This window comes from Lepidochelys kempii, chromosome 2, assembly GCF_965140285.1.
Source record: "Lepidochelys kempii isolate rLepKem1 chromosome 2, rLepKem1.hap1, whole genome shotgun sequence".
Lineage (NCBI taxonomy): Eukaryota > Metazoa > Chordata > Testudines > Cheloniidae > Lepidochelys > Lepidochelys kempii.
The window spans coordinates 265679442-265801337 of NC_136381.1; the positions used below are offsets into that span (position 1 = coordinate 265679442).

The 121896-nt window shown below is 47.4% G+C and overlaps 1 protein-coding gene across 1 annotated transcript; it reads right to left on the minus strand.

The window, feature by feature from the left end:
• Nucleotides 1–40960: 40960 nt before the first annotated feature.
• CCDC12 (coiled-coil domain containing 12) lies at nt 40961–119341 on the minus strand. The gene is made up of 8 exons (XM_073334852.2): nt 119146–119341; nt 72669–72739; nt 52464–52543; nt 45778–45839; nt 45620–45654; nt 44023–44099; nt 42270–42353; nt 40961–41590 (listed from the first exon to the last, which is right to left on the minus strand). Exons 1-7 carry the CDS (start codon nt 119302–119304, stop codon nt 42274–42276), a joined length of 564 nt encoding a protein of 187 aa, XP_073190953.2. The 5' UTR covers nt 119305–119341; the 3' UTR covers nt 40961–41590; nt 42270–42273.
• Between the last annotated feature and the right edge of the window lie 2555 nt (nt 119342–121896).

Sequence of the window (121896 nt, forward strand, 5' to 3'; positions counted from 1 at the left end):
TTCTCACTTCTTTTCTCTCACACACTCAGTTCAACGATGAATCCTGGAGATTCGGGCTTCCTCCCTCCTCTCCCAGACACAGCAAAGATGAGCCCATAATTGGTTATCGTCGCAATACCAGTTCTTATAGAATTACAGGGCTGGATGGAGATTGTGAAAGTGAGCGGTGTTGTTAGCTGTCATGCAATACTAGCGTGTGCTGAATATCGGGATTTAAACCATATACAAAGGCTTCCTGCTATAAAGAACACATTCTACTGCCTTCGCGTAGAAACGAGCGCCCTCCTTTCACCGCTGGCAAAATCTCAGGACCCATCTCCTGGAGTGAAATAATTTCTGGATCTGTTCCATCAACCTTTACTAGTCAATTTACCCAAACTTCATCCGAATCGGATTTCAGTAGCTCACTAACTGACACTTTGTCAGCACCTGATGTGACACAGACAACTAGGATTTCAGGCACCGGATTTAGATTTGTTTTTATAAAGTGTTTATTCAAATGCTAACACTGCACCCAGCTCCTGTGAAGTGCGGAGCACCCTCAGCTCCTCTTAGCTTCATGGGGGGCACATAGCACCTCCCAAAATATGCACGACCAATTGTAGCAGATACTGGGCCTGATCTGATCTCACTCACACCAGTTGCATGCTGATATAATAAATACCTAGCTCTTCTATAGCATTTTTCATCAATAGATCTGAAAGCACTTTGCAGAGGAGGTCAATATTATTATCCCCACTTTACAGATGGGGAAATTGAGGCACAGTGAGATGAAGAGACTTGCTTAAGGTCACCAAGCAGACCAGTAGCAGAGCTAGGAATAGACCCCATGTTTCCTGAGTATCTGTTCAGGCCGCTATCTGCTAGGCCATGCTACTGACATCAGTTAAGTTGCTCTTCCTGCCTTGTGAGATGAGAATCAGGCCAATTGTCTTGAAGAAGCAGCATTATTCGGTGGTCTGGTGGCTCAGCTGGGACTGGGAGACCTAGGTTCTACTGCAGACTTTGTTACCGGCCTTTCTGTGTGACCTTGGGAAAGCTGCTTTGTTTCTCTGTGCTTCTCTTTTCCCTCCCATTCTTCATCTGGCTGGTCTAGTCAGATTTTGAGCGCTTCATGACAAGGAGTGTCTCACTATATATCTACAGAACTCACAGCTGCGGGATGTTACCAAGGCAAACAACTTACAAGATTCAAAAGATATTAGCCATCTATGAAAGAGGCTAGCTGGCAAAATCGCATGTGTTTACAAGGGCTATCACTCCTCATGCTTCAGGGCATAAAATGACCACCAGACGGGGTTAGCAAGAAATTGTTTCTCTTTATGTTTTAGTAATACAGTGTTAGGAGCATATGATAAGGGGAAGTGCATTATGATTTGCTGCAAAGCATCCACCAGTAACCAACGTCTAAGACAAGATACCTGAACTGATGGAGCCATTGGTCTGTTCTGCTATGAAACTCTTCTGTTCTTAGACTTTATCTTTAAGACTTTATCTTAGACTTCTCTACGGGCCTATATATCTGTGTTACAGATACCATCACATCAGAGGCAGAGTTACAAGAAGATTCCAAGCTGAATTGAAGGAATTATCTTTGCCATATTCTGTAAGAGGCTAAGATGTGTCCAAGGCTTTAGCCTGGTGATGGGACATAGGTAAGGTAACTTATGTATTGTATGTTGTGTGCAGGTCAGGGAACAATTGGGTTGTAATAGGATCCCCTGATACAGTTGTATCTGACAGACCATAAGGCAGAGGTTGTGCTACGAATGACCAAGACATGTCATGACATAAATCAGTGCATCATGATCACACTATGTCACTGCATCCCTTAAGGACAACATTGTGTCAGACCGAAAGATATTTTGGGATTGTTTTAATGCCATTATAAGCCCTACAGACAGAACATGGAGCAACCCTAAAGAATGGTCATTCCCTGTTTACTCTGCCCATCCACTTCTGCCCTGATGCCAGTTTGTTAACCACGCAGCTACGATGAAAGTTGGATCTGCTATGTGATGCCTAAGAAATCCAGCATGACAGAATCAAGTTTAAAAAGTATGTAAAAAGCTCCTGTTATCAGAAATGTATTTCAATGAGTATTTTCTGCTCTAAATGCAAAGGAGAATGGGACAACCATGCCGACTGGATACTTTGAAGCGCTCCGAGAGGTTTCAAAGCAGCCCCGGGTTCATCCAGCATTTGGGATACTTTGCTATAGAACCTGCAACTTAGTTTGCCCCCAGTTCAACTCTTGTGTCATTCATGCAGTTCAGCCCCCAGGCCCTGGCCTCTCTCAGGATCCGACCACATTCGAGCGGGACGTGTTTCTCCAGCTCAGGTAGATATACGCACGCTGGCGTCGAGCAAGCAAGCGCGCTAAAAACAGAAGCGTAGCTGTCGTGTTGTGGGCAGTGGGACAGCCTAGTCTCCCCCAGTACAATCCCGTGCCGGAACCGAGGTACTCGGGCAGCTACCCCATCACACCATCCGCACCGCCATGGCTACACTTCTATCTTTAGCGCGCTAGCTTGGTCAAAGCTACACACCTTCGTCTACCCACGCTGGACATTTCACCCCCAGCTCGAATGTAGATATACCCATAGTAAGAATTTGGACCAGTGTCCATGGGCACTGTCTGAAGCATTTGGCACCGGTCATTGTCAGAAGCCAGCATACTGGGCTAGATGGACCATTGGTCTGACCCAGGATGGCTGATCTTATGCCCCCCCTCCCCACCCCACACACACTGCTGTGCTGTATTCTTTATACCAACTCTCAAACCCAGCTACATTTCACTAGTATTAGACCCAATACTCATGCAGGCCAACTGATTTCCATGGATATCTGATTGTCAGAGGCTGGCTGGCCCTTTAAGAGGAACCGGGCTCAGCCACGCCTGTAACGTAGAAGTTAACTCCCCGAGCTGATCCCAATCTGGATTCAAATACAATTAGTGATCCCCCCCACCCAGGTCCCAGCTGAGATTAAAGACCCCAGACTTAGATGCTGCCACCAGTCGGCACAGCCCATACCTCCAACACACCTGGACAGGTGAGGTCAGACGTTGCCTTCAAAAGTCTTCCCTGCCGCTTGTCTGGAGTCTCTCTCCACCCCCACTCTCCAGGCCAAAGACTGCAGATTGGTGCCCAGGGGGAAACTGAAGCCAAAGAGATGAGCGAGTGGGACTCAGAGTGGAAGAAGGTGCTGGGTCTCTGACACACGTCAGGGCAGGGGAATCTCTGCTCATCGAATGGTCGAACCCCAAAGAGCAGAGCTGGTGACAGACAAGGCATGACCTGTGGAAGGGAGGGGCAGAGCATGAGAAGACAGCAAGGAATGAACGAAAGAGGGAAAGGAAAAGCAGACACCCTACGTGTTTCCCTGTCATTGCAGGGACCTGAGGCACCGGTACACCTCAGTCCCTTTTATCCTCTGCCGGCAGCATGTAATAGTCTAGTCTCCTCCGGGTCTCATTTGGGTCGTTAGGTTTAGCATGCAGGTGCTGGGAGCCCTTCTGCCCTTGAACTCTATGGCTCTGACATGGGTGGGGTAACCGAATGCATCCCTGTGTTTACAAGTGTGTGTATGGTGTGATGATCTTTGTACCAAATATGTTTTGCAAGGTCTCATTTGAAAACTAATACCTCGCAGGTCAATAATATCATGGCAAAATGCATGTCGCAACATTGGGAGTAAAGATATGAAATCTCCTGTGTGTGATGTTAGAGGCAGATGTTCAAACTCGTGTAGCACCAATTAAGGCACAAGCAGGTCTTAAACAAAGGAATGTGTGGTTACCACAGTTTGCATAAGTTGTCAACGGCGTCCTCAGACAGTGAGAGACAAAAGGCAGTTGTTTTAGACACAACAAATCCTGCATCTTGGCAGGGGATGAGACTAGATGACCCTTGTGGTCCCTCCTAACCCTGTGGCTCTAGGGTTCTAGAAAAGGATACCAAAAAATCTGCAGCTCAGCATACACAGGTGAAAGAAAACAGCACAAAGCATCTTTCCCCGCTAGACGAGGTCTCCTTCTGGTCAGCTGGATAGAACTTTATGAGGCGGGCTGAACTAAAAGTGAGGGCAAATACCCCAAGGCTTCTCTCTCCCTGTCCATCTCCCTCTTTGCACCTAAGATGACAAAAAGAAATAGCCGTTGGACTTTGCGGGAGAGGTCCTGACCTGAAGATGTTGGTAAGTAATGCTGTCAGAAGGACATGGTAAGGAATTTACCTTGAATCAAGTATAGTTTGTTAAGTGAGACACTCGCAAGCATTTCATCTTTATTTTTCTTGTAACTATTTCTGACTTTTATGCCTCATTACTTGTACTCACTTAAAATCTCTCTCTTTGTAGTTAAATGAACTTGTTATTCAAACTCATCCAGTGTGTTTAAGTTAAACTGTCTGGGTAACTCTATTTAAAGTGGCAAGTTGTTGTGTATTGTTCCCTCAGAGGGACAACAGACATCGTATTTCTGGACTATCCAAGAGAGGGCTGGACAGTACAGAACCTACATTTGCTGGGAAGGGGGATGGGAAATCTGGTAATGGGAGTGTGCTGGGGTCACTCTGCTGTAGGAACCCAGACTGGTGAGAGACAGAACGCGCCTGGCAAGTGTCAGTTACACACAGACACTCAGGGACACCTGCATGCTGGTGGCTGTTTGTGAGCGATCCAGGTTGGGAGCCACAGCAGCCATTGCAGGGCCCCCTGGGTTACAGGGCAGGTGATGATTCAGCCCCTTACTGATCTGGATAACACCCCGGTATGTTGCAGGGGGGACCCCAATCTCCCCTGCAACATTTTGGGGTGTCTTTTCCAGCCAGGCTCTGCCCGAGGCGGGAAGGGCAAGGGGAGTGCCCTCTCTTGGGGCCAGGGCTGGCAAAGGCAGGCTGAAGAAAACTGCAGAGAGCAGGTTTGGCTTCTGTGAGAAGCCTGCGGATATGGACTATAAGAAGCAGGGAGGTCCCTGGAAGAAGCTGCCAGAGTCCCAGGGGAGGGGAGGCAGTGGGGAAACCTGCTAGGAAGAAGGACCTCCAGGGAGACAGCCCTGGGAAGCCGTGCTCAGCCTACAGAGCAATGAAGGAACTCTACCGGGCCCAGGAGTAGAGCCAAAGAGCCAGGAGCTTCAGCGTAGCTGGAGAAGGACAGAAGCATGGTCAGTTTTGCTGTTTTGGTGGGTTGTTTCATTTTGTTACCCTGGAAGGGGACTGAACTGAAAGGTGAGGTGGCCAGAGGGCTAGGCGACAGAAGAGGGAGATGGGCCATGGCAGAGCCAAAGAGGCGATTAACCAGGGGGACGCTAGAGATGAAGACCCCTCTGACGCCAGCGGGCACCACAGCGGTGAGTGGAACCGCTTACACTGACCAAAGCCACAGACTGGGGAGGCCGAAGCATAAGTATCTGTGGTAATTATATGGCCCCCATCACCGCAGTGCTGGAGAACCTCCCACTCTTCAATACTCATGTCATAAATATAAAGGGAAGGGTAAACCCCTTTGAAATCCCTCCTGGCCAGGGGAAAGCTCCTCTCACCTGTAAAGGGTTAAGAAGCTAAAGGTAACCTCGCTGGCACCTGACCAAAATGACCAATGAGGAGACAAGATACTTTCAAAAGCTGGGAGGAGGGAGAGAAACAAAGGGTCTGTGTCTGTCTGTATGCTGCGCTTGCCAGGGACAGAACAGGAATGGAGTCTTAGAACTTTTAGTAAGTAATCTAGCTAGGTATGTGTTAGATTATGATTTCTTTAAATGGCTGAGAAAAGAATTGTGCTGAATAGAATAACTATTTCTGTCTGTGTATCTTTTTTGTAACTTAAGGTTTTGCCTAGAGGGGTTCTCTATGTTTTTGAATCTAATTACCCTGTAAGATATATACCATCCTGATTTTACAGGGGGGATTTCTTTATTTCTATTTACTTCTATTTTTTATTAAAAGTCTTCTTGTAAAACACTGAATGCTTTTTCATTGTTCTCAGATCCAAGGGTTTGGGTTTGTGGTCACCTATGCAAATTGGTGAGGCTTTTTATCCAACATTTCCCAGGAAAGGGGGGGTGCAAGTGTTGGGAGGATTGTTCATTGTTCTTAAGATCCGAGGGTCTGGGTCTGTAGTCACCTAGGCAAATTGGTGAGGCTTTTTACCAAACCTTGTCCAGGAAGTGGGGTGCAAGGTTTTGGGAAGTATTTTGGGGGGAAGGACGCGTCCAAACAGCTCTTCCCCAGTAACCAGTATTAGTTTGGTGGTGGTAGCGGCCATTCCAAGGATAACGGGGGTAATATTTTGTACCTTGGGGAAGTTTTGACCTAAGCTGGTAAAGATAAGCTTAGGAGGTTTTTCATGCAGGTCCCCACATCTGTACCCTAGAGTTCAGAGTGGGGGAGGAACCTTGACATGATGGCACAGTGGTGGGATTAACCTGAAATCATTTTGAGATCCAGTTGAGATTTTTTGAACTAGAAATACAGATTTTAAAAAGGAATTTTTAGGAAGTCCAGAAGGCAGCTTTGAAACTGAAAGCAGCTTGGTTTCTCTCTGCTTTGTGGCCAAGCAGAGACAAAAGGGGATTATCTTGTGAATTGCAGGTTTTCTTTGCCTGGAGGCAGGGTACTTAACTCCTGCAGGGAAATTCACAGTCTTCCAACCCAGAGGTTTTTTTTTTTTTCTTTTCTTCCTAAAAGTAAATAGGGGGTGTGTGCTCTACCCATTTGCCTGGAGACAAAAGTGGCAGGGTTTTTTTTAGGATTTTGATTTTTTTTTTTTTGTTTTACAAGGAGCACAGGTTTGAAAAGAAATTTTTTTTCTTCTTTGGGCTGGGTAAGCAGGTTTCCAAGTAGTTGGAGGTTTTTTGCTTTAATTTGGGCCCAGAGCAGAGACAAGGGAATTGTCTTTTTCTGTAGGCTGACAATCACTATCAGAGAATAGGTATTCTATTCCAGCACAGCAAAATTTTACAGCCAAGTTTTGTTTGTTTATTTCTAAACCTCGGGTGTAAAGTTAGTTAAAAACAGAGAGGTTAGAATGGCCAAATCCTCAGCTCGACTACAGCTGGAATTAGCCAAATTTCAGGCTGAGGAAAAACAAAGGGAACATGAAAGACAGATAGAACTCATGCGGCTGAAGGAGGAGGAGAAGGAAAAAGAGAGGAAGCATGTGGAGGAGATGGAGAGGATAAAGGCCCAGCAGAATATACCAACAAACCCCAGCAATCCTTCTCCAGGTACCACTTCCCATCCCAGAAAGTTCCCCACCTACAAGGCAGGTGATGATACTGAGGCCTTCTTAGAAAACTTCGAAAGGGCCTGCCTTGGGTACAACATCTCTACTGACCAATACATGGTAGAACTGAGGCCGCAGCTCAGTGGACCCTTAGCTGAGGTGGCAGCTGAAATGCCTAAAGAACACATGAACAAGTATGAACTGTTTAAATCCAAGGCGAGAGTCAGAATGGGGATAACACCCGAGCAGTCTCGTCGGAGGTTCAGAGCCCTAAGGTGGAAACCAGACATGTCATTTACCCGACATGCCTACCACATTGTAAAACATTGGGATGCCTGGATATCAGGAGCAAGTGTTGAATCTCCAGTAAATTTGCCCTTCCTAATGCAAATGGAACAATTCTTAGAGGGTGTTCCTGAGGAAATAGAAAGATACATCCTAGATGGGAAACCCAAAACTGTAATTGAGGCAGGAGAGATTGGAGCCAGATGGGTGGAGGTGGCAGAGAAGAAGAAAACTGGTCGCAGTTGGAGCGGAGACCAGAAGGGACCACCCCAGACCACACCCTATTACCGGGGGCCGCCCAAAGCCCCACCTACCTCCCAAAGAACCCTCCAGACCCCTTATCGTCCCACCACCCCGTTCTCCAGCAACCCTCCTCGCCCCAGTGACCCGTCAGCTGGACGATGTTTTAAGTGTAACGAGCTGGGGCATGTAAAGGCCAACTGCCCCAAGAACCCCAACAGATTACAGTTCATTGCACCGGAATCACACCAGAGGTCCACAGGCCCAGATACCTCCCAGATACCCTTGGAGCGGAGGGAAACTGTGAGTGTGGGTGGGAAGAAGGTCACCGCGTGGAGGGACACCGGAGCACAAATGTCAGCTATCCATGCTTCCTTAGTGGACCCCAATTTAATCAACCCAGAGATCCAAGTGACGATTCAACCCTTCAAGTCCAACTCTTTCAATTTGCCTACAGCCAAGTTGCCTGTCCAGTACAAGGGCTGGTCAGGAATGTGGACTTTTGCAGTCTATGATGATTATCCCATCCCCATGCTGTTGGGGGAAGACTTGGCCAATCATGTGAAGCAGGCCAAGAGGGTGGGAATGGTCACCCGCAACCAGGCTAAACAAGCCGTGAGGCCTAGCTCTGTTCCGGAAACTTCTATCAGGACCCAGTCAGAGGTGATGGACCTGGACCCCAGGCCAATGTCTGCAACAGCAGTAGTGGATCCAGTCCCAGAGACCCAGACGGAACCAGTCCCAGAACCGGAACCAGCCGAACAACCAACACCAGACCCCGTGTCAGCACTGAATCCAGTACTTGCAACCTCAACACCAGAGGGCCCCACCGAACCTGAACTGGCAGCAGCCGATAACCCTACACAAGAGGCTCAGCCGGAGCCGGAATCCCAACATAGTGCACCAGCGGAGAGCGGTTCACAGTCAACAGAAACAGCTCCATCCCCTATATCGCTTCCAGAGGGACCAAGCCTAGGTCCACAATCCCATGAGGAACTGATGTCTCCAGCATCAAGGGAACAGTTCCAGACCGAACAGGAAGCAGATGAAAGCCTCCAGAGAGCTTGGACGGCGGCACGGAGCAACCCACCGCCTCTCAGCTCTTCTAATCGATCCAGGTTTGTTGTAGAAAGAGGACTTTTATACAAGGAAACTCTTTCTGGGGGACACCAGGAAGACTGGCATCCTCAGAGACAGTTGGTAGTTCCAACTAAATACCGGGCCAAGCTCTTGAGCTTAGCCCATGATCACCCTAGTGGCCATGCTGGGGTGAACAGGACCAAAGACCGTTTGGGGGGGTCATTCCACTGGGAGGGAATGGGCAAGGATGTTTCTACCTATGTCCAGTCTTGTGAGGTGTGCCAAAGAGTGGGAAAACCCCAAGACCAGGTCAAAGCTCCTCTCCAGCCACTCCCCATCATTGAAGTTCCATTTCAGCGAGTAGCTGTGGATATTCTGGGTCCTTTTCCGAAAAAGACACCCAGAGGAAAGCAGTACATACTGACTTTCATGGATTTTGCCACCCGATGGCCGGAAGCAGTAGCTCTAAGCAACACCAGGGCTAAAAGTGTGTGCCAGGCACTAGCAGACATTTTTGCCAGGGTAGGTTGGCCCTCCGACATCCTCACAGATGCAGGGACTAATTTCCTGGAAGGAACTATGAAAAACCTTTGGGAAGCTCATGGGGTAAATCACTTGGTTGCCACTCCTTACCATCATCAAACAAATGGCATGGTGGAGAAGTTTAATGGAACTTTGGGGGCCATGATACGTAAATTCGTAAATGAGCACTCCAATGATTGGGACCTAGTATTGCAGCAGTTGCTCTTTGCCTACAGAGCTGTACCACATCCCAGTTTAGGGTTTTCCCCATTTGAACTTGTATATGGCCGTGAGGTTAAGGGGCCATTGCAGTTGGTGAAGCAGCAATGGGAGGGATTTACACCTTCTCCAGGAACTAACATTCTGGACTTTGTAACCAACCTACAAAACACCCTCCGAACCTCTTTAGCCCTTGCTAGAGAAAACTTACAGGATGCTCAAAAAGAGCAAAAAGCCTGGTATGATAAACATGCCAGAGAGTGTTCCTTCAAAGTAGGAGACCAGGTCATGGTCTTAAAGGCGCTCCAGGCCCATAAAATGGAAGCATCGTGGGAAGGGCCATTCGTGGTCCAGGAGCGCCTGGGAGCTGTTAATTATCTCATAGCATTCCCCACCTCCAACCGAAAGCCTAAGGTGTATCATATTAATTCTCTAAAGCCCTTTTATTCCAGAGAATTAAAGGTTTGTCAGTTTACAGCCCAGGGAGGAGACGACGCTGAGTGGCCTGAAGGTGTCTACTACGAAGGGAAATGTGCTGGTGGTGTGGAAGAGGTGAACCTCTCCATGACCCTTGGGCGTATGCAGCGACAGCAGATCCAGGAGCTGTGCACTAGCTACGCGCCAACGTTCTCAGCCACCCCAGGACTGACTGAACGGGCATACCACTCCATTGACACAGGTAATGCTCACCCAATTAGGGTCCAACCTTACCGGGTGTCTCCTCAAGCTAAAACTGCTATAGAACGGGAGATCCAGGATATGTTACAGATGGGTGTAATCCGCCCCTCTGAAAGTGCATGGGCATCTCCAGTGGTTCTAGTTCCCAAACCAGATGGGGAAATACGTTTTTGCGTGGACTACCGTAAGCTAAATGCTGTAACTCGCCCAGACAACTATCCCATGCCACGCACAGATGAACTATTAGAGAAACTGGGAAGGGCCCAGTTCATCTCTACCTTGGACTTAACCAAGGGGTACTGGCAGGTACCGCTAGATGAATCTGCCAAGGAAAGGTCAGCCTTCATCACACATCTCGGGCTGTATGAATTTAATGTACTCCCTTTCGGGCTGCGAAATGCACCCGCCACTTTCCAAAGACTTGTAGATGGTCTCCTAGCGGGATTAGGAGAATATGCAGTCGCCTACCTTGACGATGTGGCCATATTTTCGGATTCCTGGGCAGACCACCTGGAACATCTACAAAAAGTCCTTGAGCGCATAAGGGAGGCAGGACTAACTGTTAAGGCTAAGAAGTGTCAAATAGGCCTAAACAGAGTGACTTACCTTGGACACCAGATGGGTCAAGGAACTATCAGCCCCCTACAGGCCAAAGTGGATGCTATCCAAAAGTGGCCTGTCCCAAAGTCAAAGAAACAGGTTCAATCCTTCTTAGGCTTGGCCGGTTATTACAGACGATTTGTACCGCACTACAGCCAAATCGCTGCCCCACTGACAGACCTAACCAAAAAGAAACAGCCAAATGCTGTTCAGTGGACCGGAAAGTGTCAGAAGGCCTTTAACAAGCTTAAAGCGACACTCATGTCTGACCCTGTACTAAGGGCCCCAGACTTTGACAAACCGTTCCTAGTAACCACAGATGCGTCCGAGCGTGGTGTGGGAGCAGTTTTAATGCAGAAAGGACCTGATCAAGAATTCCACCCTGTAGTGTTTCTCAGCAAAAAACTGTCTGAGAGGGAAAGCAACTGGTCAGTCACTGAAAAAGAATGTTATGCCATTGTCTACGCTCTGGAAAAGCTACGCCCATATGTTTGGGGACGGCGTTTCCACCTGCAAACCGACCATGCTGCACTAAAGTGGCTTCACACCGTCAAAGAAACTAACAAAAAACTTCTTCGGTGGAGTTTAGCTCTCCAAGATTTTGATTTCGACATCCAACACATCTCAGGAGCTTCTAACAAAGTGGCTGATGCACTCTCCCGTGAAAGTTTCCCAGAATCAACTGGTTAAAATCGTCCTTGAGATGTGGAAAATATTGTTAGTCTTTATGTACTTGGTAGTATATTTAGAGATGCATGTGTCTTATTAACTCTGTTTTCCTAGAGCTCCAGGAAGAAATCCCAGCCAGTGTTTCACCCTAGCTGAGATTTGGGGGGCGTGTCATAAATATAAAGGGAAGGGTAAACCCCTTTGAAATCCCTCCTGGCCAGGGGAAAGCTCCTCTCACCTGTAAAGGGTTAAGAAGCTAAAGGTAACCTCGCTGGCACCTGACCAAAATGACCAATGAGGAGACAAGATACTTTCAAAAGCTGGGAGGAGGGAGAGAAACAAAGGGTCTGTGTCTGTCTGTATGCTGCGCTTGCCAGGGACAGAACAGGAATGGAGTCTTAGAACTTTTAGTAAGTAATCTAGCTAGGTATGTGTTAGATTATGATTTCTTTAAATGGCTGAGAAAAGAATTGTGCTGAATAGAATAACTATTTCTGTCTGTGTATCTTTTTTGTAACTTAAGGTTTTGCCTAGAGGGGTTCTCTATGTTTTTGAATCTAATTACCCTGTAAGATATATACCATCCTGATTTTACAGGGGGGATTTCTTTATTTCTATTTACTTCTATTTTTTATTAAAAGTCTTCTTGTAAAACACTGAATGCTTTTTCATTGTTCTCAGATCCAAGGGTTTGGGTTTGTGGTCACCTATGCAAATTGGTGAGGCTTTTTATCCAACATTTCCCAGGAAAGGGGGGGTGCAAGTGTTGGGAGGATTGTTCATTGTTCTTAAGATCCAAGGGTCTGGGTCTGTAGTCACCTAGGCAAATTGGTGAGGCTTTTTACCAAACCTTGTCCAGGAAGTGGGGTGCAAGGTTTTGGGAAGTATTTTGGGGGGAAGGACGCGTCCAAACAGCTCTTCCCCAGTAACCAGTATTAGTTTGGTGGTGGTAGCGGCCATTCCAAGGATAACGGGGGTAATATTTTGTACCTTGGGGAAGTTTTGACCTAAGCTGGTAAAGATAAGCTTAGGAGGTTTTTCATGCAGGTCCCCACATCTGTACCCTAGAGTTCAGAGTGGGGGAGGAACCTTGACAACTCACAACCCCCCTGTGAGGTAGGGCACTGCTATTTGTCAGCTTCACAGTAACCGCACCTTTAACCTCTGTGGTCCACTCCAGGAATGCCCCTGAGGTCTCAGGCCTCCAGCCTTCAGCCCTCTCTGGGCAGGGACCTGTGTCCCTCTTCTGAAGGGTTCTACACAGTTGTCAATGTTATAGTCACAGGCCAGGGCCCGGGCTAATCAGGAACTTCTAGTAAAGGCAGAAGCAACTATGGGAGCATTTCAGGCAGCTCCCACCCTGGCAGCAAAGCTCTTCGTCTCCTCCAGAGCAATCCCAGACTCACAGACGGGAGGCGGAAATACGCAGCCAGTATTGTCAGAGCCAAGCATTCAAAATCTTGAATCAGCACCCCCCCCCCCCGAATCTTGAGATTTATTTTTAAAATCTCATGATTTTAAGCCAATGTTGGGGTTCTTTTTATTTGTCTTCTGCGTTCTAAGCCATTAAATATAATAGTAGTACTACCCTAGCATTTATGTAGCTCTTGTCATCGTTTACCATTTTTGTTGTTCTCCTCTGGACTCTCTCCAATTTGTCCACATCTTTCTTAAAGCGTGGCACACAGAATTGGACACAGTTCTCCAGCGGGGGCCTCACCCGTGCTGAGCAGAGTGGGACAATCACCTCCCGTGTCTTACCTATAAAACTCCTGTTAATACACCTAAGAATATCAGTCTTTTTTGCAGCCGCATCACATTGATGGCTCATATTCAATTTGTGACCCGCTGTAACCCCCAGCTCCTTTTCTGCACAGCTCCTGGGTGGGGCAATGCTTTAAAGCACCTGTCACGTTCCCTCCTGCTTGCACTGAACATGCTGCTCTGTCTAACGCTTTAGGAGTAAAGCCATCCGGTGCTGTAGCCTCTCCCAGGCATGCACAACATTTACGGACAACAAAGGCCAACATTTTCAAACTCAAGTCCAAATCCACCCAAATCCACATTTAGACACCTAAAATGGCCTCCATTTTGAGGGACCGAACATGCCTGGCTTCCACCGAAGCTCATGCACTAGGGAGCGGTCATGTACCGTGGCCTTTACTAGTAGCAGAGCTCCTATTTGTGCTGAGACCCAGCCCGTCTGGCTCTGCCCAGCCCTCAGAGCTGAGCTCAGCACTGGCTTAAACCCACAAAACCCAGGGTTGGCTTCTTCGCTCTGGACACTTGAAACGGTGCTGTTTGCTTCTGAAGTTAGACCTTGGAGGTCTCAAGAGACGCATGCGGCCTGGGGCCTGTAACAGGAGCCACTGGAGTCTGTGGATAATGACCCCTTTATTATTATTTTCATTCCCATAGCACCAAGAGGTTCCTGCCAAGACCAGGGCCCCACTGCACTAGGTGCTGGACATGTAGCGAGAGTTGGTTCCTGCCCCAAACAGCTTACCTTCTCAATAGAAGAGAGAAAGGCAGTATTATTATCCCCACTTTACAGATGGAGAACTGAGACACTGAGAGGTTAAGTAACGTGCCCAAGGCCATACAAAAAGCCTGCCGCAAAACTGGGAGTCCCGGGTTCTATTCCCAAGTCCCAGGCCAGAGACGTCACCATAATCATCTTTCCTGCAGCCTCTTGGCAGCTAACCTTGATCCCTGTCCCATGACTGCAACTAGGAAACAAAATCACTCTCTCACCAGCGCTCACACCCTCATTCCACCTCCCAGAGAGGCAGGTAGCAATGAGAGGTCAAGATTTGGGATCACCCCTGCAAGCGACGCTCTAGCCCACTTCCAGAGCCACGTCGCACAGAGAGAGAAACAGCCCTGCTCAACATGGAGGACCCTGAAGAAAAGCAATCAGACCCCAGCTGACTTTTATAGCCTCATGCACGCAGAACCCATCGTAAAACACTTTGCAAAATTAAACTGCCCGAAGCAGCAGATCACCTGCAGAGCGAGTGGCTGGAAAAAGAACAAAGAGCCCCAGAGTGCTCTTGGAGTGGGCTGGTTTGGGTCTGAATATATGCTCAGTTCCTGCCCCTGACAGCACCAGCTGGTGCTCTGAAATCCTTCTGGCTGGGAGGCACTCGCTCACAGATGGGAATGAAATGCAACCAAGCTTTTAGCAGCACTAGCAGACTGTTTACAAACATTTCATCTTTTGGCCTGGACCCGCCAGTCTCCTCCCTCCAAACCCATCCCACCCCAGACCTCCTGGGCATCTTTTACAGCTGCTCAGATCCTGACGCCGAGCTGTGCTGTCTGCCACTCACAAACGGTCTGTGCATGTAGAGAGAGACAATAGAGGCATCGATGATAAAGCCAGAAGGGACCATTGTGATCATCTAGTCTGATCTCCTGCATAACCCAGGCCGTAGGAGTTCTCTAACTTCATTCCTCTTGCAGCGAGGGTTGCCAGGCGCCCGGTCAAAAAGGGACCCTGGCCGTGCCGGTCAGCCGTTAAAAGTCCGGTCGGCGGTGCAGCAGGGCTAAGCTCTAGCTCCGTGCAGCTCCCAGAAGTCGCCGGCATGTGCCTGCGGACCCTAGGCGCAGGGGTGATCAGAGAAGCTCCACGCCCTGCCCCTGCCCCGAGCCCCAGCACCGCAGCACCCATCGGCCAGGGAACCACAGCCAATGGGAGCTGCGGGCGTGGCACCTGTGGGTGCGAGCAGTTCACAGAGCCGCCTGGCCGTGCCTCCCCCTAGGAGCCAGACATGCCAGCCGCTTCTGAGAACTGCACAGATCCAGGGCAGGCAGGAAGCCTGCCTTAGCCCCGCTGCACTGCCAACCGGGAACCGCCTGAGGTAAGCGCCTCACGGCTGGAGCCCGAACCCCTTCCTGCACCCCAACTCCCTGCCCCAACACTGAACCCCCCTCCCAAAGCCCGCACTCCAACCCCCTTCCCCAGCCCTGAGCCTGCTCCAGCACTCCAAACCCCTCAGTACCAGCCCAGAGCCCCCCTCCTACACCCCAATCCCCTCATGCCCAGCCCCACCCCAGAGCTTGCACCACCAGCCAAAGCCCTCACCCCCTCCCACACCCCAACCTCCTGCCATAGCCCTACGTCCCCTCCCAGAGCCCGCACCCCCAACCTCCTGCCCCAGCCTGGAGCCCCCTCCCACATACTGAACCTCTTATTTCTGGCCCCACCCCAGAGCCCTCAACCCCTCCCACACCCCAATGCCCTGCCCCAGCCCAGTGAAAGTAAGTAAGGGTGGGGAAGAGCTAGCAACGGACAGAGGGGGGATGGAGTGAGTGGGGTGGAGCCTCAGAGAAGGGGCAGGGCAGGGGCGGGGCAAGGGTGTTCGGTTTTGTGAGATTAGAAAGTTGGCAACCCTAGTTGCAGCTAGAGCGTAGCTTTTAGAAAACAATAAGAGGCAGGCTTTCAAAGGCACAAACTGCGATTAGGTGCCTAACTCTCAGTGATGGTCAGTGACAGTAGGGGGCCTTCTTCTCCTTTGGACCTTGAAGGTCTCTTTTGTAGGCTTCATTTATGCTACAGTTACATGCCACTCAAGTGTGGCGGGGGCATCTTTCCATTAGGTTGTGCCCAATTCCCATCCTTGTCGCCTTGTGATGGAGAAGCCTTGGGGAGTCGTCCCCAGCCGGCTAGTGAGCATGGACAGAATCAGCCTCTTATTAAAGAGCCAGATAAGGAGTCACCCCCACGCCCCTGCTAACCCCGGCAGTATGACTGTAGGGTGCACAGCAATACATTCCCCAGGCCTCGCTGATAGAAGAACTCTAACCCGATAAACAGCGCGAACGGCCCCGCTCCAGCCCGAGTCCCCCGCCGCACTGGCGAGGGGCTGACGCACCATCACCACCCCACGACCCGGGTTAACTAAGTGCCAGCTCTGGCCTTGGGATCTCTGGATCTCGTCGGTGTGGGAAGCAGTTCTGGAGATACAGCTTCCCTCAGGCAGCTCAGCCACCCAGAAGTCAGGAAAAGGGGCCAGACAGCGCAGGAGTTACTCCTCTCCTCTTTCCCCGCACTGGGCAGAGACCCTGGCGGGAGGCTGTGGGTGAGCTCAATCCAACTGTGGTGCATCCGTCTGTGGGCCCTGCTAGGTCAGCAAAGGAGCTGGGTGGGGGACGGTCTCTCTGAGCTTTGCCCCTCTTATCCTTTCCGTTCACTAGCATCTGACGGAGGAGCCAGCCAATTCAGCAGGGTGGCTGTGGGGAGCCGGCGTTTCCCCACCACCCCATGCTGGCTAACTAAGGGCCAGTTCTTAGGCAACTGACAAACTCACAGCTGGAAACCAAACCAGCTCACCTGTACGTTAGGTTTGTTGGAAACAGGTATTCGTGTTATAAGGACGTATTTAGTTGCTGCATGCACTCATCTCCCCTGTAGTGTCTGGATTCCGCGCTATAAGGAAATATTTAATTTTTGCCTCATAACTTTGACAGTGTGTGCTCTGACCGGGTGAACCCAGGCACGGGAATCACCCCCTTGACCCTCACCCCGCCTATCCTGGGGGACTATCAAAAATTAAGTGGGCCATTATCAGATAAAACCTTTGATAATTGCCCCATCCACCCATGGAGAAGTACAGGCAGAAGGCCTCATCCCATTGGCTTGAATGCTGGAAGAGGGATATACAAATAGTTGACATGAAGGTTTTTCATCCCTTTCCTGTCTGAACTCTCACAGGGCCAGCGACATTAAAGTAAAGCAGAGATCCCCATGAGTTACCCCAGGGTCCTCCCTGAAAGACATTTTGAATTGACAGATCACTACAACTCTGTGACTCTTAGAATCATAGAATATCAGGGTTGGAAGGGACCCCTGAAGGTCATCTAGTCCAACCCCCTGCTCGAAGCAGGACCAATTCCCAGTTAAATCATCCCAGCCAGGGCTTTGTCAAGCCTGACCTTAAAGGATTTAGGATTTAGATTGCAACTCATTTGTGTGCATGTTGCTGGCTTTAACCTGTAAAGGTGTCTATTACTACTTTTTCCTCCTTAATAACCCTTCAAATAGGTTCTTACAGGCAGGGCTGAATTTGTAATGAAAAAATTGCCGGGGATCAGGCAATATTTTTACTTTCATAACTGAGGAGGCAAACCCAGACGGTTGCCAACTTTCTAATTGCAGAAAACTAAACACCCTTGCCCCGCTCCCTGCCCCTTCCCGAGGCCCCGTCCCCCACTCGCTCCATCCCCCCTCCCTCTGTCGCTCTGGACAGTCCTGACAATATCAGGACGTCTGGTCAGCCCCTGCAGCCACGCTGATTCACACAAGCTGCAGGTCTGGCCCGATGGTTTTACACTGATGTAAGTCAGATCAGAATCTAAGCAAATGTCTGTAAAAATTAGTTTGATTGGAAAGAACCAAACATTAAACTGCCACTAATTGAGCCTCCCTCTCTCTAGCCCTAGCCCCAAAACATCTTTTTTCTCTTAGGTATCCGTGAATTCGGCCTATCTATACTCTCCTAGATTTTTCTAAGAGAACTCCTTCTAGGCATCAATTACTCCTGCGATATTTTTCTGCCTGCTACTCAGCCATGGAATTTTTTCAGCATCAGCAGAAATCCTTCTACCGTTTGAACTGTCTGGGGTGCATTGTGCAGCTCTTTTTAATATGGTGCCGCCCCCCTTGGAGCAGGTATTTGCTTGGCGATATCCTTTACTATAGGATAAATCACTTCCAACAGCTCTGTGCATGGTGTTAATTCAAAACTACGGAATTCAGAAGGCAGTAGATGGGAACAAGGGAAGGACTGTGGTTTTGCCTATACAAGAAGATATACCAGTAGAAGGTAAAGTTTGACTTTATACCTGTCAAGGTTCCCTCCCCACTCTGAACACTGGGGTACAGATGTGGGGACCTGCATGAAAGACCCCTTAAGCTTATTTCTACCAGCTTAGGTTAAAAACTTCCCCAAGGCACAAATCCTTTCCTTGTCCTTGGACAGTATTGCTGCCACCACCGAGTGAGGTAGACAAAGATTCAGGAAAAGGAGCACTTGGAGTTCCTATTTCCCCAAAATATCCCCCCAAACTCCTTCACCCCCTTTCCTGGGAAGGCTTGAAAATAATATACCAACCAATAGGTTAACCAAGTGAGCACAGACCAGACAGGTTTTTAGGACACTAAAAACCAATCAGGTTCTTAAAAGAGGAATTTTTTTCTTTATAATAAAGTAAAAGAAGCAACTCTGTAAAATCAGGATGGAAGGTAATTTTACAGGGTAATAAGATTTAAAACACAGAGGATTCCCCTCTAGGCTCAACTTCAAAGTTACAAAAAGCAGGAATAAACCTCCCTCTTAACATAGGGAAAATTCACAAGCTAAAACAAAAGATAATCTAACGCATTTCCTTGCTATTACTTACAATTTTTGTAATCTTCTATGCTTATTTCAGGTAGGGTTTTAGGAGATGTTTTTTTCCTGTCCTGGTCCCTCTCTGTCCGATAGAGAACAACAAAGAGAGCACAAACAAAAACCTCCCCCCACAGATTTGAAAGGATCTTCTTCCCTTATTGGTCCTTTTGGTCAGGTGCCAACCAGGTTATTTGAGCTTCTTAATCCCTTACAGGTAAAGGAGGGATTTTATGCTTAGCTGTATGTTTATGACAATACCTCTATAGTTATAGGCATTCATTTTTAACAGAGTAATTAACCACTGGGCAACTTAGCAAGGCTCATGGTGGATTCTCCATTCCTGACAATTTTTAAATCAAGATTAGCTGTTTTCTAAAAGATCTGCTCTAGGAATTATTTGGGGGAAGTTCTCTGGCCTGGGTTACACATGAGGTCGACTAGATGATCACAGTGGTCCCTTCTGGCCTTGGAATCTCTGAATCAGACAAATATAACCAATATATATATTGGAGGGAGGGATAGCTCAGTGGTTTGAGCACTGGCCTGCTAAACCCAAGGTTGTGAGTTCAATCCTTGAGGGGGCCATTTAGGGGGTTCTGGGGCAAAATTGGGGATTGGTCCTGCTTTGAGCAGGGGGTTGGACTAGATGACCTCCTGTGGTCCCTTCCAACCCTGATATTCTATGAACCCCAAGTGATTGTTCTGGTATTAAACAGCCTTTATTCCAGGCTAGCTTATTTCACTATGAAAGTGGTTTAAACGAAGCCAAAAAAGGCCATGCTTATTCCAGAATAAGAGTATTCACATGGGAGTTACACGGGTATAACTACACAGGCAAACTTCCCCTGCAGACAAGCCCTTAAAGAGGCAAAAGGTTCTTGAATGGCCACTGTGCATGAAAGCCTGACAGTGTAGAAACATCAAGAAAAGCAGATGTAGAATAATCTGCTCCCCATATTATGTCTCCTCCTGGTTGCTGATAGTTAGAGCTGAAGCACAAGGTTTAATAGCCCTTCCAAAATTTTTATCATCATTATTTATAACAACTTGGGCTATTCTTAAACCCATTGTAGAATCTTGCTACATTGTTGGTCTCAATGACATAGTGTGGTCATGAGTGCCACACTCCAATCACATGTTGTATGAAAGGATATTTTCTTGTTCTGATTCTGCCACTTATTAATTTGATTGACTGTCCTTTGTTCTTAGGGAGGGAGAACAGAAACTCCAGATTTACCGTCTCTTGACTATTATTTTATATATTCTTATCACATCTTACCTTCGTCATTTCTTTTCTAAAATAACAATCCTCAATCTCTGCACAAGAGAGTTTTTCCATGCCCCTAATTGACAAGGTCTAGAACCTACACCTGCCAGTCCTTGAGTGACTCAGAATCATCACCAGTAATGAAGATTTTGCAGTGCAAATTAAACCCTGGGTGACAATTGGGCAATGCCATTAAAGAGGATGAATTTGCATCCAAGACAGACCCTGAATTCATAACTTAATTAACTAGTCTGCTGATGCTGTATGAGTCAGAGGAGAATCCAGCTCCTCCGCTCAGAGCTCTATAAATTGAATAGGAGTAAGAAATTTAAAAAAACAAAAATAAAAAAAACTATTTTTGTCATTATGGTAATGCATTTATGACTGTAAATACATGGTGGGAACAGATGTGCAGAATACAAAGGGGCTAGCTATTCAGACACTTTTTAGAGCAGATTGGAATTTCAGTATATTAATCTAACCTTTTTAAGTCAATGAACCATATTCATCTCTCATTTAGACAATGGCAAACCCTTTGACCTCAATGGGATTGCACCAGTGAAAAAGCAGTGAATTTAGCCTACTGCATGTGAATTTGGAATCTCAGAGCAGAGGTATGAATTTATTTATATAACACTTCCGTGCATTTAAAATCCTGAGGTTACCAGCTTGTGAAAGTGTCCGTCTACTGCCTGAAGGTCAGCCCTGGTCAGAAGAGGAAGCTGGTTTAACTGCACACCTAGAGTGAGTAAATAGATTTATTGGAGCATGTCAATATGGATAATGATATGACAGCCAGGGGAAAAGATTCCAAATTCTCCCCAGCTGCCCCTCTTCAGAATTCAGTCTTCTGCATACAGAACTGGCGACATCTCCAGGATATTCTACTTAATCACACGTATAAGTTTAAAGTGAATACATGGTAATGTTCCAGACCCTCTTCTCAGCATTTGAAGATGCTAGGTAACATAAGAACGGCCACACTGGGTCAGACCAAAGGTCCATCTAGCCCAGGATCCTGTCTTCCGACAGTGGCCAGTGCCCGGTGCCCCAGAGAGAATGAACAGGCAATCATCGAGTGATCCATCTCCTGTCTCCCATTTCCAGCTTTTGGCAAACAGAAGCTAGCAATACTCAGAGCATGGGGTTGCATCCCTGACCATCCTGGCTAATAGCCATTGATGGACCTCTCCTCCGTGAATTTATACAATTGTTTTTTAAACCCGTCATAGTTTTGGCCTTCACAACATCCCCTGGCAACAGTTCCACAGGTTGACTGTGCAGAGTATGACTTGTTTGTTTTAAACCTGAGACCTATTAATTTCATCGGGTGACCTCTAGTTCTTGTGTTACGTGAAGGAGTAAATAACACTTCCCTAGTCACTTTCTCCCCACCAGTCAAGATTTTATAGACCTCTGTCATATCCCCTCTTAGTTGTCTTTTTTACACACTGAAAAGTCCCACTCTTTTTAATTTCTCCTCACACAGAAGCCGTTCCATACCCCTAATCATTTTTGTTGCCCTTTTCTGAACCTTTTCCAATTCGAATATATCTTTTTTGAGATGGGGTGACCGCATCTGCACGCAGTCAGTATTCAAGCTGTGGGCGTACCCTGGATTTATATAGAGGCAACATGATATTTTATGTTTTATTATCGATCGCTTTCCTAATGATGCCCAACATTCTATTTGCTTTTTTGACAGCCGCTGCTCATTGAGAGGATGTTTTCAGAGAACTACCCACAGCGACGCCGAGATCTCTCTCTTGAGTGGTAACAGCTAATTTAGACCCCCTCATTTGATATGTATAGTTGGGATTATGTTTTCCAGTGTCCATGACTTTGCATTTCATCTGCCATTTTGTTTCCTCTTAGTCACCCAGTTTTGTGAGATCCCTTTGTCATTCTTCACAGTCAGCTTTGGACTTAACTATCTTGAGTAATTTTGTATCGTCTGCAAATTTTGCCTCCTCACAGTTTACCCCGTTCTCCAGACCATTCATGAATATGTTAAATAGGACTGGTCCCCAGTACAGACCCCTGAGGGACACCACTATTTGCCTCTCTCTCTTCTGAGAGCTGACCCATTATTCCTACCCTTTGTTTCCTGTCTTGTAACCAGTTACTGATCCACCATAGGACCTTCCCTCTTAGCCCATGACCGCTTAGGTTGCTTCAGAGCCAGCATCCAGGCTGGATTATAAAATAGCGTATTAGTGACACCTAGTGGTTCCGTCTGGATTTTTAAAAATCAGCGTTTTGCTACGCACCGGAGTTGTACTGCTTTAACTGTACTGGTGCCTCCCTCCGGTGCTTTACCCTGGCACAGCTGCTCCCATACAAGAAGGAGAATAAGCAATTTCCGGGTAAGGCACCATTACAACTGTGTCCACGCTATAGATGTACCAGTATAGCCTGATTGGCTTAAAAAATCACCAAGCCACACACCTCAACCGACAGTTCTCCCGGTACAAAGCCTGTGCGCAGACCAGGCTTTAGGTACTCAGAGCCTCCGAGGTTTGACTCCAAGTTACATGTAGCTGTCCCTCCAGGCTCTACGGTGAGGGCAGGCGTGGTGCTCCGCTCCTTGCGGGATCAGCTCCCAAACCACTTGGCTGCCACGGGAAGTCATGGAAATAGGCCTTACAGACTTCACACTCCTCATGGCGGCATATTGACCACAGCAGCCAAGGCAGCTCTGCTGTTCTAGCCCACCCTACCGACTCCCTTGGTCTCCCGGGCCCGCCACCTCTTCTCTTTTAGGGTAGGTCTAGCCTGCCACCGAAGGGCTGACTGCGGCACAGGCTGCCATGCCTGCACCGGCTTTACTCCCACGAGCAAGGCTAAAATCAGCAGTGATGACTCAGCCACACAGGTCTCAGCCCCGGTGAGCAACACGAGTGCGTAGCCAGGGTCCCGGGCAGGTTTGTGCAGCCCACTGGTCACCACATCTTCCCTGCTTCTATCGGCCATGCTAGCTCGAGAAAAGCTAGCAAGAGCTACCCCCAGGCCCGCCGACAGCAGTTCCGGGCCCCAGGGCGGAACAGTCAATGGGCCCCCTGGAGAGGGATGGCCACCGCCGGTGGTACCAGCCTGCACACGCCTAGGAGCCCTACAGTTTAAAAGGGCCCAGGGTGATTTAAAGGGAGATTTAAAAGGGCCCAGGGCTCCTGGCTGTGGCAGCGGCGGTGGCTGGGGGCCCCTGGGCAATTTCCCGCCCCATCAGAGGGCCTGTCTGCACCTGCCCGTGCCGCAGTCGTGTCTCCAGCTGCACTGTGGACGTACCCGTGGGTTGAAAGCTCTTTTGGACAGGAGCTGTCTCTTACTACGCGTACGCACCCAAACACGCCGGGCCCCGCTCCTGTCCAACACCTCCAGGCGCGGCTGCAATATAACCCACAGAGTATTCCTCTCCGACACTAGTGCACGCGGACGCCGGGGGATAAATGCACAAGACACAGGCCACTATAGATTTCACAGGCTGGTTTTATTCTGTTACAGAAAAAAGATGATTATTTTTCCATGTCCCAGGCAGCACTGAGGCTAGTCATGGCCTGAGCCCAGCAGCATCTAGGAGGAACAGACAACCTCATCCTCACGTAGCCATCATAAAGCATGCCTTCCACTAACGCCTGGGACAGCTGGAGTAGGAGGGGCTCTTCCCTGACTCCCTCCCATCACCCGCGAGAGCTTTCAAGACCAAGCGAACGTGGCTAGCAGGATGGCCACCTACTCCTTGGCCGAGATGCTGCCTCGTCCTCTCCAGCCTTTGGGTACGGCTGCTCCGAGAGTAGCGAGAGAGCTTGCATTCCACCTGCCCTTCTTTTTCCCCTTCCTAGACCTCCGCACTCTTCCTCCCTAAAATAGACAAACAGGAGATTTAGAGACAAGGGAAAGAACTGGATCAGTGAGAGCCCGGGTCTGAATTTGGGTTTGCTCCAGGCAGTTTTATTGCTGTGCAGCAGGAGGCCAAACTGAGCCATCGGGATCCGCAGAGCAGTGGGTAGCTTTGTGCAATCAACAGCAGGGGCTCTCAACCTCTTTCTTTCTGAGCGCCCCCCCCCCTCGCCCCCATGCTATAAAAACTTCACAGCCCACCTGTGCCACAACAACTGGTTTTCTACATATCCAGTAGATTATAAGCTGGGGCCAGCGTGAGGGGGTAGCAAGCAGGGCAGGGGCCACAGGGGATCTAAGTTGCCCAGCCTTCGGCTTCAGCCTCGCATGGCAGGGCTTGGGCTTGGGCTTTCTGCCCTGGTCTCCTGCAAGTCTAACGCTGGCTTTGCTCTCTGGTTTATTTTGGAGACCCCCCTGAAACCTACTCACAGCCAGACCCCTGGTTGAGAACCTCTGATCTACAGGGTTGGGTTTGGTTTTAATATAAAACTTAACAGATCTCCCACCTAAGCAGGAACAGGCTAGGTCAGAACATGGATGGGAGCCTTCAAAGCCCAACAGGAAGTGGTGTACCGTTGATGATTCAACATCGGGCATTCTTCCCTCTGGGTCAGCCCTGAACCAATGCCCCACTTTAGTTTTAGGGATAGTGGCTGTTAAAGGTGCCATGTTTCAGCAGAATAGAAGTGAGGGCCTGACCACCGGTGGTCATTAAATACCCCATGGCATAGCTCATCTGTTATCCCTGGTGTCCTGACCAAGTGACCAGAGAGGTTATTGTGGCGACCTGGGAAATATTCATATTTTGATGACTATCATAGGCCCTCAGTGCATCTATGTGATACGTCCCTGCCTGGATACACATAGTTAGATCAAAAGTAGTTGTTCAAGAAACTAGTCAGGAAAAGCAGAACAGTGGCCTAGGTAAGGAGCATCCCTTCAGGGCCATAAACCTGGCCATGATGTCTGAAGAGGGAATCCTCAGCCCCAAGCCTGGCGCCAGGGCTGTTTGGCTGAGGAGAGATCAAAAGACAGTGACCGGTTAAAAGACCTGCCCTCCAGAGCGAGAGTGGGGGCAGAATGGTCAACACACCTCTGAGACTGACAGACAGGCTGACTGGGAGTCAGGGGCTGTAGCAAGCAAGCCGTAACTGGAGTCCCCCGGGAGAAAGGAGACACCAAGGCTACGGGGCTCAAGGGGAATGCCAAGCGTGGCTAAGGCAACCTTTGTGTAGGTGGCTTTGTTATTTTACATCCACTTCACTAAGCCTTTGAGGCCAAGTAAGTCATCCTTTGTTCTGGAGATGCTGCTCGTGTGTCACTGACTCCAGGGACTGGCCAGGCCCCCGAAGGCAGATGGGATGCGTGAGGGGGCTGGGACGGGCAGAGGTAAACTGCTGACAGCCTGAGAGGTGTAACCCAGAGAGCCAGTCAGAAAGTGGCTGGATGGCAAGATTTTAACCCTGAAAAAGAAACAGAGGCAGGGGTGCACTCAGGGGACTGGAAAAGGGTCTCAGTGGGGGCAGCCTTCCCAGGGCTTGTCACAGTTATGCCTTCCAAAAGTCCCGCATTCTTCAGATCCACCGTTCTTCACTTTCTGTCCTGAACGGCTGTAGAGAGGTGGTTCCCCTCCCCTTCTCTCCAGTGTCCCACACTCCCATCACCTGAGTGTTTTGAGGAGAGCAAAGGAGCAAAGGGAGGGGTCAGGTCTCTTGTAGACACACAGGGAGAGCCAGAGGTAGACGTGAGGGGGAGATGTTGGAGCAAAGAATGACTAGACCCCATCTTCAGTTCCTCAGCACCACTGGCAGGAGATAAGGAACCAAAAGGTTAATTTGAGGAGAGACAACTATACAAAACCCACCGGCTCTGAATTGTGTTTTTATGCGGGGAGGTTCCTTCATTTTCAAACTTCTTGTGGAGATTGTTAGTGTGTCCAATGGGGGTTATGGGAAGTAAAACCTGGGGTTGGTCGTGAGGCACTGACGTAACAGGTGAGGATCCTGCAGGGGCCTTTTGATCGCTAGGAGCGTTCATTCAAATTCCAGCAGAGGGGCAAGGAGTGCTGGGAAAGAGAGCGGGGTTGTTCTGGGGCTGCTTGAAGGTACCAGGAAGGGACTCTAAATTAGTTCTTTCAGGGGGGTTCTTGTAATGAACAGAGTGTTTGTTAAGCAGGTCAGGAGAGTGGCTGCCCTGCTTAATCAGCCATCACGTCACTCCTGGGGACATGGTCCTTATCTCACGGGAGCAGAGCAAGGGATGCCACAAGGTACCGTTTTTAAGTCCAGACCTCAGCAATGGCAGCAGATTGCCTGAGTTTAGGGCACAGGAAATGCACGGCTGTACAACTTCTACATCTCACTAGATTTTGTTTCCTCTCTCCCCCTTGCCTCAGATGTGAAGAGGGAGAAAGGGAGGGTCCCAGTTCAATGTAATTGTCATCAAACTGCAGCAGGCCCCCCAGCATGACAGGCACACCGACCTGGTTCCCTGCCCCCCCCTGCCCATTGCCACAGTGAAACACATGACAATTTTCCAAGCTCCTCACCCGTGATCCACCAGCACTCAGTGCCCAGTTCCTTTTCTCTGCTCAAACACAATCCAACCGCTCAACCCCTTTCACCCTCCCAGCACTGGTTCTCTAGCTCTAGTTTGCTGACTAGCCCCTCTGCCTGGCCTCCTAGCCAATTCATCTCTCTTTCCAGGATGGGCCTACAGAGCTTCCCACTTTCTGTAGACTCTGTCTCTCCCCTGCCCCTTTTCCTTAATCCTCCAGCCAGTGCTCTCAGGCAGTCCTGATTCACCAGGTCTCTTCCCCCTCACCTTCTCCTTCATCCTTTACAGCCCCAGGTGCTGACCTGCCCTCTTAATTGGCCAAACTGCGTGCATGTGTTCTGGCACAAATCCACTGGACTTGCTTCATTGACGGGGCCAGCCAGCCTGCGACAATAATGAGGGCCCTGTTGTAACGTGATCTGTTCTGCTTTAATCTTAACTAAATAAAAATCACTTCTACATCTTCACAGCACTTGATAAACATGAAGGGCCTGATGCTGCCACCGTGATTCAGTGAAGTAGACCACTGAATTCACGCAAGAGAGGGCGGCAGGATTGGGACCTACGTAATCAATGCTGATAGCACCTCTGAGGCAGGGATCGCTGCGCCCAAGAGACAGCGGTTAAAGCCCAAGTTTTCAAAACTGGTCAAAAATTGGGCACCCCAAATTGCAGACCCCTATGGCTTGATGGTCGGCTGGACTAATCGCCCACAGCTCTGGGGGAGGTCAGCTGGAGTTATGGGTATTCAGTGCTTCAGAAAATCAAGCTGCAGGGGCCAGATTTGTAAAGGTATTTAGGCACTGAATGATGCAGATAGACACTGAGTGGGAGTTAGGCCCTAGGTACATCTTTAGGCACCTAACTACCATTAAAAACTGGCCCGAGGTGTCTGAAAGACACACACAAAATTGAGGCATCCTAAATTAGCAGGCCCCAGAGGGAGCCAGTGATGGAGGGTGGTATTAGAACTCCTGGCTCCTAGGCCATAGCTCAGGCCCCTCGCCCAGGCCTCTCCCATCCTCTGTTAGGCTTTTAGTAGATTTCTAATTTGCGGGCCAGCCCGGTGTCATGGATTGAGCTCAACGCGGTGAACCAGTTCTAAGCCCAGGACACGGATTTGTTCAGTGACCTTGGGCAAGTCACTTAAGTCCTTCGTGCCTCTGTTTCCCTATCTGTAAAACAGAGATGGCACTAACCTATTTCACAGGCTTAGTTAATATTTGTAAATCTCAGCATAGGATAAATTATGCTTGAAATTAGAAATATAGTGCAAGCTGCTTGACCCTTAATGGATTAATGGGCTACCAGCTAAGAGTTAAATGTTTGCACTGGAGATAGACCGAAGCCAGCTGACTAGAGGGCTGAGATGTTCCCCTGTTTGCATCTTCAGCTTTACCTGGCTTTACCTGCCTCATTCTTTCCCCTACGTGGCTGGGCTGAACTGTAAAGTGTCCTAGCAAAGACCAAGAAAGAGACTGTATTCGTTTATGGTGTGGTGTGTGGCCTTTAATGGGTCTAGAGCCACTGTACAGACTGTTATCATGTAATCCCCTGCCCCTGCATTATCTAGTGCCTTAAAACCAGGGATCTCAAAGCGCTTTACAAACAGAATCAGAGGACTGGAAGGGACCTCAAGAGGTCATCTAGTCCAGTCTCCTGCACTCATGGCTGGTCTATCTATTATCTAGACCATCCAACATGAATGAATTAAGCTTCAAAACACCCCTCTGGGATAGACAAGCGGTATTTCCCCACTTCGCCCAACTGCAAACAGGCACAGAGAGGTTAACCAGTCTAAGGTAACACAGCAAGGCAGAGGCAGGAACAGAACCGATGACACCAGACTCCTTCTCCTCTTGCCTTTAATCACCAGGCACGGCCTATGAATAGGAACACAATGCCTATACGCTGAACACAATTCAGCTTTGGAGCAGGCCAGGCCAGCCTCCACTGAAGTCACCGGACAATGCTCTCACAGAGATGCCACAGGCGTGATTATTCTTTGGTGCTGCCCCCAGGGGAGAAGAAGCCTGTCTGTTCAGGTTACCTGTAGGTCAGTGCGACACCAAGAGCAAGATGCACCGGGCAGAGAGTTTGGATACTGGGAAGTCTGGAGATGTTAGTCTGGGAATAGGGGAGCGTGTCTGGCAGCAGCAGATCACAACTTTTATCCAGAGTGAGTCCCACCTCCCCTCTGCCTGAAGCCCCTGCATGATCCCTGCATTCGCTTCCCAAGTGATCCGCCCCTCTGCAGATACAGTGATCTGATGGGTGTTCTGTGCTCTGGTGAGCCGCACGGGAATTCTCACTCCACCAGAGATCCTGGGGGAAAAGCCTTTTAGTGAACGGTATTTTGCCAGCAAAGCTTCGTTAGCATTTCACAATAGCCCTTCACAGAAACAGGAGTGATGTAGCCGCCTGACCACCTTCAGGCAAGTCCCAGTCATTGTCCCTGTTTTGTAGATAGGGAAACTGAGGCAAAGAGAGGCAAAGTGATGTGCTCAAGATCACACAACAAGACACTGGCAGAGCCAGGAATATAATTCCTGGCTCCCAGCCCCATGCTTAGTCCACACAACCCCACAGCAAAAAGACAGGAGAAGGGGAATGACCCACTCCACTTTCTTCTCCAAGCTCAACTTTTCATCAGCGAGATTACACAGTGGATCTCATCCTGAATGTCCCCCCGCCCACATCTCCCAGCAGACCCCAGAAAGGACAGACACAATGCAAACAACTTCCCCTCCCTTCCTTATCCCTCCTGCAAAACATACCTTCAGCTGTGTCTGGAATCCATTCTCCTGGGTTATTGTTCTGGCATGTGGTCCTACTGCGCCCAGATCTTCCACAGCCAGCAACTCCTGCCTGGTGGGCCTAGCCATGGTGGCTGCAGCAAGCACCGCAAAAGCCATTAGAAGCAGCAGGCTTCTCATCATGGTCTCAGTCTCCCCCTGGGGAATGCACCAACTCTCTGCTCACAATCTCAGTTGGTCTGGGAGGAATCACAAGAGTCTCTTCTGCTGGCTGTAACTGGGAAGAAGGGTTGTTTGAACAGATGATCCAATTGAAAGGGTTTCTTTACACAAAGACCTTCTTTGGCTCCATCCCAGAGAGTCTCCATCTGACCAATCATTTCCCCACACCCCAGCCCACACAGTGTACATTGTGCAATGCTAAGAACAAACAGATCAAGAACAAAGACCCCCCAAGCCGTGATGTCTGGGAGATTATCTACTGGGGGGCTGTGTAATGTTTAGCAGGCATCTGGGAGGCAGATGAGAAGGTTGGCGAGAAGTCACTGACTTTGTTATTTCTTGCAGAGTCTGCTCAGGCCTCTGCAAACATCTGATTCCTGCATCATACTCGGTCATAGCAGGGACGTTATGAGCACAGCTACTCCGATGCGAACTGATCGGGAAATCATTTGCTGATGCACCCGCTCCCTCACTGGCAGAAGTTGTGCTAAAATAGCAAGTAACTTGCGCCACTGCTCTCTCCTGGATGGAATCAGAGCTCCTGGTGTCTTTGGTTGTCTTGCTTTGGAGCAGACACACAAAAGAAAACAAAGGCAGTAATTGTTTTCAGCTGGATAGGAGAGGGCTCGCAGTCCTTCCCTCTGTTGCGCGCAGATTTAATTCTGTTTAGCGCACTCAGGACAGGGAGTCTCCAATGCTTAAGGCATATAACAATGTAATTAACTTATAGTCAGGGCAATGAAGCAGAAAGGATGAAGGAAGCCCTTTTCTGGCTTCAGAAACAGAGCACCCCATTTGTGCCAGCTGCTGACATGCAGGCATCTCTCTACCAGTCCCCCAGAGAGATAAAACTTAGCGGATTATCTAGCAAGCGCTTATGGGAAATCCACATTGAAAATAACAGTTTTACACCCTGGACGTAGAATAGAAAACATCATATTTATGACATTCTTGATAGCAATCAACTTCACACCAGAGGAACCCTTTAGAAATTTTGGTGTTCGAACCAATTCATTGGGGGAGCGTCAAGATTCCTCTCCATGAAACTCTGAAAACAACAGGGAAATCCCAGGCAGACTTCACAAGCACAAGAGTTTTCTGTAACCAGATGGTTACCCCCATGGCCATTACTGGGGGGAATTGCCAGGCAGCTGTCCTCCAAGCAAACTAAAGTTACAACTAATCAAAAATTACTTTTTAAAAAACGCTCAACACTTGAAGAACCCACCTGACAATGAGCAAGCTGCAGGGAATGAACAGGGTGACAGACTGGGAGGTATGTCTGTGTTAGAATGTGACCTTCATCCTGGATTGAACCCTCCTTTGTGGTCTACAGCCTCCATTTTGTGGCAGGTCTCGATACCTAGTGGCAAGACTATCTGTGTCTGGAAAGTGATGACAGAGCCCTCAAGGGCCATCATCACTGAATGACGCTCCCCCTCCTTGGAAAATGGGTTTTCTACCAGTGGACGCCATTGACTTTAATGTCTCTCTACAAGGACACTGACAGGGGCTGGAGACAGGAACGCCCCCAGCTGAAGCACGTGGGCAAAAGGGGGACAGAGGCTGCTTTAAAAGGAAGATGTTTCTCTGTACCAAGAGCACCACAACATAGACTCAGACTCTGAGGTCAGAAGGGACCATTGTGATCATCTAGTCTGACCTCCTGCACACTGCAGGCCAGACGATCTCACCCACCCGCTCCTGTAATAGACCCCTAACTTTGGGTTGAGTTATCAAAGTCCTCAAATCATAGTTTAAAGACTTCAAGTTCCAGAGAATTCACCATTTACACTAGTTTAAACCTGCAAGTGACCTTTGTCCCATGCTGCAGAGGAAGGCGAAAACCCCCCAGAGACTCTCTGCCAATCTGACCTGGGGGAAAATTCCTTCCTGACCACAAATATGGTGATCAGACGTGCAAGAAGACCAGGCTAAGGAAGGCATGAAGTTTTGGCTGCCTAGCGTAAAGACATTGACCAAACCCAGGACTCATTGGAGGGGAGAGTTCAGACATAGAGGGACTGCGTTCAGGGTTTTGTTGGTTGCCAAATATCTGTAACTCTTCAGTGTGCTTTGCTAAGAGTAAAGGGTCAGTATTAAGGAATTTCTTTGCTAAGCCTGTATTCCTTGCTGGCCCACCATGTCATCCCTGAAGGGGTTGATCTTAAAGCTCAGAGCCCCCACAGCAAAGTGGAACTCTGAGGGAAAGTATCATAGCAACAGTGGGCTTGGAAGGACTGGGTCACTGGTTTGGGGGTCTAAGATGGCCAGACTGCATGGTCCCATGGCCCAGAAAGGGTGACAGACAGACAGAGGGTCTGCACCTGGGAGTGTGCCCGAGAGGTCCAGAGCTAGGAACAGGGAATAGTCAGAGCCCAGGGGCTCAGAAGCTTGTGGGATCCAGCAGTTGGGTCCACTCACAACAGACCGGTGTCTGTCCAGAGAGGGGTCCAGTGCCAAGTTGTGAGAAATAGTGCTTGAAACGCATCCATATATCCACTGGTTGGTGTCTTCTCTGCTCCATCACTGTATATGAAATTCTCCAAACACAATACATATAGTGACAAAGCCCCTTGCCATAGATAATGCAAACACATCCGCTTCCTCCCAAGGGTCTCCGCCATTCTGCATTTTACCATCTCCTTTTCTCAAGCACATCATCTGTGGATTTAAATCGAGTTTAAGATAGAAATACAACCTGGACCCTCCCCATTCAACAGGATGTTAAACTCTTCATGGTGAGAGTCTTAAGGAGTGTGATGGGTTCTCAGGATGCCCAGGACTGTGAGTCGCCTTCTTCCCCCAACCGCCGACAGACCCCAGGTGGCAGCGGCTGGGAGCAAACCTGAGACCTGAGGGGGGAGGGATAGCTCAGTGGTTTGAGCATTGGCCTGCTAAACCCAGGGTTGTGAGTTCAATCCTTGAGGGGGCCATTTAGGGATCTAGGGCAAAAATTGGGGATTGGTCCTGCTTTGAGCAGGGGGTTGGACTAGATGACCTCCTGAGGTCCCTTCCAACCCTGATAGTCTATGATTCTATGACCGCGGGACCTCAATGCATGAGCCTCTCTAGCTGGTCTAGCTGCCACTAGAGGGGGACAGAACGCCACACCGAGCAGACAGGGGTTACACATACACACTGCATCACATCCAAATCACAACACCCAGGCTGCTCCTCTCTAAACCACACAGCACTCAGCTACTAGGGACTTTGCCTTGGTCCAACGGCTTTACTCCCCCTCTTTGAATCCGTTCCCCGGCTACATTGCATCAAGCTCCAGCTTCTGCTGCATTAACAATACCTGTTTTCCAAAGAGGGTCCACCAGGTCTCTCTCCACCCCGCGGTCACTGATTATTTTCACACCACCTGTCCCCTGTGCACTTCGAGGAGATGATGGTCCCAGAAGATGAGCGACAGCTGACCCACTTGGTGAGACAAGAAGACTCTTTCTTTTGACTAGCTTGATTGAGACTCCAAAAGTTAATCTCTTAAACTTCCAGCACTGGTCGCTGTGGCTCCTCCTTGCCCCTCGAGGTCCCACCCACCTCACTTCTCCCCCCCCGCCCCCTGCCCCCAACACCCAATTGCTCGCTGGATCGTTCCAAGGAGCCTGCCTGTTGGTAGGAGGTGGCCCCAGCTGAGCAGGGGCTGGCACGGGTTAATGGCTAGGCACCTGCCCCGCTCCACGGTAACTGGGCTTTTGGTTCAGGTGTCATTTAGGGTGGTCAGGTCCCCTTTTCTACTGGATTTTCCAGTCGAAAACTTGTCAACCCTAAATGACACCCAGATACAGATGCCAAAAACAGGACTGTGTGGGTAAAACCCAGATGGGCGACGATCCTAATTCTCGCAGCCTCGCTGGGGGGTGATTTGCAGGCTGAGTGTGAGCAGGCCACTTTTACTGGCAAGAGGCTCAGCATTCATGCCCACTGGATCCCTGATTACTCTGAGCCCAGTCACAGAACTTTGTGCTGTGGTCCTGTCTCCGGTCACAAGCTAACCAGCGTTGGCTCGGATAGCAAACCTCCACGGAACACGAAATCGGTTCTGGTTCAGTCCGTGGGGCTCCTTCTCTCGTCAGTTGTGGAAATGCCACACTTGGTGGTGAGAGGCTGGTGGAGTCGCTGCCTTTCCAATGAGGATTAAAACCAAGTTCTTGACCACTTGGGGCCACTAAAATACCCATGACGCTGTACAAAAGATGCGTGAATCCAAAATCCTGGCTAACTTCCCAAACTGGTAACTATGCTCTAGCTACCTACATGGTTGATGTTTGTAAAACACTGAGGCGCTTCTTGGGGCCTTTGATCCAAGGATCTCGAAGTACTTTTGCCCCTTCTTCTAACACCTTAGCTGAGCAATAGCAGCTGTGTGGGGCTTTGCAGGTTGGCTTCCCAGTGAAGGAGAAATCAGACAATCGAGGTATATTCTAAGTGTAACTTGCTTTATTTACACACACACACACACACACACCCCCAATCCTGGAATGGAGATGGCCAGATAGCCACTCTATCTCCAGAATTGATTCTAATCAGAGTCCAAGGCAGAGAGCAAACTCTCCTGCGGCTCTCACAGCTCCCTTTTACACCACAACCTAACATAACACAAAATTCACACACAGTATGTCTTCCCAAGGCTGAAAACTTGCTCACACACCAAGAAAGGAATCTTAGAATACTATGTGACAGCACCACCTGGTGACACCTGTCAAACAGAATTACCAACAGTGTCATTGGGATGTGGCCATCTGTTCTTGGGGAAACTCTACTGGGCCCCCCAACTCACTTCGCTTAGGCTACCACAGTTATCCATCCACTGGAAACTTCTGGTCACTTGAGCTTGACCATACTTGGGCCTGTGGCGTGGATATAAAAGGCCCGTGTCCCATTCTCAAGCTACATCTTAATGGTTGCCCCGAGTGTTTTGACTGCCCACTCTGATGCCTTTCAGTGGACAAAAAGGGAAGATCTCAGAGCAGAGGTGCTGGGTGGGTGTAGGGTCAGACATAGGCCAGTTGGAAAGGCAGGATCCAGTGTAACAGCTTGTGAATGTTTCCTGTCCCGCTATCCTTCGTTCCCCACTTGTGCCATACAAAAACCCCACAAAGGGCTGTTCTGGGCAGAGGCCAGGGTCAGTGCTGGTAACTGACTTGCTTCAGGCTTCTGTGGGGTGAGGAAACCCAGAAGGGATTTCAGCATATGGCACTAAGGCCCTTTCTGTTTCCCTGGGGCAGGGAGGAGTTTCTGAGGAGAGACGAGCTGGTTAAAATCCTCTCGTGCACACAAGAGGCCGAGGACGACACGAGGCCGAGGCCCCTCTCCCAGGGGAATTGGTAGCAGAGCTCGACAGTCCCGTGAGGAGACGCAGCCCGAGGGGACGATGAGGCGTCTGTGGCTGGTTCTGGCACTGGCCGGGGCTGCCCTGGCTGGGCCCGTCCTGCAGCAGCCGCTGGGCGTGGAGGGTCCCGGCACGGTGGCAGCACGTGATGGGGCGTCAGCCCAGGTGGACGGAGCCCAACAGCAGCCGCTGGTGAGTCCTGCACCCGGGGCCCTGAGCACGTCCCTGCAGGGAGGCTCTTTGCCTCGTTCCCCTTCCTGGGGATCCCTGGGGGGTGGGATGGTATCGGATACCGGGTCGCTCTGGCAGGATGTGCCATGTGGAGCCAGGGACCCTCCCTGCCCCCGTCCCGACTGTGGGAATTACATCTCCCCACCCAGGGGATCCACGGGCTCCCCAGAAATGACCCTGCCCCGTGGGAGATTCTCACTGACCCCTGCCCTGACCAGCCAAACCTTCCGTATGGGGCAGACCCGGCCCCTGCACCCTGCTTTCTCCCCACCCTGTAGCTGGGGAGGGCTGAGCCGGTGGATCAGCCGCCAGCTCCTCCTCAGCTCTGGGCAAAGGGGCTCCTTTCAGAGCAGGAAATGCGAGCCGGGCCCCATGGCCTGGCTCCGATTCAGGGCTGAGTGTTAGGGGGCAGGGGGCAAAGGGATGACAGAGGGAGAACATGGGGAGAAGCCTGCCCGGAAAAGCCAGGGGGAGTGTGAGATGTCCCGGCTGCAGAGCACCCCCTGCTGGACGTGCGGTGAGCGTCACCCCACCACAGGGGTAATTCGCTCTCGGTCCCTGTGGAGCATCAGCACCCAGCTCGCCTCCCCGCCTGCTCGGCCAACGAGAGTTTGCCGTGGCGATGTAACGCCTCCGTCACGCTCCCTGCACGGAGCTGGGGCGGCTCCGGCTCATGTCTCTCTTGCCCAGCCCTGGCTGGGAGGTTCCTGCTTTGCCCCCAGGCTCCTACATGCTGGGAGCCCAGACAACGCCCAGGGCCCCTCACGCCTGCAGGGGACAGAGGCCGAGCAGGGCCCATGGCTGAGCCAGGCAGGGCAGGGCCCGCTTTGGACGCCCCCACTGCAATACAGACAGGGCCTGGGCACAGCAGATCAGTGGGGGCGGCCCCCTGAGGGCTGACGAGTCTCGTGGGGAGGGGACGGGGCTCGGCTGGGACCAATGCAAAGGGGATTCTGGGCTGAGGCTGCTGGACACTGACCGTCCCTGGGCTTCTCTCAGACTCGCTGCCTCCCAGCCTGGGCGGGCTGCGACCCACACCCAGGGCCTCCCCAGCGTGAGCCTGGAGGGGGCAGCCATGGAGTGGGCCGGTGCCTCCAGCTCCTCCGGCCCCCAGCGCTGTGTCTCGCCCGTGTGTGTTTCAGTGAGACGGGCCGCACGGCCGCAGAAGGAAGCGCAAGCCAGGGTTGCCAGGCAGCACCAGACTCAGAGGCTTCCTCAAGCCTTTCAGATGTGGAATCCAGAAAGGCTGAACAGGCGCCATGGCTGGGGAGGGGACGGCACCTTCGCTCTGGCTGGGCCCAGCCGGCCTCCCTGCCCCCACCTGTTCCCCGGCACTGCTGAGCTGTCGGCCAAGGTGACACGTCAGGAGTGCGCTTGCTGCTGGGTATAGAAGCTCCCAGCCCCTGGTGAGCGCTGCGGGCAGAGGCCATGACTGGGCCCTGTCGGTTGTGGGAGGCTCATTCCCTCCATGCTGGGCGATGAACCCACTTTGCTGAGCCTGGAGTTTCCTGTGTGTTTTGCATTTATTCACTTGCACCAATAAAAGCAGGAACCTCTGAGCCCGGAGGAGCGGTAACTTGTCGCCCTCATTCCTAACAGCCCTGGCTCGAAGGGGCGCAGGGCAAGGTCCCGTAGGCAGCCCAGAGCTCCCAGCCGCTGCAGTAACCCCATCCCCGCTCCTCTCCAGTGGGGAGCAAGGCTGCGTCCCCAGCACACCTGGAGCAAGACCCGTGGAGCCAGGTCTCCTCGCACCTGCCCATGGGTAGCACTAGGCCCTGCCCCAGCCTCCACTCTGACAGCTGGGACCTAGCCCATGCCCTAACAGCAAAGGGAGTGGCCGGTTCCCAGCCAGGCCACGAGGAGGCGCACTGCCAGGAGGGGGCTGTGCTCATGGTGATGTGAGGCTGGATGAGGACTCCAGGGGATGGCATAGCCTGTGCCCTGCCCAGCCCACCCGAGCAGAAAACCTCTCCTCCCAGATGTGACTCAGCATGACCCAGCCTCCCCACCTGTCCTTCCTCAGCCCCTGGGCCTGGAGAGGCAGCGAGCGGGAGGAGATGGCCTTTGTCATGCTGTCTGGAGCAGCTCATTACGGTGAGTGCCTAACTCAGGGATGACTGTCAAAAGCAGGGCAGACACACACACCCGGTGGTATGGTCTGTAATTAGATTTCACCAACCCCGTGCCAAATGCGAACTCCCAAAGTACTACAGTCGTCTTACCACGGAGTCACAGACAGTCCCCTCTGGCACTCCAGCCTGTCTTGCAACCCCGGCAAACTGGACTATGTAATAAATGGTCACGTACACCAAAAATCACAAATATTCCAGGTTACTCCAAGGCCCAAAAGCCCAGTCCCTCACCCACATTGAGTTGCATCCTCCATCTCAGACCAAAGACAAAGCTGGCAGCCAATTCTGTAATAATCTAACTAAAGGTTTATTAGCTTACAAAAAAGAAGAGAGTTTTTGAGAGGTCAAAGCAGGTAAAATCTATGTACAGGTGAGTCACCATCTGTAATCCCAAAGGGGAGCAGAGAGGTAGTCATCTGCTATTTCCCCAAAAGTCTCTCAGGGCTGCACACAGTAACTCTGGGGCTCTCTGTCTTCTTATTCAGTTATTCTGCCCTGATAGTCCAAACCGTCCTGAGATAGTCCAAACCATCTGACCCACAACAGCACCTCAAAAGCAGCACCCCCAGGCTGCAACCCCTATCCCAAACAAGCCTCAGGCTTCCCCCCTGCTCAGCCAACCCCTAACCTCCGATCCCTCCATCCCCACTGGCTTGTCCATGCTCCCAGTCACTGCAGCTCCCCAAGTGCTCGGCTCGGCCCAAACCCTTGCCTGAGCCTTGAAAGGCCTCCATGATCTGTGGAAAGACTCTCCCATTTTTGGCAGGAAAACACGGCTCAGTTCCATTCCTGAGATGAAAGCACCAGTTCTCAGCAGTGTCGCCAGCTCTCACGCTTTTATCGTGACTCCTGCGATATTTGGCGTTTTTCTTAAAGCGCCAGCTCCTGGAGGCCTGTGATGAGGTGACAAGATTTTCTGGAGCCTGACTCGTGATTTTGGAATGTTTGGGGTGGGCAAGTCGGTCTCAGTTTCTTGTCAGCATCTTCTTTTGTTCTCAGCCTCTGTCAGGCCTGAGGGTAAGAGAACTTGGGGGGTCTCCCCTCCACCTTAGAGAGCCCCTTTCTGGGGCTATTGGCTACAAAAATAGAGGCCACTAGGGAATCAGTGTTTGAAGAAAAGATGTGTCATGCACCCAAGAAGCTCCTGGGGATCCCAGCATGGGAAACTAAAGTCCCAGTTTCCATCCCATGGCAACTGCAGCCAGTGTCGATATTTTGGAGATTTAGTGATTTATTCGTGTGGATAAATCTCTGACGGCGCAATCTGTCACTCAGAGACACAGCCAACAGGACCGTTGAGCAATTACCACCACCACCCAGACACATGTGGCACTGGGGGGGGGCGGGGGGGGGGAGTGCGCGCATGCACCTCAGGGCAGGGAAGGAGGAATGAACAGGAAATTCTAGCTCTAGTCTATTTTAAGAAAAACCCCAAAATTGTTTGTTTCTTTTTTTTCTCCCCCTTTGTCAGTGGAAAAGTAAAAAGGGGAGAAAGTGGGGTGACAAAACCCCTAAAATGAAAACGTTCTGATTGAATTTTTAGTTTTTGACAGTTAGAAACTAAACAAAGTCAAAATTTCCTGTCAGAAAATCCTACCATTAAATCAAGGGATCTTTTCTCACCAATTTTGGGCCTAACCCCCTATTTCAGCTGGGAAATGCTTCGACTGAAATATCTGGACCAGCTCTTGCTGAGTTTTGTATGACTCTGGTGTAACTCTTCCACCAAATGGAGCTGGCAGCGACCAGGGGTGGGTTTGATATCTAGGGGTTCCTCTTAACCATATGACCCAGAACTGGCTGGAGCTCCCACCCAGTAATGTGGGAAAATTCACCACCACCTCTCAGAAGCCCTACTTCCTTCCCCACGCACAAGCACTGAGTCAGTGCCACAAAATAAAATGTTGATGAGAAGGGAAAAGGGGACCCAGCATGAATTTGGGAAAACTCCACAAGCATGAGTTGAAAGCACATGCCCACCCCGCAAACGCCCACCCCGCAGCGTGTTGGGCAGTGTCCTTTGCCTCAGTTTCCCATTTTGTGTCATGAAAGTCCGATGAACCAAAATCCCTTTAACATGCCACTCCCTGCTCCCTCCACTGCGCCCCGCTCACAGCTGGCTGTCCCTGGTTAGTGAAGATCCAGAGTTCAGAGGTACGTTCACATGGGTCCACCCACCACCACCCCAGGGCAGGGGGTGGGAGGACGGCAAAGAACAATGCCTCCATGGCTGCTGTCATTGGTCTATCTGCCGCTGTCGCTGCTTGCCACTCGCTCCCACTGCCGTGTCTGGAGGTCCCCCGGCCCAGCTCTGAATGATTTCACTGGGTAGTGTGGGACGGTTGTCCCCAGCCCCTGGGCCTGGTCATCTGTGATTTCAGCTCTAGGAATTGCTGAATAAAAGCCACGACTCTCAGTGGACCACTGGCAGCTCCGCCCCTCCTTCACCAGGCCCTGCCCCCGCTCTTCCTCTTCCCCCAAGGCACCCCCTGCTTCGTCTCTTCCCCCCCTCCGAGGACCCACTCCCCACTCACTCCTTTCTACCACCTCACTCATCCTTAAGACAGGTAAAAAGTGATAAGGCCATGGTGCCCTGCCACCAGATAAAAACACCTGTTCCCACCCCCTCTTATTTCCAGTGGGATTTGGTAATCCTACCCCCTGTTTAGCAAGGGCAGCCCAGTTGAGGGTGGCTCCCTGTGACATTCCCCAGGGTACAATCTGGCGAGCTGTGTTCCCTCAGTTTTCCAAGCAGGGGTGTCTTACACTGCTTTGCTGTGAGAGCAACCCCTCCTCCCCGCTGCAGGTCAGCGCCAAGGCACGTCCATAGGACAGCCCAGAAGAAACGTGAATCCCTGGGGCCTGTTCTGCTCCTGAATTGTGGACAGAAGACTGATCTAGAGATGTTTAACCCAACACCTTTCCCCAGCTTTCAACAAGCTAACTAGCAGTATGTATCTGCTAGCTGGGACATTTATTTGTATTCTGTGTAAACTCTGCTCGAAAGATCCCTGTCAAATTCTTACACATCAGATGTTGCATCTCAGGAACTCCAAAGCTTTTAAATGTATATAGGCTGTCCAGCATATCCCATGGTGACGTCAAAGCATCTGGTCTGTTCTCTTGTGGCTGTATAGTCTGATCAGTGAATAGATCAGGTCATGAACTGATGTCACATAGGAAAGTGCAGGCTCCCACTGAGGAGTTGGCATAATCCTTGGCCCTTTTTTCCACCTGTTTTTCACATCCGTCTTCCTCAAAGTGTTTACAACCTTCATCACTAGCTGCTCTCTACGACAGGTCTATCCTTTACAATGTCTTCAGAGTGATTTGCATTTGTACCACACAAAGTGAGCTTTTAAATAAATCCCACACTTATGGGAATGCTGCTACCACAACAGTGATTCAATCAGGAGTTGGCTAGCCTGGTCCACATCCCAGGGCAAAGGGGACCCCGCTCTCACAAAGGGGACCTAGGAACGCACCCTGATGCTCCCCGTGAAGTTAGGGCCACTGAAAAGGATTCATTATTCAAAAAGAGCCAAAGGCCCAAGCTCCTGCAGAGCTGTGAATATCAAGCTCATGCTCAAATAAATTGGTTAGTCTCTAAGGTGCCACAAGTACTCCTTTTCTTTTTGCGAACACAGGTTTTAGAAAGTCATAGGAATAATCTGACACTGAATGGGGCGTGTTCACAGCTGCGGCTCCTCAGCTGTGCGCTCCTGAGCTGATGCTGCCCGGGGAACACTTCCTCCCCCACAAAGCAGATGCAGCCGGCCCACAGACTAAACCCAATGTGAAATTAACTACCTCTGCGGCACATGCTCTCGTGCCCTCCCCGCTGAACTGATGCGCCCAGCGCAGGAACGGGACATTTTGCACCATTGCCGGATCATTTTATTATAAAAAAATTTTTTTTTTTTATGTGGCAGCCCAGTTTTATCCGTAACAAAGCCCACCGATACGGCACATGCTCCACAACCTCCTGGGGGGGGGGGGGGGGGGTGTGGGTGTGGGTGTGTGTAAAAAGCAAAAGGGAACAATATGAATCGTACATGAATCTCTTCTAGACTGCAGGCAAGGCCGCTTTTAGTGACCACGCAGAAAGCTTTCCAGCTGCAAGGCCATTTCGGGATTCTTTTGTACAGTCATTGGTCTTTTCTTGCCCTCAGCAAAGTCGCCCATGCAAGGAGAGGCTTCATCCCTCATCCGTTTAAGTGACGACAGCTCACCAGCCCCTCTTGTATATTACACAGTTATGCCATGTGCTCAGCTGTCTGCAGGAGAGATAAGAGGTCAGCAAAGGAATTGGCTCTATATGCACACACACAGCATAGAAACACAGTGTCTGCACTGGCCAAAGAAAGCGTTCGCACTTCTCTAGCACACTGCTCTTAAACACGGCTTGGGCTAGAAAGATGCTCCACTATTCCCTGACCAGTGTAGGTAGGGGCCACAATTCTCAGGTGAAGTTCCCAGGGATGATCGCTAAGCACAGGGCTATGTGGTGTCCCGCATGCCACTCATGAGCCATTTGCTCCTTTAATCTGATCCAGTGCTTTATCCGAGAACTTTTCCTTCATCAAAAGTCCAGAAAAGCTCCATTGGACACCCTCCCCCCAGCAATCCCAAACCACATACTGCAACGATCACCCCCTGTGAAGCTGAGCCAGAGAGCCAGGCACGCTCACCGGGGGATGAGAACGCAGCGTGCAACATGCACGTTGCATGGAGCATTCCCGTGTGAAATGCTCACACACAGCAAGCCACATGCTTGTGGGTCTAGACAGGGCTCCCCATACCTGCCCCTTTAGGAGCTGTGGCTAAAGCATTCAAGTCTCAGAGAGACACTACCCTCTACCCAAGTCCAAGGGAGTTAAGGATTCTGTAAGCAAGAGTGACAAGACCAATCTGACAAGTCCCAATGCGTCTGTGCTCTGAGACAGCTAACCAGACCTCCTTAATCAGAATCACTTCCTTCCTGCTTTGCTGATCCAACAGCTGATGCCAGTTCTTCCTCTTGGCCTCTCAATCGCTCTCCTGTGCGGGCAACAGAAAAGCCAGTCAGCAATCATTGTGTAACCAGAGTTTAGAACGGCACGTTAAGGGGGTGATCTGAACTGTGCTACCCAAACTTCCAGGATGTCCACCAACCTTGCCAGCAAGTCTCCCTGCTCCATTGACTCTGAATTGGCTCAGGTCCCAGTTATTTCTGGAGTGGATGTGGGTGTCACCCAACTGGCTGGGCGAATCTGGATTCTACTGTGCAACCTGTACCACTGTAGCCTCGGGGCACATCCCATAGACATGTCTATCTGCCCACGGTGGGCAGCCGTATTACCCCTCCCCGAACCAGCCACCCACCCATCAGGGAAGCAATCAAGGGGAACTAACAATGGTTTAGACATATCCGGTGAGGGCTTGGCTGGAAACATGGTCTGAGGACCAACACAATCTGGCTGGCTGACTACCAGAGGAAGGCAGCATTACTCTTCACTCCAGAGACCACCTCAATGCCTCTAGAGAGAGGGCACCTGGGGGGCTCATTCCTGACACTATTCCACAGCCTTTCGTTTTAAAAAGTTCTGCCGAGCTCCACTGAGCTTGCACTGGAGATCGTTCTCAGCCATGAAGATTCAGAGCAGAACTGGAAATAAAGTTACAGCATCGGTGCTAAGCGTTGTCCAGAGAGCTCCAGCTCTCTACAAGTCCAACATGTTTAAAACACTCTCTCTGTTCATTTCCACTCGTGTTGTAAAGTCCTTTCTGTTGCTTTCTAGACTGAGTGAGAAACTGGCTGTGACCCTACGCACCTCTCTGTTCACACGCTACACACAACTGTAATACTCTTTATACAAAACACACCTTGTGCAGAATGATTTGAAAACTAATAAGTCACTGATCATTACTAGGCTTGTGTAGTGTGTAAAGAGTTCTGAGTACATGCTGGAATTATGACTAACGTGTGTTTAAACCAGGCATGTCCCGGGGATTTGGTAAACTGGTCTGTCCTAAAGAAAGGAATGGGCGTTTACCTCAATTGACATATAAGCAGTAAATGGGGCCATCAAACTAAGAAGGGGAGGAGATCACAGGAAAGAGAACACTTTGCATTTTAGCAAACACCTGGGAGGGAAGAAAGAGCAGGGAACTTCCTTCTCCACCAGACTCAATGTTGCCTTCCTCACAGCTTGAAGGAACCGTACTTTGAGGGTAACCTTCAGAAGAATCCATTTCAAAGGTTCACTGGACTATAAAAGAAAGGGGCAGAAAACCCAAATTCTCTCTCTCACCTAAAATGACAAAGGAACCAGCCCTTTGGGTTCTGGAGGAGATCCAGGCAGGGAGCAAAAGCAGCACTTCGGGGCATTCAGGGTTGTAATACAAGTGGTGACCCAACCTCCCACTGGTCTGAATTGCACCCTGAAGTGCGTCACGGACCATCAACAATATTTACTGCCTGAAAATGAGGCCACGATTTTCAAAGATAAATATGGAGGCACCTAAGTAAATAGTCTGCTTCTCAAAGAGCTGAGCTCCCCCGGAGATCCTTCTGAGCTCAGAAGCAACTGCTGGGAGCACTTATACAGATTCATACAGATCAATTAAAGAGCCTAATTTTTGTCTCCTGCCTTTGAAAAATCTTGGCCCCAGTCCTTCCAAGTCTATAACCATTTCCACGTTAGTTCAACAGCAGCAGTGCACTTACTTATCAATTCAGCAATTGCCCTTTGCGTTCTCTTCTCCAGTTTTTCCAGTTTCTTGGCTACGTCTCGCTTTAAATCCCTGGGGGAGAGGATTGTAATTTAGCAAAAAAGCCCAACACACAAGCACACCCAGACACAAAGCTAGCCCACCAGCTAGCCCAGCAGAAGGGATCCATGAGTCTATTCAGAGCCAGTCTGGGGTCTCAAATGAAGAACAGCCACAAACACCGCATCTACAGTGTAAGCTCCTTGGGGGCAGAGACTGTGTCTTGCAGAGCAAGCTGCCAGCACTTTAATCATCATCAGAGCCAATGCAAGAGCCATGCAGACCAGTCGGATGGAATACCCCTGCCACTGGTGGTCCCTAAATACCACCACCAGAGCAGGGGAGCAGCGGCATTCCCTTAAAACAGGAATTAGATGGAAAGGGTAAGAAAAGTGCCAGCTTCATGGGGGCGCGGGGGAGTTTCACCTCACTGGGGGAAGAAGGGGAATGAAGAAATCTTTGGCCTCTGCCCCTCCCCACAGGGCAATTCTTGCCCTTCCTAAGTGTGAGAAGAGACCATCTACAAGACCGAGGATTCCATGAGATTCCTGGTGGCCACAAGTGTCTCTGAATTGCTGACACTTCGCAAGACCCACAACTCACATTAGTCCCTCCTCAACGCCCGTGCCCAGCGATCCATGTGGCACAACAACAGTCAAACTCAAAGAGAAGCCAACTCACCAGCTGAGCCCAAAACACCAACACTCAACCAGTGAGGACCCCTTGGGGAGAAACGGTCTAACGCACCCACTGCTGAGCGGCCACACAGGCCACCTCCATCTATCGGGCTTCAGAACAGGAGGATGTGAAAATCCAGCTGAGGAGAACATTGGGCCAGGCCCTTCTGTGCCCCTCACTTCCATCAGAAACCTGTCCCACACTCTTTGAACACAGATGCTCTTGGCTTCGGAAGGCCCTGTCAGTAACATATTCCTTAGCTTGTTATCCTGCACATGCTGTTCCAGCTGTGTGCGTGAAGCCTGGTGCCTGTCCACATGCTGAAATCAGGGTGCTGTCATGCTGTGGGACCATCGTTCACAGTGTGTTTGTACAGTATCAAGCACACCAGGGCCTTGACCCCAATCGAGCCTCCACATGCAACGGCAATGCAAAGAATACAAGCTTCACCAGATCCTTTCATCATTAGGCAAATAGAAACAAGACAAATTGTATCCATCCTAGAAACTCCCAGAAGGTGGAGATCAGCACCACTTATCTGTCCCATCTAGCTAATCCCAAAAGCCAGAGCTTGTTCATTCTCTACAGGACATTTACTAGGGTTTTCTGCAGTCTAACTTTTGTGATGTCCAGGGATGGGGATTTTATTTCTCTCCTTAGGAGACTGTTCTATGCTCAGATCTCGCTACTGGGAAGTTTCCCTTGATACTGAACATAAGTTTCCCAGTTTTTTGTAATCCCAGGTGGTACAACCTTAACAGGGTTAAAGTTATGGAAATAGCTGGAGAGCGTCCCTGTGACCATGAACACACACACGGATGTTTAGGACTAAAAGGACTGAATCTATGCAAGCTGATTCCTAAAATCGCGCTTACCAGTCTGGCTTTCTGGGGGCGAGGTTTGCCAAATCCTAGGGGAAAAGGAACAAAGGAATTCTGATTAAGATCAGCCAAACTCATGTAATGGAAAAGAGTGAGTTTACAAGTGTGCACAATTATATTTCAAAGCAGGTACTGAAGACCAAGACACATACCACTTCTTCAATAATAGGCTCTGGCTTCGCTGCTTCCAGTTGGTCTTTCACCTTATCTTCCACTAGAGGGAACAACAGAACAACAAATGTTAACAAATTTCAGGAGTAGCAGCCGTGTTACTCTGTATCCGCAAAAAGAACAGGAGGACTTGTGGCACCTTAGAGACCAACAAATTTATTTGAGCATAAGCTTTCATTGGCTACTGCCCACTTCATCAGATGCATGCAGTGGAAAATACATTAGGACGATTTTATATACACAGAGAACATGAAACAATGGGTGTTACCATACACACTGTAACGAGAGTAATCCGTTAAGGTGAGCTATTACCAGGAAGAGAGAAAAGAAACCTTTTGTAATGATAATCAAGATGGGCCATTTCCAGCAGTTGACAAGAACGTGTGAGGAACGGGGGGGAGGGGTGTCACATATGGACTAAACATGGGGAAATAGTTTTACTTTGTGTAATGACCCATCCACTCCCAGTCTTTTTCAAGCCTAATTTAATAGTGTCCAGTTTGCAAATTAATTCCAATTCAGCAGTCTCTCATTGGAGTCTGTTTTTGAAGTTTTTTTGTTGAAGAATTGCGACTTTTAGATCTCTAATCTAGTGATCTGAGAGATTGAAGTGTTCTCCGACAGGTTTTTGAATGTTATAATTCTTGACGTCTGATTTGTGTCCATTTACTCTTTTACGTAGAGACTGTCCAGTTTGGCCAATGTATATGGCAGAGAGGCATTGCTGGCACATGATGGCATATATCACATTGGTAGATGTGCAGGTGAACGAGCCTCTGATAGCATGGCTGATGTGATGTTAACAAAGTGACTTATAAGAAAGCCAGCATGAAGACGATGCTTCACTTTGGTATTTAAGAAGCTTTTACAAAACCTAACCCCAACAGGCATGCTTCTCTACAAAAACATTCCCCTGCAACTTTTGCAACCCAAACACTGCACTCCAGAAGCAAAACAGACCGTGAAACTGATGTCCATCGTCCGAACCGAGAGAAATGCAAGAAGTGAACAGCAGCAGTCCTGAAGTCAATTATATTAAAACCCGGTTTGAGTCCAACCTCTGCTGCTGTAACATTGGAAAGGAAATGGATTTGCTTATAACATATGACTTGAGTTGACTATGTCAATTTAAAGCAAGTAGGGATGCACAGGACAGAGCCTTCCTGCAGGAGTAGCATTTTCTAGAGCCGTCCCTCTCAACAGGGACCAGCTTGCTGCCTTCCTAGACTGCGGTAGGGGGATCTCAGGGACTGGCACCAGTCCACTGGTCGCTGAGAAACACTGTCTTAGTGGAAGGACAGAGCCCCACAATCTGAAGCACTGAAAAGATGATTGGCAAACTTTATTCCCAGCTATTACTGTATTTAGAGTAATCATGGGAGACTTCCCACTCCACAGCTCTGTGGCAAGTTACTTTTAAACTCCTTATCGTAATTCTTTACATTATCCATCCCAGAACTCAGACTTACACACAGCATATGATACCTCCTTCCCTCCTGTGATGGGCACATCCACCACTGAGAATGAAACACCCCGACCGGGAGAACTCTGAACTCAGAGAAGTACCCAAACTAGATTAAAATCCCTGCTTCAAAACTAATGTAAAGCCTCAAGTGGAACAAGAGACAGGGAGAAACCAACGGCAGAATTCCATCTTTCTTTCTGCTCAGACATTGCAAGAGGGAGAGGCCCGGACACTCCGAGCACAGCAATATTTACTGGTGGCCATGACTCTGCACTTGCGAGTGCTATTTCTATCCCATGCTCCCTCCCCCAGGTGTTAGAAATGCAGACTGCAGATGCCCATTGAGGAGTGGGAAACTCTAGCCTGTTGGTTTAATTTGTGCCTGTTTTGTGCTTCCATGGATGCTCCTGGCCAGAGAGGAAATGGATTTGAATGATGGAAACAAAAACACAGAAACACGGAAAAGATGAAGTAGGATTAGTGAAGGGGGCTGTCACAGAGCAGAACCTGCTCTACTCCCTTGGCAAACTCAGGCTAGGACTATAATATGGTTAGATACCGACTCTGCTTAGAGCGTGGTTCAGTTCAGGCGACAGGAAGGAGCTCTCTCTATACCAGTGGTTCTCAACCTGTGGCTCGCGGGCTCCTAGCAGCCCACTACAGCTGCAGCCCATGTGACATCGTCAGGGCCATACAGGAAGTATATATAGTGTGTGGATGTGGCCCACATAACACAGAGAGCTGCACATGCAGCCCACAATAGTAAATAGGTCGAGAATCACTGCTCCATACTGTAAGATCAGGCTGTGACATGGGAGGACTTGCAGTAGAGAGGTCCTCTCCATTTTGTTACCTGACCTCTACGTCAAACTAATTTACTTATGTGGTTTTAAATGAATACACCCTGTTTTGATACACATCAGGATTCCTGACTTATCTCTGCCCCCCCCCCCCCGCAACCAAATCAATGATTTTAAACAAGCCTAAACCCCAAATTTCCATGCTTTAGCTACAGAGCAACTCCTCTCCCAAGACATACAGCACCACACGCTTTCAGAGGCAAGGCTCCTGAAGGCAGCGTTGGTCTATTACAAGCCGCTGGTGTTCTCTTTAAAGGAGGTCATAGCTCTGTCGAGAGGCTGGTAAAGACGACCGGTTCTCAGACATCCCTGGAAACAATTGAGGCAGCTATGCCCCCTTCCCACTCTGATGACTGTGGGAAAATGCCGTTATTGTTTCCCAGGAGGGCAAACTATGAGATTCTGCCCATAGCTGAGATCCACAGAGGCCCCAGTATTTCTAATTATAGCCACCACTCCCGCACTCAGCACTCTGGAAAGGATGAAGAGGAATACCCCGAACTCATTCCTGCCACTCCCATTGTTTGGCACATATTTTAAAGAGCTCTCTTCTGTGAGGGTTTACCACCACCATGCTGGCAGCAAGACAAATCGGGATTTTTGTTTTACATTAATTAAGGGTACATGGATTTTCAAGCTGGAGAACGGTGCCAGATTGAAATCCCTGAAGTTATGGCTAATAGTTTCAAACATAAGTTGTTTAAAAAGTTAGGTACCTGAATAGAAGTGGCCTGATTCTCGGAGGGTGCTGGGCACTCACAGCTCTCACTGACTTCCAGGAGAGCCCTGCTCCTCTGAAAATCAAATGACTACTTTACAGGCCTGAATTTGGCTTTCCATAGCTAATTTTAGGCACCCACGTTGGGAACCTTTGGCCCAATGCTGTGGGCCCACAGAAAAGCTTCGGCAAGGGCAGTCACAATATAATCTCCTCCACACGGTCACACTGATGTGCCTCAACCCCGACCTCAAGGGAACCACCACTGGAGGGCGGCCTCCATGCTCCTTCGATCCTTGGCACATCTGCCGAGCCGCTCAACGGAGCCTGTTAGTGAGAGACAGACTCCGGTGTAACAGAATTGGTTCTGAACCTCACAGACTCATTTCACACAGGCCATCTCACACTGCCGATAAGCAGGAAAGCCCTTTCCATCACTTCTAACCCAAGCTGGAGTCAAACCCATGAGCCAGAGAAGAAAGGATTGATTGCCCTGTTGAGAAGCCTCTGGCCCATTCTTTGGAAACATAAGCATAAATGACGTGGCAGCTACATCTGCTGGGAGGTGAAGCCACGCTGTTGTTCCTGCCTATGCCGTCCCAACTCCTGCTCATTTCCCGCTAGTAATCGCCACAGTCTGTGGGAGAGGTTTATATGAAGTATAAAAACCCAGACATGGGAACTGAACCACTCTAGTCTAGTCTCTGTAGGGCCAATTCACTGTCACACTCAGATGGTGTCTAGGATGCAGGGACTATTTGCTCAATTCTCAGATACTGCTGGGAACGATGATTTCATTCACTCTCCGAGCCATTCGAGATTCCCCAACCGGGCACTGGGTACCACACAGCTGAGTTGGACCAAGTTTGACATTAAGACTGACCGACGTGGGAGGAGCAATAACAGTGTAAATACTGGAGAGAGACTCGGTTAGACTAATCTCTTCAGAGCGGGGAGTGCAGCTGGTACTAAATTCCCAGAGTGGTAGGCACATGCCCAGCGCCACCTGGTTTATCATAATAAATCAGACTGAAAAAAAAAAGTTAGGCAGGTTTCCAACACTTGGTTTGAATTAAAAAAGAAAGTACTGGTGATATGGAACCTTTCCCCTCAAGGTCACAGGGTCAAAGGTAGCGAAGGTCAGTGGCTTAACGGATGGACAGCTGCTTGGCAGCCAGCATCAAATGAGTATAGTGGATCTCCTCCCAGTGACGAGTGGAAAGGATCTAGATGAAAACTGTAACGGGGCCCTTGTTGGCAGGTAGAGCAGAGGCCAAGGATTGAAGCATTCCTGCTACAGCACTAGCAGAGGTGGTCTCTCCAGATAGGGCAAGGTGCAGGAAATTGGGCCTGCTGCTGACCCTGTCTTATAGGCAGAGGACTTCACTCTCCAGGGTGATCAATCCAGTATCTTTCACATCTTCTACGTTTTGTTTTTTAAATATCATAGAATATCAGGGTTGGAAGGGACCTCAGGAGGTCATCTAGTCCAACCACCTGCTCAAAGCAGGACCAACACCAACTAAATCATCCCAGCCAGAACTTTGTCAAGCCTGACCTTAAAAACTTCTAAGGAAGAAGATTCCACCACCTCCCTAGGTAATGCATTCCAGTGTTTCACCACCCTCCTAGTGAAAAAGGTTTTCCTAATATCCAACCTAAACCTCCCCCACTGCAACTTGAGACTATTACTCCTTGTTCTGTCATCTGCTACTACGGAGAACAGTCTAGATCCATCCTCTTTGGAACCCCCTTTCAGGTAGTTGAAAACAGCTATCAAATCCCCCCTCATTCTTCTCTCCCGCAGACTAAACAATCCCAATTCCCTCAGCCTCTCCTCATAAGTCATGCGTTCCAGTCCCCTAATCATTTCTGTTGCCCTCCGCTGGACGCTTTCCAATTTTTCCACATCCTTCTTGTAGCGTGGGGTCCAAAACTGGACACAGTACTCCAGATGAGGCCTCACCAATGTCGAACAGAGGGGAACAATCAAATCCCTCGATCTGCTGGCAATGCCCCTACTTATACACCCCAAAATGCCACTGGCCTTCTTGGCAACAAGGGCACATTGTTGACTCATATCCAGCTTCTTGTCCACTGTAACTCCTAGGTCCTATTCTGCAGAACTGTTGCCGAGCCATTCGGTCCCTAGTCTGTAGCGGTGCATGGGATTCTTCCATCCTAAGTGCAGGACTCTGCACTTGTCCTTGTTGAACCTCATCAGATTTCTTTTGGCCCAATCCTCCAATTTGTCTAAGTCCCTCTGTATCCTATCCCTACCCTCCAGCGTATCTTGCTTTCCTCCCAGTCTAGTGTCATCGGCAAACTTGCTGAGGGTGCAATCCACACCATCCTCCAGATCATTAATGAAGATATTGAACAAAACTAGCTCCAGGACCAACCCTTGGGGCACTCCGCTTGATACACGTGGCCAACTAGACATGGAGCCATTGATCACTACCCATTGAACCGGATGATCTAGCCAGCTTTCTATCCACCTTATAGTCCATTCATCCAGCCCATACTTCTTTAACTTGCTGGCAAGAATACTGTGGGAGACCGTGTCAAAAGCTTTGCTAAAGTCAAGGAACAACACATCCACTGCTTTCCCCTCATCCACAGAGCCAGTTATCTCGTCATAGAAGGCAATTAGATTAGTCAGGCATGACTTGCCCTTGGTGAATCCATGCTGACTGTTCCTGATCACTTTCCTCTCCTCTAAGTGCTTCAGAATTGATTCCTTGAGGACCTGCTCCATGATTTTTCCAGGGACTGAGGTGAAGCTGACTGGTCTGTAGTTCCCAGGATCCTCCTCCTTTCCTTTTTTAAAAGATGGGCACGACATTAGCCTTTTTCCAGTCTTCTGGGACCTCCCCTAATCACCATGAGTTTTCAAAGATAATGGCCAATGGCTCTGCAATCACATCTGCCAACTCCTTTAGCACTCTCGGATGCAGCACATCCAGCCCCATGAACTTGTGCTCGTCCAGCTTTTCTAAATAGTCCCGAACCACTTCTTTCTCCACAAAGGGCTGGTCACCTCGCTCCCCATGCTGTGCTGCCCAGTGCAGTAGTCTGGGAGCTGACCTTGTTCGTGAAGACAGAGGCAAAAAAAGCACTGAGTACATTAGCTTTTTCCACATCCTCTGTCACTAGGTTGTCTCCTTCATTCAGTAAGGGGCCCACACTTTCCTTGAATTTCTTCTTGTTGCTAACATACCTGAAGAAACCCTTCTTGTTACTCTTAACATCTCTTGCTAGCTGCAACTCCAAATGTGATTTGACCTTCCTGATTTCACTCCTGCATGCCTGAGCAATATTTTTTACATTCCTCCCTGCTCATTTGTCCAGTCTTCCACTTCTTGTAAGCTTCTTTTTTGTGTTTAAGGTCAGCAAGGATTTCACTGTTAAGCCAAGCTGGTCGCCTGTCATATTTACTATTCTTTCTACACATTGGGATGGTTTGTCCCTGTAACCTCAATAAGGATTCTTTAAAATACAGCCAGCTCTCCTGCCCTCCTTTCCCCCTCACGTTATTCTCCCAGGGGATCCTGCCTGGGAGAATGGGGGAAGGCATCGTTACGACCTTCCCAAGCTCTCAAAAACTCCCTCTCCAGCACCTACCTGAGGCTGGCTTGGCCTGAGGCACCTTCCTTTTCTTGAGATCTTCATCCTCAGGAACGTAATTTCGCAGCTTGAGCTCCCTAGAAAGGAAGGGGAGAAAGCAGGAGAAGCATAAACACATGCACATCCCCCTCACCAGGCTGCCACCATCTTAACTGTCATGCATAAGAACAGAAATGCAGAAGCCAAAGTTCTCACTTTCTCCAATCATAGAATATTAGAGTTGGAAGAGACCTCAGAAGGTCATCTAGTCCAACCCCTGCTCAAAGCAGGGCCAACACCAACTAAATCATCCCAGCCAGGGCTTTGTCAAGCCAGACCTTAGTCAAGCCAGACCTTAAAAACCTCTAAGGATGGAGATTCCACCACCTCCCTAGGTAACCCATTCCAGTGCTTCATCACCCTCCGAGTGAAATACTGTTTCCTAATATCCAACCTAGACTGCCCCCACTGCAACTTGAGACCATTGCTTCTTGTTCCGTCATCTGCCACCATTGAGGACAGCCTAGCTCCATCCCTATAATCAATAAATAAGAAGAGAGACTTTGAACTAGATGGACACAATTAAGGCTGGTTGCCCCTTGAAGAGAGGCAAATTCGACAGACCAGCCACCTACTCAAGCATTTTCTCTGTGGCAAACAGTGCATCTATAGGGAAGTCCTGGCTGTGGAGGGGTCCATATTTCACTGCTTCGATACACATGGCATTACACTGAAACAAGCGGGTTTGATTCTCCCAGCAGGAAAGCCACAATGGGGTCCATTCACCTGTGGCATAATGCCATTGCTGACGTGACTGAAGCCAACAGAGCCACAGAACTGGTATCAGGTCAAGGTGCAAGAAAATAATGGCATATTTCAAGGTAAGAGATCATTTAAAGGTTAATTGGAATTGAACAGCCCTTGTTTGCCTCATATCCAGAGTGTTTAAACCCAGCTATTTATGGAAGGTGAGCGCAAAGGAACATGCAAAGAGAACGCAATGTGGATTTCTGTGCAGAGTTCTTCCACTCGGGCTGTGTGGGCAGGCAGAGGGAAACTATGCTCAGCATCGAGATGTGTGTTCGTTAACCCTTCCAATTCTTTCCAGGCCCAGATGTGAAGAGTTCCAGAGATGCTGCCGAACCCCTCTCCTATTGGGTCCATTTTTTGGTCCTTTTCATAATCTTTTTCCGGTTTAAGTCTATTTTTTTAGGTGTTTCAATACTAATGGAGGTCCTGACCCTGCACATATGTAACTTTATTCATGTGTGTAACCTCATTACTTCAGTGGGATTACTTGTACATCATCTCGCACAGTAGGGGTCCCTGGTGCCACAGTCAGACAAATAATAATAATAAGCAAGCATCTGCACATGCTTTTGCAAGATCAGGGCCTTGGAAGGCAAGACCATGTCTCATGTGCTTGTGAACAATGCTAAGCAACAGCTGGTGCTATAGAATAGTATTTTAGCCCATAAGGCAAATTAAGAAGATTAAAACAATCCAACACTTTAGATTGGTTTATCTGTTCAAGATGCTCTAAAGCTTTCGATTGGTTTAAATTGTTAATGCATCTTTAAGGCCCTCAGTTTAAACTGCAAAATGCATTAAAAATTGTGGGGGAGGGGAGATGGACAAGAGGCTTAGAGAAAAAGCCAAGGGGTGGGAGCCAATCACGCTGTTCTAAAAACCATTTCTTAAATGATGCACTGGAGAGTAATTCATACCCAGAAATTCATACCTACCCTGCGATACCTAAGGGGCTGCAGGCTCTTCTATTTGTAATGAACCTTGAAATTAACTCACTTTTTGGTTAGGCACTTGCATCAGTCAGAACAGCCCTGGAAGAGCATTTGACTGCTGCTGGGCAGCTTATTGGATGACAACACTTTTTCATCTAGATCCTGCGTAAGTACTGAATTGTTTTTTTCCCTTTAAAAAAAAAAAAATCAGTGATGGAGCAATTTGGGATTTTTCAACTTTTAATGGCCAGTTTTAACACAGAGGCCATTTCCCACTGGATGCTAGGGCCTCTGTCTTTAAAGGCAAGTTATATGTGAGGTATGCCATTGTCAAGGTTTCTTCCCCACTCTGAACTCTAGGGTACAGATGTGGGGACCTGCATGAAAACCTCTTAAGCTTATTTTTACCATCTTAGGTTAAAACTTCCCCAAGGTACAAACTATTTTACCTTTTGCCCTTGGACTTTCGCTGCCACCACCAAACATCTAACCAGTATATTACTAGGAAAGAGTCCATTTGGAAATGTCTTTCCCCCCAAAATCCTCCCAAACGTTACACCCCCTTTCCTGGGAAAGGTTTGATAAAAATCCTCACCAATTTGCATAGGTGACCACAGACCCAAACCCTTGGATCTTCAGAAAAATGAAAAAGCATTCAGTTTCTTAAAAGAAGAATTTTAATAGAAGAAAAAGAATCACCTCTGTAAAATCAGGATGGTAAACTCCTTACAGGGTAATTAGATTCAAAACAGAGAATCCCTCTAGACAAAACCTTAAGTTACAAAAAGACACAAAAACAGGAATATCCATTCCATTCAGCACAGCTTATTTTCTCAGCCATTTAAAGAAATCATAATCTAACGCATACCTAGCTAGATTACTTACTAAGTTCTAAGACTCCATTCCTGTTCTGTCCCCAGCCAAAGCATCACACAGACAGAGAGAGAGGGGCTTTGTTTCTCCCTCCCCCCAGCTTTTGAAAGTATCTTGTCTCCTCATTGGTCATTTTGGTCAGGTGCCAGCGAGGTTATCCTAGCTTCTTAACCCTTTGCAGGTGAAAAGGTTTTTCCTCTGGCCAGGAGGGATTTTAAAAGGTGTTTACCCTTCCCTTTATATTTATGACAGCCACCATTGCCAGTTTTAATCTGAAATCATTCTGGTCACACAAAAAGGGGCAGCATTTCACTTGCTACTGTATGAATTCCTCCACCCAGCCAGCGGGCAACAGTGTTGGTCTGCCAGTTCTGATACTGGGAACCAATTTCCCGTGTTTTTAGTAGAACCGAAACAGATCCCACTAAATCAGCTGCACTGCACAGAGAAAGAGAAAGGGAGAGAATCTACCCCCTTCCCCCACAGCGACAGGAAAGACAGTCCAGAGTTTTGGGTGCTAGCCTGGGACCTAGGCGACCTAGGTTAAATTCCCACCTCTGCCACAGACTTTGTGTGTGCCACTTGATCTTTCCATGCCTCAGTTCCCCAACTGTATGGAGATCACAGGACTTGCAAGGGGATTGGGGAGATAAATGAAAGTTTGCAGTGCCCAGATACTACGAGGAGGGGGCCACAGAAATATCTAAAATAAGCAGGAGAGGGAACCAAGCCCCAGAGCGATTCAGTGACTTAGCCAAGACGTTTGTGACCGAGCCTGGAACTGAGCCCAGATCTCAAGTTCCCCCCCGCCCCCAACATAACACCAAGAACCAGACCGACTTTCCCACAGTTGGGCAGACGCTGGTAGAACAAGGATGATGAAAAGAAACAGATTCCAACAGAGACTGGCATGGGCCTGAAATACAAAGGGAAGCCAAACATTTCTCCCTTTGAGTCAAATGCAGGTCAGAGTTTATGGGATTCACCTTTAGACGTGTCTGGATGCGGTTGGCGCTGGGAGAGCTGCTGGGGAGAAACTGTTCGCTAAGCTGGTTTTATGAAGGAAAGACTTTACTGAGGGGGGGATGGGAAGCGACTGATCAACCTTACGGGGCCAGGTGTGTTATGACGACAAGAACTACTCCCCCGGGCAGCATCTTGGGGACTCCCAAGGCCACAGTCCCAGGGCCTGGAGTGATTAGTGAGTTTACCGAGATTTCTAAGGTTAAAATGAAGGTAGCACTGGCTGATTGCTCTGGTCCAGGAGGGTCAGGATACTTAATACTTAATGAAGTCAGCAGGAGTGGCCAGGTACCCCACGCCCCACAAGAACCAGCCCTTTGTGCTGCAGAGTAGCAATCACTAACAGCAGTTATCATGGTTGACTGATCACCTCCCAGAGGGCTTTCCAATCTTTAATTCCCCCTCCCCCGCCCCCAAGGCCAGGGGAATTTTAGCCCCATTACAAATACACTGCTATTTATCCAAATAGCACAGGCAAGATGGATTCCATTTGGATAATGGAGAAAGCAGCCCTTCATCCCAGTCCTCTCCCTCAGTCAGAAACAGCTGGACAGGGTACAGACTTAGCTGTTGTCATTATGCATGTACAGTAACCTCACGGCAGCAGACTCCCCGGCACCCAGGCTCCTGCGGCTGCTTGGCTCGGGGCACGCATGCCCCAGCATTGGCTCCTTCGGGCCGCCCAGGGAGCAGCACAGAGGCTGCGTCGAAGAGAGAGCTGAGCACCTCGGTTCTGCATAAGCTAGGACGAGAGCTACAACGCCGACCAGGTGAAGAGCAACTCCGTGGCGAAGGGGTGGGGAGGAGGGCAGAGAGCAATGAGTGGGGATGTGCATGCATAGGTGGCAGTGGGGTTTGCACGCCAGCAGCTGGCCAGGGGCTTTCACTAGGGGTTTGCACGCCAGCAGCTGGGCAGGGTAGCACATGGGCAGTTGTTTTTTGGGGGAGGGGAGTGCAGACAAGAAACAGATTCAGATAACACAGAAGTTCAGATAATCGGGTTTCAGATAAACAGGAGTATACTGTGTATAGGTGGGGAAAACCGAAACAGAGAGGTGAAATGTATTACCCAAGGTCACAAGGGTGGTGTCAGACATCGGAATAGGGATCGAGAGCACCTAGCTTCCCATCTTATTCTCAGCCCACTGAACCCCATCTCTCTCCATTGCAATGTATCTTTTTGTGCCTGCGTGGGAAGAGGAATTTAATCAATAGAGGTTAATTTACTATCATCGAGTCCTACCAGGAGAGCCAATTCCTTTCAGCAACTGCTAGCTGGCATGCTCCTTTCATTCCTTCTGGTCCCAAATGATTGATCAATTTTTTTTTTTCAGAACAAGGCCGCAGTGCTCTTCACACAAACATCTCAGGTTTATTTATGTTTTTATTAACAGTCCCCACTAAGCAGAATTTTGTTGCCAGCCTGGAGAAACCATCAGTAACTAATTCCTCCAGAAGGTAATTGGATGTCAGGCAGTGCTGTTAGACACTTGGCCGGGAGACCGAATCTAGTACGCTGAAGGGGTTTCTCTCACTAACCCAGTAGAGTCAGACTCTGCAGAATGGAAGCATTCATTTAAAAGTTTTTAGTCACTTTAGTTCATGTCAAGAAGGTTTTCCTGTTAACTGAGTGTAAGCCACTGCAGACTTAAGGAGTTCAGCCACTCCAAAACAATAGCTCAGAGCAAACAAGTCAATAGGGTGGTACCATTAAGCCTAACTGTGACACTGGCAAGCCAGATTTCCAAATAACCATGCAGAATTTTGTGCCTGGTTGTGTATGCAGATGCCACAGCCGGGTGCTCAGACTGGGAAACTGCTTGGACAAGTGGCCAAACAAAGGGCAGAAAACAGCAGCGGTCCTAAAAGCACTCAACATAGTATTTGCCCCCTGCGCTTCACTTCCTAAGGCCCCCATTCTGCAAGCTTCTCTAGGCAAGTGAAAGGGTCAACCTACGCAAAGCAACTTGCAGAAGCTACATGAAGGCCACGTTCTATGATCCTTGTGCAAACCACCTATTCGCTGCTAGATTTCAAGAGGCCTCTGTGACCCTAATTTTGTAGGCCCCACCTCCCACTTAAAAGTGTTAAAACCCTCATTTGGCCCTCTCCAATGGAGGAGTTTGAGACCCCAAAGTAAGAGGGGGGATCCTGGAGAAAAACAGACCTTTTCCAGCCGTGTCCAGGAGAACTTCAGCCTGGCTTCTGGCTGCCCCATGCCTTGTGAACACAGAGTGAAGACCACAGTGATCAGCCTGTAGGGTTTTACTGCTGGTGAAGTTTACACAAACCATTTCTATTAATACTGATATCAACCCAGGGCCGCAGGGTTGTGTGTTAAGTGAACTGATCTGCAGACAAGGCAGAGCCAACTGGGCTCCTGGCAAGTAGCCCCTGCAGCCCTCAGTGTTGCAAGGCTTTGGCAGCCTTAAACCCACCCTCCATCTGGGGATACGCAGCACATGGACCAGGTAGGGAGGAGGCTCTAGCATAGTAAAGATAATAAGGTTTAAATCCGATTCCCCAACAGGCAGGAACGCAATTTAGTAATAAAACAGCTTTTTGCCCATTGACGCTAAGCTGGATTCAAATCCCATGTCAGACTGCAAACAAAAACACAGGGGTTTTATCACCGTCAGCCTCCGATGGAGATTTATCCATGAGACAAAACAGCAAGTGCAGAATTTGTTTGGTGCTGCTCAGGACTGAGATAGCAACAACGCCGTGGGTCAGGACTGAGGTGCACCAGCAGAGAGAGCCACGTAAGGGGCCTGGGATAAGGGCAGCAGTGATGCTGCAGGTGCAGAAAACTATTCAGTGCCTAGATGTACTACACCCAATTCCAGTCATGGCTTTTAGTTCCTCACTAAATTCACTCACAACTGTTTGAAACAAACAAAAAAGGATCCCTTTAATTGTTCAATGTAAGACAATGCCACGCACCTGCCTCCTGTAATTATCAGTGCCCACTGTTCCTGGCAGCTGCCTCCCAGAAGTGCTCATGGATTATGGACTTAATCCCCAAGGCTCCAGCGCTCATCAGGAAGAGACAGAGCTGGTTTATGTTAGTCTTTCCCACTCTCCGACTTCTTGCCCACCCTCACCTCGTGGCTCCTTGTTGATGATCTGTAATGTTTTACGGCAAAGAGGTAGCGTGATGCCAAATCAAACCTAGGTTTCAGAGTAGCAGCCGTGTTAGTCTGTATCCGCAAAAAGAATAGGAGTACTTGTGGCACCTTAGAGACCAACACATTTATTAGAGCATAAGCTTTCGTGAGCTACAGCTCACTTCATCAGATGCATATCGTGGAAACTGCAGCAGACTTTATATATACAGAGAGAATATGAACCAATACCTCCTCCCACCCCACTGTCCTGCTGGTAATAGCTTATCTAAAGTGATCATCAGGTGGGCCATTTCCAGCACAAATCCAGGTTTTCTCACCCTCCACCCCCCCACACAAATTCACTCTCCTGCTGGTGATAGCCCATCCAAAGTGACAACTCTTTACACAATGTGCATGACAATCAAGTTGGGCTATTTCCTGCACAAATCCAGGTTTTCTCACATCCCCCCCACCCCCATACACACACAAACTCACTCTCCTGCTGGTAATAGCTCATCCAAACTGACCACTCTTCAAGTTTAAATCCAAGTTAAACCAGAACATCTGGGGGGGGGGGTAAGGAAAAAACAAGAGGAAACAGGCTACCCTGCATAATGACTTAGCCACTCCAAGTCTCTATTTAAGCCTAAATTAATAGTATCCAATTTGCAAATGAATTCCAATTCAGCAGTTTCTCGCTGGAGTCTGGATTTGAAGTTTTTTTTGTTTTAAGATAGCGACCTTCATGTCTGTGATTGCGTGACCAGAGAGATTGAAGTGTTCTCCGACTGGTTTATGAATGTTATAATTCTTGACATCTGATTTGTGTCCATTTATTCTTTTACGTAGAGACTGTCCAGTTTGACCAATGTACATGGCAGAGGGGCATTGCTGGCACATGATGGCATATATCACATTGGTGGATGTGCAGGTGAACGAGCCTCTGATAGTGTGGCTGATGTTATTAGGCCCTGTGATGGTGTCCCCTGAATAGATATGTGGGCACAATTGGCAATGGGCTTTGTTGCAAGGATAAGTTCCTGGGTTAGTGGTTCTGTTGTGTGGTATGTGGTTGTTGGTGAGTATTTGCTTCAGGTTGCGGGGCTGTCTGTAAGCAAGGACTGGCCTGTCTCCCAAGATTTGTGAGAGTGTTGGGTCATCCTTTAGGATAGGTTGTAGATCCTTAATAATGCGTTGGAGGGGTTTTAGTTGGGGGCTGAAGGTGACATTCTCTCTGTATATATAAAGTCTGCTGCAGTTTCCACAATATGCATCTGATGAAGTGAGCTGTAGCTCACGAAAGCTTATGCTCTAATAAATTGGTTAGTCTCTAAGGTGCCACAAGTACTCCTTTTCTTTTTGCGAATACAGACTAACACGGCTGTTACTCTGAAACAAATCAAACCTAGTAATTTATTGTAGGAAATTAATAGACTAGGAGAGGTGGGATTTAATGGGCTACCTTGAAAAGCAAAGGCTTACAGAGGCTGGAGAGAGCAAAGTCAAGGTAACTGATTTCTCTAGCACTCTTTCATCCCCAAAAACAGATCACAAAGCACTTCACAGACTACGAGTTTGATCCAAATCTGGCTGAAGTCAACAGAAAGACGCCCACTGACGTCAGTGGGATTTGGATCACGCCCTATATTTAGGAGGCACTCCAATGAACTGCAGCCTCTTCTGGGGTAAAAGGTAACACCGGTTTAAGAGCACCCAGCAATGCTACATGGCCATTTAGATGCTAGAAAAAAGTTATCATTCATTCTGCCAGTCACTAAAAAAAGAAAACCCTGTTAATGCAATGTTAAGGCTGCAGTGTTAAGGAATCAAAGTCAGACAATAAGGATGTTTAGACTGAATGAATCTCCTTATCTTTACCCCTTCCCCCATAGGCCCATGCACTGGGATACATTTAATAAATGTGATCACGTATTTCTCAGATACAACATAAGACACCTTAGTACCAGAGTGGAGGCGTATCAGCAAGACTGGCCCAGGGCCTCCATCACTCACACCAAACAAGGTGCAGCTGGGTAAGGCAAGCTCTTACTGAATTTACGGCACGACTGTCACCTAGGGTCTAATAGAATCCACAGTGAAGTACTGTCCTTTTAATTACATCTCTGTTTTTAATATTTTACCATTTTTTGTACAAATGGTTTTGTAGTTCAACAGAAATACAGCATTATCCGGAGAACACAGCTTCTTACCTCACGACTTCATAAACCCCACATTTGGGAATGCACAGGGGAGCTACGACGACTGCATGCGCAACTGCAGTAATTGAGCATCCAAATGACCAGCACAGTAATTAATGGGGCAATAGCACATGGCATGGTATTTCTGAAAGCACAGGTCTAGATCACTTGGTTACAGGCAACAAATATGCCCATTACATTTATCTGCACTACAGAGCAGAGTCATGGAACCGCAGTTAAGCCTCAGACCAACTTTCCACTACAAGTCCCTACATCTAGCACTGGTTCTACTGGCACCTCCACTGGGGAAGAATTTCCTTAGGGGGTCAAAACCTCATTTTGAGGCATCAATCGAGCATCACCCAGGTGTGATGCAGCTGGTACTTGGAACTGATCCGCAAAAACGCAGTTGGCATTTGCAACCAATACAGAGTTTGAAGAGTAATTCCTATAAGATGTGAAGGACTAGCTTGATGCAAACAGAGGATACTTACAAAGTGCTTTCTCCAGTTTGTTTGCTTTTCACTCTAACGGCGTTGAGTGTTGCGTGCCATGAGGTAGCAGTTATTTCGACCTTCTAAATATTGCAAGGGCGCTGCTCCTGCGTAGTTTAGAAGCCATCCCCCACTGGCTCGTCTTCCTGCCAACCACCCATCTTCCTCCAATTCTGAAAGCTCACAAAACTTTAGACATTTCTAGATTCTTTCCACACACTCACTCCCTCAAGTCTTACTGCTCTAGGTGCCAGCTAAAGACTACAAACAAGATGGTGCATCGGCTGCCCCAAGCCACAGCCAAAGCTCAATGGTTCATAATGCTCAAGATGCCAGCTGTCTCCTATTTTGAAGCACAAGTGCCATGTTAGTGGCTTTCTGTTCTTGGGAAACAGTTGCTATGTTTAAGGAAGTCCTGCATGTCCTCCTAAGTATCTCAGCTGTTTCAGGTCATTTCCGTCAGAAGCCTCAGAGAAGTACCATCTGGTTTTGATTATTCACCGCACTTTAACTTCCCAAGCTGCTCGGTAGCTTCATTTTTATAGTCTTCAATTTCTGTTATAGCCACTCCAATTTGCTTTAAAAAAAGTGCCCTTGAAATGGAAACTCCTCATTGTCCTCTAAACAGAGACTGATATAAAAGAATACTCCTCTGGTATTTCAACGATCACTTATCTCTGGCTGGTCTAGGCCAGTAGCTCTCAACCAGGGGTCCAGGCCTCAAGCAGGTTTCAAGGGGGGCTCCAAGCAGGGCCAGCATTAGACTCGCTGGGGCCCAGGGCAGAAAGCCGAAGCCCCATCGCATGGGGCTGAAGCCCAGGTCCCTGAGCCTGAGCAATGTAGCTTCGTGGTCACCCCTGGGGCATGGGGCCCCAGGCCATTGCCCTGCTTGCTACCCCTAACGCCAGCCCTGGCTTTTATATGCCGAAAGCCAGCTACTGTGGCACAGGTGGGCCATGAAGTTTCTATAGCATGTTGGCGGGGGGGGGTAGAGAGGGGGTGCGTGTCTCAGAAAGCAAAAGGTTGAGAACCCCTGGTCTAGGTAGCCCACAGTCACACACACAGACTCTCTGCTTCAACACGTAAAGAAATTATGGAAGTTGCCTTGATCTCTTTACCTGGTTCTCCTGGAGTCTCTTTAAACCCCACTTTTTTTTTTTTTTTTTTTTTACACTTCCGATTTGAACCTTTACAGGCACAGTTGTTTAATACGTCAATGGCATTTGGACAAAGATTTCTGTATTTCTGAAAGAAGAATTTGTAACCTTACAGTCTTGAATTTTTCTGCTTTTGTCTATTTCTACAGACAGTTTCAACACTAACCTGCTGTGTGATCTTGGGCAAGTCAATTTACCTCTCTGTGGTTCAGCTTACCCATGTATAAAATAGGAATACTATGTTACTATCTCTTGGGGTGCTGTTTGTAGGTCGTAGCATGGAAGGTGCCAAGATTTTCCTCCCTACCTGTTACTGAACTTTCCCGTTCAGCCTGATTTTATAACCCATTTCCCACATCGTTTTCAAGATTACACTTTCATATCTACCACCATCTACTTCCTTTGGTATTTCTGGGTCTAGCAGCCATCCATCCATCCTTGACCCTCATTCTCAGTGGACTGGCTTGGAATGAAGGGTTCTTACATTTTCAAGCTACTCTATCACCTTTTATATTCTCATGCAGGGAATTTGCTGTATTTGCTCTGTTGTTGACATAGCAACCAAGAATTTTTTTCTGAAAGTATATTACACCACCATTAAAAATAAAATAAAAGATCTCTCCTCTGGCTGAGATCACCTCTTGTCCAATCACAAAGAGAAGAGCTATACCACATTACCACCTCCCGGGGCAGGAGGCAGATGTATCTCTAAAGGACCTGCTAACACAGAAGTCCAGAAACTACTGTCTGCTTACAATGGTGCAGTTCTTTCCTGTCATGCCTGGATTCCTTAATCAACGAAGGGCAGAAAAGGAACGAGAAACAAAGAGAGGGAAGAGTAGCTTCCCATCGCCTCCTTCTCGAAGACAATTTAACTTCAGAACCAGTGTGTTGCCATGCATTGCAGGTTGGCTGCTTTCACTAAAATAACTGAGCGTGTTGAAGCACATTCTCTCTTCCCCAAGCTTCTGTCTAGGGCTCCTTTAGGCACCTGTGGAATGTCAAAAAAAAAACAAACACATCATTAGCCTGCCAGACCCCAAAACACCACAGGCTAGAGAGGTGTCTAGTTTCTCAAGAGGGACTCCTCAAGACCACGTGAGCAAGGGGGAGATGGCCATTTCTGGATACTGCTGCTGCACACGGCTGAAGTAGAAGAGCTTCAAGCACATGCAGGTGCCACGTGTCCACCAAGGTGCCACATGATGCCTGGCCAGATTACTGAGCACATTCCAACTGGATACAAATAATCTAACCACCAATTACCAAACAGATTTAGAACTATCCAAAGAATGGCAAAAACTGGAGCCAGCCTGGCAGCTTCATGGCACAACAGAATGAGCTGCCCTGATAGACAAAATCCAAAACCTGACCCTCACTAACGCATGCAATCAGCACTGCATCTAGGGGCCATATTCCCAAGTTATGAATCACATAACTGAAAAGGACCACATCTGAAAAGGATCATATATCCTCCATCCCTTACAACAGCTTCGTTGCTTGGTTGTCTCAGACACATGCTACCAACCATTCTGCAGGCATGGAGGGAACCTCTGTGCAAAGAGACTGCTGCCGTGGAACTCGAGTAGCACCCCAGCCGTGACAAGACCGGCAGATCATGAACTGTGCTGCTAGGGAATGCGATAGCCAAGAGTCTGCTGTCAAGAATTTGCAGTGCTGGCCGAGAATGCTTTCACACTAGGGTCTTACAGCTGCATTGTCCCTGCTGATCGCAGCTGTCATGGTGGATGGTGGGGAGAGGGCTCTAAGAAAGACTGCCTTGGCACAGCAAGGACAGGTTTGGAATTGCACAGGGAACTAATACAGTGTGAAGAACCAGCGCAATGTGCAGTCAGCCTCTGTTTAGCAGGTGACATACTGTGTGTCGGACCAGCTAATACTTCTGTGGGGCCTTAGCCATAAAACCCAGGTAGAGCCTGTTGCAATAATCTCTCCTGGACGGAGGCCTGTATCGCTAGGACTCGGTGCTCAGCTGAGGGAAGGGGGCACATCCGGCTAGCCTCAAAAGTGAAGCAGCACGGCTGGTTACTGCTATTGGGGCATCAAGGAGTAGCACTGAATCCTGTAGGACATGAAGGCCAAACCCCACCTTGACCACCAGAGGATAGGCATCCTCAGAGGGAGGGATCAAAGCTCCTGACAGTTCCTAAAAATGCTTCTCCTCTTTGCCAGCCTCACTTTGGTTTTACCCAGGTTGGGAAGAGTCAGCTGCTTTTTATCCCCCTATCTAGCCACTCAGGCACTGGGACAACTGCGTAAGTGGAATTTAGACTGGAGTCTGTCCTCACTTCCAGGAACGGCAGCAGGTGGGAGCACTGTGGAGGCGGCACATGCTCGGACCCTGGCAACGAAAGGACGAAGATGATGTCAAGATATCAGTCAAGGACCCCACACTAGGCCACGTCAGGATGACATTAACAGGCTCAACTCTCACTACCAGGACAACCGATCACTAACAATGTGTCCACAGGGGTAACAAACACATACCATCATTAACGGTCAGATGTTACCCCTGCATATAGTAACAGTGGTCTCCCCTGTAGAAAAGTAACTCCAATAGTCAAGAAATAGGTACCACCTTCCAAAGCACAAAGGAACCGTATTTGCATAGAAGTTGTTCCTGGTATTGCCTTGTTGTTCCTCCTTTCCAATCTATTGCTAGGCAGGTTTGCCATCTTATTTTTTGCGTACGGAATCTGAAGACTGGTTGTTTTGACCTGACTCATGACATCCTGCCATAAACCAGGGGAGAGGGCACGTTCACAGCCCTGGCTTCCTGAAACTCCTCCCAGGAAATAATTCTGTGCAAGCAGCACTGTGGGGAGTTGTAATTCTTAAGGATGACTAAGTGCTGAAATGCCAGCAGCAGATTAATTACAGACTTGTGAAGTTTAATTGCTAGCATGTCTGGTTAAGTCACAGGTCACTCCTTTCACTCTCCTCCCCGCCATGCATTCTTTGACATTCCTGACGAGCCACAAGCCCAGTTTGCAGAACTGCAGTATAATTTCCAAGCTCAGAGCATTTCCTTCATGGGGTGGAGATTTAAATCATCAGTGAATGATAGTTTATGGAAATCTGAGGCATTAGATCAATAGTTGCAAGAACAGCCCCTACCTTCTGCTTTCTCCAAATCACAGAAAGTGATAGATAGGAAGGGCCAAAGTCCCCACCCACACCCATCCTTTGCAATTGCAGGACATTGACCACGTGAGTGACAGCACACAATTGATCCTCACTGTTTCCTGATCAACAGTCTGGAGAAAGTGGGAAATAAAACACACAAGTTCCTTGCCACTATGTTCAAGGTGAATCACCAGAGTCAAGTTTGGTGATTAAAGATGCATGGGAGCAAGAATTGCCATGGGTTTGACACTTTTGTATAGAGGCCTATTCAGCACTCACTTTTGTGGTGGTATCTTGCAGCACAAAAGCTTGAGGAGAGAGGAGAAATAGGTTTCTTAGGTCTTGGCTACACTTGCGAGTTGGCGCGCATTAAATCAGACCCGGGCATCCTAACTCCTGAGGTGTTCACACTGGCAAGGCTTGTAGAGCGCCTGGACTCCGGGGCTGGAGCGCCCCTGGCAATCCACCTCCATGAGAAGCATAGAGCTTGCTGCACCCCAGCTGGAGCGCCGCAGCGCCAGTGTGGACGTCTTGGTCTATTAAAGTGCTCTGATCGGCCTCCAGGACGTGTCTCTCAATGCCTGTTCTAGCCACTCTGGCCATCACTTTGAAGTCTACTGCCCTGCCCTCAGGGGACCAACCGTCAGACCTGCCCTTTAAATTCTCTGGGAATTTTGAAAGTCCCCTTCCTGTTTGCTCAGCCAGGCGTGAAGTGCTCTCAGCGCATCTTTCCATGTGACCATGCCTCCACGCGCCAGGCGATCCCCAGTATGGAGTAATGGCGAGGTGCTAGACCTCATCAGCGCTTGGAGGGAGGAAACTGTCCAATCCCAGCTGCGCTCCAGCCCTAGGAATTACGATACCTACGGGCAGATATCAAGGGCCGTGATAGAAAGGGGCCATGACCGAGGTGCAGTGCAGGGTTAAAGTGAAGGAGCTGTAGAAAGCGTACCACAAAGTGCGGGAGGCAAACCGCCACTCCGGTGCTGCCCCCACGACCTGCCAGTTCTACAAAGAGCTGGACGAGATACTGGGGGCGACCCCACCTCCATGCCAAAGAGCACCATGGACACTTGAGAGGCTGTGGCAGCCCAGAGTGCAACAAGGCAAGAGGAGGAAAGCAGGAGCAAGGGTGCCAAGGAGGTGGGGGGGGGGGGCAGAGCCAGAGGATGGCCGGGTGCATGCAGCCAGGAGTGGAGGAAGGTAGGAGGAAGGTAGCCAGTCGCAGCGGACGGTGCTTGGGGAAGAACAAACAGCAGAGGAGGTGCCCAGTAAGCAGCTTTTAATTTTGAGAAGGGAGTTGTTGGGTGCGGGCTGTTGTGGCAAGAAGGGTTGCAGAAAAAAGGAAGGGTTAGGGCTGCGTGCATGCCTAGATGCAGAATAGGCCATTGACATGCTCTCTCACATGGCAGTAATCGGCCTCAGTAATCTCATCGAAGGTGTCATGCAGAAGCTGGGTAATCCGCTTGCGTAGGTTCCCTGGCAGAGCCACTGTGCTCCTTGTCCCAGTAAGGGTAACATATGCTCGCCACTGTGCCATGGGGATGGGGGGAGAGAGAGAGAGACCATTGCTGCACACAGGCAAGCCGCATAAGGGCCAGGGCAGAAGCCGCATTGTTGCAGAAGACCCTCCCTTGCTTCCCAGGTCACCCTCAGCAGCCAGATATCTTCCAGGACGAACTCAGCCTGTGGAAAACGTGGGGACAGTGAGTATAGGGGCCCCCTGCAGCTGTTGGCTCTCCCCAAGGCACAGAATCCCAGAGGACAATATGGCCCTGGAACAATCAGTCCCCCCTGCCCCTGTGGTTACTCACCATTTTGGGGCTCTTGTGGGTTATGTGCACTTGCCTTGAGACAGGCAGTTTGTGCTATTGTGTGCACTGTGCTTGTCTTCAAGATCGGCAGAATCGTTGCTCTGTCAAGTGTGAACAACGGTGCCTCTGTAAAATGTTGCATTTTGGCTTTACAGATGCAATCTTGAGATCCCAGCCGTCCTTGGGAATATGCACCATGCACCACGCCACAGCCCACTTCGAGGAGAACAGACGTGCTCATGAGACAGAGAAGTGACAAAGGAGGAAAGAAAGGGCCCAACACTCCAGCCAACAACTCTGTCTCCTCTAAGACCACACCTGAAAATCTGCAGGGCACGAATTGGGCACCTCAGCCACCTAAAAATCCGCCAATAAACCCCTTTGGCAGACATCATCCTTGCGTTGAGGGATATACAAAGAAGAGATTCCTTGAAAGTAGCCCCATTAATACGGTAAGAAAACCCAGCAAGAATTCACCAGGGTTTGAAGCACTGTATGTGTAGCTTTAAAAAAAGTCTTCTGTGCTATTTAAACCACAGTGACAACTCCAGAATGGTCCCAGCCAGGAGGGTCAGTGTGGTGGGATTTGTAGACTAACGCAGAAGTATCTTTTTCCTTTTGGTATTCATCTGACCCCAGTACCACGTGAGTGCCTCAGTATCTTTAATGTATTTATCCACACAGCACCCATGTGGGTAGGGCAGTGCTGTCATCTCCAATTTTATAGATGGGGAACTGAGGCATAGAAACTAAATGACTTGCCCAAGGTCACAAGGAAGGAAGTCTGTGAACAAGGAGGGACTTGAACCTGGGTCACCCAAGTCCTAGGCGAATGCCTTGTAGCCCGGGAACCATCTTCTCGGTTCAGGTTCTCCAAGGTTTGTAGCACATGTGCAACAGTTATCCAATGGGCTAGAAAAATTCTCTTTAAAGCAACTTATCTAATGATCACCTGGATTTTAAACAGAGTTATTCAACAAAAAGATAATTGCCACATTCTTTGTGGTATATAAAAACGACCATACTGTCAGACCAATGGTCCATCTAGCCCAGAATCCTGTCTTCCGACGGTGGCTAATGACAGATGCTTCAAAGGAAATGAACTGAACAGGTCAATTAACAAGTGATCCATCCCCTGTCATCAAGTCCCAGCTTCTGGCAGTCAGAGGCTTAGGGACACCCAGAGCACTGAGTTGTATCCCTGACCATCTTGGCTAATAGCCATTGATGGACCGATCCTCCAAGAACTTATCTAATTCTTTTTTTAACCCAGTTACAATGTTTGGCCTTCACAATATCCCCTGGCGATGAGTTCCAGAGGTTGACTGTGTGTTGTGTGAAGAAGTACTGCCTTTTGTTTGTTTTAGACCTGCTTCCCAGTAATTTCATCAGGTGATCCCTGGTTCTTGTGTTGTGTGAAGGGGTAAATAACACTTCCCTAGTCACTTTCTCCCCACCAGTCATGGTTTTATAGACCTCTCTCACATCCCTCCTTAGTCATCTCTCTGCCAATCTGAACAGTCCCCGTCTTTTTAATTTCTCCCTGTGGAAGCGGTTCCAGACCCCGAATCAGTTTTGCTGCTCTTCTCTGTACTTTTCCCAATTCTAAAGTATCTTATTTCAGATGAGGCAACCAGAACTGTATGCAGTACTCAAGGTGTATGTATATCATGGATTTATACAGTGGCATGATGATATTTTCTGTTTTATTATGTAGCCCTTTCCTAACGGCCCCTAACACTGTTACCTTTTTTTTTTTTTTTTTTAACTACTGCTGCTCATTGAGGCGATGTTTTCAGAGAATTATCCACTCTTTCTTGGAGTGTTTACAGCTAATTTAGACACTATCATTTTGTGTGCTTCGTTGGGATTATGCTGTCCAACGTGCATTACTTTGCATTTATTAATTCAGCCACATAGCATGCCAGTAGCTACACTACTGGCATCACGTAATCCTCTCTCTCAACCACAAGTGCAGCCGGAGGTACGCCTGGCCAAAGACAGCCAGAAGGAGCTTAGCAAAGCTTGGTGAGGAGGCAGGCAACTAAATCATTTTCTTCCAATGGTTTTCACAAGGAAACCAAAGCTGGTGGCTCGGTTCTCTTTTTTCAGACTCAGGTCAGTCACGTTGGTTAGACAATACATCCAGGGTGTAAGTGTAGGTCATAAGATTATTTAGTGGACAATTACAATTCACTTGCCTGGATCAAGTTTTTGGTTGTCTTCAACTCCAGACAACAGGATTTTTCTTAGCCTGCTGCATAGCCTCTACAGTGCTACAGAAATGCTCCTACAACCTTAACTATGGTACAGCTAGCAGCTGTCCCATAAGCGTTGATTTCTAGAGACTACTGCTTCTCAAGTTCAGGATCAACCTGATCAGCCTACCTTTCTTGACGAGCCAGACTCACAAGCACTATGGCAGTACATACACTAGTCCCTGTTTCAAGGGGCTGGGGTAGTTCAGAGACACTACTGGAAGATGCAAATCTAGAATGAAAGCAAGGTATCAGTTTCCTAAGAATTCCAAAGAATATTTGTCTGGTAAAGGAGTGAGCCAATAGTGAAATTCTTAAGTACATCAAAGAAGTTTAATTGCAAAGCTAATATCTCTATCAGCTGAACACTTAAACCTGAATTTGAGATTCAAACATCCACTACAGAGAAGAGACTGTTCTAATTTGCCTTGCAAAGTTACATTTGGATCCTGACAACACAGAGAGTAGTTGGAGAGACACACACAAGGGTCTTGCAATCTATTGGATCGTAATAGCTACAGAAAGCAAACTTTACTCTTTTTACAACAAATTGTGCCTTCAAAAGCATGCGACTCCCACTGACCTAGCCCCAAGCATGCACCCAGGGGCAGAGTTAGGCCCATTGATACAAAACGGACTTCTGACAGGGAGCAGCTGGTGTCACACTTAAAGCTTTCTTCTCTTGTACAGCTACTCTGAAGTTTCACGGACACTATACACAAGTGGAAAACCCCTTTGGCCTTTATGGCACCAGCCAAAGGTCAGGAGATGACAGGAGTTTCCAATAGTCCCTGGAGGAGAAGGTGGTTTGCCAACTCCAAAGTACACAGGCTGAAGGTTTGGTATGAAACAATGTGACTTCTGGCACCTCATTGCGCTGCCTGACAAGACATCAACATTTAAAAGGGAGGAACCATAGGGCTGAAAGTCAAGAGAGGCTGTTTTTACGTCACTGTTAGGGCTCTCCAAAGAGAACATTAATATCATTAGAAACCAGGGAGTGGATGTCAGAATGCATCACTGATGGCACAATAATGCCATCTCGTATGGCAGAGATGCCACAGGTCTGACACGTCTAGTCACAGCGTCACAATATGCTGCATCATCTTGTCGCTCACTCAGTATATCAAGTGGCAGAGGGCTGGAAAGTAATAGCAGCTCATTCATTATTCACCAAGCTCTATACCTTCAACTCTTGGCCTGTCAGCTCACTTACCTTCTGCAGGGCCCCTCTACCCTTTCAGGTACAAGAACAGTTTGATACACAAGTCTGCCTCTTCGCCATGTTCCATCCCAAGAGCCGCTCTCAGCCCCAGTGCAGAATGACACCCGGGCGGTCCTTGCACACCGCACTTCCGCAGCAGAATTGAAATAGACCAGGGACACAGTAGTGTCACTCTGCTCCTGTCAGCACCATTGAGCAAGTGCTCATGTGCAGAGGCAGCAGTTCAAATGCAGCTCCCCAGCAGGGGGATTTCTGCACTGCCAGATGGTGAGGAAGAACGTAAAACTCCCTTGATCGCACTAAATTCAAAGCGCCCCCTCCCCGAGTCCTCTGTTGGGACCTACAAATACTTATTGGTGGCAAAACCAACGACAGAGTTAGTGGATTTTGCCATCAAGAAAAGCCTGTAGTTGATCAACTTTGTCTTTACACCGTGTAGTTACAAGGAAAGCGCAGCAGCAGGCCACAATTAATGTGAGCCCCATTTGGCCTCTGGGCCTTCACTCATGGGTGCCAAAAATAACTCCATGTTTAAGGCATGTCAGGAGAAGACAAAGACGTAACCATGGAAGAAGGCTACATTGTGTTCAGATTCTGATAATCCTCTGTTTGGGATGGCCTTCCCCTTGTGTGTCAGTCCCGAAGGGTATGTCTACACAGCAACTAGACACCCATGGTTGGCCCGTGCCAACTGACTTGGGCTTGCAGGGCTTGGGCGGTGGGGCTGTTTCACTGCTGTGCAGATGTCTGGACTCAGGGTGGCACCCAAGCTCTAGGACCCTGTGAAGCGGGAGGGTCCCAGGGCTCCAGCTGGAGCCCGGAAGTCTACACAGCCATGAAACAGCGCAGCACCCGAGCCAGCAGGCACTGGCGAGCCATGGGTTTTCCTTTGGTGTGTAGACATACCCAGAAAGTTATTCCCAAACAGAAGGGCTGTTTGCATTTCCTAAAGTGTCTGAAACTGAAAATTTCTTACTGATAATTTCTTTTTTGCTAGGGCTACACTGTCTGTGGTTTTTCACTGTAGTCCCTCAATGTCAGATAATCTTCACTGAGAGAGAGTAAATTCACACTAAGATATCTGGGCACTGGAAGCCAAGGAAAGATCCTAATTAGCAAACCACGGAAAGCAGCACAAAGAGAACACATAGTCAGAGACATCCCTCTGAAAAATAAACAAATTACTTGTGTTTGGTGGCATCCTCTTCGTCATCTTCTCTCAAGTGCTTATTCTCAGGTTCACCATTGTCCTTATTCTGGAAAAGGAAAAAGTTTCTGTCAAACTTCTACTTTCCAGAATTATGCACAGTAACAAAAGAATGGAGTAAAAAGAAAAGGAGTACTAGTGGCACCTTAGAGACTAACCAATTTATTTGAGCATAAGTTTTCGTGAGCTACAGCTCACTTCAGAGCCACATTGAAGAGAGGACACAGGACAGATATGCATAACAGTGTTCTCAATAATTTAAATCTGACTTGCTTTTAGGCAAAGATAGCTGCAATTTTCACTGTGTCTAGTTTGCAACAAAGACAAGGAAAATTCACGAATATTCTCCTTATTTCTGGCTGTCCAAGCCAATTCAGTGAGCGAACAGCAAGCCACGGTAAATTCTAAGCTCAGAGACCTGGTCTGCAGTAGAAACCTTGTTTCAAACAACAGAGTAATGTTGATTGTAGGGCATTGTAGGGCAAAGGACAATGCAGTAAACTGGTAACAGCTGTGTACGGCTTCACCAAGTCACAAGGTTGGGGAGGAGATCTGAGTTTGGATCCTGAGCTCCCCTGGCTAGGAGGGAAGGCTGAATTCTATTCTGGCCAATAAGTGAAGTGATAGTGACTGGATCTGAAGGGAGCTACATGTTGATAGGAAGAGTCTGATTACATCCATCTCCCTGTGAGTGCAGGATTATTCCCTAGCATACAACCAGGCTGTGTTTACACTAGCCTGCTTTCTGAAACATATCCCACGTGTGCTAGCAATGGGTCAGCTACACCAGTGAAAGCAACAATGGGAGTGCACTGCTTTTAGACAGGGCTCCAGGCAGCTGTGGACTTCTTTATCATTTAAAATAACAACGTAGGAAGTTCCAACAGGTTTACAAATCATTACTACGTAAATCAGAAACAAAGCATTAATGATTACAACACTGAGCTTATCTTTTTTAGAGAAACATCACACAGTAATGGAATAATCAAATCTCAGTGCAGGTGGAGGGATAGCTCAGTGGTTTGAGCATTGGCCTGCTAAACCCAGGATTGAGAGTTCAATCCTTGAGGGGGCCATTTGGGGCAAAAATTGGGGATTGGTCCTGCTTTGAGCAGGGGGTTGGACTAGATGACCTCCTGAGGTCCCTTCCAACCCTGAGATTCTATGCTTCTATTTAGTAGGATGTTACCATATTAGAATGAGTCACCTTCCACTAGCCATGCTGTGTTTTCTGGTGATTGTAGTGAGTGCAACTACTGAATCTACTCATTTATCAAACCAGCCATGTCCATCAACCTTAATATTAAAAAATTGGATTCGTGTGCTAGGATTTATTTGCAGGGGAATGTACTTTAAAAAATCAATAAATGGTAACCAAACATCTAAGTATTTATTGGCCCCTCTGTTTTGTTGAGTATGATATTGATGCATTATTGTTTCCATAACAATGCCCATATTTTTTGGAGCCATTCCTTTAATGTGGGGCTTTCCCCCCCCTTCAATGAGGCGCTATGAGTAACCTAGCGGCTATTAGCAGATGTGAAATTAATTCTTTGAACCTGACCAATTCCGCCAGGAGGATTATCGAACGATCATCTGGTAATCCTCCTGGGCTTTTTGGTAATCATTTGGTAATTGTGACATTATCTAATTGAAATCATGCAAATCAAGATTTGTGAGAGTGATGGCTCGTCCTTCAGGATAGGTTGTAGATCCTTGATGATGCGTTGGAGAGCTGAAGGTTTAGTTGGGGGCTGAAGGTGATGGCTAGTGGCGTTCTGTTATTTTCTTTGTTGGGCCTGTCCATCACTCTCACAAATCTTGGGAGACAGGCCAGTCCTTGCCTACAGACAGCGCCCCAACCTGAAGCAAATACTCAACAGCAACCACACACCACACAACAGAACCACTAACCCAGGAACCTATCCTTGCAACAAAACCCGTTGCCAACTGTGTCCACATATCTATTCAGGGGACGCCATCATAGGGCCTAATCACATCAGCTACACTATCAGAGGCTCATTCACCTGCACATCTACCAATGTGATATATGCCATCATGTGCCAGCAATGCCCCTCTGCCATGTACATTGGTCAAACTGGACAGTCTCTACGTAAAAGAATAAATGGACACAGATCAGATGTCAAGAATTATAACATTCATAAACCAGTCGGAGAACACTTCAATCTCTCTGGTCACTCGATTACAGACCTAAAGGTCGCAATATTACAACAAAAAGACTTCAATAACAGACTCCAATGAGAGAGTGCTGAATTTGAATTAATTTGCAAATTGGATACAATTAACTTAGGCTTGAATAGACACTGGGAGTGGATGTGTCATTACACAAAGTAAAACTATTTCCCCATGTTTATTTCCCCCCACCGCTCCTCAAACGTTCCTGTTAACTGCTGGCAATGACCCACCTTGATTATCACTACAAAAGGTTCCCCCTCCGCCTCCCCACCCCACTCTCCTGCTGGTAATAGCTCATCTTAAGTGATCACTCTCCTTACAATGTGTATGACAACACCCATTTTTTCATGTTCTGTGTGTTTATAAATCATCTCCTCACTGTATTTTCCACTGAATGCATCCGATGAAGTGAGCTGTAGCTCATGAAAGCTTATGCTCAAATAAATTGGTTAGTCTCTAAGGTGCCGCTAGTACTCCTTTTCTTTTTACTAATTGTATGTGTTTACTTATATCTTGTTTAATTATTAGCCATGTAAACAGACAGTTCCTGTCTGTCACTATAGCTATTAATTCAGAGATCAAAGGGGAATAGTAACATTTAGATGAAACTTGGGTGAAATAATGTCATTGTCTATATGTCACTAAAAGTTTGATAGACTGCCTAATGAATAAATTACCTTATGTAAATCCATGTAGCTAATTACCAATGACACTTAGGAAACAGGTCCACTTCAAAGTATCCATGATTGCCTACTGTTTGCCTAAGGACTCCAAACTGTATAAAGATGCCTTGGGTTCCAATCCTTTTTATCTCAGACCTGCCTGATGCTTCATGCAAGGGAAGCTTAAGCCGTAAGGCTGAGATCCCAGTCCTGACTGGACCACCCTGAATATAAACATTTGGACTATAACCTATGAACTATTTCTGAAAGAACTCTTTGCAACAACAAAGCTCACCATCTCTGCTGTGAATTCAGTCTCAAGAATTGAGCTCATGCCTGTATGTATACTGATCTTTTAACCAATACTCACTCTCTCTTCTTTTTTAATAAATTTTAGTTTAGTTAAGAAGAATTGGCTGTAAGCTTGTATTTGGGTAAGACCTGGAATATTCGTTAAGCTGGGAGGTAATGTGTCCAATCTTTAGGGATTGGTAGAACTTTCTTTTATGATAAACAAGATTTTCAATAATCCTCATCATATTTGACTTGGGTGTCTGGGTGGAGGCCTAAGGCTGGGTTACTTTAAGGGAACTGTGTTGTTGGCTTCTTGGTAACCAGTGAGGTAGTATAGAAGCTGTTTTGTTCTGGCTTGGTAAATCTAAGTATTGGCATATCCACCAGCTTTGGGGATTGTCTGCCCCATTCTTTGCAGCTCACCCTAATTGAGTGACCTCAGTTGGCTCCCCTGGGACTCTGGTCACAGTAATAAATATCCAACAATTTATAATATTTCATTATGGAGCACATCCCAAAATTCTCTAATAACCGGACAGGTGCACTGTACCTCTTTCACCACAATTTCACCAACTTTTATCCCAATTCACACACTATATTTTTTTAAACCTGACTGATGTGAGGTACCACCGAAATAGATATTAAGGAATTTTCTTTTATTTTGCTACAGACTGAGGTTGCTGGCTTTTTCCCCCACAGATCAAAGCCAATTCCTCTGGGAAAAAGAAAAGGAGTACTTGTGGCACCTTAGAGACTAACCAATTTATTTGAGCATGAGCTTTCGTGAGCTACAGCTCACTTCATGCATCCGATGAAGTGAGCAGTAGCTCACGAAAGCTCATGCTCAAATAAATTGGTTAGTCTCTAAGGTGCCACAAGTACTCCTTTTCTTTTTGCGAATACAGACTAACACGGCTGTTACTCTAATTCCTCTGGGGTAATTTATCTATCCAATTTTTTTCTTTGTGAATATGTTTCTTTGTTAGGAAAGTCATCAGCAAAGATTGACATAAATTAGTTATAATTTTTTATTTTCTAATCAACAAGAAGCCATCATTTCTACTAAAGTTGGCTTTCTATGGAAAAGTTTCCTAGGAAATTGGGAAACATAATGCCTAACTTGAAAGTACTGGGACTACAGGAGAGTAGGCCAGTTAAAGCAGGTTTTGATTTCTAAATGAGTTAGAAAAGGTTCTTTGGTGAACAGCTGGCCAAACACATGAATTTCATTGCTCTCCAAAAGTTTAAAACTCTGCTGTATGATTTGGATTATTTGCAATGGGTGTAATTAGCAAAGAAATGGAACGTCTTATCTCTGGTTCTATCCCAAACCCATACAGTAGTCTTTGCTAAAGAATCTATATCAGGTGTGGCCAACCTGAACCTGAGAAGAAGCCAGAATTTATCAATGTACATTGCCAAAGAGCCACAGTAATACGTCAGCAGCCCCTGCATCAGCTCCTGCCCTGTTCCCAGCGTCTCCCACCCACCAGCAGCCCCACCAATCACTGCCTCCCCTTCCCTCCACATCAGCTGTTTTGTGGTGTGCAGGAGACTCTGGAGGAAAGGGGGAGGAGCGAGGGCACAGCAGGCTCAGGGGAGGGGGCAGGGCCTGTGGCAGAGCCAGGGGTTGAGCAGTGAGCACCCCCCGGCACATTGGAAAGTTGGCGCCTGTAGCTCCAGCCCGAGAGTTGGTGCCTAGACAAGGAGCTGCATATTATCTTCTGAAGAACCACAGGTTGGCCACCCTTGAGTTACACAGATTGCACGAAGACATATGCATAGGTGGATTTGGTTTGTTTTAATCCGTGCTATCCTAGCAATATTTAGATTGCCATAATTTTCCTGTTCAATAAAGACCCAGTGTTTGCTTGAGCTGGCTGGCTTGATAGTACCATGTAAAATTTGGAACAACTAGTTCACCCTATTTAATGGACCTGTAAAGTATCTGCACTCTCTCTTTTCTTATTCTATATGAATTCTAACATTCCTTGTATTCTTGCTAGAGCTTTCCCAGAAGATTTTGAAACAAGGAGGATATCCTTGACAAAATATTCAATTTGACTGTAGCTATTCTTCCTCACCAAGAAACTGCGTATTTCCCTCAGCATGCAACCTTTGTTCATTTGCTGAAGTAGCGGTTTGACTTCTTCTGCTATCGCTCAATGCAAGGATGACATCTGCCAAGGGGGTTCCCTGGTGAGTATTTAAGTGGCTGAGGAGCCCAATTCGTCCCTGCAGATTTTCCCACAGAAGTGACAGATGTAATCTTGGAGGAGACAGAGTTGTTGGCTAGAGTGTTGTGCCCTTTCTTTCCTCCTTTGTTGCTTCTCTGTCTCATGAGCACGTCTGTTCTCCTCAAAGTGAGCTGTGGCTTGGTGTATGGTGTGGCACCACTGGGTTCTGTTCTGCGCCAAGTCCTCCCAGTTTCTTGGGTTGATGTCTCCCTTTTTAAGATGTACTTTCAGTATGTCTTTGAAACATTTCCGCTGTCCTCCGCGAGCCCTTCTTCCCTGACTTAACTGAGAGAAGAGTACTTGCTTCGGAAGGAGAGTGTCGGCATATGTACACAGTGGCCAGCCCAGCGGAGTTGGTATTTCATGACCTATGCTTCTATACTGTGCCTGTATACTTCTATACCTGTGTTTCTATACTATGTTGGCTGCAGAGAGAACCCTGATGTTACTGCGTCGGTCTTCACAGCTGATCCTGAGAATCCTCCTGAGGTAGCGCTGCTGGAACCACTCCAGCTGCTTGAGACGTTCTCGGAAGGTTACCCAGGTCTCACACCCACAGAGAAGGGTGGGAATGACAACTGCCTTATAAACCAAGATCTTGGTACCTGTCTATAGATTCCTAACATTGAAGACTCATTGGAATAGTCTTCCAAAGGATGTGCCCTTGTTGCGTGCCCTTGTTGCCAAGAAGGCCAATGGCATTTTGGGATGTATACATAGGGGCATTGCCAGCAGATCGAGGGACGTAATCATTCCCCTCTATTCGACATTGGTGAGGCCTCATCTGGAGTACTGTGTCCAGTTTTGGGCCCACGCTACAAGAAGGGTGTGGAAAAATTGGAAAACGTCCAGCAGAGAGCAACAAAAATGATTAGGAGTCTGGAACACATGACTTATGAGGAGAGGCTGAGGGAACTGGGATTGTTTAGTCTACGGAAGAGAAGAATGAGGGGGATTTGATAGCTGCTTTCAACTACCTGAAAGGGGGTTCCAAAGTGGATGGATCTAGACTGTTCTCAGTGGTAGCTGATGACAGAACAAGGAGTAATGGTCTCAAGTTGCAGTGGGGGAGGTTTACGTTGGATATTAGGAAAACCTTTTTCACTAGGAGGGTGGTGAAACACTTGAATGCGTTACCTAGGGAGGTGGTGGAATCTCCTTCCTTAGAAGTTTTTAAGGTCAGGCTTGAGAAAGCCCTGGCTGGGATGATTTAGTTGGGGATTGGTCCTGCTTTGAGCAGGGGGTTGGACTAGATGACCTCCTGAGGTCCCTTCCAACCCTGATATTCTATGATTCACTGGCAAAGCAGATCCTATATTCAATTTCTGTGTCAGTGCTGGCTGTTTGGGAGAGATGGCTGCCAAGGTACAGAAAATGGTCTACATTTTCCAGGGGTTCTCCACTGATGGTGATTTGTGGAGTACGAAGAGTAGTTTGTGCAGATGAGGGCTGCTAGAGTACCTTGGTTTTCCTGATGTTGAGAGAGACACCCAGGTTGTGATAGGCATCAGCAAAAAGATTTAGGGTGCTTTGCAGGTTGGCCTGTGTGTGTGTGCAAGAATGACAGTCATTTTCATACTGAAGTCAGTGATGCCAATTCTCGTGATCTTAGATTTTGTTTGCAGACAGACGTTGAAGATTGAAGAGTTGACTATCCATACAATACTGAATCCCAATTGCATCAGGAAAGCAGTCACGAATGAGAATCAGGATCACGACAACGTAAATGGAGAAGAGTGCTGGAGCAATGACAAAGCCCTGCTTGACACCAGGGCGAATGCTGAATGATTCGGTCTCTGAGCCGTTGCACAAAATGGTGGCAGTCATCCCATCATGGAGTAATCTGATAGCGGAAATGAATTTCTGTGGACAGGCAAACCTACACAGCACCTTTCATAGGGCATCACGGTTTATAGAGACAAAGGCCTTCGTTAGGTCAATGAATGCCATGAATAGTTCCAGGTGTTGCTCTCTGCACTACTCCTGAATCTGTCGTGACACGAAGATCATGTCAGTTGTGCCTCGGGATGACCTGAAGCCACGCTGTGATTCAGTGAGGAGTTCCTCAGCAAGGGGGAGGAGGCGGTTTAGTAGCATCCAGGCAAGAATCTTCCCTGCGATGGAGAGGAGAGCAATACCTCTATAGTTCCCGAACAAAGATTTTACATCTTACAGCTGTTTTAGGTTGTTTGAGATTAAATTCCAAAGTATCTTATGGAATTTGTTGCCCATTTGTACCCAAATGTTTTCTGGAGGGACAACTTCTCTGTATCTGGAAAATTATGCATAGTGATGTATGACCCAGCTGACAGCAGCTTTATAAGAGTATATATTCCTCATGCTATACTCTATTATTCAAGCATGGGATTTCTCTCCATAGAGATTCCATGGCACAGTTTGATTCATTTAAGATTTTTACTTTATTTGACCTGCTGCTTTCTTTCACATACAGTGCCACTCCAATCCAGCACAACCTACTCTGTCATTCCTATATAAACTTGTACCCTAGTATCACCCTGTCTCACTGATTATCCTCCTTCCACCAACTTTCCATGATGCCTATTATAGCAATATCCTCATTTAATGCCAGGCACTCTAGTTCACCCATCTTAGTATTTAGATTTCTAGCATTTGTATATAAACACTTGTACAATTTCTCAATATTCAGTTGCTTGCCTTCATATGTTATATTTCAGTGAGACTCTTACATTTGACTATTCCTCACTACCTCCTACCTGTACTCTACTGACTTCTTTCCTATCTTTACTAGGATATAGAGTTTCCCCTTTAATAATTTCATTCCTAAGGGATGTCTCTACCCAAACTATATTCTTCTCCACATGGGCCAGCTTTCCCACAGCGCTTAGTTCAAAAAATCCTCTACAACCTTTTTAATTTTAAATTCCAGAAATCTGGTTCCATTTTGGTTTTTGTGGAGCCCATCCTTTATTTATAGGCTCCTCCTTTCCCAAAAGGTTCCTCAGTTACTAATAAACGTAACACACTCCTCCCTACACCATCATGTCATCCACACATTGAAATGCTGCAGTTCTGCCGGTCTTCCTGACTCTCTGCTTGGAACGGGAAACATTTCAGAGACTGCTATCATGGAGTTATGGGTTACAGAAGAAAAGCCTCAGAACCTGTGCGTAAGCAGCTACAAGTTGCCCATCACTAGCATAAATACCTGTAAACTACATTCCCTTCCTTCTGATTATCTGCTTCTAATATGGTTGCACCAGACAGAACAAAAACAGAGGAGATCTGAAACCGGTGTCTTAAAATTTAGGTCTCTCTCTCCCAAGAGAAATTAATGCTGGTTCCTTCTTTGCAACAATGGCTGTTAAACAAGTTTTCAGGTTTCATTAGCAGGATCATTCAAACCAAGTGCTAATTTTTCCAGTTCCCAGAGTCAGCCTGAAAAGCCAGGAAATGCTGAGCAGCACAGCCTCTCTGAAACCAAGCTAGGTAAGAAATAGTCATGGCTTTACAGTGAAGTGTTCTTTTGTCACTGAGCCTTTTACAGAAGGGCCTTTGTTCAGTCAGTTTTCTCATAGCCCCATGGCTGCTTAATCAATAGATCAATGTGTGGATCATACTTCCTTTAGACTGCAAGGAGAAATCCTTGTATTTCCCTCAATTCCATTTCCAGTCACCCTGCAAATTATAAACTAGGGCTTTCAGTGTTGGTCTTGAACAGTTTAGCAATACATGCTAGCTGAGAGAAGCAGAGTTACCAGTTAGTAGTGGGTTACGGAGGTGCACTGGGAGAAGGTTATGTGTTTCTAAAAAATATAAACTCTGTCTTCCAACATGTAGCTGATTCATAGTACTCCTCGTCAATTTCATACCAGAGCATGTCAAAAGGTTGACGGCAAGAGGACTGCCTATTGAGTAATGCCTAGGAAGCTGAGCTTTGAAGACGCTTTATATTTATTTCCCACCCACCTCCCACCGCCACAGGACTGGAGCTTCAGGACTCTGTTGCATAGGAAAGCAAAATATTGGATCACTGCAACAGAAAAGGGCCCTGAAAATGCCTGTAGCCCCATAGAATAATAGCCCACAAAGACAACAGCACAGAGGGGAAGGATAAACAATCGCTCACAGCAGTGTGTGATGTAAGTCAGTAGTTTGCCTCAGCTGTTTTCCCCCTCCAAAAAGGTAGGATGCACTGCATATTATGTCAGTAACCATCATCTTTGCCTGCGGACGGCAACCTCTTGGCACACCATGGCTCTTTACACATACTCCCCAAAACAGAAAATCACTTCAGACACACAGTACAAGCTGGGATCTACCTACACAACAGCTTAGGTCAGAAGGTGAAACACCAGCAGATTCTTGCAGGAATTCCAAGAGTCTTTCACATTTCTGAAGGTTTCAGAGTAACAGCCGTGTTAGTCTGTATTCGCAAAAAGAAAAGGAGTACTTGTGGCACCTTAGAGACTACCTGGATTTGTGCTGGAAATGGCCCACCTTGATTATCATGCACATTGTAGGGAGAGTGGTCACTTTGGATGAGCTATTACCAGCAGGATAGTGAGTTTGTGTGTGTGGTTTTTGGGAGGGGGGTGAGGGGGTGAGAGAACCTGGATTTGTGCAGGAAATGGCCCAACTTGATTATCATGCACATTGTGTGGAGAGTTGTCACTTCAGATGGGCTATCACCAGCAGGAGAGTGAATTTGTGTGTGGGGGGGTGGAGGGTGAGAAAACCTGGATTTGTGCTGGAAATGGCCCAACTTGATGATCACTTTAGATAAGCTATTACCAGCAGGACAGTGGGGTGGGAGGAGGTATTGTTTCATATTCTCTGTGTGTATATAAAGTCTGCTGCAGTTTCCACGGTATGCATCCGATGAAGTGAGCTGTAGCTCACGAAAGCTCATGCTCAAATAAATTGGTTAGTCTCTAAGGTGCCACAAGTACTCCTTTTCATTTCTGAAGGTGTTAGCTGCTGTCCTTTCAAACAAAGGCAATGTTTGTTTCTGAAATATTCTTCCTTGGGCCAGTTAAACCTGTAACCCATTGGGCTGTTGCTTGTGTACTAGCAGAAGCTACCTGATCAGCATTTCTAGTTAGCATTGCTAGAGTCTACTGCAGACTATGAGACTAGTAGGAGAGTTTTCCGTTGAGCTATTCCAACAGGGCTAAGATGCACAGTAAGACAGAACCTGTATGTACGTCGGAGAGCTTGCAGTGATACTTTGTCTATCTGAAAAAAGAAAAAGGAGGACTTGTGGCACCTTAGAGACTAACAAATTTATTTGAGCATAAGCTTTCGTGAGCTACAGCTTACTTCATCGGATGCATTCAGTGGAAAATACAGTGTGGAGATTTATATACACAGAGACCATGAAACAATGGGTGTTACCATACACACTGTAAGGAAAGTGATCAGGTAACGTGAGCTATTACTAGCAGGAGAGCGGTGGAGGGGGGGGGCGGAGGAGAGGGGACAACCTTTTGTAGTGATAATCAAGGTGGGCCCATTTCCAGCAGTTTACAAGAACATCTGAGGAACGGTGGGCGCGGGGGGGAATAAACATAGGGAAATAGTTTTATTTTGTGTAATGACCCATCCACTCCCAACATGTATTTGATCTGTAAGACTGATGGGTCATCCTTCAGGATAGGTTGTAGATCCTTGATGATGCGTTGGAGAGCTGAAGGTTTAGTTGGGGGCTGAAGGTGATGGCTAGTGGCGTTCTGTTATTTTCTTTGTTGGGCCTGTCCTGTAGTAGGTACACAGATCTTGGGAGACAGGCCAGTCCTTGCCTACAGACAGCGCCCCAACCTGAAGCAAATACTCAACAGCAACCAAACACCACACAACAGAACCACTAACCCAGGAACCTATCCTTGCAACAAAGCCCGTTGCCAACTGTGTCCACATATCTATTCAGGGGACACCATCATAGGGCCTAATCACATCAGCCACACTATCAGAGGCTCGTTCACCTGCACATCTACCAATGTGATATATGCCATCATGTGCCAGCAATGCCCCTCTGCCATGTACATTGGTCAAACTGGACAGTCCCTACGTCAAAGAATAAATGGACACAAATCAGATGTCAAGAATTATAACATTCAAAAACCAGTCAGAGAACACTTCAATCTCTCTGGTCACTAGATTAGAGACCTAAAAGTTGCAATTCTTCAACAAAAAAACTTCACAAACAGACTCCAACGAGAGACTGCTGAATTGGAATTAATTTGCAAACTGGATACAATTAACTTAGGCTTGAATAAAGACTGGGAGTGGATGGGTTATTACATTAAGGTGCCACAAGTCCTCCTTTTCTTTTTGCGGATACAGACTAACACGGCTGCTACTCTGAAACTTGTCTGTCTGAGGTTCTCAAGCGCTGGAGCAGGTGGCAATAGCGCCATTCTACAGGTAAGGAAACTAGGGCACAGAGAACCCAAGGCCACGCAGCGAGATGGCGTGAGAAGCAGAACACCTCTCTTCGCTGCCAGCAGTGCTGTGCTGGAATCACCAGACAGCACTGACTATCCTGATCATTTACTGAGACGGGGAAAGCGGCCCTTCGTTGTGCCATTTTAGCCCAGCTTATGGTTCTGTTCTGTTTTGTGCAGCCACCTCTCTGTCCTTTCCAGCATACTCTAAGTTCTGCCAACCATCTGGGATTCCTATCTGAACATGTGCATTTTCTAACACAGCGACCATACAATTAATACAGTATAATTCATTGTAGCCCTGTTGTCGGCTACTTCCCCCCTCGGCCTTCCCTTCAGCTTCTTCCTTGGCAAGCTGCCTTCCACCATCATCTTCTCCAGATGGTCTCCACTTCTGCTTAGTGGTCATGTGCAATACTGTATCTTTCATTTCTCAAGCTCCAGGAGAGGAAACATTTCTCTTCACAATACTGCATTGCCCAGCTATTGGCTTCTATTTCCAGTAACAGCTCCACATTTCAAATGCTTCCGTCATCTTCCCTCCTTGGAGGTGGTCAATTTCCACAGGTCTACAGAGCAATAAGTCAGTTCAAGGCACTAGCCAAATAGGCTTCAATTTTGTTTTCTTCTATTTAAACTGAAAGCAACAGGGGGAGCTGAAAACAACCCTTGTATTGCTCTGCCCTGCTCTTATTTCTAGCACATCCTCTTTCTGATATGCCCTGTGGTGAGACTCCAACAATGCTGGTTATTAGCAACAGTAAGTCACACCACTGGAGGTAGCTGTATTGCTAAAGCCTACAAAACTGCATGCTAGCTGCCTGCAAATGAAAGTCTTTCCCATATCTCAGTCTGCTGGGCATAGACAGCCCTTGGATGAACTGCCAGGATAAAATATATATATATGCTGCTCATTTACAATCTGGTAGTTACTTAGGTCTCAAACATCGCAATCCTCATCCACTACTTTTGGCTTGAAGCCATCAGAATGAAAATTACTTCCGGGTGGATAAGGTAGGGAGTTAATAAAGCAAAGAGGTTTAAGATAAAAAGGACTTTGTTTTACAAAAACGCTAAAGGGGACTTTAAAGCATTTCCTGATATAGACACAAAATCCCCCAGAAGGCTGACACTGAATTATTCAAAGAGGACTAGCATCCCAATGTTAAACAATGCCAGTGGCAAAGATTCACAAAGAACAAACTGGTAATAGCCCAACTTAACAGCATATATGTGGACACATAAGACTGCAGAATCTGGGCCCTGCAAGAACCTTTGATGCAACTTAGGGTATAGTCAGTGTCCATGTGTTATCTTCTTATTCTCTTAGCAAGTGCCAGATGGTGATAAAGATACATTTGGCCGCAGTACAGTAAGCAAATGCCAGATGGCGACACTGCAGAAAAATACATCTGGTGGGTGTAGTCAACTGTCAGCAAGAAACCACCCCCTACTTTTCTTCCAGCCATTGCTGTCCCAGCACTCACCATGTACACCCAAAGAGCTGCCTTTCCATGCTCAGGATTATTGGTAGCATCTAAAGGACTTTGCTCAGATCACAAGGTCTGTACGCTCCATCGCAGTATCAATGCTCCCAAATACCTGCAGCATTACTGAGGAAACCACCAGGTTATGTACGATAGCAGCTTCCTGAGCTCAAGCATGAACAGTAAGGGAGAGTACGCCCTGTTGGTCAGCAGGAGGGAATGTTGTCACAGAAGGCATTTCAACCTCCTGGTTTTCCCCTTTATACAGTTTAGTATTACATCTGAGATCGTGCGCCATGCAACACAGGTATCTTTCACAGGTATCAGCTGATCAGCAGACTGAGCTTGATCCTGTCAGATGCAGCAGTAAACTGTGGGTTTATCACCTCCCAGATGGATTACTGTAAGGTCCTAAAACTGGGGGAAGGTGAAGGTTGCAAAGCACCTCCATTTAGTTCAGCGTGCAGCCGTGCACCTTCCAACTAGAGCAGAGTAACAGGAGCACATCACCCCAGGACTCCACATGTTTCTCTGGGCCACAGTTCAGTACCAAGGTACTTCAGTGTCCTGGTACCAATCTACAAAGGCCTCAGTGGAGCAGGCCTCGACTACCTGAGGATATTGTGCTTGTCATCATGAGTACAGACCAGCACGGTCATGAGAAATACAAAATGAATAGAACTAAGGCAAGGCTATAAGGCTTTTTCAACAGCAGGACCTAATCAATTAACTATACAATCCTATCCCCTTAAGAACTAGAGAAGAGCCATCTCTTTGCATTTTCATTTATAGATAAATACAATAAAGCCAAGAGGAACTTAAGTCATCTAGCCTGACCACCTGTCGGTCACAGGACACAGAATTTCATCCAGACACCCCTGTATTAAGTCCAATAACTTGTGTCTGACTAAAGCAGATCTTCCAGAAAGACATCTACTCTTGACATGAAGACATAAGGAAATGAAGAATCCACCACTTCTCTTTGTTCCAGTGGTTAATCACCCTCTCTGTTAAAAATTTGTGCCTAATTTTTAATCTGAATTTGTCTGGTTTAAACTTCCAGCCATCACTTCTTGATATGCCTTTCTTGGTTAGTTTAAAGAGCCCTTTAGTGCCCAGTACTTTCTCCCCACAAAGGTATTCATGCTCTGCAGTCAAGTCACCTCTCAATCTTCCTTCTGATAAACGAAGCTCATACAGCTCTAAGTCTCTCACTGTGAAGCTTTTTCTCCAGTCTTCGAATCATTTTTGTGGTGCTGTTTTCTGCACCCTGTCCAATTTTTCAACTTCCATTTTAAAAGATGGCCACCAGAACCAGATGGAGTACTGCATTACTGATCTCACCAATGCCATACCCAGAGGAAAACTCACCTCTCTCCTCTTCCTTATACATCAAAGGATCAAACTGGCCCTTTTTGCCAATGCAAGGTAACGTCGTCTACTACGTTCTTGTCTACTACAACCCCTAAATCCTTTGAGTCCCTGCTTTCCAGGATACATTCCAACATTCTGTAAGTATGGCCTGCATCCCTTTTTCCCGGATGTGTAACTTGTATTTGGCTGTATTAATTTTGTTTCAATGGCCCATTTTACCAAGCAATCCAGATTACTCTGTATGACTGCCCTGCCCTCTTCATTTACCACTCCACCGATCTCTGTGTCATCCAGAAAATTTTTAATATCAGCAGTGATTTTATATTTACTTCCATATCACTGCAACAATATTGAATGGTGTCAGACCTAATACTGACTGTTGCAGAACCCCACTAGAAACATCCCCATTCGACAACTCCCCATTGACAACTACTTTGAGATCTGTCAGTTAGCCAGTTTTTAATCCATTTAATGTGCGATTTTTTGATATTGTATTGTGCTAATTTTCTAATGAGAATGTTGTAAAGTATTAAGTCAAATGCCTTACAAAAGTCTAAGACTGTTCTATCAACAACAGTGGTGGGCAACCTGTGGCCCGTCAGGGTAATCTGCTGGCAGGCTGCGAGACAATTTGTTTACATTGACCGTCCGCAGACACAGCCGCCCGCAGCTCCCAGTGGCCATGGTTCACCATTCCCGGTCAATGGGAGCTGGGGGAAGTGGTGTGGGCTGCAGGGACGTGCTGCCTGACACTTCCCACAAGCAGTGGGGGGGGGGGAACAGAGCTATAGTACATGCGGATGCAGAAATTTTTTTTTTAAACAAAGGAAATTAAATGCTCTAAAACTTCGTTAATATGAAGTTATGGTTGCCCAGTGGTGCCTCGTGCTCTTCCCTAATGTGAAGCATGCCTAACTTTTAAATCTCTAAAAATTAAGAGATAAAAAGTTAAAGAACAAGCCAGCTCCTCAATGCAACCTTAACACTGCCCCCACACAGCCCCCCGAGTTGGGAATTGTTCAGCAAGGGTGGTGCAAATATTAAACAGCCAAGAAAAGTGGCAGGTTCTCCATTTCTTGTCATCTTCAAATCAAGACTAGATGCCTTATTAGAAGATGCTTTAGTCAATCACAAATTATTAGGCTCAATACAGGAGGAACTAGATAAAACTCTCTGGTTTGTGTTATACAAGAGGTCAAACGACATGATCTAGTGGTCCCTTCTGGTATTAAATATATGAATCTATAGTAAGTAGCTACGAGGAAGGACTCAGACTGTCCCGTTGTTGGTATTCCACAGATTTGAATTTCAGCTTTTCTCTGCATGTGGTCCAGCTGCGTCCCCTGTGGTAGCTGAAGCTGTACTGAATAGTGGAGGGATTAGTTGTAACAGCTTGGCAGAGCTGTCTCCATGAGATGAGAAGAGGGGCATGTGTACCTTGAGAGAGCAGGTATGCCTCATTTCAGGGCCGAATTTTGTAGGCTGTCTCAGTAGAGGTGCATGAAGGGGTGTCTTCTTGCCATAGCATTCTGGTGGCACAGATGACAGAGGTCTGTGGGGCACAGTGAGGGGTAAGTGAAGGCAATGTCTCGGACAAAATCCTCTAGCCAAGGTTGAAGATTTGGTAACAATTAGCAGGACTTGGGTGGTTTGTATGGAGTAGGCCAGAGTTTGAGTGCAGGCCAGGTAAAGGTAGCTCCTGTTTGCTACACTCCAAGTTTTGCCTTCACAAAGAGAAGGTGTCACAGTTAGACCATGTCCTACAGTGCTTATATGCTCTGTTCCTGGAGTCTTCTGTAGCATCTGTGAGGGTAGCGTACTAGTCTGTGTGTTATTGGCATGGTGGGTCTTCACTTAGAGAAGGCAGAGGTAAGGTTGTATTGAAGGAGGTGGCCTGTACCCTAACTCTGTATTGCCTGGTTTTCAGAAACATAGTCACTCTCCACATTCGGGAAGGGCACGAGGCACCACTAGGTAACCTTAATTCTGTGTTAACACAAGTTTTGGGACATTTAATTATCTTAGTACCACGAATGGAAAACACAAGAGCATCATTAAGTGCCATCCACTTTACAACATCATTGGGTAGCTGAGTTTCCATTACCAAATTTTTACACAAATTCCAAAGGATCAAGCAGTTTTAATTCCCTGACTGGGTAGTTAATATGAATAAAAGCAAGCAGTAAAAAAGCTTCATTTTAACATTTACAGAGGAGAGCCAGGAAAACATAAAAATTCATAAATACATATTCAGGTCTTAAAGATCCATTGGTACTTTGTGACAAACCACTATTTAGAAACAATTTTCTTATAGCCACCCTATTTATTAGAGTATGAAAACGTGATTGTTTTTAAGAACCTCTGTGTTCCTGGTGCTTATTTCTTACTGAAGTCATAAACCCTGTTCAATCACAGTTGGTTGCTATGGAAATGATTAAATCACAGACAAAACATTGTGACTTCACATAAGGAACAATCAGAAGGAACGGAACAGGCTCTGAAAACTAAATATCCTGTTTTCCCATCAATGCCTCTAAAAATCCTAAGCAAATAACTACAGGCACCAATTTTTACATGTCCTACCTAATCAGCATGAACACACTTATCATTCACGTATAAAGAAATACATTTTTTCATCACAATAACCTTAAATTCATGAAATAGTGGGTTTGCTATTTTAAATATACTTGCATTATCCAAATGTCAGTGCCTGAGTATTTTCTTTCAGCAACTACTGTTAAAGGTGAAGTATCAGTGGATATATTTTGCAACTGACAGTACAGTTGCTATCACAACTGAAATTAATGGCACAGAAATTCCACGGAAACCAAAGCTATACACAGAGCTTAATAGTTTTATTTACTAGCTACAGCTGCAGAAACCAGGGTGCAGTCACATGAGCTTTCAATGAGATTTAACTACATGAAACATGTGAAGGGGCAGAAACAAGCCACTTTTGAGCCAGAGGGAGATAAACAAAAATGAAGATTTAAAATCAGGGTTCTTTTATTGTTTTTAAATAGATTAGTGAACTTTCCACCAATGCTTCAGAAACATTACCCTTTACCATCCAAGAAAGTGTGGCATTATCTAGGCCAGACCAAAGTTATAAGGGGGTGGAAGGTGTAAAAATAGCACATTACAATGGTTCAACCTTAACTATGCAGAGGCAAGAATCTCTCTGTAATAGTCCAAGACTTTGGTACAATGAGTTAGCCAAGAACCAATCCACAATTTTAATTCCAAACTTGCGCTGTCATCTTAAGTAAAGTCCTTAATGATCCCTCGATAGGTTATCGTTTTATTTTAAGTACTTAATTTTTCAAAATGTTTTTCCAAATGCCAAGCCTCCAGATCCAGTCATTACGGAACAACTAGGGTTCCTGAGTGTGTGGGACACTACTCTAACACAGTTCCCTTTCCCAGCAAGTGATTTGTATAGATTTCACTTGTATTGATCAAAGCTAGTGTACTATTCTGTGGCATTAGAAGCTGGCACTTCCTTCAAATGTGTTGAGAGGGGACTTCCATTAACAGAATCTCTTTTGCAGGTGTTTTTAATATTCTCTTTTCTTATTACTGCAAGTGTTCCCATGAGGTTTTTCCAACACCTTCAGGATCGTGATCCCATAATGAAACAGCCTTGTTTAGGTCGACCCAGAATGCTGCTGAGAAATGTGATGCACCCTTCACAGCAGGAGCCAGCAGGGAGATTTGTCTTTGCTGTTAGGAAAGTACTCTCACATGAACATGGACACAGCTGCCAATTTGCAAGAGCATCAAAAAACAAATGTGTAGTATGTCAGAGGTAAACTAGTGTTTTCTTGCATCTGAGTCTGGATACTTTCCCTGAGGAAATCCCCTCTACCATGGCTTATGCCTTAAATGAAACAAGCACCCATAAGGGACTACCTAATGCTCTTGACATCTGCAGATAGCAGAAAACCATTCCACATCCCATGACTCAACCTGGATGAATAGTAGAACCTGGCACGTACAATCATCTCAAAATGATTTATGCAATTAAGAACATGCATCAGCTCTCTTAAAACGTAAATCAGTATCAGTTCCTGAAATACATTCATTCTAGCATAGCATATATTCTCTATAGGGTGCAGCCACTAAATAGAAACGGGTTCCCACATTTGAGTGGACCTGACCTTCCATCCAATCGGGCAGTGGCGCATAGACACCGTGGGAGGACAAAACTAAAGTAACTCGTTAAATAGACAGTGAAGACTTATCTTCGGAGTTTGACAAACTCCGTCAGCAAGTTAAGGAAGTATGGGCTGGATGAATGCACTATAAGGTGGGTAGAAAGCTGGCTAGATTGTCGGGCTCAACGGGTAATGATCAATGGCTCCATGTCTAGTTGGCAGCCGGTATCAAGTGGAGTGCCCCAAGGGTCGGTCCTGGGGCCGGTTTTATTCAATATCTTCATAAATGATCTGGAGGATGGTGTGGATTGCACTCTCAGCAAATTTGCGGATGATACTAAACTGGGAGGAGTGGTAGATACGCTGGAGGGGAGGGATAGGATACAGAAGGACCTAGACCAATTGGAAGATTGGGCCAAAAGGAATCTGATGAGGTTCAATAAGGATAAGTGCAGGGTCCTGCACTTAGGACGGAAGAACCCAATGCACAGCTACAGACTAGGGACCGAATGGCTAGGCAGCAGTTCTGCGGAAAAGGACCTAGGGGTGACAGTGGACGAGAAGCTGGATATGAGTCAGCAGTGTGCCCTTGTTGCCAAGAAGGCCAATGGCATTTTGGGATGTATAAGTAGGGGCATAGCGAGCAGATCGAGGGACGTGATCGTTCCCCTCTATTCGACATTGGTGAGGCCTCATCTGGAGTACTGTGTCCAGTTTTGGGCCCCACACTTCAAGCAGGATGTGGATAAATTGGAGAGAGTCCAGCGAAGGGCAACAAAAATGATTAGGGGACTGGAACACATGAGTTATGAGGAGAGGCTGAGGGAGCTGGGATTGTTTAGCCTGCAGAAGAGAAGAATGAGGGGGGATTTGATAGCTGCTTTCAACTACCTGAAAGGGGGTTCCAAAGAGGATGGCTCTAGACTGTTCTCAATGGTAGCAGATGACAGAACGAGGAGTAATGGTCTCAAGTTGCAGTGGGGGAGGTTTAGATTGGATATTAGGAAAAACTTTTTCACTAAGAGGGTGGTGAAACACTGGAATGCGTTACCCTGGGGAGGTGGTAGAATCTCCTTCCTTAGAGGTTTTTAAGGTCAGGCTTGACAAAGCCCTGGCTGGGATGATTTAACTGGGAATTGGTCCTGCTTCGAGCAGGGGGTTGGACTAGATGACCTTCTGGGGTCCCTTCCAACCCTGATATTCTATGATTCTATGAAACTAATAGCTTGCAAGATGCATTCCTTCCAATATATGGTAACCAATTTACAGTACATCATGCTCTACGACAATCTCTGCATCGTTCAACAAAATTTATAAAACCAAGAAATAATCCTCAGTGCTGTATTTTAAAGAACTTGGAAACAATTTGATTGCTGTGGTCCCAGATCACCACCATCCAGATTGCACACTTCCTTTCCATCACCCAGAACAGAAACTGTCCCTCACGCTTCACACTGAGCAAACAAGCAACAAGAAACTGTTAGTTGCCAAGAACCCCAGGGCAAATTTTACTAAACCCAGGACCGTTTTTAAATGATCTTTGATGATGAGAACTGTTCTCTTTCCAAGGGTTGGGGGGAAGAATAGGTGGCTTGTTCAGTTTTTAGAAACATTTCAGCTAGACTGGTACCTTTGCTGTCTTAGGACAAAAACAAAAATAAAAGCCACACATAGCCGGTTTCACTTCTCCATCAGAAAAAAAACCAGGGAGGTTTGGTTTTACATGCAAGGACCTGTTAAAAGATAAACATTTTAGCTAGAACCAAGCAGAAACTTCTCTCGGCAGATGAACTTTCCCCTCCCCACCCCTATATTTACAAAACAGGTTAGTCTCAAACCATACGGGGAGAATTTCACAGCTTTGCACACACTAATTAAGTATTGCACTTGGGTGCAAGACAGATCTAATTCTGCATTTTTGCAGCTGATGATTAACCTATTTTCTGGAGGGTTTTTTTTTCCCTTCACAAATTAAACAAAAAAGCCTGTTGAAAGGCAGTGCCAGTCAGCCATGCAAGAACAGGAGCCTACTTCCCCAGCTACGCACACATGGGTTTTTCTTTCCCTTAACACACTCGTATGCATTCAACCTTGTTCTTCCAGGCAGAACATTTCTGGAGAAACCTGTTTGTTCACAAAAAGAGAGTTAAGATCTTCTCATCTGGTCATGATCTACACATAACTCTGAGCTCTGAAGCAATACAGGAACTAAACTTAAATCGAAAAGCCTACAGTAAGAATCATCTAGCAGTTATCTAGCTAAATGGATCTCAAATCACTTTACCAATTGAATGCTTAGGCTTTGTCTACACTAGCACTTTTGTAGGACAGGGCTCAAAAAAAAAAGAAAAGAAAAAAAACACACATCCCTGACTGATGTAAATTTCACCAACAGAAGTGCTGGTGTGGACAGTGCTATGCCGACAGGAGAACTCTCTCCTACAGGCAAAGAGCAGCTACACAGGAGACCTTCCAGCGACACAACTGTAGCGGTACAGCTGTGCCACCGTATGGTCTGCAGTGTAGACGTAGCTTTAGCGAAGGGGATAGGAAATAGCGAAATATTGTCATATCAATCATCATCCCATCATACAAATCAATGGGAGAAACTCATCTTGGGCCCAGAGGTCTGCAACCATAACTCATCTTTGTACATGGGGATCTGTTCATCTAGCACTCCTATGACAGTAGTAATAGGATTGCTCAGTGTCCCGTATGTGAAATAGGGATAGTACATATCTACCTAACAGAAATGTTTGGATATTAAATGAGCACCATGCCTGAAAAGCAAGTCAAGTGTTTGGATGGAAGGCCTGACATTTATCCAATGTGTTTAGAAAGATTAAATCGTTTTAGTAACTGGATGTTACTGAAGAACAATGTTTTAATTATACTGCCTCTCTGTACATCTCTTGAGTGTTAAGTGACTTGCCCAAAGCCACTGTGCAAGTCAGCAATAGGGTAGGAAATACAGCTGTTTGGAAAATGGGGTTCCCTGTCCCAGCAGAAAATTTCTACTTTTCAGGAAAAAATGAAAAACCAAAATAGTTAAATTCAGAAATACCGCCGCAGTGCCTCATGATCCCATTCTCCTTTATAGGACAGTGCACCGTGGGAGCGGAAGCCTAGCTCACTAACTAAGGAGAATGGGGAAATGAGGGAACTGAACACCACCTCCCACGAGGCCAATCTAAATCAAAAATATTTAGAATTTTGGTTGAAAACTTCACTTTGCAGTTTTTCAGTGGAAAAAAAAAAACCAGAACACTTCCACAGAAACCAGATGCTTTTTATGAAACATTTCATTGCATCAAAAGCCCAACTTTCTGTCAAAAAAATAGTATAGATGGAAAATCTTCGGTCAACCCCAGCAGCGAATAAAACTTGAGGTGAGCATAGTGTAACGGGGAGGGCAAAGGAGTCCGGAGACCTGGGTTCTATTCCTCGCTCTGTGACTTCGGACAAGTTGCTTTCTGTGCTGCAGTTTACAAATCTATAAAACACAGGGATAATACTTACTCACCTTTGCAAAGTGCTTTGAGATTTACTGATGAAAGCTGCTACATAACCGCAATGCAACAGTATTAAATGAAAGGAGCTATATATAAAAATATAAAATTGCACAATTTGGGCTGAAGTTCAAAGTTCAGAGTTACAAAGCTACTTATTTGTAAAAAAAAAAAAAAAAATGCCCAAAATGAGAACTCTCCTAAATTTGGATGTGATTCTCTAAAGAGCTTAACATCCTTAACAGATGATCAAATAAATATTCAAACATCACATGATAGCATTACTTTGCCAGCTACATATCAGTAGTGACCTGGTGGCAACAGCACACAAGTTTAAGGACAAAAATGAATTGTGCATAGAACAAACGCAGCATTAGGGAGGCAGAGTATAATTATACAACACAGAATTTGGCTCACATACTGAAATTAGCACTCCTTGTCTTGCAAAGAGAGAGTCATGGGATCTGCAAAGACCACAAGAGGTCTGCAAGAACATTAGGCTTTTCATCTCATCAGAAAGACCAGCCCTCAGGAACACAGCACTCCCTGACATGCTGGGGCACAGCTATGATACTTCTAGGGGAAGTGGGTCCTCTGCGAATCCCCAACACCATTGCTTACAGCATTTGGGTTTTTTCTAGGTCTCCTAATCAAGTACATATCAATGCTACCTTATCTTATGAAGCTGGATGAATTCACACTGTGAAGGGCTCTGACTGCAGAAACCAAGGTTTGGATGAAGGCTCTGCAGTTTTGACCTTACTAAGCATATTTCCTCAGAACAGGGGACAATTTCCACATGTTGTAAGTCTTGAGGAGGGAAGGTGTGAACGTAGCTTTGTTCTGAATGCAGATGAAGTACTGCATGTTCCATTTGAAAAGAAATAATTAGGTAATAAGACAGGGCTAATCCAGAAAAAAATCTTTAGTCAAAACTCATGAACCAGCCAGAGAAATAGAGTTACAATAGGAAGGAATGTAGAAAGGATTTATAGCTGTATTTTTATAAATGTTAAAGCAGATGGGAAAGGAATCTGTGAATTTTAGGGGAAAGAACTGGTAAACAGTATGTGTGTATTCTCAAAAGGAAGTGGCAGTAGATTTGACTGATATTTCTCTAACGCATCCACTGCAATTGTTATGCTGATTTAAAAGAAACTTTTAAAAAAAGACCATTATTTTACAGTATCTGACATATTAACCAAGAATCCAGCTTCCATCACTAGTTATTTTAAATTCTGGAATATTTAAGTTTTGCATAAGAGAACAATTATGCCATCCACTTACTGCTGTCTTCTGGAGAGGCCAGAACATCTGGTTAAAGATTTAATTACTTTTGTGCAAATCTTGTTAGTTGGTAGCTAGGCACAGAATTGCCCGATTCAGAAGGAGAACATTTCCTCTGTTGTACATGGCAGAGGGGCATTGCTGGTACAGGAGGCAATCCCTGCAACAAACCGCGTTGCCAACTGTGTCCGCATATCTATTCAAGGGACACCATCATAGGACCTAACCACATCAGCCACACCATCAGAGGCTAGTTCACCTGCACATCTACCAATGTGATATATGCCATCATGTGCCAGCAATGCCCCTCTGCCATGTACATTGGACAAACGAAACAGCCTCTACACAAAAGAATAAATGGACACAAATCAGACATCAAGAACTGTAATATTCAAAAACCAGTAGGAAAGCACTTCAATCTCCCTGGACACTCAATAACAAACTTAAAAGTGGTCACTCTTCAACAAAAAAACTTCAAAAACAGACTTCAAAGAGAAACTGCAAAACTGGAATTAATTTGCAAACTTAACACCATCAAATTAGGCCTGAATAAAGAATGGGAGTGGCTGGGTCACTACAAAAAATTATTTTCCCTCTGTTGATACTCACACCTTATCAACTGTTGGAAATGGGCCACATCCACCCTAATTGAATTGGTCTCGTTAGCACTGACCCCCCCACTCGGTAAGACAACTCCCATCTTCTCATGTGCCGTGTATTTATACCCGCTTACTGTATTTTCCACTCCATGCATCTGACGAAGTGGGTTCAAGCCCACAAAAGCTTGTGCCCAAATAAATTTGTTAGTCTCTGAGGTGCCACAAGGACTCCTCGTTGTTTTTGCTGATACAGACTAACACGGCTGCCACTTGGAAACCTCTCTCCAAGTAGTGCACTTCTATTCATCTGGCTCCATTTAGTAGAATTTGCCCTGCATGGCTGGGCAGCCATCACTACTGGAGTGAGTCTAGTGCAGTGGTTCTCAGCCAGGGGTCATATGCCTGGGGGTACACAGAGGTCTTCCAGGGGGTACATCAACTCATCGAATATTTGCCTAGTTTTACTACTGGCTACATAAAAAGCACTAGCAAAGTCAGTACAAACTAAATTTTCATACAGTGACTTATTTATACTGCTCTGTATACTATACACTGAACTGTAAGTACAATATTTATATTCCAATTGATTTATTTTATAATTATATGGTAAAAATGAGAAAGTAAACAAATTTTCATTAATCGTGTGCTGGGACACTTTTTGCTTACAAAATCAGACATAAAAATACAATAGTTTTTAAGTAATGTGAAATTTGGGAGTAGGCAAGACGGACAAGACTCCTGAAAGGGGTACAGAGAGTCACTGGTCTAGCGGTTACTCCAAGGGACTTGGAGTTAGGAGTCCTAGGTTCTACCTCCAATTCTGCCACTGATATAGCATGACCTTAGAGAGACCAAAGAACTTGCCTATGCCTCAGTTTACCAGTCTATAAATGGGACTGCTACTTACTTACATCACAGGGAAGTCGTGAAATTTAATATTTACAAAGCACTTTGAAAGCCTTAGGTCAAAGGCGCTACAGAGATGCAAAATATGTTTTACTTAGAATAGACCTTTTTACTTTTTATGTTAGCTCTTTTGCCAGGTTGCTTTTGCTGTGTATGAACTCTTGGAATATGGACATTTGCTTAACTGTCAAATAAATGCTTTGGCAGACATGCCCAGTCTTGAAAGGATTAACTACTATAAACACTCTGCCTGCAAATGGCACTATCTAAATTGACCAGTGAGATAGAACAGCTAAGTAACATTTCTTCATGGATTAGATGACTAATAATTTTTCATTGCGAATTGTCTTGTACATTGCTGGGGAAATAATTTTGTCTGCAGGTTTCCACATCCAAACACTTGAGCTTTGCGGTGATAGCATATTATTTTCTTGATAAGCCCTAAATAGAAAGAGCCTTGGCTAGCCCTGAAGTGTACATTTTTGTCTCCATGTAATGTAACTTTCCTATGCTGTGTTGTTACCACAGCAACTATGTTCTCAGCCACTTTGTTCTCTGCTTTCAAGAACACAAGCTGCTGATACTCTCTTTCTTCTAAAATAAAACTAAGGGAAAAAACACATTTGAAGAAGGCATGCTGCCCAGTCACCATGCTGTGCATCTCTCTTCAATGTGGAGAGATCCCCTGGTTAGAGCTTAGGTTGGTTTAGTTAGAGTTTTCAACTACTGCAGATTTCCTGTCTGTTTAGAACTGCAGTGAAAGTGCGATGTAGCAAATAAAGTGGCCGGAGAAAGAGAACTCAGCTGGGAACCTGTCACAGCACATGGACAGCTCCTAGTTCCCTTTGCCGGTTGATATTTTCTAGACAAAAACAAGCTAGCATCATGTTCCTACCATGTGTGCTCTTTGCATTCTTCCGTTACTTGCACTCAGTGCTGGGAATTTGGTTCTGTTCTACTCAGGTTGTAACACCCCGCCCATCGCCATGGTATGAGTAGCGGTTAAAGAGCATACACGTTCCTGCTACTCTCTCCCCACCTTGATTTCACAACCTCTGTCTGTGATACCAGTGGCAGCTGCTTTTGGACTGGAGCTGGGAGACTTCCCCTCCCAGCAAACCAGCTCCTTCTCCCCTGAACAGGTTCAGAGCATGGGATTTATTTACTGTACACAATGTGGAAAAAGTCCCTCTCTAGTATTCAGCTGGCTCTGTAACTGCAGTTTAACACTGCTCCCAGAGGGTTGGATGGGAGCAATGCTGGTGCCCAAATAAGAAACACTACATTTGGAATATCCCTGCACAAGAAGTGTCTGTCTATAATACACTATCCTGTTGTGTCAGTAATACATAGCACTTACACAGCATTTTCCATACAACTATACCCTCAATAACTATGAAAAAAGCATTCTCATCTCCATTTTACAGGTGGGGAAACTGGAGCTGGGCAGTTTGCTTTAAGGCCATGCAGCAAGCCAGAGCTGGAATTTGAACCCACAAATTCCCAGCTCACATGCATAGTTCACTAGATCATGTCTCTTAAGACTTACAATATTATGCTTATATATGCACATTTTATATACTCTCACTCACACTAACTCAGAAACTGAATCAGATGCTGGAGATGGAAGGGATCTAATAAGTTATGTAGTCCTTTGCGCTGCCAGTGCAGAATTGTTCCCTTTTGCACTATTTGCTACTGTTACGGTACGTTTAAAACTAGACTGGATGAATAATGGGGCTTCCACCATTCTCTTGGAAGAGTATTCCACAGCCAGTGGAGATGTGATTAGATACCAAAGCAATGAGTCTCTAATACTTAAAATAGTGCATTGTACGGAAAAAATTTTCCCCAATATTAAGCCCCGCTTTCCCCTAGTTGTCTGTACCCCGTCACCTTACTTCCTTAAATGCAACTCTAGTCTGTGGTCACTGAGTACATCCTCTGTGCATGTGGAAGAGGACCATGAAAGTGACACATTACTGGAGCGGAATCCTTAGTCTGTGCCCTTTGACAGAGAATCCCAAAAGGGCTGGGGCCAAACAGCCTTATTTCCCGACCTTTTCTTAGAGGCTTTGACAGTTGTTTCATCTCAGACAGCAACTATGAAATTCCCAGATAAACTCTGAGTGGTTTGGGGCTAATAAGACAAGATTTATTTAATAAGAGAAAATCTTATTAGAAGGAAGGAAGGTCTGGTGGCTAAGGCACTAATTGGGACTCAGAAGGTCCCAGTTTTCTTACCAGCTCTGCCATAGACTTCTTGTGTGACTTTCCTCTGTGCCTCAAGTCCCCCTCTATACAACAGGGTAATGCCTCACAGAGGAGTTGCAAGAATAAATCCATTCGTGCCCATGATGCACAAAGGAACGACAGCAATGGTAGATAAAACAAAAGAACCAGTACACACACCTCATTTTAACTGCTGCAAAAGCTGATCTAGACAGGTACCATTTGTGTTACAGTCAGTGATGAGCTGCCAAAATCTTAACAACCGGTTCCCTATAAAAAGTTCTGATTTAAGGGATGTGCCCCAGTATGTATTTTTTGTACCAACAGGGTTACCCTACGTCCGTATTTTCCCTGGACGGCGATTTAAAAACCAAAAAGCCTGACCTGTCCAGGAAAATACGGGTGTGTGTTAACCCTGCCTAAAGTTCTTTTTTAAAAAAATGGGCCTGAACTAGAAATGGGCTCCGTTTCACATGTGTGGGTCCCCGCCACTCCCTGGGGGAGTGCTAGGGTGACCAGATGGCCTGATTTTATAGGGACAGTCCCGATTTTGGGGTCTTTTTCTTATATAGGCTCCTATTACCCCCCACCCCCGTGTGATTTTTCACACTTGCTGTCTGGTCACCCTAGGGTGTGCACATGTGTGGGTCCCAGGTGCTCCCTGCCCCCCTCATTGAAGCAGGTGTGCAGGGTTACTGCCCTGGGAACTGCAGGGCACCAGTGGACGTGGGGCCAGCTGCAGACAGGAGCGTGTGGCAGGGGGGTGCGGGGCTGGCTGGAGACAGGGGCTGGCTGCGGGCAGGGCAGGGGGTGTGGCAGGGGCTGGCTGGAGACAGGGCAGGGGGTGTGGCAGGGGCTGGCTGCAGGCAGGAGGTGTGGGGCTGGCTGCAGGCAGGGCAGGGGCTGGCTGGAGATGGGGGCTGGCTGCAGGCAAGTGGTGCGGGGGTGGCTGGAGGCAGGGAAGGGGGTGCGGCAGGGGCTGGCTGCAGGCAAGGCAGGGGGTGAGGGGGTGGCTGGAGGCACGGGCTGGCTGCGGGCAGGGTGGTGGGTGCTCACGGGGGGAGCAGCAGGATGCAGCCCAGGCCCAGCAGAGCAGCTGGGGACCCACCAGGCAACAGCGGGAGCCTCAGGGCCAGGGGAGCAGCAGCAGCAGCACCACCAGGCCTCGTGCCCAGGGCCAGGCGACAGCCCACATGGCTCCCCCAGTGCAGCGCCCCCGGTGGCCGGAGGAGGAATTACATCACTTCCCAGCCGGAGCCCATCAAAGCCTCAGCGTCCCCTGCAGGGAAGCGGGTCAACAAACTGTTCTAAAACTGTTTAAAATTTAACAACCAGTTCATGCGAACCAGCTCCAGCTCACCACTGGTTACAGTGAATAAACAAAATCTTATATTTCTGGACAATGGGACCTCCTATTCCATCCAGTTTGTCCCTTCCGCTATGACCCTTTACAAAGCGGTACGTCTCAGACCCAGCCTGTCACGTCGGGCATCTCATGTCATGCTCATGGAGTCTCTCTATGGGCACTCCATTGCACCTCTTCATTATATTGCTTTGCCTGCCCATGACATCCCTCATATTGCTCTATCCAAGGAGGGTAATTCTTCTATGGAACACCCACTGTAAGTTTCCTAAATCCATTTAGATGGTATTCACCGCTTAGGATAATCAGTTTTGGTTCCCAATTTTCAGTACCACTTTCAAACTGAAGGAGGCTTTTGAAAGTACACACACACACACCTTCCAGCCACTGAATATCTGTGTTTCATATTTTTTTTTCTATGGCTGTAAATACATCACCTTTGAAACATTCATGCTGTGTGCGAGACATTTCGAATAGCAGAATGATGTGCGTTGGCTATATTTAGGGAACTAAGATTTTAAAGAAAACAAATGTCAAGCCCCATTAAAAAGAGATAGTGGGTTGTTAAATGGAACCCAACCAAATCTGAAGGCAAACACATTTTCAAGTTTCAAAGAAGGTGTTAGAAAAAGAGAGTCAAACAAGTGTGTGGGCGGGAGGGGCTCGGATCAAGTTCTAGCCACATTATTTTCCAACAGACAGCAAGCTATTCAATTCAAGTGAGTCAACTTCAGGCCATTAAGAGCAAGAGCTCAAGACCACGTTGATGCTGCCCCCAAATTTATTGCTCACTTCCTTCAAAAACAATAGATGGTAGCTCAAATTCCAGTGGAAAAAAGGTGCCCTGATTCTCCCATTGTGGGCTATTTAAACAAACTGAACAAAAATTTCTGATGGGCCGGAAGAAGGTGACATCGGAAGTTTCATTTGAAGCAAAGGGGTAGAGGATGTATACCACAGGAGAGCTGTCATGCTCTCTTCCCCTCCCACCCCCCATGTGCAGTATTAGTATCATAACTTGTCTGCCTTTGCACTACCGTCTAGAGCTTGTATCCATTCACTGCGTGCATACCACCAGCTACCGATGAAAAGATGCCTGTCAGTCATCTATTTCCATGGAGCCCACTCAAAAGCTCCAGCAGAAAGAAGAGTCAGACTGCACAGCTGGGACCACTGAGCGGCAGATTAGAGCCACGGGTTTAGCACAGCACAGTTTGTGTTGAAAAGGAGCAGTTAATCTTTTTTATGGGTACAAATAGAAAAAAGGAAAAAGTAAAAACTCTCTGCCCATTACCATGGCAATGCAAAAATAAGTCAAGATAATGAGCATCATGACAATCAGATCCCATAAACTTATTGCCAGTTTCTCATGTGAAAATTAATCCTCATTTACAACATAAATATGAGATCTCACCGGGTTTTATTATATTACAATGTTTTTATACTGGGGAGAGGAAGATGTCCAAGTGAGTTTGCAGCAGTTTTCAAAGATTTGCCTCTAAATGCCAGTGTGTTAGATTGCTTTGCTGCTTTTATGCAAAAATGGAAAGCAGCATCTTACGGAAATTGCAAAAAAGCAACAACACAGAAAAAGTGCTAGTCATGTTTAGTTTGCAGTTAGCATCTATTTGTACCAGCCAAGTTCTGTTAAATATTCACCTCAACCAACAACAAAGCTGCTTTAAAAATTAAAAAGCAAAGAGCGTGAAAACACCTAGATAGCAAGAAATAGGAATGAAATGTGGTCACGTGCTGCCATACATAAGGAAGGAGACAGCCACCTTGGAGAGGTATGGACTTGTAGTCTAAACGTAGAACTAGGAGCCAGGGACTTCTGAGTTTGACATTCACTTGTCATGTGACCACAGGCAGGTGACAACCTCTCAGCTTCAGTTTGCTCATCAGTAGGAAATGAGGATGTGAACCAGCCTCTCCTTGGTTTTCCTGTGCTCTGCACCAGTGGTTCTCAACCAGGGGTATGCATACCTCTGGGGTTATGCAGAGGTCTTCCAGGGGGTACATCAACTCATCTAGATATTTACCTAGTTTACAACACTGTTACATAAAACAGCACTAGCAAAGTCAGCACAAGCTAAAATTTCATACAGTGACTTGTTTATACTGCTCTATATACTATACACTGAAATGTAAGTGCAATATTTATATTCCAATTGATTTATTTTATAATTACATTGTAAAAATGAGAAAATCAGCAATTTTTCAGTAACAGTGTGCTGTGACACTTTTGTATTTTTATGTCTGATTGTGTTAGCAAGTAGTTTTTAAGTGAGGTGAAACTTGGGGGTACGCAAGACAAACCAGACTCCTGAAAGGGGTGCAGTAGTCTGGAAAGGTTGAGAGCCACTGCTCTACACTGCATTTGTCTCTCAAAGGAAGTGATGGAAGACCCACTGTTCCTCGGTCTAGTTTGACTATGTCTTCCTAAGTGGAAAACACAACATACAAGCTAGATATGATTCAAAGACAAAGAAACAAGTACGTAAAAACAACCACTTCTGCCTGAAATTTTACCTACTTTTGTTAAAGTAACACCCCAGACTACTGTAAATTGACAGACCACTGGAAAATATCCCCCATTTATTTACTTTGTGCATTTAGGAGCACCGTGTCCAGTCATTTTCACTGTTTCCCCTATATAGTCTTTTTCCCCATTTGTGTGGGTCTTTCATACAGCAATGGCAGAGAATAACATTTTAGAAAATGGAAGAAAAAAATTAAAAACCATAAAGACTGGCAGGGGAAACAGGACAAGTGTAGAACCTAAAACTGGTTTTAACTTTGTTTTAAACTGATCTTACAAGTTAACAGCACCCTTCAAAACAGATTACTACTTTTGTGCTCATCATTTGTGCTGCACTGCCCAAGCCTTGTATCTGTATATTCGTATGGAGAGTTTGATCTCTGCACTCAAAGCTTTTTCTCTCTATTCCAACCCTCCTGTCCTCCAAATCTTTTAGAAGGAACCAACAAGTAGTAAGCAGATGCAAATACTCAGTAATTCACCACACAGTGAGGCCTCACAATTTTCAACACTTGATTTTAATGCTCAAATTTTCTTGTTAAATAAACATCCTCCCGCTCTCATGTACTCTGAATTAACAATACAGTAGCAGCTTCCTCCCCTAGCAAGAGCAAGCCACAGACTATCACACCAGCAGTGGCCAATGAACATTTCCTCCCCCATTTCAAAATCTAAAGGTTACACACACAATTATTTCCACATTAGAGATTAAAAAGCAAACCCCAGGTGACAAAGCAGTGTTTAAGGCAACTGCACTGTTCGAAAATATATTGCTAACAACATTACTAAGTAACTGGTTGTGTGAAAAGGGCTCAGCTGGCAAGAAAGGCAAAACAGCTCAGTTGATTCTTTTATATGGATAATTCACAGACCCACAGCTTCATTACAGCACTAGCCGCGAGGAAAGAGCTAAAGAATACTTTGCTATGTATTGTAATTACAATCAAAATGCCTCCTGTCATAAAAATAAAGGGAAGGGTAACCACCTGTCTGTATACAGTGCTATAAAATCCCTCCTGGCCAGAGGCAAAACCTGTAAAGGATTAAGAAGCTAAGATAACCTCGCTGGCACCTGACCAAAATGACCAATGAGGAGACAAGATACTTTCATATGCGGGGGGGGGGGGGGGAAGAGGAGGAGGAAGGAAGGGAGGAACAAAGGGTTCGTAGGTCTGTGTGATGCTTTTGCCGGGAACAGATCAGGAATGCAGTCTCAGAACTTCTGTTAGCAAGTAATCTAGCTAGAAATGCATTAGATTTCCATCTGTTTAATGGCTGGTAAAATAAGCTGTGCTGAATGGAATATATATTCCTGTTTTTGTGTCTTTTTGTAACTTAAGGTTTTGCCTAGAGGGATTCTCTATGTTTTGAATCTGATTACCCTGTAAGGTATTTACCATTCTGATTTTACAGAGGTGATTCTTTTACCTTTTGTTTAAATAAAATTCTTCTTTTAAGAACCTGATTGCTTTTTCATTGTTCTTAAGATCCAAGGGTTTGGGTCTGTGTTCACCTGTACCAATTGGTGAGGATTATTATGAAGCCTTTCCCATGAAAGGGGGTGTAGGGCTTGGGGGGGGGATATTTTGGGGGAAGACGTCTCCAAGTGGGCTCTTTCCCTGTTCTTTGTTAACACGCTTGGTGGTGGCAGCATAGGGTTCAAGGACAAGGCAAAGTTTGTACCTTGGGGAAGTTTTAACCTAAGCTGGTAAAAATAAGCTTAGGGGGTCTTTCATGCAGGTCCCCACATCTGTACCCTAGAGTTCAGAGTGGGGAAGGAAACTTCATACCACCCTACAGTGAAACTAACTATTTGGGTCACACATTGACACATCTGTGGTATCCAACAGCAACTAAGAAAAACTAGGTTTTCCCCATTTTACATGCTCGGTTTTCAAAACAGTCTATGGTAGATGGATTCCAAAATCTCTGCTTAAAATACATTGAGGCATCAGCAATTCTAATGAATGCACACTCCAGTGTACACGGTGTTTTCGTCTACTTACGGATGTACCCCAGTACACGCCCACAAAGTAGCCCTTTGAAGAATCCGTATCACATGACATTTTTCTGGTTTTGAAACCCTATACATTTCCTACAGAGAAAGCACTCAAATACTCCAGTGACCGGCAGAAGGTCAAAACCCTAAAGTAGACAGATGCAGATGTACAAATAAGGTCTTTTCTCAAGAGCCAATCTCTTAGACACCATCCTCGCGACCATGGATTTCACCTCCCTATACACCAACAAGTATTGCCTGCCTCAGATATGTACAAGATAATGGGCAACCCTCAGCTATACTCCCTAAAACACATCAAACTCATCCATTTCATCCTCACCACAACAATTTTACATTCAGCAAACATTTTGTCCAAACCATGATAATAGCGGTGGGTACTACAATGGCTCCCCAGTATGCCAACCTCTTCATGGGTCACCTTGAAGAAGAATTTCTGGATAAATGCACCACAAAACCCATGAAATACCTGAGATACATCAATTATATTTTCATGCTCTGGATAGATGACCTTAATTCCCTCATAGATTTCCACCCAACTTCAGAAACCATCACTCGTCCGTTAAACTCACTCTAGAACACTCCCACACTAGCATCAACTTCCTGGACACCACAATCAGCTTTAACAATGGAACCCTACAGACAAATATAAACAAGAAACGCACAGACCACCACACCTATTTGGACAGATCCAATAACCACCCAAAACACATCAAGACATTTGTTATCTACAGCCAGGCACTCAGATACCACAAACTATGCTCGGAGTAAAAAGTCCAGGATATATACACCTTAACACACTTAAAACTGCCTTTACCAAACAAGGATACTTCACCAGAGAAGTAGACTGCATCACGAAAGAAGCCACCCAAACACCCTGAGAGAACCTGCTTCAATACAGAAATGAAACCACCTCCGAACGCACACCCCTAGTTGTCACATACCACCCCACACTGGAATCTACACGGAGTATCATTAAATAACTGCAATCCATACTTAATGGGGACCACATCCTGAAAGAAATCTTTCCTGAACCCCCTCTTCCGGCCTTCAAACAATCCCCAACCTCTCCAAGCTCATTGTTAGAAGCAAGCTCCACACAGATCAGGACATACCAACTCAGAACAGCACCAGACTCTGCCAGAACAACAGATGCAAAACCTGTAGACATATCTCCACTGCTACGATGACCAACACCCCGCACAACACACCTTTCAATATCCATGGGGCCTACACATGCCTATTACAACATATGATGTACCTCACTCACCTTCTTCATTCACCACCTGAAGAGAGGCTTTCACAGGATTGACTTTGCCATCAAAAATAAGATCACCAGTCAGCTTTTGGAGCTTCCTGTGGGGATCAAGGAGCATCTCATGACACTTCGGCTCAAGCTCAGCAACAACCAATATGCCACAGTCATCAGTGTATACGCCCCAACACTTGATGATGAGGAAGACAACAAGGAGCAGTTTTATAGTGCTCTCGATGCAGTCTTCACAGCCACACCTAAAGCAGACAAATTCATCCTCCTGGGAAATTTCAATGCCAGAATCAGATGGGACTCCCAACTCTGGAGCAGCACAATAGGCAAAGAAGGGGTGGGAAATGTAAGCCCCAATGGTATTCTCCTCTTCAGCAAATGTGTGGAGCATGACCTGCTCATCACAAATACCATCGTTAGGCAGAGTAACAAATTTAAGACCACCTAGAAACAGCCTCAGTCCAAACACCGGCACCTCCTTGACTATGTTATAGTCAGAGCCTGAGATTTGACTCCATATAAGATGAGCCATTAGAGGTACAGATCACTGTTGGACAGACCATCGATTGGTAAGATCACTCATGTACCTGCAGCTCGCTCCACCACACCACAAACACCCAAAGACTAAGCAAAAACAGTAGAACGTCAAAGCACTTCAAGACCAAGCTAGCTGCGAGACGTTCCAGCAACAGCTATCTGAGAAACTCTAACTTGCCTGATAACATCAGTGACATTCAAGAGCTTAAAAAATACCATTCACAGTACATGTGCTGAAACTATAGAATATTCCACTTATCCGCACCATGACTGGTTTAACAAAAACAACAAGGAAATCCTAGTATTAATTCAACAGAAAAGAACTGCATTCTGTAATTGGCAAAATGATTCCTCTAACCAACGATAACATGAGGCCTACCACTTGCTCAAAGTCCAAAGGAGGTTACGTGACATCAAAAATAAGTGGTGGCACGAGAAAGCCTCTGAGATCCAGGGTTTCGTAGATCAGGATGACATGAGAAGCTTCTTTCGAGCAACAAAAGCTACGTATGGGCCAAGCTCCAAAGGCCCAACCCCCTTAAGTTCCCAGGATGGCTCCACCCTCCTCAAGAACAATGCGGCCACTAAACAACGCTGGAAGGAGCGCTTTGAGAGCCTACTAAACCGCGAATCCACAGTCTCTAAAGACACCATTCCACAAGGCTCTGCAATGGAACCCCTTGCTGATCCCCCCCATCTTCTGAGGAAGTCTGGGTGTGCTATCACCCAAACAAAAAAAAAACACAAGACATCAGGCCCAGACAGCTTCCCAGCTGAGGTTTTTAAAGCCAGTGAAACAATGCTCCAGCACAAACTTTGCCAACTCCTTGACAAAATCTTGACCTGTGAAGAAATTCCACCTGACTTTAAGAAGGCCAACATTGTTACAATATTTAAGAAAGGGGACAAATCTTTGTGCGGGAACTACCGAGGTATTGCCTTCCTCTCCATCACAGGGAAGACCCTTGCCCAGATCCTACTAAACCGTCTCCTCCCCCTTGCCGAGGAACTCCTCCCTGAATCACATTGTGGATTCAGGCCATCCCGAGGCACAACTGACATGATCTTCGTGGCACAACAGATTCAGGAGAAGTGCAGACAGCAACACCAGGAACTGTTCATAGCATTCATCGATCTAACCAAGGCCTTTGGCTATCAAACGTGATGCCCTATGGAAGGTGCTGTGCAGGTTTGGCTGGCCACAAATATTCATTTCCATCATCAGACTACTCCATGATGGGATGACTGCCACCATGCTGTGTAACGGCTCAGAGACCGAACCATTCATCATTCACACTGGTGTCAAGCATCATTGCTCCAACACTCTTCTCCACTTACCTTGCCGTGATCCTAACTCTCATCCATGACCATATTCCTGATGGAATCAGGACTGAATATCGTATGGATGGTCAACTCTTCAATCTTCGACGTCTCCAAACAAAATCTAAGATCACGAGAATTGGCATCACTGACTTCAGTATGAAGATGACAGCGTCATTCTCTCACACACACAGAGGCCAACATGCAAAGTACCCTAAACCTTTTTGCAGATGCCTATCACAGCCTGGGTCACTATCTCAACATCAGGAAAACCAAGGTATTCTATCAGCCCTCACCTGCACAAACTACTCTTCATACTCTACAAACCACCATCAGTGGAGAACCCCTGGAAAACGTGGACCATTTTCCTTACCTTGGCAGCCACCTCTCCCAAACAGTCAGCATTAATACAGAAATTGAATACAGGATCCGCTGTGCCAGCACATCCTTTGGAAGACTACTCAAACAAATCTTCAATGACAGGGGTCTGCAAACTGGCACCAAGATCTTGGTTTACAAGACAGTTGTTATCCACACCTTTCTCTAGGAGTGAGAGACCTGGGTAACCTATCGACAACATCTCTAGCATTCCAGTAGCGCTGCCTCAGGAGGATTCTCAGGATCAGCTGGGAAGACTGACGTAGTAACATCAGGGTTGTCTCTGCAGCCATCAGCAGCAGTATAGAAGCACAGGCCATGAAACACCAACTCCACTGAGCTGGACGCTTTGTACGTATGCCTGACGCTCGCCTCCCAAAGCAAGTACTCTTCTCTCAGTTAAATCAGGGAAGGAGGGCAGCAGAAGCATTTCAAAGACATACTGAAAGTACATCTTAAAAAGTGAGGCATCAATGCAACAAACTGGGAGAACACGGTGGCGTCACACCATACACCAAGCCACAGCTCACTTTGAGGAGAACAGATGTGCTCATGAGACAGAGAACATAAGAACGGTCATACTGGGTCAGACCAAAGGTTCATCAAGCCCAGTATCCTGTCCTCTGACAGTGGCCAATGCCAGGTGCCCCAAAGGGAATGAACAGACAGGTTATCATCAAGTGATCCGTACCCTGTCACCCAATCCCAGCTTCTGGCAAACAGAGGCTAGGGACAAAGGAGGAAAGAAAGGACACAAAAGTCCAGCCAGCAACTCTGTCTCCTCCAAGATTACATCTGTCACTTCTGTGGGAAAATTTGCAGGGCACGAACTGGGCTCCTCAACCACTTAAAAAGCCACCAATGAACCCCCTTGGCAGACATCATCCTCGCATCGAGGGACAGCCAAAGATGAGACCTCACCCAGTGCACTAAATGCCCCAGTAACAACTATGTCAATGAAACTAGACAATCGCTACACCCTTGAATAAACTCTCACAGAAAAATGATAAAAGACAAAACCACCCAGTCACCTGTGGGTGAACACTTTTCACAAAATGATCACTCTATAGCTGACCACTCAGTCCTTGTTCTCCAAGGAAACCAGCACAATGCCTTCAAAACACGAGCCTGGGAGCTTAAATTCTTAACTCAGTTAGATATTAAAAATCATGGACTAACAGAGAGAGACACTGGATTTCCATCTTATTACAACAATCTGTAACCCACTAGCGATCACCCCCCAAACTGCCTTTTTCCTCCCTCCCACCCTTCCTTTCCCCCTATGATTGGACGGGAGTTAACAGGCCACTTCACCTTGAATGGTCCCTTGAAATATGTGTTAACTACTTGCGCTAAACAATCTGTTCCACCTTGTATTTAGCTCTGACATATTCCATTTCCCAGGCCTCAAGAAGAGCTTTGTGTTTGTCTCTCTCATCAATAGAATTTGGTCCATTTAAAGATATTACTTCACCCACCTTGTCTCTCTAATATCCCAGGACCAAAATGGTTATAACATCACTACATAAAAACTCTTAAACAAACATTTGCAACAGAAAAAGATAAAGCTAACAGTTTGTAATGTCAACTAGCTTAATGGAAAATTGTGGTAAACGGGAATAAGATTCTCTATGTACTAAGGGTGGAATTTTTAAGTGCTTACATGATGTAGATTTACAAGTCCCATTGACATTCAACACAGCTTGTGCTCTTAAGTCACTTAGGAAGTCCAACCCTAAATGTTTTGATGTTGATTCCATGCAAGTGTGCCCATTTAATACCAGTGGCCAATTTCTGATTTGGGGTTAATTGTAAAACAGTTTTCCCTGCTCCAAAGAGCCCTTTGGACCCAATCCTGCATTTCTTATGTAGGCAAAGCTCACCAATAATTTCAATTAGGAACTGCAGTGCTGGGATCTAAGAGTCAACTGAGGCCTGTAGTACAAGTGGGTTTTCAATTTTCCACGAGGAATGATACAACTACCCTCCATCTTATTTTCATTTACTGTAAATGAATGATGTTGAGGTTATGCTTTACTGCCCCAATCCTGCAAACACTTACATGAGAGTAGTCCCATTGACAATGAGACTGCTGAAGTGCATGAAGTTAAGTATGTGTTTAAATGTTGGAAGGACCGGAGCCTAAGCAAGCTAGGAGTCATGAGAAGTCAGGTAATCACGTGCCTAAAAGCTTTAAATAAATCTAAGAGACCACATTCTCTAACTGTGTTCCAAAATTTATAATCAGATAGTGATGCTGCACTTGGTAGCTAAGTGATGGGCACTAAAAACAACCAGGCATGTAGTATTAAGCTTTAAAATGAGCCTAACTTAATTCTTTAGCAATAATAACTGTTAACAATGGGTGAAAAGCAGCATTCTGTTTAATTATTTGATTTTCAGCTATTTAATGGAAAAAAGATAGGTCATGTGAAAGCAGCAGACAATAAGTGGGCTGGACTACATGGTACGATAAGAAAAACGTTACTATGTTAATTAGAATTAACGTAAGAAGATTCAAGCAAGCTGAGAACATTATGATGCACCTACAGTACAAATACAGCTGCTGCTTCTAGTACTTATTATGCGGTTTTACACTTTTGTATAAAACGCATGCAGTGTCAGATTCTTCCGCCCCACTGCTGTGCCGAATGACTAAGTGATAAACTGCCCCCCAAGCATTCTCTCTTATGCTCTCCATTTGAGAGAGGCTTGCTCTTATAGATATAATATGACGCACACTCAGTTACTTAGAACAACCACCCCCGTTTTTCCCCCAAAAGCTGGAAGCACTTCTCACTCTGTTTCAAAATTAAAATTCTTAAAAGTTAAAAAGACTGATCGACATCATCATGTGAGCGTTACCAAGGCTGGCATCAGAAAACCCGGTGCTGCTTTCCTCTTAATTGGACGTGGCACCAAAAACATCAGCTAAGTGCCAATTATATAACCAACCTCTATCAAAGATATTTAAATATCCTAAGCCTGCAGAAAAATGTGCAAGGCCATATTAAACATTAAGACACTGTCCGGCACGTTTCCTCTTCTACAAAGAAACAAAAAGAGGGGAAGTTTATTCTTCAGAAAGCATTGCTCCCATGTTGTCCCTTCATATGGATTTCTGTTGGATACTAGATAAAAGACTATTTGAACTTTTGTCAGTTTTACATCTTCCCCAGTTACTCGCAAATATATCAGCTTTTAGGAAATTGGTGTGGCACAATCAGGTGCTGGTCCATGACCGGGGCTCCCTTAGGTACCAGCATAACACAAATAATCATACAGGGTTAAAAGCACCTTCCATGCATGCTAGTCACTTAGCTTGAAGTGATCTTCCAACCCAGCTAGGGAAACCCCCTTTGCCTAGGAGCCCAAGGCAAGACATAGCACCCTCTGAGTAAATAAGAGGGTCAGGTTTCCTGCCCATTGGATGAGAACAGGGGAGGATGGGTGCAGGATCTGAACAGCAGCAAACTGAGCTGTCAGTTAGAGGTGAGGGTGACCAGGAGGGCTGAGTGGTAGCGAACCAAAGAATTTAGTGGTAAGGGGAGTAGGGGCTGAGCAGAGCAGAACTACTGAGCTGCTAGTCAGAGGGGTGACGAATGGGCCTCGTTGGTGCCAACTACATACAATGCTTTGGGAGAAGGTGATAGCATCCTGGAAAGAACGTCTGCTGGGCCTCAGCTTGAATGTGTTTTTTAGTGCACTGATCAGGAGTCTATGGTGAGTGGAGAACCAAGAGATGTGGTTTAGGCTTTTCAGTTACACTCAAGTAATTCAAAGGCAAGCAAATGTTTAATATTCCAGCCAAGCTGAAATAGGCTACAAAGCAACTTCTAAAGCCATGTAAGTTTAGCAGCAGAAGCTTTGGCCAGGCAGACTTTGATTTGATTTTAAGAGGGAGAATAAAGCTTGCACGCTAAAGGTTACGGTCGGAAAGTGGCTATCATTTTCACGTCAGAAAGATAAAATCTTGTGTACTTTGCCGAAAGCATGAAAAGCTTGGTCATCAGGACACTCTGCTTGTAACTGGGTATAAGACCATTAGAATTGGGTTCCTAAACATACACAACCACTCTGTTGCTCATGTGAAATGCATGGAAGCAGGAAACGCATCACTTTGTCCCCAAGAAGCTCCCATTACCGACTGCTCCATAAAATGCTCCATGAGAAGATCTTAAACTTGCCGAGCTTGTTGAACACCGGTTATAGAGCAGTTAAACATGACTTCAGTTTGAGATTTTGAAATACATTGCAACTTGCAAGCCACAGATGGCCTTACTCTTGGAGCAAGCTATATTTAACATCCACAGGGAAATGCTTTACAAAGACAAATACAGGGTCTTAGAAAAGTTTCTCAGAAATACAATCAGAAAGCTAGGTTTTATTACCATACGTGCTGTTGGATCCACTGACAGGTCTGTAGCTGAACCAAGAGTCTGCATACATCAGTTTTGTGTAGGATGGAAACCTTGTACTATCTCTGTGATAGAGTACACTTGGAATCTGGGACAGCTGATGGTATCACACAGGGAATAACATCAGCTTTGGCAGTGGCACAAATTGAGTAAGAAGAGCTCAAACCAAAATTCAGATTGCATAGCAACGACTATGGGCTTTTCAAATGTTGTACAGGCCAAGTTCAGATAAGGTAATCACGGTGTGCATTGCACCAATCACGTCTCTATTGTGTATCTCAACAAATGTTATCCCTTTCTTTAAGAGGGAGTTTGTTTTGGAATATGAACAGGAGTACTTGTGGCACCTTAGAGACTAACAAATTTGAGCTTAAGCTTTCGTGGGCCACAGCCCACTTCATCGGATGCATAGAATGGAACATATAGTAAGAAGATAGATATATACACATATAGAGAACGTGAATATGTTTTCCAATTTTGCTATTTAAAGTGGCAAATAACAATAAGTGTTTCAAGCTCTGGCTGATGACTTTGATGCTCCTATGAGCTACTTCAGAAACATCCACCATTTACACTCAGTTGGTCAAGCCCCAATAATGAAGACAGTGATAAGTCATCATTTGGTTCACACCTATTATAAACATACTGCAGAAACTAAGTCAAGCACTGATACAACCCAACTTACAGGAATTCTTAAGGACACCAACACAGGCAAATTTAAGAGCACACCTTTATTTGATCTCTTGTTGAGGTGTAGCACTATGATTAAGTGGCATCCAACAGGAACTCAAAAAATTATCTGCCGCACATTGCATTTGTTTACCTAATTTTGAAAACTACCCAAATGAAGAAACAAAGTAAGCTACACATTACACTTACCCAGCATGAAGCAACGGTTTCCTACCCAGAAAGAGGTCAACACATTTATTTTGCATGTTCCTGAGCAGCACAACAATGGAGGCTTTCACTCTTTAGTTTGCTCGAGAAAAGGATTTACATCATGAAGTCTAAGCCAGCAACTGAATGAAAAAGTGGGCCACGTTCACGCCTGGTGTACAGTATCAAAGGCACTACAGATGTGTAGTGTAATACAGGTTTTCCAAGAAAAGCCCAAATTCTTAACTGCATGGATTTCTTCTGAATTTCCAAAGACTCTAACCAGCCTGAAGTGACTTGATACCCCTGAGGAAACAGAGTGGAAGTCTCAGAATTAGCCTCTTTCTCACTAGGTGGACACTACAGGTGTAGCTGACAACTCCTAGAGCGGGGTGCCCAACCTGTGGCTTCGGAGCCACATGCGGTTCTTCAGAGGTTAATACGCGGCTCCTTACCGAGGCACTGATTCCGGGGCAGGAGCAATAGATGATTACTTGCCAATTTGCTGGGGGTTCTCACTGCTCAACCCCCTGCTCTGCCCCCACTCCACCCCCCCCCCAAGGCCCTTGCCCCTTCCCCTAAGCCTTGCATGCCCTCGCTCCTCCCCTCTCTCCCCATAGCCTCCTGCGCAGGTGAAATAGCTGATTGTGGTGGGCGTGGGATGGAGTAGGCACTGATTGGAGGGGGCTGCCGGCAGGCAGAGGCACTGGGGAGCAGATGGGGGGCTGCTGACGTATTACTGTGGTTCTTTGGCAATGTACATTTCAAATTCTGGTTCCTTCTCAGGCTCAGGTTGGCCGCCCCTGTCCAAGAGACGTGACAAGACTCCCATAGTGTAAGCAATGTCTCCCACTAACAAAGGAATGCCTGAGCCTCATCTGTCTTCCAAAAGCAAAGAGACAAAAGAACATGGCAACACACGGTACCATGTACAGGAAGGGGATTTAATAGAGGGAAGGAAAATATATATCAACTTTTTTGAAAGTACCTAGAAAAAGTACAAAGGCTCTGTGCTACCTGGTTCCTTATCTTGTGTGCCGGTCCATACAGGACACAAACTAGAGTTGTATGTTCTGCAACCCCCATTAAAGACCAAGGATAATAAAAGAAGTGGAACTAATAGTTTTCAAGAAGCCGCAGCTAAACAAACTCTGTATGTGTCTTCAAAATGACTATAAAACTGTCCTGATGAGACTAACAATTGCAACCCTCCTTCCAACAATCTTCCAATTCCACCTTTGAGGGAGAAAAGAGAATGCCCTGACCAAAACTGACTTAAGTCATTTTGTAAGGTCACCCTGAATTTACCTGCCAAGCTACTTATACAAACCCCACCACCTTAGTACCTAAACTTCAATCCAGAGTGATTCAGCAAGCAGTGATTGCAAAGCCACTTTTAACTATCCCAGAAATAATTTCAGCCTAGAAAAACACCACATTATTATTATTATTAATACAGTAAAAAAGGTCTAGAAGGTGCAGTCATGGACCAGAAACCCATTGTGCTAGGTACTATACAAAGAGGCAGTTCCTATTCCAAAGGGCATACAATCTAAGGTTCCACGTAGGTTGACTATATACTATTTTCTGTTGTGTTTTGCACTGCCCTGTAATGTTCCTGCTACTGATTTTAGGCTGATTTTTGTAGCTGAGATCCGTTATCCATTTGGTACAGATCACCTACTGTACAGCAATAAGTACACTTACAGCGCTGTACAGTCACATCACAATGAAACTCACAATATGACAATATCATATCTCAGCATCATGCAGTAAGTGGTTTTTCCCTGAAGGACAAAATCCACGAGGTGGTAACTCGGTCTACTTTACACACAGAGTTCAGGCACTGTAATGAAGATCAAGCTATCTGAGTCATTCATTGCCTTCTCCCCAGTGATTGTTGAGTAACTTCTCACCTCTCCACAGGAGTCATGCCCATCTTTCCTCCTTCTTCAAGGGACTCTTTCCCCGCTCACCCAACCCAACCCCTTCTTTCACTTACTGTACTCATGCTATGTGTTTCCACACAGCTGATCTGGGGCTGGTATTCTATCATTTATCATTGCAAATTTACCATCACAAAACACAAAGTTAGGAAACCAAGGTGACAGGCAATGAACACAGGACTGAGAGCCATGAAACTCCCAAGTCATAATCATGGGACTGACACGTGCATGGTCTGAGTAAATCACAGATCCCGTGTCTCAGTTTCCCCAGAAGTACCATGCAGGTAACACCCTTCTGATAGATTGTTTGGGGGATTAATTAAGATTTGTAAGCCTCTCCCCCCACCCCAATAAATCAGAAACTGCTATAAAAAATACAAAATATTTGAACATGACAGAATTAATCCCCAGTTTATACTTAACTCTGACCACCGATTCCCATCTGTGCACTTCATATTGGGGCTTATTTATTATTTTAACACCACCCCAAACTAAATGAGCTAAGTGCCATTCAATACAGACAGCAGACACGATCCCATGGATCTTACAAGCTAAAACAGACACAAGACAAACAAGGTGGATGACAACAGCCAAGAGCAGGAATGGAATTGTACATCAGCACATGGTTATTCAGCAAAGGCGAATATACAGCACCATGGAGCAAAGATAACAATGAATTAATAAGTAGCAGAGATGGGCTCTGGTTCTGCAATTGGACCCACACAGGGGATCCCCTGCAACCCTTACAGAGCTTTTATGAAGTCAGTAGGAACCCTACACAGATGGAGGCGACTGCCCACAGATATCCAATTACGGATCGGGGCTCAATCAGCAGGTTACTGGTTAGCTAAATACCACAGGCAGGTCCATTGGGGCGCACGCCCTTCCTGCCACTTTTGAAAGGTTCCCCCAGACATCCCCCAGTCTTCTCCCAACTCCCATGCACACCTCCCTACTACCCTGCTCCTCTGTGGCCCCCCTCCAATTCTTCAGTGCCCCCCACTGTCCTTGTGCCCCACACAAATACTGAGTGCACCTGTCTCCCTCAGCTCCTCTCACCCTGGTTGCCCTCAGCTGCCCTTGCTCCCCCAACCCCAAAAACACCTTTAATTCCCCCCCGACTGTGTACACTCACACCACACAAGATCCCCCCCATTCCCCCAACACCAGCAGCTCCCAGACCTCCCCACGCAACCCACCCCTGGGTGACCCTTGGAGCTCCCCAATTCTGTTACACCCACAGCTCCCCTCTCGCCCTCGCTCCTCCAGCCATCCCCCCCGCTCCCATCCCCCTCCCCCTGCTCCTCCAGCCATCCGCCCCCACTCCCATTCCCCCCTCCTCCAGCCATCCCCCCCCGCTCCCATCCCCCTCCCCCCGCTCCTCCAGCCATCCCCCCCGCTCCCATCCCCCTCCCCCCGCTCCTCCAGCCATCCCCCCCGCTCCCATCCCCCTCCCCCCGCTCCCCCAGCCATCCCCCTCCCCCCGCTCCCATCCCCCTCCCCCCGCTCCTCCAGCCATCCCCCTCCCCCCGCTCCCCCAGCCATCCCCCTCCCCCCGCTCCCATCCCCCTCCCCCCGCTCCCCCAGCCATCCCCCCCGCTCCCATCCCCCTCCCCCCGCTCCCCCAGCCATCCCATCCCCCTCCCCCCGCTCCCCCAGCCATCCCCCCCCCGCTCCCATCCCCCTCCCCCCGCTCCCCCAGCCATCCCCCCCCCGCTCCCATCCCCCTCCCCCCGCTCCCCCAGCCATCCCCCCCGCTCCCATCCCCCTCCCCCCGCTCCTCCAGCCATCCCCCCCGCTCCCATCCCCCTCCCCCCGCTCCTCCAGCCATCCCCCCCGCTCCCATCCCCCTCCCCCCGCTCCTCCAGCCATCCCCCCCGCTCCCATCCCCCTCCCCCCGCTCCTCCAGCCATCCCCCCCGCTCCCATCCCCCTCCCCCCGCTCCTCCAGCCATCCCCCCCGCTCCCATCCCCCTCCCCCCGCTCCTCCAGCCATCCCCCCCGCTCCCATCCCCCTCCCCCCGCTCCTCCAGCCATCCCCCCCGCTCCCATCCCCCTCCCCCCGCTCCTCCAGCCATCCCCCCCGCTCCCATCCCCCTCCCCCCGCTCCTCCAGCCATCCCCCCCGCTCCCATCCCCCTCCCCCACAGGGCTCCCCCAGCCATCCCCCCCGCTCCCATCCCCCTCCCCCACAGGGCTCCCCCAGCCATCCCCCCCGCTCCCATCCCCCTCCCCCACAGGGCTCCCCCAGCCATCCCCCCCGCTCCCATCCCCCTCCCCCACAGGGCTCCCCCAGCCATCCCCCCGCTCCCATCCCCCTCCCCCACAGGCCCCCCCCAGCTCCTGCAGCCATCCCCCCCACTCCCAATGCCCCTCCCCCACAGGACGACCCCCCCCGCGCTCCCACCCCGGGGTCCGGCCGGGTCACCTTATGCGCCGCTGTCCGGCTCCGCAAGACCTTGAGCCGCTCCCTCCGCCGCAGCGCCGCCTCCTGCAGCCGCCCCACGCCGGAGCCGGGGCCGGGGCCGGGGCCAGGGCCGATGCCGGGGTCGGGGCCGGGACCTGAGTTGGCAACGGGGGCCGCCATTTTCCCCAACGCCCGGCAGACACCGCGCGGGGGAGGGGACAGGCCCGGCCAATCGAGCGGCCTCCGCGGGGCCAGGGGGAGCCCCGAGCGCATCGATCGGAACCTGAGCGCTTCGGGCGGGAGCCAGGGTGGGGGCGGGGATCCGGGGCGGGGGGCAGGAGGAGGGAGCGGGGTGGGGGAGGGGAGCAGAGGGGATGGGGCAGGAGGAGGGGGCGGGGCGGGGTGGGGGAGGGGAGCAGAGGGGATGGGGCAGGAGGAGGGGGCGGGGTGGGGGAGGGGAGCAGAGGGGATGGGGCAGGAGGAGGGGGCGGGGTGGGGGAGGGGAGCAGAGGGGATGGGGCAGGAGGAGGGGGCGGGGTGGGGAGGGGAAGGGGAGCAGAGGGGATGGGGCAGGAGGAGGGGGCGGGGTGGGGAGGGGAAGGGGAGCAGAGGGATGGGGCAGGAGGAGGGGGCGGGGCGGGGTGGGGAGGGGGAGCAGAGGGATGGGGCAGGAGGAGGGGGCGGGGCGGGGTGGGGAGGGGAAGGGGAGCAGAGGGATGGGGCAGGAGGAGGGGGCGGGGTGGGGGAGGGGAGCAGAGGGGATGGGGCAGGAGGAGGGGGCGGGGTGGGGAAGGGAAGGGGAGCAGAGGGATGGGGCAGGAGGAGGGGGCGGGGTGGGGGAGGGGAGCAGAGGGGAGGGATAAAGGGGAGGAGAGCAGAGGGGATGGGGCAGGAGGAGGGGGCGGGGTGGGGTGGGGAGCAGAGGGATGGGGCAGGAGGAGGGGGCGGGGTGGGGGAGGGGAGCAGAGGGGATGGGGCAGGAGGAGGGGGCGGGGTGGGGTGGGGTGGGGAAGGGGAGCAGAGGGATGGGGCAGGAGGAGGGGGCGGGGTGGGGGAGGGGAGCAGAGGGGATGGGGCAGGAGGAGGGGGCGGGGTGGGGGAGGGGAGCAGAGGGGATGGGGCAGGAGGAGGGGGCGGGGTGGGGGAGGGGAGCAGAGGGGATGGGGCAGGAGGAGGGGGCGGGGTGGGGGAGGGGAGCAGAGGGGATGGGGCAGGAGGAGGGGGCGGGGTGGGGGAGGGGAGCAGAGGGATGGGGCAGGAGGAGGGGGCGGGGTGGGGGAGGGGAGCAGAGGGGATGGGCAGGAGGAGTGAGTGGGGTGGGGGAGGGGAGCAGAGGGGATGGGGCAGGAAGAGGGAGTGGGGTGGGGGAGGGGAGCAGAGGGATGGGAGCAGGTGTGGGAGCAGGGTAGAGGGGAGGGGAGCAGAAGGGATGGGGCAGGAGGAGTGAGCAGGGTGGGGAAAGGGGAGCAGAGGGGAGGGATAAAGGGGAGGAGAGCAGAGGGGATGGGGCAGGAAGAGGGAGCTGATGGGGGAGGGGAGCAGTAGGGATGGGGCAGGAGGATTGAGCAGGGTGGGGAAGGGGAGCAGGCTGGGAGAGGGGGTAACAGGACTGAGAAGGAGGAAGGGACTAGGGGAGAGTGGGGAAGTAGAAGGGAGGGGGAGAGGAGAAGGCAGGGGAGAATCAGGGACAGGACAGCAGCAGCTGCCCTCAGGAGTAGGCCTCCCTTTCCCTGCTAGTCTCTAGGCTTGCCGGGGTTGGTAGGCTCCTGTCCCTGGCTCCCCGCATGCTACCTAGGATTCCTGTCACTGGGAAACTCCACCTTGCCCCTAGATCTCTCTATCCACAGGACAGGTTTCAGAGTAACAGCCGTGTTAGTCTGTATTCGCAAAAAGAAAAGGAGTACTTGTGGCACCTTAGAGACTAACCAATTTATTTGAGCATAAGCTTTCGTGAGCTAAAGCTTATGCTCAAATAAATTGGTTAGTCTCTAAGGTGCCACAAGTACTCCTTTTCTTCATCCACAGGATGACAGTCTGGCCCTAGGAATCTCTCGCCCCATCTCTCCCAAAGCTCTGTGCGAACGGAGACACAAACGGGACCATGGGTTCATTTCACCCTCTCCTGGGGTAGGAGGCTGCAGCACATGGACAGCGCTAGACAGCAGGTTAGTGCAGAAAGAGGGAAGAGTCCCACGTCCAATTGAAACGACAGGTGGATTTAGGGGGCGTGAGTATAATTGGCTCAGATGGATTTTCTAATGTATAAGAACAAGAAGAAAATAACCCTTACACGGTCCCTCTTTCAGGCTTGAAAAAAGCTAAAAGGGCAGAATCCCAGGATTATTCTCCTTGTTTTCTTCCGGCTCATCCCACAGCCCTCTGACTGTGAACAATTTGTTTGTGTCACTCACACATCTCGTCCTGGGGCTTGACATCTACCCAAGGGGTACAGCTGTCTTCAGGGATAGTGGTCATGTGGTCATGAACGTAGCTGGGTCCTAACCCACAGAGGACAGCAGAGTCCCCATGACCCTTTCAGCGCCTGGCCTCTCTGCTGAGAGTGACAATCATGGGCAAAAACAGCCAGAGGAGAATTCCACTTGTGAACGGGACCTTCCTGTTGGGTTTCTGCCAACGGAGGCAACTTCTGCACCAGCTGCAACTCTTCCATTCCAGGGTAGCGGGTACTCCAGAGGCGTGGCAGACCAGAGCTCTGTTTCACTGACCGCTGGTATAAGGTCCCTTGGCGAAGCTGGCAGCAGAGAAGAATTG

Coding starts and splice junctions, on each gene's coding strand:
- CCDC12 (XM_073334852.2), bottom strand. CDS start 119,304: ATGGCGGCCCCCGTTGCCAACTCAGGTCCCGGCCCCGACCCCGGCATC. Junction 52,544..72,668: donor GAGGATGCCACCAAACACAA/GTAATTTGTTTA, acceptor CTTCCTTTCTAG/GGAGCTCAAGCTGCGAAATT. Junction 45,840..52,463: donor TCAGGCCAAGCCAGCCTCAG/GTAGGTGCTGGA, acceptor TGTTCCCTCTAG/TGGAAGATAAGGTGAAAGAC.